The sequence below is a fragment of the Diadema setosum genome, chromosome 19 (genome assembly GCF_964275005.1).
Source record: "Diadema setosum chromosome 19, eeDiaSeto1, whole genome shotgun sequence".
NCBI classification, from domain to species: domain Eukaryota; kingdom Metazoa; phylum Echinodermata; class Echinoidea; order Diadematoida; family Diadematidae; genus Diadema; species Diadema setosum.
Genome location: NC_092703.1, coordinates 1759407 through 1862013, shown reverse-complemented (window position 1 = coordinate 1862013; position 102607 = coordinate 1759407). Strand labels below are relative to the sequence as shown.

General features: G+C 38.0%; 3 protein-coding genes across 3 annotated transcripts; all 3 read right to left on the bottom strand.

Annotated features, from left to right (window-relative positions):
* Window positions 1-5793: 5793 nt before the first annotated feature.
* Window positions 5794-6936, bottom strand: LOC140242881 (G-protein coupled receptor 84-like). Its single transcript, XM_072322629.1, has one exon. It carries the CDS (start codon window positions 6934-6936, stop codon window positions 5794-5796), a length of 1143 nt encoding a protein of 380 aa, XP_072178730.1.
* A 29747-nt stretch (window positions 6937-36683) lies between these two features.
* On the bottom strand, window positions 36684-42079 carry LOC140243124 (uncharacterized). Its single transcript, XM_072322853.1, has 2 exons — window positions 41946-42079; window positions 36684-38576 (listed from the first exon to the last, which is right to left on the bottom strand). Exon 2 carries the CDS (start codon window positions 38553-38555, stop codon window positions 36684-36686), a length of 1872 nt encoding a protein of 623 aa, XP_072178954.1. The 5' UTR covers window positions 38556-38576; window positions 41946-42079.
* Window positions 42080-51764: 9685 nt separating this feature from the next.
* On the bottom strand, window positions 51765-79152 carry LOC140242880 (uncharacterized). Its single transcript, XM_072322628.1, has 17 exons — window positions 79137-79152; window positions 78815-78834; window positions 77750-77908; window positions 77020-77064; window positions 76218-76327; window positions 70140-70320; window positions 69106-69454; window positions 68691-68883; window positions 67833-68094; window positions 61396-61414; window positions 59985-60130; window positions 58534-58578; window positions 57754-57863; window positions 55222-55402; window positions 54040-54388; window positions 52752-52950; window positions 51765-52071 (listed from the first exon to the last, which is right to left on the bottom strand). Exons 1-17 carry the CDS (start codon window positions 79150-79152, stop codon window positions 51765-51767), a joined length of 2691 nt encoding a protein of 896 aa, XP_072178729.1.
* Between the last annotated feature and the right edge of the window lie 23455 nt (window positions 79153-102607).

Here is a 102607-nt window from a genome sequence, read left to right as displayed (position 1 = left end):
GTATTTTTACATAAGCATTAACTATTCAAAATTTGAACACAGGACCCTCTGCTCAGGCAAACTAGACATCGATGAAGATAGTAATACATGGATTGTAGTAAATCTGCGGTGAGCATGGTGAGAGTGCCGTTACAATACATGTCTATAGAGTCATCAGCATCCCAACTCTATGGTTAAACATATTATGCCTTCAAAATTAGATGTTTCGTTACACCTTTCGTTCTATGTGATGTCATGAAAACGACCTTAAAAGTGGAAATCCACTCTGAAAAGTTGTTTGCATTAGATAAAAAAAAAACCCAGCAAATTGGAGGAGCAGAATGGTGAGTTTCAGCAAGTTCTGATGAAAACCGAGAAAGTCATGACTCAACAGCCAATCATAATCAAGAATTCCATGGAAGTTACCATTGGATGGCAAAGTTACCATAATTGTAACTTTTATGCAACGGGCCCCGGATGTCCCACTCTTTTGCATGAAATATAAAGTGGGAGGAAAGTGGCAGCAAAAATATGAAGACTTTTTGTTCTTGTTGCTTTTTTTTTTTTTTTGCTTGTCAGATGACTTTCGGCGGAAAATCAGACCTTAAAAGTATGAAGACATTTTTTTTTTGTTTTTTTTTTAATATCTGTGAGAGGGAGCGGAGCGACCGAACGGGGGAGGGTGTGTGGGGGGGGGGGGGGGTATCCCTCTCCCACACGAGAAAGATTTTGCATTTTCAGACCTGAAATTCAGCGATCTGGTGCACACTTTTGGTGAAAATTAAGAAAAATAAGAAAATGAAATATTCACAATATATTATTGAAAGACTAAATCGTGGTATTTCAGCTCTTGCTCCGCCTGTGCGACATCACTGTGAAGGCCTACTAAATAATGGGGCCTATGACCGGCGTAGACAGGATTTGACCTATAGGAGGAGCGGTTATGTGAGGGAGCAAAGCAAACGGGGGGGGGGTATAAATATTTTTGCATTGAAAATTTTGACATTTTACAGTCCAAATACTGCCGTTTGTAGCTATATTTTCGCTTTGGAAATTAAGGGGGGCACACCGGGTGCAACTGCTGTTAATCACTGGCAGCAACATCAGGGGAATGGCCGCTATTTGATAGCGATTAAATGCGAGCGAGCTTGAAAATTTTGACATTCTACAGTCTAAAAACTGCCGTTTGTCGCTATACTTTTTCGCTTTGGAAATTAAGGGGGACCGCGCCGGGCGCAACTGCTGTCAATCACTGGCAGCAACATCAGGAGAATGGCATAGCGGTCAAATGCGAGCGAGAGGAGCGAGCGAGCTTGAAAGTTTTGACATTTTACAGTCCAAAGACTGCCGTTTGTGGCTGTATTTTTTCGCTTTGGAAATTAAGGTGGACACACCGGGCAAAACTGCCGGCAATTACTGGCAGCAACATCACGAGAATAGCATAACGAATAAATGCGAGCGAGCGAAGCGAGTGAGCTTGAAAATTTTGATATTTTACAGTCCCCCAAACTGTCCTTTGTGGCTGTATTTTTTTCGCTTGGGAAATAAAGGGGGCGCACCGGGCGAAAACTGCTGGCAATTACTGGCAGCAACATCAGGAGAATGGCATAATGATTAAATGCGAGCTAGCGAAGCGAGCGAGCTTCAAAATTTTCACATTTTACAGTCCAAAAACTACCGTTCGTAGTTATATTTTTCGCTTTGGAAATTAAGGGGGACCGCACCGGGCGCAACTGCTGTCAATCACTGGCAGCAACATCAGGAGAACGGCATAGCGATTAAATGCGAGCGAGCGGAGCGAGCTAGCTTGAAAATTCTGACATTTTAGAGTCTAAAAACTGCCGTTTGTAGCTATACTTTTTCGCTTTGAAAATTAAGGGGAGCCGCACCGGGCGCAACTGCTGGCAATCACTGGCAGCAACATCACGAGAATGGCATAGCGGTTAAATGCGAGCGAGCGGAGCGAGCGAGCTTGAAAATTTTGACATTTTACAGTCCAAAGACTGCCGTTTGTGGCTGTATAATTTCACTTTGGAAATAAAGGGGAGCGCACCGGGCGAAAACTGCTGGCAATTACTCGCAGCAACATCAGGAGAATGGCATAATGATTAAATGCGAGCGAGCGAAGCGAGCGAGCTTCAAAATTTTCACATTTTACAGTCCCAAAACTACCGTTCGTAGCTATATTTTTCGCTTTGGAAATTAAGGGGGGCGCATCGGGCGCAACTGCTGTCAATCACTGGCAGCAACATCAGGAGAATGGCATAATGATTGAATGCGAGCGAGCTTCAAAATTTTCACATTTTACAGTCCCAAAACTGCCGTTCGTAGCTATATTTTTCGCTTTGGAAAGCGAACTGCCGTTTGTAGCTATATTTTTCGCTTTTGTTTGTCCCACTTTTATGGGAGAACCATCACCCCCCCCCCCCCGATCGACGCCTCTGCATATGAGGGTGCGTTTGTTAAGTGACAGATCTGCTGCACACTCTTTGATGAATTAGGGATATATACGTCAATGTCAAAAGTGTACAAAGTTTATCGAAAGGGATCCTGTATAGCGGAGCTTTTGCATGCTTATGATTACAATACAACGATCTGGTGCATAGTTCTGGGGATATTTGGACAATTTTCCATTAAGAAAGTTCGAGATTTGTCCTCATCTCGGGAATTGCTTGGGGGATAAATGATTTGTCTGCCTAAACACTTCCAAAGGGGCGGGGCAAATGCCCCTTTGCCCCCCCCCCCCCGAGATAGATTTGACGCCCCTGATCTTCCCTGGGAATGCCCATAGATGTATCCTGACTGAGTAATCAGTCACTGTCGTTTCTCAGGAATGATTCAGGAAATGGAGGGGGTTCAATTATGACGATATAGTTTTTGTTATTGTTTGTTTGTTTGTTTGTTTGTTTTCGTACATATTTTGCAGATGGTCCCCAGTTACTCGCGTCATAGCATGTTTACATGTAGGCCTATACTATTTAACGTTGTCAACGTCTGAGCCATACCTTACAGTGACTGTATGTCGATGTTACTTTCTTCGCGAGCGAGCGCTTGAGAAAATTATGTATACATTTTCCTACAAGATAGAATACTGTTCAGCTATGTTTCCTGTCTGAAGGCCGGCGTACAAACGTCATGCAATAATTATGTCAAAATTGTTACAATCACATTACACTCTGCTTCCTCCATTTCTTTCCTCAAAATTCAGGGGGGGGGGGATGATTGTACAGGCCATCCCCCCCTCCTCCATTTCAGGGGGGATATATCCCCCCATCCCCCCGGGATTTACGCCCATGACAAGTGCTATCCATCAAACTTAATCAATTTCTGTTAGCTATTATGACTGGAAACCAATCCACTCATTCGGAATGCTATTATGATTGAATTGAATGATTTATGAAGGAGTTGTCGACGTATTTGATTCAAATGGGTTCCACACCCGCCGCCTGTATTATTCCATATTATTTTGGTGGCAGTTGAATGAAATGAAATGACACAGTGTGACCTTTCGTAGCAAGGGCAATCAACTAAAGTGGCCACCTAATCAGGCGTAAAACCGAACACTCTCCATAATATGATAGGGAATTGCTCGAGTAACGCTTCCATATGTTCTCATGGAAAAACGAAATCAAAGAGCTAAATTGAATTGAATATTTATTAGATAGATTACTGTTATTACAAAAAAAAAAGGGCACTTCGTGTTATTTGTGGCGTCCCGCAACGTTCCCATACAGATCCATTATTCACTAAATATAAGATTTTAAAAATTAAAGATTTGTATTTTTTTTTAACTTAATTTCAACACAAATGTACTTCACTGTATATTCAATTCAATGTTTATAAGGAACCAATTTTTCCATAATTATCCCACCAGACAATCTACTGAGTTTCATCTACCCCTTCTGAGAACATTATTGGCTCAGAATACATTCATATACACAGGCCCTAGATTCTGGAATTCATTAAGTTGTGAAATCAAAAATTCTCCTTCTTTGTATGCCTTTAAGCGTAAGTTGAAATCCTTTCTGTTAAACCATCTCTGATGTTCGTTTTTTATTAACCAAGTCCCAACAACCACAGGGTTCATCATCCAACCATCAATCAATTAATCTCTGAACTCATTAATTCATGAAATAGCCATCATATTTTTTACAAGGCTGTATGCAACCACCGGCTGTTTAAAGCATCTCTTCAATTCCCTCTTCAATTCCCTCTTTCGTTTCTTTGATCAGCGTGTAGGCATTCTCTTTCTTCCTTTCTTCCATCCATTTTCCACCTTTCTGTCTAGTCGTGTCATGTTATCGTGTGTTTTTTGTTGTGTTTTGTTCCGTCTTGTTTAAATTATACCTGTGTTAAGCATATACAAATAAGTATTTCGTTAGAGTTTCTTGAGTGGTTCACAATCTACAAGCTTGCTTTTTAGTGAACCTCTCAGTTCTTCTTTTTTTTTCCAACTGAAACATAGACTTGTATTATTTTGTGTATACATGCATATATATGTAACTTTATTATTGTATCATTTGATATCGTTTCCAAGTTATGTGTATACGATTGTGATAATAACCTAATTCATACTATGTTGTGTTCTGTTGGATAAAGGAGAATGAAATAAAATGAAATGAAATGAAATTCTATGTCAACGTTTTTTAGTTTTTAATGAAGCTGTTAAACAAGTCTCTATATTCTATTCAGAAAACATTTCGCTAACATCTAGCAGGAGGCAACTATTAAGTTGACTTTTAATACCTTTCCAAACAAGAAGTAAAACAAATTCAATCCTGTACCACCACCACCACCACCACTACTGCTACGACTACTACGACTACTACTACTATACTACTCATTACTGCTACTGCTGCTGCTGCTGCTGCTGCTGCTGCTACTACTACTACTACTACTACTACTACTACTACTACTACTACTACTACTACTACTACTACTACTACGTACCACTAGGCCTACTATATTGCATGTGCTTTGTGAAAGCAACGAATCAGAGGGGATGTGGACGCTGATTCGTAAAGGGAATTCAACAAAAAAAAAATGCTAAAACCTGACGGCTTTGAAATTTTATTTTACATAAGTGAACCTGTCTGAGAAGGGAACCTGTCATCTTGTGAAATTTGAAAATTTACGAGGGGGTAATTTCTAGAGATTGAAAAGAAAATCGTCGTGGGATCTTTGAACCTTACTTTCTTGTGAAAGACAATTAAGATTGTGTCACAACTTGCATCACTGTATGAAATAACGTCTTTTTTATGATTTGCAACATTACAGTGTTTTAACATGACAGGGAAATGGAAATCCGCATACGACAGTCATTATGCTTAAATGGTCGGAAACGTAAACTCATTTGATGAGTAAAAGTAAATAATTCATTCTTTTGACAACATGACGTAGGCGTAAAAATTGTGACGCGAGCGCCACTACAAAGTTTGATCGCACAAGACCTGAAGTTTTCCGCATAAATGTATTCATCATGTTCAGTATATCTAGCTATGAGAATTTTATTGATAACATGTTTTGACAGCATGGTGCCTAGATGACGTCATGGCTGGATAATATCACCGATGACAATATTTTATAGGCAAGCGCAATTATAGTGGACGAAGGGCTAGCAAAAATACTTTGGATTGATCATAGCTTAATGACGAATGGTGGCGTCTAAATGTGTTGGGGAAAAAGAAAATACTATTCTGACGAAAACTAGAGGAGACATGTACGTAAAACACATCGTCTTGGAGATGATAGGAGACATGGATCCTTAATTGTCAGCCACCTCCACCATGAGAAAGATACACAGATGGGGAGATTTTAAACATCCACACTGTGAATTTGCCCCAAACGTAGGCACCTGGAAATACCAAGAAAATCCACCAGCTTTTTGCGCATGTCGGTCTGTAGGGATGCGTACAGGATAGGATTGATACAACTGCCTAACCAGTAAATAACTGTGCAGGCTGTGTAAGCTTCTGGCGGGAACAAAGTGTCGGCAAAGGCTATGGTCAGGATGAAAATTGGTCCGTAGCAGACGAAGAAAACGAAGAACATTAAAGCGCATATTTTACTGAGCAACACCTCCTGCCGTGAAATACCGACTTGCTTCGCCTTTTTGCGAGCACGCGACTTCCGCTGTTGAGTGTCGTTGCTTGAATTAGAGCGCGACGTCGATGTCGTCTGCGCCATGATGCTCTCGTCTGTTTTATCAACCAATGTCTCACGGTCACGATGGGAAAACTCGCTGTACGCCGAAGTTGGCTCGGCGTAGGTTGATAAGTGTTGGCCCGCCATGTTATTTGGTAAAGTTCGAGTTGCTGTGCTGGCGCCACTGTGTGCATGTTCAGTTTGTATTTTTCGCGAACTCGTCACAACCGTGCAAATGATGCGGGCGTAACTGTAAACGGCGATCAGCAGCGTAATCAAAATTCCACCAAGTACCGACGCGTTGTAGGTCACCTTGGCAACCGATGAACCTTGCTCGACAATACATCGTCCATAGGATGGTATGAAGCGAGTTTTTGTCCATCCCATTCCTGATTTCAATACTTCGAGTCCTACTGGGATCGTCCATACACACAAAATCATCAAGGCAACAGACTTCCTGCTACGCAGGTACACATTATGGCGATGCACCACGCAGAAACACCTGTACAGTCCGAGCATGGCAATGTTATTAGTCGTGACACCTACACAAATGAAGGAAAGTCTGGCAGTGACATGACAATACATCTCGGAATACCGCCACTCGTTGGTCAAGTACGAGTCCATTTGGAATGGGACCACGGTTGTAAGTAGGAGAACTCCTGACACTGCAAGGCTGACGATGAAAACATTGGTGCGCGAGCGCAGACTAGATGTGAGGAGAATGCAGAGGGCCACCGCTGCGTTGCAGATGACACCAGCGAGTACGCACGGTACCGCGACGCTGATAATAACGGTCACTAAGAGACTGGCCATTACTACTGAATTTTCAAATATCCAAATTAGTTGGTTATGACCGCATTTTGGGTTCTCTCACTACCCGGAATACTAGCTAACACAGCTTCGCCTTCAATCTCACCATAAGATGGCTAGGATGACTGAGGTAACGGATAGGCAAAACTTGACGTACATTCATGCCTCAACAAGCAAACCATTCGCTATAAGTACAAGTGGTATAACGATCTTAGCGATTGCAAGAGTCACGTTCTTGTACTAATCATAATGACATAACGTACATTAAGTCAAAACGTCCGCAGTCTTTGATCAACAACCAGCAGGAATATTTGAGTTTGAACCCGCCTAAAAGGGCTTCCCTTTTCTCAGTCAGATACTTAAATCTACAGAGACGAGACATATTTCTAATATGTAATGTACAGCGGAGCGAAGAAATCAGCCACATTCAAGCTCACCAGCGGTTTTCCCGCTTGAAATATACACTAAATATCTGAAATAAGGAAGATTGACGTCGAATTGGAGTCTACATGCTCAGCAATCACTTTCCACAAGTAGTCATCAAACCCAGAAGATCCCTGGGCAAACAACAGACGTCATACATGGCCAGGGTATACGCTTGAAATAACCTCATGCCTTGTCAAAGTAATACCTCGCATATGAAATCCGTATCACAATCAACGCTTAGATTAAAACGAGGGCGTTATTTTCGTCACGTGGAGAGCTTTGCTTCGACAGCGTTTTAATTACGGAAACCAATATAAAATGAGATCAATTGCAGCCAGAAATCTTTGTCTTGACAGACAGAGTGTAAATTCAACACATTTTGTGCAGACAATATTTCAGCTTTTCATTAGTGTGTTTTTTTGTTTGTTTGTTTGTTTGTTTGTTTGTTTGTTTGTTTTTTTTAATGGAAAAGGAGAGCAGGAAGAACGTATCTATAGTAAAATCTGAATAATCACCCAGTGTCAACGGTTAAAATTGGTTTTACTCTTTGTCAACTCTCTACCAGATAAACGTGTGGATCACGCGTTTGTATGGCATAACACTTGTTCACTATTATTGTTTTTACTTGCTGGGAATTCTCAATAGATCACGTTTTTTCTCTTTGACTTCAGTCTTGAAGCGAAACATCCGTGTCCTAACTCAATTCATGAGACCTAAGAGCACACTTCGCGGTGATACTTGATACGATTCGAGACCAGTGCAGACAAGAAGTGTTGACCTATATACATGACACGTGACATAATCATACACATGCTTAGTTCTCCCAATGCATGCGGGGCCAAATTGTCTCATAATACACCGATACACAAGCCATCACATGTTCATCACGTGAAATTTGATTCGTAATATCGAGGAAAATGTTCAAACATCTCAAAATAATTTAACTCTATACCCATTGTATTCAAGACCTATGAAACCTCCTCCTAGATGAGATACCTGATAATCAAATTGTGTTGATAAAAGAGAAACTCGTAACTTATTCAATCCCACTGGCATATATTACTGCCCTAAATTCAATGAAGTATCACGGGGCAGATATCTGGACGTTACGTTTAAGCATAGTTATGAAACTGATTGTATTTACCATTCACCCATTCAGTCCTTTCAAAATGCTAGAATGCAATGACTTATACAAGGACAGCTCTACATGTAGTTCTTGTTTGATTGTTAGTACGACAATAAGTACAATTACACAGGCCGAAGTGACCTTCCAACTAGGATCAAGGATGAAGTTGAACATCAGTTGTGTTCTGTCGTGACGATGCCGAATAAACAGCCAGGAATATAATTTGTAAGTGGTTTCTTGAAACTACTTTGACAGCTATCTCCCTTAGACAGCTGTTCTTGTCTTGCTGTCACTGATTGACCCAAAGTTAAATGATCCTGAGTGGATTCAATGCAAGATTGAGAAGTAATATAAAGTATTGACTAGTACACGCAATTTGAAAAGATCTAGTTTAAGACACACTCTGTCCGGCTATTCAGTGAATGTTTATGAGCCCAAAAATTATCTCACACTCGAGAAATGTCGACATGGATCGCGTACGGATTCTCCTGGTGCATCATGTAGCACGATATCCCGTCTTTGTCAATCGCAGCTCCTTGGAAAGCTATACCGGGATGAAGATCATTCCATTGCCAATGGAGGTCCCAAAGCACCAGGATCGTGCAGTCCCTCTTATGTACAATAATTTAGAGATAGGATTTTAGGATAGAATTTAGGATCCACATAAACATAATCTATCCCAGAACAAAAAGTATGTTCCGTCATTATCGATATCATTTAGTGCCTATAACGTCATGTCATATAGTTTTGTTTCAATATCCTGACATATTTCACTGCCTTTAGAGTTGAAATATTGCTCTGTGCCTTTCACATATTTGCAGAGAAAACAAGGTGACGCGATTTCATAATTTTTGCAACACTTCTTTCTATAAACATCGGATAGCTAATAGGCAACGCGTTTGACACTCTTACTCGCTGCTTCAGTGTGGTTAGACGACGTAACACCATGGGTTTCCTATTCAAAGCCAGGTTATAATGCTGACGAGTACGACACTGGTCAAACGATGGTCATGATGACGATGACTAAAAAGATATGCGAACTGCCGAATAAGTGCCGAGAGGATGCCCAATGCTGCCGAAGAGGTCTCGGCAAACAGACGCAAAAACACTTTTTCCAGTGTTTCAGGTGATGAAAAACTCACAATCCTCAAAGGTAATGGTCAAAATAAATGTTAGCGCAAGTACACATGTTCCGTTGTCGGGCGAAAACACGTTCTAATTCTGGAGACATTAAACCAAAGTGCTGCACTGTGTCGCAACTAGAGAAGAGCAAACATCGATATTTTGAATCTGAAAGCAATCTTGAATTTCAAATGTGACGTCTCAACCCAAAACGGGAAAACACACGAGACACAATATATTAATGAATTTTGTACACAGTTGTCTCGCTCTGATATGCATAGTGGGTGGCTGCTAACCATGAAATTAAACAGTGGTCAATTAGATGTGGAGAAAATGACATCAACAGGAGTCGGGTGAAATCTATGTCGGCCTTATCAAACACTGAAAAATTCTTTGTTCGGCTTTAATTAAGATTCACACACGTGTAGAAATTCCGTTAATGAGTCCTCTCCGTGACGAGAACAACATTCACAATGCGAGTAGAACATCAGATAGCCGAATGAAGTTAATTTGGTGTACGTTGAGTATTCATGCCGCATCCTATGGTTTACGGCAACGTCTGTACACCATTAAATGGAAATCCGAGACAAGGAGCTGGTGAGGCTATAAGTTCCGTTGATGAGACACATTATTTAGTTCCCGTTACAGCAAAAACCGAAAGTGAAGCCAAGTAGTAAATGAGCCTCGTAATTGCCGACGATCTTTGCTAATAAAAAAAACGCGACACTAATTGCTCCAATATTCTCAGAAGACATAATCAGTCAAGCAAGAGTCAGTCAACATCCGGTTGGTTTTATAATTATGTTACCAAAGCTGCGATGAAGTATTTTCTGCAGTCTTCTTCTCCGGCGAGCAGAAAACGCTAAGCCACCACTCGACAACAATCGGCCGGTAAAGTGATACGCGATTACTTCACATCTCATAAAGAAAGTACAGTGGTCGCTAAGCGGACGAGCCGCGCTCGTCCAAATGGGGTTCTGCAGTAGTTGACTCCCAGAGTCGTCTCGAGCTATGCATTTCCGCAGCGTGTGCGTCCAGGAACAATTACAGTAACAATTTTCGAAGGAACTTCCGTTATAAAATTCTATAGCATCCTCATGTCATTGATGTCCGGAACTACACCCACCCCCCCCCCCACCCCCATAACACAAATGCCTTGAAGAAGAAAAATGTGTTTGTTATATTTTTGTTCTTCTTAGTAAAACAAATTAGTGAAATTGTGATTCAATTTGTTTTATGGTGGAAAAAGAAATTATACATACTGGTATGCGCTCTTAGAGGGATTATTATACGACGCTCGTTGCTCTACCAGCGCACATGTAACGTTGTCATATTTTCAATAGACCCGCTCTTCTTGAAATAGTCAATCAAGCACACAAATGCATTCGATTCAAACTCAATCATACCAATAGGACGAGATATGCGTATTCTTTTCGCCCTCAAAAATATTTTTCCGTAAACTATATAACTTTTAGAATTTCTAAAAACCACTTTTTGTTTTCCATTGAAATAACTCCAATTTGCACCAACACACGACTAAATCGGAGTACATGGTCTGATGAGGAAAGACATCAAACTGAGTTTATTTGAAAAAAAGAAAACACTCCACAATGATTTAAAAAAGGAATGATCATGAAATTTGTTTTACGTAGTACTGAAAATGTGGGTAAAATGTTGCTTGGTGGTTTGGCAGAATCAAATCTTCAGTGCTCTTTTAAGCGGCATTTAAATTGTGAAGAAATTCCGAAATCACAACAACTTATCATTCAATCCGTATTTCTGCAAGTCCAAGGTCCTTCGAGAGGAATTATTAATCATTGCACACAACCTCATCCTTGATTAAAATCAACTTGACCCTACAGGATCAAGCTCCGTGTTGATAATCGAGGCTACCTATAGTCAATAATCAGTGCTTCCCAAGGATGCATGTCAGATTGTTATTCCAGCCATCAACTGCTTGTTTCTTTTCCTCTTTATAGAACAATCATATAGAAAGTAAAAAGAAAGTGAAAAGAAAAGAAAGTCCAGCAGAGAGCCATTAAGAAGAGGCACATATTTTGATTTTGTATGATTGATTTGTTCATTTGATCAATAAAGACTTCAAGAAAAAAAAAAAAGAAGAGGGCAAGAAAGTGACAATACAAATCCGAAATCCCAGGGTACGATATAAGTATGAGATTTACTGCATGCAGACTAATCATATCGTGAAAGTGATACTCTCACTTAAATATCAGTCATTTGTTTCATGATAGAATGTACACACGAACTGTACTGTATAGCCTGCCTTCCCGTTAGTACACATTGACGTGACGTCACTGGATTCGTGTCAAATTTGACCTATCATTCATTGTTAGAACCAATGTTTGAATGTGCAGTGTTAAGTTGATTTAATGTGCTGCAGGTGTGAGGGTACTGTAATCGCATAAAAATGGGATCTAGCATGTCTGGTGTGTGTGTGGACTTTCGTAGTTTCCAGGTTAAGCAGTATTGCACGAACAGGTATAATCTGCCATGTATCGGCATGGCAAGGCATCTTTTTTAACCCTTAACATGCTAAAACATCCTAGCCTATATACAGCTGTAAACTGTCATGCACAATATTACAGCGGCGGAGTTTTGCAGTGGTAGTTGTTCCGGGGGTTAAAGCACTATATACACACTGAGAAAACATTGACAGTTTACGAATTTTAAGTGGAAGTATACAAATTCTTCAATAATTCATGCAGTTTAATAGGCTTAGCTCTTCCATAAGCAGTGATCCGGTTGACAGTTGCCCATTATTATCTACATCGTTCTGCACCAATTAACAAATTAGCACTGAATATCCTGCCCATGCCTTTAAATCCTTACAGTATATAGGATATTATTACCTTTAAATCCTTACAGTATATAGGATATTATTACCTTTAAATCCTTACAGTATATAGGATATTATTATTAGACTCACCTATAATACAAGGCCTGTGCGACAGGGATGGCCGGGGGTGGGGGGCTTGGCCCCTACTTTTTTTTTTTTTTTTTTGATGATGATGATATGATGTAACCACTCGTTCCCCCCCCCCCCCATTGGAAGCCGAGTGCCTGTTGTACCAGAGTTTTATTTTTTAGTTTTTTTTTTCTTTGTTTTTTGTTTTGCTTTCTTTGTTTTTTTTTTTGCTTGTTAGCTGATGAAAACCGGAAGTGGCACAAGAAATATATACTGGGCCCTACTTTAACAAAACGTTGCGCCGGCCCTGTATTATCCCTAGTGTTTTACATAATTAGCGTGTGTGACGTTCAGTGGTAGTGAACGGATATAGAAATGAACAAAACGACAACTAACAAACAGACGAAAAAAAAAAGGTATCAACAGTGTGGCATCAATTCTGATACCTGGTGACTTCTATAATGATATGATGTTGTGCTAGAGGCGGTATACAAGAGAAAAGTCCAATAGAAAATAATAGACTCGACGATGAGACCTGGACCCTGTTTTCCTGACATGGGAACTACATCGAGCCAAGTAATGAACTCAAATTTGGGACAGATTCAGATCAAACCTAGTTGGGAAGGATACACAGACAACCAAGATGTATTCTAGAATGTGGCAACGTGGGAGCCAGACATTGTTCCCAAATGACTTAATAGTGAAACAGTTCATATTTTTTTAGCACTGCGTGATCGCAAAATTGTCCCTAAGATCAGTTGAGTTGAACTTAGTATTGATTTTAGCGCTTATTGAAACAGCCCCATAGACTAGACTTAAAAGGGCAACTTTACACAACATGAATGTTTTGAAGCTCACTCAACCAACCGACCATTCTTAAAGGGATGGTACAGTATTGGTGGAGATGAGAATTGGGCTTTTAACTTTTTGCGAGATACCAAGAAAACACTTATGATATAGTACAGAGCATACCATTTTAAGAGGAATTCAAAGTTTAATTGATGAAAATCGGGTTTGAAATGACTGAAACATCCAAAAACAAAGTAAAACAAAGCGATCGTACTAAATTGTGGGTCCCACACTTTACTAGAATTGCACTATTTTGGATATCTCAGCCATTTCAAAACCAATTTTCATCAAATAAACATTGAATTCCTCTTAGAATTAAATGATCTTTCATATTTCATAACAGGTTTCTCATTATCTCACCAAAAATGTTAGAAACCTGAAATTAGGTCTCAACCAAAACTATACGATCCCTTTAACATCCGCCCTACAGTTCGATTTGTATAGGGACTAGAATACTACGAATTCTCTTTATCTCAGATCATGAACTATATCTCAGATACCATGGATACAGAATATAAGCAATTGCTGGAAATTACATCATTGCAGGTGAAAGATTGCATGACTGTAGTGTTTTATAGACATAATAGAGAACCAACCAAGATAGTAGATAGATAGCTAGATGGAGAGATAGACAGAAAGATAGAGAGAGAGAGAGAGAGAGAGAGAGTCTTTCATAAGAGAAAAAAAAAAGATGGAGAGGAAAATGGGGCATTAAGGATTTAGAGTTCTGAGACAGCTTTTGCACATCATATATATGACAGCGAGTGGACGGAGCATCCAATTAAGGAGAGTTATATTCGTGTATAAAGAACGTTGATCGTGTAAATCTCAGTGATGATCAAAGAGAGATGGAGGAGAAAGATGATGATGAGGAGGAAGAGGAGGAGAAAGAGTAGGAGAAGGAGGAGAGAGAGAGAGAGAGAGAGGGAGAGAGAGAGAGAGAGAGAGAGAGAGGGTTGTGGAGAACTGTTTGGAACTAGAGGCACTTGAGTGCTATTGATCGGTGAGCATTAAATTGAGCAATTCGAGGAATTCTACACTCAAGGGCACCATTCACCTGTAAATAGCCCACCATTATGGTTGTAATGGTCATCAGGATTGGCGCACTGGACTTGTGCATCAGTTCTAACTGATAAAATTAACCCCAAGGGCGAGCAATAGTGGCTGCCATTATTCAGCGGCCTCATAAAAACCACCTGTGAACAAAAGTTCTAATTGCCTGACAATGGGCAGTCTGGGCAAGCCCACTACCTCACTAAGGAAACATTCCCGTGATTGGAAGAATGGTTCTCACCTCATGGGCTACACGTCAAAAGGCCATTGAATGTTCGTATCATAATATCCATCATAGTATAGTAGAAGGTCACTGGTCTTAATTATGTTTCCTAGCAGGTATGTTATTGGCATGACCTGCTAATTACAACGGGTCTATTAGAAAACTTGTCCGGGTATAAGTAGGGGAGTTTATGATAATGCAATGTATCTATGTGTGTGTGTGTGTGTGTGTGTGTGTGTGTGTGTGTGTGTGTGTGTGTGTGTGTGTGTGTATGTGTGTGTGTGTGTGTGTGTCTGTGTGTGTGTGTGTGTGTCTGTGTGTGTGTGTGTGTGTTTGTGTGTGTCTGTGTGTGCGCGTGTTTTTTAATGTATATGCTCATGTAAGTGAAAATGAGTTATATGATTCAATATATTCAAGGGATATGTATTATGTTTGGCATTGGTAAATATTTTCTCGTGAAGAAATTATCAGTAGTGGGATTGATTCGAGTTATCTATGTTGAAGAGAGATTATTTGCAATATAAATTGGAAAAAAAATGAATTTGTTTGTGTTTGAATTGTATTTTCATTGTTTTTGTTCATTTTACACAAAGAATGGGTTAATTCATTAATGATTTGAATGAAGTCAATAAATATCAATGAAAAACAAAAAAGTGTGTGTGATAGTGCGCATGTATATTTTCGGGGTTTGTTTCTGTTTGTGTGAAAGCCTATACATTTTGTATAACAGCAACCCACTACTGGAATCTGTCTCGCTTTGTGCAAAGTATAATGGGCACGTCAGAATCCTAGTGAATATCATAGGTTAAGGGTCGTGGTCGAAGTATTCCCTACATCTATCAGAAATTCTAATAGGCAACATTCCAGTGTTTTTAGTCCCAGAGCAGGCAGATGCTGTTGTGTAATGGTACGAATAAAAATAAATGAGTTAGATATCGGTCGGTTTTATAAGAATTAGTAAACAATAAATTCGTCTGTTTGCCCATTATATATCAGTTGTATTGATTTTTGTTTCCTTTGTTTGTTTGTTTGTTTGTATTTTCTCTTTTTTGAGGGGGTTCGGAGATATTGAAATTCATTTGGTATGTTCTTTCTAAATATATTCAAACTTTTGACATCCCATTTCCACGCCGTTGTTCTCGCTATGTCAATATATTTTCAGTAATGTTTTCTGTTGTCTGGATGTCGGACAACATCTAATGATGCACAAATAGATAATAATAGATAACAAATAGATAATTTATTGAACCCAGTGTTATTAAGTGTATCAAAACCAGTGACATGAACAAGTCAAAATATGTTCGCCTGCTCCGTCTTTTCCGAAGTTTAACCCTCCCCTCCCCCTCCCACACACACCTACACATACAGGAGCACCACTAGATTGTGGCTCCGTGGCATTTCCTCCGGCGAGAATGATTGCTCCCATAATAAAATATCTGCACGCTAAGCCAAACATGAATTCTACCAAAAAGATGTAACCCTAACCCTAATCCTTACATTAAACTAAACTCAAAACTCCATTGCAACCCTAACCCTTATCCCACGTCCGTGGAGAAAATATGATCGGGACAATTGTCGCAGGAGCAAATGTTACCATACAGTGTCACCAAGGTATTGAGTGTCGTTACTATCCTACGTCATCACTCGCTTCACCGTATACCACCTTTCATATTGCGATAATAATACAGTCGCCCCGTTCTGTGAGGACGATTTGGTAGTGAGACATTCGAAAGATTAAAAGATACCAGACACATTATATCTTCCATATAATTTACAAAGCTTAATTATCATATGGGGACTAAGCATGATAACATAACTTGCACACGTTTGGATACCCCTAACAAACTCAGAATACATACAATATCTAATTTTATGTAGGCCTTCCTGTATGCATTCATCAAAGGCATTTTACTGGTATAATATGATAATTATTTTCCACTTATTGGCATTCATCTAAATGGATCCCGTTTGATATATTTGATAGCTGGCGTTGATAACGTGCTCCAGGTATAGGTGTTCTTTATTGCATAATTTTGAAATGGCAGCTGCTAATGTTATGTGAATGTTCAACCTTCAATATTTTTCCTCTTTTTATAATTTTGCGAGTGTCTTCTGTCATACCTTGGAAATAATTTGCAAGTGTATTGCACACAATGCTTTATTTTACATTGCTGCATGGTGGAAATAAAAAGGTTAGTTCACTTTGACTTAAAGGGATCGTATTGTTAGGTTGAAACCTAACAATACGATGTAGGCCCCATCATATTTCTGACATTTATTTGTGATATCTTCAGATGAAAATAACCATTTATATTTGTGTGTAATGTTTGTTTGTCTTTTTTTTCTTCAAACATAAGATATGGTTGTATATGTTTTGTACTTTTGTTTTATTGCAATCATTTTGTAATCCCATCACTGAGAAATGGAAATATGAAATAAAAACTTGAACTTGAACTTGAACTTCAAGTGTCTAGCATTTTTGGTGAGAAAATGAGAAACCTGTTACAAAATGTGAAAGAGCATGTAATTTCAAGAGGAATTCAACATCTATTTGACAAAAATCAGTTTTGAAATGGCTGAGATATTCAAAGCAAAGCAATCCTTATAAAAGGTATAGATAGGACCCACCTTGTTTTTTTGTTTTGTTTTATTTATTTTCCGTATAAAAATAACAACAAAACAATAATCGTACAGTCAACAGAATGATATTCAAATTACCTTCGATTATGATTGCTTTGTTTTACTTTGTTTTTGGATGTCTCAGCCATCCCAAAACCCATTTTCATCAAATAAACTTTGAATTCCTCTCAGAATGCTATGCTCTGTAGTAATTCACAGGTGGCTTTCTGGTATCTGGCAAAAAGTTAAAAGCCCAATCCTCGTCTCCACCAATACTGTACCATCCCTTTAAAAGAAATGACATCTAACAAAGTCACCACAATCCACATAGATGGATACAAAAATTTTGGGACTAGTTTCAAAAGAATCACAAGTCAGAGTGAGCACAAGGCTCTCGATCTTCTAACATTAAATAAATGGATGTTGATGCCATACTCCCTTTGGTTTGTCCATGATTATTTGATAAAATATTACGTTTTAATTGTCCATGAGTTAACAACTTCAGCATACTCTCAGCTACAATGTCGCATTCCCAAAGGTTACTCAAATGCACCCACAACTTGATTTCTATGAAGAAAAAAAAGTGTTTTCTTCGTTGTCGTGTCAGAATATGAAATTTTGCAATATTGTGTGTGCAGGTTCATGAGAGAAATTTGCAAGGTCTTGCTGGTCTTAGTTCATAGAAGCTGGGAAAGCACATTGATGGAGCCCCTTTTCAAATCTCTTTCAAGCGTGATATTGACCTTGTCTTATGTCGCATCATGCAGCTAAGTAGCTCCATGGTCATAAGCTTCGCAGCACTTTGCAAGGATAGAAAATGGTGTAAGTTACTGAGTTGAATTCATTCGTAGGATTGGTGGGACAAGAGTTTTTGTCGAGTGAGAACATTAAAGGTCCAGTTTACCTTTCGGACTAGTACTTAAAAAAAATGTTCGAGATATCACAATTGATGCATAATGTGTAGGTCTGTTGTAGTACGAAACACCCTACCATGAAACTTTCACGATAAAGCCTAAAATATAAGGAGATATCAGTGCTTTACACATCAAACCATAACTGTAAACTGTTTAGTCCGGAAACATTGTTGTTATAACTATTGTTCACATTTTGTGTGTTTCAATATACTTAACATCGATTATATGGATTCAAATTTTTACAGTGGTTGTTTCTATCCCTAACTCACATTTCAGAACTATTTTAAAGCACTAACGTGACTAATGCTGGATTTTTTGTTTCATTTGCAAATGGTAAATTACGCCTTTAAGCGGAGTCGTCATTCCTTGTCATGAATATGACAAAATGTGAGGCGAGGAGAGGGAAAGACTGAATAGAAATAGGAAGAGAGAAATCGAAAGAATGAGGGAGGGAGGGAGAAATAAATGGACAGAGTATGAGATAGACGTGGATGAAGACGTATGCTGTAGACATGGCCGGCGCCACGTTTTCAAAAGTAGGGGGGGGGGGGGGGACTACATAATCCTGGTTCCACTTCCGGGTTTCATCTTCTAACAAGCAAAAAGGCCTTCAGTGCAACTTCAGGTACCACTTCCGACTTTCTTCAGCTGACAAGCAAAAAAACAAAAACAAAAACAAAAGTGGCATCCTATGTATTCCTATTAATAGGAAATAGAAGTGCCCCCCCCCGGTTCCGCCGGCCCTGTTAAAAGGTGTAATCACCCAAGGTAATTTTGTTTCTAATGATTATTCTCCATGTATATGAGCAATGTACAATGAAGGTCAATCACGGTGTTGTCTCATTAAACTCTGTTTTCATGTATAGTTGTTTTCATTAGTTGATAACCTCGCCTTCCCCTTATTTTAATCCATTAAATGAAATTAGCATATTGAAGTGAATCAACCAATAGGCGCGCCTATTAACCAATTCGATGCTGAAATCCGATATCTCTATGTATTGATATACTTCGTACTCATTATGATCAGGCCACCAGGTTCCCGTATGGAACGGGTCAATCTAATGCAATTCCCTACTCTCAGGACACTCGATGCAGACAATAGATTGATTTGATGGCATTTCTTCCTTCATCTCATCTCAGATGAAAATAATTCATAATGAAATGATTATAAATTATTGCGTGTACCGAGGGCAAACATAACTTACAGTTGTGCTACAGTCCTTTAGCTAAGTTTGTCCTTGCGAGCACTCGGTGTGTCTCAACGGACCAATACGTGCATGATATACAAAAGACTGCAAAAACCCGTTGGGAGCCTATTATTTATATGAGGAAAACACCTAAGATGCAGGATCTAATATTGAACCCCCATCGGATAGATAGCAATGCAATATAATTATTTTGGTGATGGAAGACCGAAGACAAAAGTTGTCTTGCTGTTGCTTCACGAGTTATTTTCTCTCCTTCTTACGCTCATTTTGGTTGCTTTTAGTCACAACGCCATCCTTCGGTGAAGCAAATGTACTTTGGAGAAGAAAGGCAACTGAGCAGCGTGGTTTTGATACACCAGGTAACCATGGCAACAAATGCATTGGGAGGCTTTAAGGAGGCTGTGCCAGTGTAGACGCCCCCCCCCCCCGATTTCTTCTTTAATTCAGCGGGTCCTCACTTAAACTTAGAGTTTCGGAAGCTATAGAAATTTCAGAAAGATTTTTTTTTTTTTTTTTTTTTTTAGAACAGCAGAAAAAAAAAATTGTAGTTTGCTCCTCTCAATGACCTCACTTTATGAGTACCGATAAGAAAAACAAATTGCCTTATCTGACAAAAGAAACGCTTTTCGTGAGGAGAAAATGGGGAAAAAAAATACCCTGAACGTTCTTTGATAACCAAAGAAAGTATCGAAACCAATGTTACGAATGCATGAAAACTGCAAAGAAAAAAAAGTGCATCATTTTATTTGTTTGTTAGTTTTATCCATTTCCTTTTTTTTTTTCGTTCTCCTTGGTAGAGCTTGATGTCTTTCGTTCCTTCTGTTTTATTGTTTGCCCTTCCTCTACCATTGCCAATCCGAACGCACGCACTCACACCCACGAGTTAAAAATGATTCTTTCATTATAGCACGTCAAAGCACGTACGGGTAGCCTTCACAATGTAATTCTATTTTCTTCAGTTTTTTGTTCTTCATGTTGATATTTTAGAGATGAAGCTTGTAAAACGGCAATAACCAGTACCTCAACTCTTAGTTTGGCAAGGCAAATTCATGTATATTTTAGCACCGGCTGCTAACATGTCGTTTCATGAAGAAGAGAGCCAAGAAGCAACGCTAAATCTTTTATTAGTGATGGACAACTTTCAATTCATAAAAGGAGTTTTACAATGAAGTCTTCCCCCTCTCTCTCCCACTTAAAGGTCGCAAAACTAATAGCATGGACCTTCGTCAGGTCCATCACCTTGTCGTATTAGAGATTAAAAATGAGTTGGAGAAAGTTGAAAAATACAATTGAAGAGTTTGATTGCAAAACGACTTAAAGGGATCGTATAGTTCTGGTTGAGACCCAATTTAAGGTTTCTAACATTTTTGGGTGAGATAATGAGAAACCTCTTATGAAAAATGAAAGAGCATGTAATTCTATGAGGAATTCAATGTTTATTTGATGAAAATTGATTTTGAAATGGCTGAGATATCTAAAAAAGAGCAATTCTAATAAAGTGTGGGACCCACACTTTATTACGATCGCTTTGTTTTACTTTGTTTTTGTATGTTTCACTCATTTCAAACCTGATTTTCATCACATAAACTTTAAATTCCTATTAAAATGGTATGATCTGTACTATATCATAAGTGTTTTCTTGGTATTTAGCAAAAAGTTAAAAGCCCAATTCTCATCTCCACCAATACTGCGCTATCCCTTTAACTCCATTCTTGTCAATTTGAGATATTGGCTCAAGCACAAAGAAGGTTATAAGATAAAAATGAGTAACCAAAATATTCTTTGGTATGCAACAAGTCAGATTACGTTGGAAAGGTGTCATCACATTCGGTCTTCATGATGATGATGGAGTTATACCTTAGAAGTGAATGAAAATGGCATTATTGTATACCTGATTTATTTATTCATTTATTCCAATATTCTTTTAGCAGGGCAGCCCTTTCAGTTGTTTAACTTCTCTAACAAGGGGCCCTGCTCACATATTGTAAAGATAAAAATGTCATGAACATCAAAGCAAAGTACAAACAATGAAATAACTACAAATCAACCTCTACACCAAAACAAATATACAAACAAACTCAAACATTAATACAATTACAGCTTAATAACAGCTTGATAGAGCAATCAGAAAAGTATTGCCACTTCACCTACCCCCTTATAATTTTTATCATACAATATCATCAATTTTTTTTTCAAAAAACCCCCAACTGATTGCCGTCATACTCTCTAAGAAAGCTGTGCAAAAACTGCTGAGTCTTCTTAGGAGTGGTTGATACAGGTGAATATTTTGAAAAAATAATACACCTCATCTTGAGGCTGGAGAAGCCTTCTATTACATTCATAGGGACCATTTTTGCCTCGGGTTAGTTCCTCTTTAAAGAACCTCAAACCAGAGTTTGAAAAAAATAGCATGCCTTTCATAACAAGAGACACTTTCTTTTTTTGCTGATGCGCAAACTGGAATTACGAACTGGCTTATTAAAGTATCAATATTAACGAGGTGTAGACTTTTAAAGTTTTGCGTTTTCACAAATACGGGATATCGGCCGAAAATCACAAAATATGCAAATTGGATGTAATAATGAACACCGTACTGTATGAGTTTTCAATCACTTTGAACAAAAACATTGCAAAAATGTGTTGTTCATCAAGCCCCCCCCCCCCCCAATTATAATACACTCATATCAACAGCAAAAGCGTCCTTATGGTAAATTCTTGCCAGTGCATTATTGATTATGAATGAGAGGTGTGTAGGTCTACATGAAAGCTCTGTTTGCATTCATGTAATAAATTGATGACTGCATCTTTTAGAGTCACGGTTTCCGTCTGAGAAGAGGGGGGGGGGGGGGTAGGAAGAGGAAGGGGGGAGGGAGGAAGAGATCTGACACAATAGATCAACATAAACCAGCAGAGTTTGTATGTGATGAATACTTCCCATAGACTTGTGTGCATTGCATGCATCCTCTATAGGGCTCACACCCATAAATATTTCCCCATAGGGATGTGTGTTAAAAATCAAATTTCAAAAAATTCTGTAAAATAGCTGGGAGAAATGAGATGTTTCAGCTTCACTAACCTGGATAAGTTAGATATACCCTTTCATCCATCAAATTTTCAGGGTGGATTCTTCAGTTCAAATTCTGTCCAGGGGTCCGCAAAGCCAGACTATACGAGTTCTTGTCACTCAAAAAATCACCCATTTTCCGTACACGTACCCAATGAAATATAGTCCCCTCAAATTCCACCAGAAGAGCTTTCATCTTCCAACCAAAATGCAATTTGTAGAGGAATTCATACTCAATATCTACAGCTATTCAGTTTTTTGCCAAACTGCATCATTGATTTTTAATTAATTTTTTTCTTCATTTATTTTGGTATCTTTGGTACGAATTTGTGAAGGGGTCTGGGACATTCCATTGTATTTACGGGTGTGAGCCCTATAGTGGAGGTCCTATTTCTCATTTGACTTTTAAACATCATAAATGTATTTTGATGATATTTGCACCTACATCATATGGGAAATTGCACATTCAAGGGTTATAAAGCTTCTCAAAGGGACATTTTTGAAACTCATGCCCTTTGAGGTTTTTGAAAAAATAAAAATGTAGTGTTGATCAGTTCTTCATAAGATGAATACCTAGATGCAGGCAGTAATCTTTGATTATGGGGGTGTCATCATCACATTATTGCCTAAAAAATATTTGAAAAGACTTTGTTTTGTCAAACAGACTAACTTTATGAATTTTGACTTGTTTCAGTGGTAGCCAAACAAAGAAATACATTAAAATAACACAGTCATTCAAAGTTGTGTGATACTGATGACTGCTATGTACAAAGATATATCTATACCACAACAACATAATAAGAAAACAAATTGTAGCCAAACAGAGTTGGGGGGGGGGGGGGGGGGTTAGAGGAGAGAGGTGGGGGGGGGGGGTAGGAAGGGGAAGGGGGGAGGGAGGAAGAGATCTGACACAATAGATCAACATAAACCAGCAGAGTTTGTATGGGATGAATACTTCCCATAGACTTGTGTGCATTGCATGCATCCTCTATAGGGCTCACACCCATAAATATTTCCCCATAGGGATGTGTGTTAAAAATCAAATTTCAAAAGATTCTGTAAAATGGCTGGGAGAAATGAGGTGTTTCAGCTTCACTAACCTGGATAAGTTAGATATACCCTTTCATTCATCAAATTTTCAGGGTGGATTCTTCAGTTCAAATTCTGTCCAGGGGTCCGCAAAGCCAGACTACGAGTTCTTGTCACTCAAAAAATCACCTATTTTCCGTACACGTACCCAATGAAATATAGTCCCCTCAAATTCCACCAGAAAAGCTTTCATCTTCCAACCAAAATGCAATTTGTAGAGGAATTCATACTCAATATCTACAGCTATTCAGTTTTTTGCCAAACTGCATCATTGATTTTTAATTAATTTTTTTCTTCATTTATTTTGGTATCTTTGGTACGAATTTGTGAAGGGGTCTGGGACATTCCATTGTATTTACGGGTGTGAGCCCTACAACGCCATAGGATGCAGCAACTGCAGAAGATCCAGCAGTGCAGGTGAATCGATATAGCGCCCTCTTATGGTATATGCCTGCAAGGTTCACAGAAAACAAAATAAGCTACGACCAACTTCATTACACTGAATTCACTGCTCTGCACATGTTGCTTTTTCCTTTTCAATTTCTTTTCCCATTGTCGTCCCCTTGCGGAGCCCATAAAGTTAGGACAAAACATTTCATTGGGAAATTGCCCATTTTGTATCCAAGTACTACTTGTATCATGTTTCTTATTTCCTTTTTGAGACTCTGAGGGAGTCATCACTATCAACTTAACGTGCAGCTTAAAGACGGCAGGCTCCCACATTTTTTTCTTCCTCTTTATCTAATTGGAAACAAGACATAGTGTATCGAAGATTTTTTTTTTGGTTCCATTATTTTTATGTTCAAATTCTTAAGATTGTGATTATCATACTATGCATGTAATATTGTTTTTCCTATTGTGTTGTCACATACACGTGTTGTGATTTTCATGCATAATTTCCTTGAAAAATGCAGAAATGAAATTGAACTGAACTTAACTGAATTAACCCCAACCCTAATTTTTACTCTAACCTTCTCACTAACGAATATTTAGCAGAGGAGGAGGGGAGGGGGGGGGGGGGATGATATTGCCCGGTTACGTCTCTAATCGCATGCTCAACCTTGACGAAGTGGAATACGTTGTAGAGGCCGAGTATACCATATTGTGCAAAGAATTCGCCGACTTCCCGCGTTGAAAATGCTGCTGAAGCCGACGCTGTCTTTTTAGAAATACATTATCAAAATAATGAGATTTTTTTCATTTCTCCTCCTGCTCCAAATTTGTGGATATGAAAACCTGTGGTGTACTGCTTTCTTCTCTTCAGAAAACATAGAGAAACCACCAGTTTGGTCAATCATAAAACCTAAATATTTTGTGATAGTTTGTTTGTTATCAGTCTTATTAGCTGCGATAAAAATGGTCGAAAAGTTCATGTTTATGTAACTGTGGTGGAGAAAAAAAAACCCAGAAAGCCCAAACTGAGGCTCGGCGAGGTATACCTTTTCAGTGAAGTCGCGAAGTTTTATCAGTCTCTTGCAGATGATAGATTGTGCCTGTCTCGATTAAAAATGCAACAAAGTGTAGTCACTGTGATGGTGATAATGGTAATACTAACAATGTCGGTGATGGCAACGAGAGTGATATCTATGATATCATTAACTTTGACAATACAAATTGTTAAGAAAACATAAATCTTGACTAACACTGGTATGAATGCATGATTAACCTCGAACATCCAATACGCCTTTCTTGTCATAAGAGCTTTATGTTAAATATTTTGCTAGAGAGTACTATGTGTACACTTTAACTACAGTTAGCATTCGCGTACACCACTTTTTCTCACAGCTATATTAGTTACAGTTGCAAAAGAGAAAAAATATACATACATACGTACATATACATACATACATACATGCATACGTACATACATACAGACATACATACATGCATGGATATATGATGTATATGAATGAGAAGGAGATTCTCGTAGGCTTTTGGAATTTCTCATGATTATGGTTATAGCCCTTATCGCTTTTATCTTGAGAATGCTTGCTAAGAAAACATCCTCAGCGGTTCTGAACCGCACATCGCTGGCTGATGGTATATCCTGTCAATAGATGGCGCACTATAGCGCTGGAAGGAGATCGGAATGAGATGGGGGAGGGAAGGACTAGGGAGGGAAATGAGGGGAGTATGTGTGTTTCTTTGTGTGGGTGTGTAAATTGTATGTGTGAGGGTGCGTGTGTGTGTGTGTGTGTGTGTGAAGGGAGAAAGAAAGGAGAGTGGGCGAGATGATTAGACACGCTACGTTATATCGGAGGCTAAGCTCCTATTATCGAAAGAATAAAAACTATGCAAGGGTCAGTGCGGAAGCAGCGTGCGAAGAGGTCATTATTCATGAGGAAGGAATTCTAAGATGACAGTGATAAATCACAGGCCTCCCCCCGCCCCTCCCTCCCGCAGGCAAAGACCAGACTTTGGCTGATTAAGACCAAGTTTAAACACACAATGCGGTCACATTCCAATGGTACTTTATATCAAGTTGCAATCACACAACAGCAGCCCTGGAACAAACCATGAGTAGGAGCCGTGTCTTGATTATTTGCTAGGCACGTATAAAACGCAGCGCTTTATGAATACATTTATAAGAAGTACACAATACACCGCTATGTACTCGGATGTTTTGGTATCCCCCCCCCCCCCCACCCGACTTGCAGCAACACAATCGTACACACAAGACCCCCGAAAGAACAAGTTCTCAGTTCCTCTTTACACAGGGATACTCATCCATTATCATACTCCTTGGTTAAATCATGCATCGAGTTACAACATACGCATATACTATCGTATTATCATTTCCATTGCCACAGGAACATTTATATAAATGAACCTATAAGGATTTGCTTTGCCGTGGGCAAGCTATACCTCTTGTAGTTATGCACGATTTACTTTAAATGAAAAAGTAAAAAAAAAAAAAAAACCTACAAGCATGACAAGAAGAAAGAAGAAAGCGACACAGTAGATTATCAGCATAAGAAAAGCAACGACAAAACCATTTCGAGATAATCAGGACAATAATAATTATTGGAGCAAATTCCGGTCATTGACATCACCGCCTACACACACTATAAAGTGATGCATTCTTTATTACGTCATTTTCGTCATTTCCCAAGAGTGTGACTGATACATGATCCAGGAATGCCATAAAGGGGAGGGGGGGGGGGGGTGTAAAAACAGTTTATTTACTACTTCCGAGTTTAGGTAATCAGCTGATAGGCAAAAGGAAAAAACAAGAAGAAGAAGAAGAAGAAGAAGAAGAAGAAGAAGAAGAAGAAGAAAAAGAAGAAGAAGAAGAAGAAGAAGAAGAAGAAAAAGAAAAAGAAGAAGAAGAAGAAGAAGAAGAAGAAGAAGAAGAAGAAGAAGAGGAAGAAAGGCTTAACGGAATGCATGACAAGAATTGTTTCTTTAAAGAAAAGAAAAACATGTTGGAAGGGGAATGCAAGCGCCCCTTTCATTCTTATCTTTCCATTTTTACAGGGGGGGGGGGGGAGGTGGTGCGCCCCCTTCTGTATCCGCCACTGTGAGTGGCCATCAACAACTAGCAGATGAGCAATGAACCGTAGAACCATAAAGCTTCTTTGCATAGAACCTCGAGCTATTCTAAGTAAAAGATACACACGCCTAAATCACCATTCGATTTGTGATTTGTGAAGAAACCTGTGGCTTGGAAGAGAGGTAGCCTAATCCTCAAGTGATCTATATCCAGTCACCTTACAGGTATTCAGTGGTTAGGCCCTACTGGTTGCATTCCACAGTATACGTGACTCATTGGTTGTGCCATTCTGGTTTTGATCCAGCGGTATTTTGTTTCGCTTCGTTCATTGCCCGCTCTCAGGGAATTTAAAGGACAAGTTCACCTTCATTAACATAAGGATTGAGAGAATGTAGCAATATTAGTAGAACACATCATTGAAAGTTTGAGGAAAATCGGACAATCCGTTCAAAAGTTGTGAATTTTTGAAGTTTTTGTGCAGTCACTGCTGGATGAGAAGACTACTGCAGTGTATGATGTCACATGCGTACAACAATATAAGGAAAATATAAAGAGAATTTCACAAAATTTCATCTTTCGAAAAAAGTACACATTCCCTTGACTCGTTACTGACATATGTTATGGGTAATATTATTCCCATTGCCTTTAGAAAGAGGCAAGTCAAGTGCTCTTTTATTATGCGGAAAAAATGAAAATATGTTGAATTTTCTTTATATTTTCTTTATACTGTTGTACTCATATGACATCACGGGCCTTAGTAGTCTCCTCATCCAGCGGTTCCAACACAAAAATTTTAAAAATTCATAACTTTTGCATCGATTGTCCAATTTTCCTCAAACTTTCACTGATGTGTTCTATCAATATTGCTGCATTCTCTCAATCCTTATGTTTATGAAGGTGAACTTGTCCTTTAAGACTTTCTTCCAGTGGACGGACACTGAGACGAGAGGCATAAATCTGGTTATAGAATGGCATACACATTGTACTTCTCATACTCCTTCAGGCACCAAGCTCATCATCAGCCAATAGAGATTTAGAAGTATAAGATAAGAAAAGTGTTAGTTCGTTGCTCAAACTGCCAACATGTTCACCAGTGGGAAATGAATGATAACATTTCTGGAATGTTATTAACGCCCTCTTAGGGTTATCCTGTCGACCATCAAGCTGCCCAATTACATGAGGTTTTGTTTCTATAGCCTATGGAATGTTACTATTCTCATTAACTACATCGTATACATTTTCCCACTCTCTGTAAATTATTCTGAAATTCTCGTAAACATTTTCCCATTCTCTGTAATATTCTCGTAAACATAACACAGGACCCACCTGACTCGATAGCTTTATGGTGACCTCGTCGTCTAGAAAAATGTATGTCATCGTGAGATCTAACCAGTTGTTTAGACCACTCTGCCAATCTTTCTGCTCATTTCAATGTAAGGTCGCTTCTTTTCTTCACTGTTGTCACTCGGTCGAAACCCTTTTTTCCATGTCCTCCAGTGTTTTCTGCTGTTTATACTTCAGACTGGAGCGTATTTTGATACCATTGTCGAAGTCGAGTTCACCTGGCAGGGCGAGGTGACTGATTATAAAAGCTCAGTCGGGCGACAGACTATTGAAATCTTTCTCGCGCAGTCTTTCTGTAGAAGTGCTATATGAATGAATCGCACAGTATGGTCAAAAGTAATGGGTGAACTATGCCGATAAAATTTTGCTACTTCTCGTTTTATTACAAGCGCCACGTTCCGTTTCGAATCTGCTCGTGACCTTTAGCTCTATGACCTAGTAGATTTATGGGTCAAGGTGGCAATATACAGCCCTGTTGCATTTGCGATGAACTTTTGCTGTCTGAAGAATTAAAGAACACACACCATGTACGGTAAATGCCTGTAAGCGCTCTCTCCGAGAAAGAAAAAAAAAAAAGAGGAAAAGAATTGGGTACCGTACAAATAGAAGCTGTGGAATGTCTATCTTGAGGCCTTTCCTATGTAAAGAAAAAAAAGTAGCCAGGTGTTACCATGGTTACAGTTGTATGGTATTATGAGGATATAATCAAGACATCACAATAGTAGTGCCTGTTGAACTATGCGACAGAGCTAGAGATAGAGATAGAGATAGAGATAGAGATAGAGATAGAGATAGAGATAGAGATAGAGATAGAGATAGAGATAGAGATAGAGATAGAGATAGAGATAGAGATAGAGATAGAGATAGAGATAGAGATAGAGATAGAGATAGAGATAGAGATAGAGATAGAGATAGAGATAGAGATAGAGATAGAGATAGAGATAGAGATAGAGATAGAGATAGAGATAGAGATAGAGATAGAGATAGAGATAGAGATAGAGATAGAGATAGAGAAAGAGATAGAGATAGAGATAGAGATAGAGATAGTAGAGATAGAGATAGAGATAGAAATAGAGATAGAGAGAGAGAGAGAAATAGAGACTGAGATAGAGGGGAGATAGAGACGGGGAGGTAGAGAAGGAGAGATGGGTAAGAGAGATAGGGGGAGAGAGAGAGAGAGGAAGAATGCTGTGCTGTGCTAAATCTATTGCCTCTTTAATGCCAGCGATTCTCCTCACTTGACTTCAAAATATTATGTACCAATATTTCCTTTCAGTGGTATCTTTGAAGCGCGAATCCACTAAAAGTATGAAGTAGACGAAAAGAAAAAGAATAGATCAGACAATGAAAATGGTATAGGCCTTTCGTGAAAATTAAAAGTTATACAATTCCAAAGTGTTGTATATAATTATTATAATGTTCACAGAACAGTGATACGATCCTAAAAATGAGATATGCAAATATGATGAGGTAATGGAGTAATAATCACTTCACATGTCTTTCACGTCATGTGACCTGCTTAAAGTATTAATTGAAAGTCTTTTTTCTGTTTTTTAGTTAAAGGAGATTTTTTTTTTCTCAGAGTAGCCTAACACAATATTGTGTTTTATTTGCGATGACTTTTACAATAAATTGGGTTATAGTTTACAAATTGTAGAATAATATTGTAATTTCCTAAATATTTTTGGGTATGTACTATTGGAGGATTTGTAAGATGATGTCATCATCGTGATCATTTATCTCGTTTGCATAATGGTTGCTATGTACATTAATGCCAAGAAGTTAAAAACGTGCAAATAATTCCCATTTCTATGACTGTCCATCATTCATTAACACGTTGTCTTGTTAGTGAAACCCTTCTTTAAAAACCCAGACGACTATCGCTGAAGTTAAGGCACTCCTGTCGCTTGCCGCAAAGAACGGAAAAATTTTACAATGTTATACACGTCGTGTATCATAGAAATATGACAAATAATTTATTGTTTTCCCTCTCACAGGAGAGATATGTGTAAAGATTGATCATTGCGTGAACTCTTGTCACCGCAGTGGAATGCAATGATGAAAAGAATTGTTTGCAGTATAATTATTCATTGAAAAAAAAAAGTTACAATGAAACGGAACTGAACAACAACAAATACCTCTCCGGTTGGTCGCGCTCTACGAACAATCAGGGAACCGGTGTCTCACCTCCCTGGAACAATGAACGAATGTATATCGAGGACATTAGTTGAACGCTGCATGACACTTTATTTCTCAAAAATGAATGGCAAGAGACGAGTTCACTCTTTGCAATTACTGTGACGATAGAATGACTACAAGCTGGGTTGTAATTGGTGTTTTGTCAGGCACTCATTGTGAAAACTTCTATTAGGTATGTTTCAGTTACAACGGCATGTCTCCGCAGGTTATTCTGGAAAAGTTTCTTTACGTTGAAATATATACAGTGAAGGCCAGATAATAAGTGAATTTTATGTACAAGTTTGTTTATGCACATGTTGCCGCAATATGTTCTATACCCAAGAACACTGGAAAATGCATCGTCACCGAATATACAATATTCTTTAACAACCATCTGAGTTTATTTGTTTTTATTTGATTTGATTTGATTAGATTCGGTTGTGATGCTAAAATACTCACGGTGCGTCGTCTATTGATTAAAATACTCAGTATTTTAATCAATAGACGACGCACCGCTTGCACGATAGAAGCACTTATCGAAATAGTTGACTGGGGATATGGGACATTCTACAAAATTTATAATTCTGTTAAGGTTGATATAATCTTAGTGCTCAGACTAATTTTTTAAAAACTTTTTTGTGAGATAATGAGATATATAAAATAGCATGCAATTCACAGAGGGATGCAAAGTGCATTGATGAAAATCGGTTTTGAAATGACTGAAATGTCCAAAAATGAAATGGTCCTGATAAAAATCGAGGCCCAAACTTTTATGAGGACCACTTTGATTTTGGACAATATTTATGTCAGCCATTTCAAAACCTATTTTCATCTAACAAACCATGGAGCTACAAGTACTAAACTTTCAATTCCTCTTAGAATTATATGTTTTTCGTAATGTTACAAGTGGTTTCCTGGTATTATTTCACAAAAAGTGAACAATTAGTCTGAAACCCATTTCAACCAAAACTATAATCCCTTTACGGTCACACAAACATCGTACCAGCTTTCGTCTTTGATCCCCCCTCCCCCCCCCCAAAAAAAAAAGTAATGCCAAAACAGTCGACGCCATTCAATTCCGATTAATGACAATGAACCTAGTTGTTTTTCGACCAATGGACTTTTCTTCAGACTCGTTAAGAAGTTTGTAATATAAATAATGTCAACTGAATTAATGTGTGTGTAATCAATGGGGGGGGGGGGGGTCCGAAAGATAATACAGCTGTACATGAATCGACTATAAGCTTGGCAGTGACGCCATCTACCAATGTCCGCTGAAGTAAGAAAACGCATCATAGACACATTTCACCTTTATTTTCTTATATTTTTTCCTGTGATTTATCACATTTTTTCAATGATTAAGTGCCAGTATGAGGTGCGCGCATATTCACTATGCAAAAATAATATTACCCAGGCTGAGATGGACCGGGTCTTTGGTTAGGAAACAGGTATCTTGCTGTGTTACATTTTGATGGCGTCTTTTTGGTGCTGTAGCATTTATTATCGTAATGACTATCCGAAAAGCGACTGAATGCTGTATTCCAGCAGTCACTAGTCTATACATAATGGCAATACATTTCCTGACAATCAACAGGTTGCTGTGTGAGCGTGCACCGTGATGTGCACTAAAAATGCATGTACAATAATGTACCTACCACGAAGAACGCAGTAAGTTCGGTGCACAACACAGCACAAACATACAATTGACACACACACACACATTCACGGCGTGTGGATGCGTGATCGAGTGTGCATGATGAACGTATGCACGCCTCAGGATAATCTGCAGTCATGATCACGAAGGCTTTTTATTATGCCCGCCTCGCCCGATCACGTGATTCAAGATGAATACGCCATAAGATGTAATGCTGAAAGAATGCACCCCGGCGGAATCTGACTCAGTGAAAGAAAAGCGCATTCTAGTATTAGTAACCACTAACTTGCTTCAGTGATCACGAATAGGTTGGTTTTCTATCCTGTTTTGCGTGGTTTATAGGGTCGTGTGCAACAGCATGTCAAGGAAAAAAAAAAACCAACCTACTAAAATGGGGGTGTGCGCTGTATAATGACGAATCGATGACCCAATCCGTAAATACACGCTACATGCAGTGGACAAAATGTACGACACCCACATACATGCAATACCCACTATGCAGCAACACAACATACGTACTCACACAGAATGAATAATGGATGTGCTCAGTCAAATATATTTCTGGGCAGACACCAAGGGACACACGCACAGTTTGGTAATACGTCAAAAATAGATCTGTACCTTGAATTAGCATACGATTTCTGTTCATGTCAACTGCAATGCCAATAATAACGCCGTATTGAGAATTGATATGCCATGATGATATGGGCGTGCATCAAGTCCCGGATTATCACATCAATCATGTGGTCTCTGCATAACACAATATATGTATTACGTGATGTAGGCCCTACATGTACGTGGATGATCTAACAACACAGAAATGATGATCTCAAACGGCAAATGATTACTACGCCGTACATTGTACTATGTACTCTCCGAGCGTGCCTGCTAATTTGTTTGTGGTTATGTTTATATGTATCAATTTGTTTTACGACTTTATGCAATCTGATTACTGCTTCTTGGAATAGGCCTACAGCAGACAAAACCGAACCTCAATCGTACTAAATTTAACAGTGGCGTATTGCATTTCAAATCATCCTTTGAAATAAACCCAACGTTTACATTAATGTGTCCATTTTGCCAATCCAAATCTAAATTTCTATTGCCAGTTGAAGTTTACCGATTAGCCAATACTTTATTTCCCTTCCATTGTGCGACAACTTATTCATACAGTGGAACATCTCATCAGTACCACTTACATGACTCATGCCTTACATTCCGCAAAGACTCAGTGTACACACATTCAACAAACACACACTCAGTTGTGATGTAAATAAATTTGTAGAAATTCTATACTATTTCCAGCTGTTTTCATTCATCGTCTTCCAATAACACCATTATCAACAACGATATAACACTGACTGCTCGAAAAGATTGTCATAGTTTTATAAAAATATATTTATAAACTGCCATGAATAAAAAAATTACTGATTTTACAGTGAATGGTTCCACACATAGTGAAGGGTTAATACATTACGATGCTTGCTTTCACACGTAACACGTGTGTGCACGATACACGATACGAATACCTTTCCCACTCATTTTCTTCATGACCAATGATATACAGTTATACACGCACTCAAAGCAGCTGAAGAATTATGAAAATCCATTTCAATAAGAGTAGCTCATAGTAAGATGTGGAATGGATACATTATGACCTTCAAACGGGTTTTCTCTCAATTTTCGACTAGTACTGGTTTTATTTCTACTTGTCTCCTTTGTAAAGATAAGTAGCATACATGCGCATGCATTATGCGTTTCATTCGTGTAAGCACCTTGACTTCTTATTCCGGTTGAAGGCGAACGTTCACTCCACCTTCTACAATGGGAAAACGGCCGCACTCATTCTTTACGCACCACTGAAGTTCCAATTTATTTTTATCAAGACATACAATGTACAGCCTTCCACCCTTTGAAGTTGTTGTTTGCCCCAAACATGGCTGCACTGGCTCACGTACATAGTTTTAATCAGCACTGTGTCGGCCAGGCGCTATTCAAATAGTAGAAGAAACGGTATTGATCGAATTTCTGGCGAAAATACTGGAGCAAATATGCGTGTTTACATTTGTCGAACAGGTAAATTTGAAACCACGAATACTGTGTGAGAGCGTAAACATTTGTATTCACAATAGACATCGCATATATGCCTTAAACGAAAACGCGAAAGACTGCGGGTATTACTTAAGCTGAAATGGTCGATATAGGCCGACAACACAGTAACACATGGACGCCAAAATCATTGGATTTACTCCGTCATTTCTGCCTGGACCGATTACTCTAATTTAGAATGACAATAAAACCTTTTTTTTTACGAACATAAAAAAGGTCCATTTGTAGAGTAGAGCCAACTTATCTTTTTCTGGACTCCATTCTCATATCTGCGAACAAAAACGTAAATGTAAGCCCTATGCTATGTACATATCAGCAGCTTTTGTCTTACTTCGTTTTACTCTTTACTAGACATATTACATATCACCATGTTTGTTTTTTTTTTTCAAATCTAAAATGTTTTGGCTCACAAAAGATAATACAATAACGAATACAAAGTGCTGTACATGTAAGTGGTCAGTCTATATTATTATACAATCACACAAATAAGCAGCATGAAATCGTATTCGGGACAGGGAGGGGGCTCCTGAATTCATGAATACTTCTTCGTTTGGCAGGGTGCTTGTAAGCAATGTATATATCTAAGCTAACTCAGGTTTGACAGTCAATGAAGTCCTGCCATGTCACGTTAACATTCTATGAGGTGACGGAAACAGTGCTGAAAGTTGGTACATAATATATCAATGATGTACAGAGTGTGACACCCCCTTGAACTGTCTGGTGTCACTTTTATCTGGAGCGAAATGCAAAAAAAAAAAAAAAAAAAAAAAGAGGTAAAATTTAAGCGAAATGCATGTAAAAAAAGCTAGTGTCTACGTGATATATTTCGGTCATAACCTGACATCTGTAAATATTTCAAATCCTACGCAGAAGAGTCAGTGGAACTGATGTACAGTTGTCTCAACGGAAAACACCTGCGGAATGTACGTGCACCATCCATTAACTTTTATTCATTGTACTGTATTTTTTACGGAACTATAATACAATTAGGATTACATTCCCTCAAGTCTCTCTATCCCACAACCAACAAAAAGAAATCCTATACAAGTTGCCTGTGTATGCACAAAACGAAAGCATGGCGACATTTACACATTTTGTTTACACTATCTACAAATGCATATCACGTACGATGTCACTCACAATAATTGAATGGAATACTATAAAATGACCCCCATTGACAGAATAGCCCAAAAGTTGGCATCCGTTCAAGGTGAAGCCGCGTAATTTTCATTTGACTTCAGGTTGACGGTAAATATATGCCCTCATTTTTTCTTCTTCTTCTTCAGCGTCTGTACATACACACCCAGGTGACAAAGGTTTATTTACTCACTGCGACTGAAATGCACCAATAGGCACAACCAGCGTTTACTTTATACATTCCTTCACCGGGTACAGAGGTTAATATCTTATACACATTCGTATAAAATCATCAACATACACATAATATGCAGTTGATAAATTTGAGAGAGAATCAGAGAGAAAGAGAGGAGAATTTCACGAGAGTCCACATATCCATGAAGCGATAACCTTACTAGGAATCAACTGCAACAACAACCTTCTTACTATCAATCATTACATTACATATCTTTCTCACAGCACGTGATATAGATATATAAAGTGCAGTATGCTATATATTGTGCTCTATGGAATTAGCTGTAAGTATAGCATAGAGTGTTCTTTCATTTCGAAGCATCTTGTACGCTATGCAATGATAACGGAAGGTTGCGTCTCAGCCAACGTAGCATCAAAATTGTTATTCCTCTAACTTGGAAGCACGTACCTTCATATACAATTCTGTTCATCACACTTGCCCGATGGCAAACTTTGAAAACATTTGTGTCTTTGGGTTTTGTTATATTCAGAAAAACACATGTCACAACAGTTTACAGGCCTGCTTAAAACTCCTTTAAGTTTCCTAACAAAGAAGTAATAAAGGAGAGGGGCCGTTATGGAGTGACAGTAACTCAGAATACGGGAGTAAAGTGATTGTGCCCACTCATTCGACTTAGATAAAATTATGATTTCTAGTAATCTACCTCTTCCTAAAAGACACCAAACAAAACAAAACTGACTGCAAGATTGTATATGCGTATTAAAAAAAAAATAAGGCTGAACATAAACGTTATATGCTGTTTGAACCAGGTTCAACTGTGTTCCTTAATCGCTTCCCATTTGGACTTACATTGTAAGATGGAAAATATAGAAAGCTCATAAACATTGGCGGTCCACCTATCACAAAAAAAAAAAACGATGTACAGTAGCTGAATAATTTGAGTAACAAAGATGAATACTTAAAATGCGATTTCATGTGGCACTTTGAAGAAAATACATTGCCAGATTGTACTCACTCCTCTCACTCCATCAATTTGTTGAAGATGTACAGTCTATCAGGGGTCGAAAAGGCAATCTCTCCACTCTTGAACTTTTGGAGGAAGTACCAGTTGCGCTTCTGCGGTTTCTGGATCTTCTGGTCGGCTACAATGGTCTTCGTGTGCTTCAACTCGGCGGTGTACTGGTCGATGGTGACTAGTGCGCTTTCATGCTTGACCCAAGCGATGAGGATGGTTCCATCTGCGCATGCTGAGGGGTAAGCCATGGTCTTTGCATCCTTGGAGATGGTGTACAGGGTGCGACCAAAGGTGTCGATGACTCGGGCAGAATTGGCGGAGCTCCTCACCACCAAAGCCTTGGCGGATTTCATCCCGAAGAGCTGCATGGGCATGTGGTCGTCGCAGGGTATGTCCCTAATCGCCTGACCGCCGGAGCCGGGGAAGACCTGGATGTGCATAGTCTTCATGTAGCTGACGTAGATGTTGTCCTCACCGTCCACGGTGAGTCCGCCTGGGCCGCCCTCTGCGTCGGTCAGGGTGCCGAACTTGATGCCGAGTTTGGACAGCTGTTTCGTGTACAGCAGGATGTTGTTGTCGTCGTCACGAATGGTATAACGACCGTCGGCCATGCAGGCAATGGCGCGAATTTCTACGGAATTCAAGGCCGTTCCGTACTGACCGTCGGCAGAGAAGAGATGAATGCCGCCGAACTGTGATCCAATGGCCATCATCCCGTCTGGAGTGGGCGCCATCCCGTTCATGCAATCCTTGGCGGGAAGTTGGATGTCATTCTCCAACATCCACCTGCTCTCGGCCTCTCGAATCTGTCCTAAGTCCAGCTCACCGGATCCCACGTTTCTGACAAATCGGAGTCGCTCGCCTTCCTTGGCTGTGCTGGAAGGGTGGTCGTAGTCGAACTCCTCTCCATCTCGTCCAAGGACCCTCTCCAATTCCTGGCACATGGAGTCGTGGGCGGCCAGGGCCTCCTGCTCCAGAGGAATCTTCATGCCATTGCTGACGAGCTCCTCGATGGTATCCACATTTGTGATCCGATCCTTGCATTCGTCCTCCAAGTCGTGAAGCTTTAGCTCTAGCTCCTCGATTCGACGGGTCACCTTACCCTGAAGGAGTTCCCTCCTTTGAGCCAAGTGCTCGATGGACTCATTGTAGGCCTTGTCGATGTCATCACTGAGATGCTTGGACAGGGATTTCAATCTTAGGCGCTGCTTCTGGATAAAATCAATGTATTTGTTAATCGCTGACTTCTTGATGGTCGACTTGTTCTTCAGATCCTGGATGTTCTGCACGAGAATTTCTTCATGGACCACTGCTTCGAGGATTTTGTGGCCAGCATGAGCGTGCTCTAGCATACCACATCGGAAGCACACGTGCTTGCGACAGTCGGCGCAGAAGCACTCCTCGTCCTCGCCGGGATGTTTCTTGCATTTTCGGCGTCGCTTCAGGGCTACCTTCCCCGTCACCATCTCGTTCATGGAGACCACGTTGTGGCTGGCGAATCGCTTCCACTGACTATGGACCTTGACGCATGGCGCACACATATCCATGTCGCATTCCTGGCAGAAGGAGACGGCTGGTTTCTGCTCCCCTTCCGGGCAGCTGGTGCAGAGCTGGCTCTTGTTCTGGACATCGTCGACCAGGGCATTCAGCGTCTTGTGTACCTGCAACTGGCTCACGTCCCCTGTGGGAACTGCCGTCACTTGCTTGCAGACAGGACAGGGAAGCTTGACCTTACCAGGCTGAGATCGCAGGAGGCCCGTGAGGCACCGCTTACAGAAGGTATGAGAGCAGGGTAGGGTTCTCGGCTCCTTGTAGATGTTCAAGCAAATCGGGCACTCCAGTTTCTGAGTGATAAACTGCTTGAATGAAGACGTCATGTTGATGGTAACCGGAATTGTCTGGAAGACAAATGAAATACGAAATTGTTGTAAATACATCTGATTTACATTTGCAACTACATGTACTGTACATGTATAGTATCTTTACTCCTTATGAAGGAGGATGGCTGGGAACAGGGGTTTGTTGTGCAAGTAACATCTCTAACTCTCGCTTTATGGGGTCTGCATCACACTTGCCTACAATCCCTTTATTGTCCATTTTGCACAATGATGTGCCATACAGTTGTATGTTCCTAAATGCATTCATATAAAAGATGAAATGCTTACGATTATGATTGTAGTGTACAAAGTAAGACATGTGATAATAACAATGATCTACAAAGTTTGCCCTGACAAAAGTTTGATGAAACTTTTTGACTTTCCGTCTTTGAACTTCCGGGTTAAAAAACAAAAGGACGTGATCGTAAGAGATTGCGAGGATTTTCTTTTTTAATACTAAAATCCATTAGTTGCCATAAACGACAGATGGTCGGTAACATGTGGAGCTTGCTTACTAAACAAACTAGGATGTCTATATTAGGACTTTCGGGAATCTATCACGCATATAACTTTGACCTCTTCAAGATGGTACAATGCGGTATATTGTACATTTATTGTAAACAGGTTTCTACAAAAAAAAATGTACATGTACGCAGGGGACAAGTTTGCATTTGACGTTTCTATTTCAGATCACTTCTACCAGTACTTAAACTTGAGCCTCTTGTTTAAACATAGTTCATTTTGAGATTCACAAATCGCATTTATGTATCACCAAGGTATTCATGATCATCATAAAAGAAAATAAATGTGTCTGTATTGTAAGTTGGGAGTAGTACAATGTATCATTTAATGACGCAAACACCCTAATTACATGTACAAACATAATATGTGTTACGCAAACGTTATTAAGAGAAATCGGGGATGAAAACAGCCCTCAGTGTATAATGTACATGTACAAATTGTAGGCCCACTTAAAGGGGTATTGGTTGATTAGTTGAGATGGTGATTCGGCTCTTAACTTTTGCAAGATACAGTAGCTAAAAACCTTGCACTTATAAAAAAATGTTAGAGAGCATACGAATTCTAAGAGAAGTTCAGAGCTTATTGGATGAAAATAGGTTTTGAAATGGTTGAGACATAAAAAAGTAAAACAAAGCAATCCTAATGTAAGGTGTGTCACTCGGTTTTTAGATCACTTTGTTTGAGATATCTCGGCCATTTCAAATTCAATTGTCATCAAATAAACTTTAAATTCCTCAAAGAATTACAATTGTACATGTTCTGAAATCATGCTGCATAAGAGTTTTTTCCCCATTTAATTATCTAAACACAAAAGAGGTAGAAGTCTGAAGCCCCATCTCAACCATAACTTTACCATTCCTTTGATATGTTTGCAGTCTTGCGTGACTCATCTCACTTTTAACTAGTAAGAACTTTACGTCGATGTACACAGTAGGGCAATTTGTCAATTAGTTGCAATACTAAGAACTTTTAATTCAATTCATGAACTACTGACACGACTTATTTTCTTTTTATTGATACACACATCACTGGTATTAGTATTCTAGACTAACATCAGTATCCCAATCTTTGAGCTTTTCAAGTCTCATTTCATTGTATGAAATTTGGAGAAGATTACAAGGGAAACAGGTCCTAGAATTTCACAGATGACAATATTTAGAAAATTATTCAGTATTGATTTCATACAGTGTTGGTTGAATGATGGAAATATACTCATTTACACTACAATTGTATGTAGCGTGGTTTTTATCAACTAGACTTCGTTTTACGGTCAAGGCCATTTATATTGTAACTACATGTACGAGAGGGCAAACACAATGCTCATTCACTCTAACAGCAAAAGTCTAATTTGACCAGTGTGTATAGATAGACGTACAAAACAATCATAAACGGCATAATATATCTTCCAACAGGTGCAAATAAACACAATATACAGTATTCCAATTGGTAATGTGACTCGTGAGAGAGCAGAGTCTAAAGTCTCGACAGCGCGTTTAGAATAAAACGTGCTACAGTTTGTATGTAACTATAGTATGCTGCTTACGGCGGATACTGACATCTTCATAAGAGCAAAATACAGGGTACATACAACTTGTACATATATATATTGTACGAGTACAGTACTACTCCATGTATATATTTCATGTGATATATAGGTGTGCACTACAATTGACGTACACTGTATGATCATTGATTATATATTCAACCCACAATACCATTCGCCGCTTGATTACGTCACCTCCGTGATTACATCCACATCCACTCGGGTACTATACAATTGTATACAACATCATTTTAGAGATCACAAAGCGCATCATGATCAATTCGATTCGCTGGCATTAAAATGTGACATACCGCATGTATACTGCACAGTACAAGTCCGACGTCATGTTCTACATATAGTCCTACAATGTACATGTTGAATGAACAAACACAAAGGTACATACTTCTACGTACGAGTGTACATGTTCGTGATTAATAATTCGTGATATCTTTAATTCAGTTTAATGTATAATTTGAAAACAATTGAAAACAGTGTGCATAATTTCGCCCACCTGAAAGTTATGCAAAATGTTTTATCAAAATTTAACCGACACTCGCAAATCATCAGTGCCGATTTATCGTGTCTGCCAGGCGACGTGTACATGCTTATCACTAGAATTACGTCGTACATAATATTAAAGGGATGGCACAGTATTGGTGGAGATGAGAATGGACTTTTAACTTTCTGTGAGATACCAAGAAAACAGTTATGATACAGTACAGAGCACACCATTTTAAGAGGAATTCAAAGTTTATTTGATGAAAATCGGATAAGGAATGACTGAAACATCCCAAAACAAAGTGAAACAAAGCGATGGTGATAAAGTGTCCCACACTTTGTAAGAATCGTTCTTTTTTGGATATCTCAGCCATTTCATAACCAATTTTCTTCAAATAAATGTTGAATTCCTCATAGAATTACATGCTCTTTCATATTTCTGAAAAGGTTTTTCGTTATTTCATCAAAAAAAAAATGTTAGAAACCTGAAATTAGATCTCAACCAAAACTGTAGATCCCTTTAATATATGTGGGTAAGGAGCAGAAGAATCTTTGAATTGAAAGAAATAGGTCGTAGTGAATCCAACAAATCACTACTACTTAGATCGTGGGCCGCTGCTGCTAACGTATGTCGAGGAGCGTTCTATTTTTCACACCATCGTAAAGTGCGGACGGCATTGGCAAAGCGACGTTGTTGACTTCTCGGCTAGTTCAGGAGATGTACTCAGTCGGCAGGCAACTGTGCATCATCTGTTACGTTATCTTCAAAATTACAGTTTAGATCACAACTAGTGAAGTACAGTGAATATGATATTATCATAACTTACCACGTGTTGAAAATATATCTCTGTGTCAAGCAAAGCGACCCCAGATCAGCACTTTCAAGGTTTGTTGAAAAAATTCGAGTAAGTCAAATTTCCACAGTGTACAGCTGGAGTGTCAGGTAACCGCTCCCGTGCGCAAGGGTGAGGCGAAGCTATCCGTTCCCGGTGGAAGCACGAAACGATTTGAACTCACTGCGATGGATGCGAGCAAACACAGAAGCAGAGCGTCGGGTGGTACCGACGCGGAACCAAAGAGATTCATTACTAATAGAGGACACGCTCGCCATTCAGCGCATACAAATATGAAGACCGGACCGATGTAACAGTTGCACACATTGTGTTTGTTCCTGTGCGAGGAAACTTTGTTGCCGCTTACACCACCTCCCTGGATTGATAACCAAAATGCTGCATATTTTTGATGCATTTTGGGTTCCTAAAGTCTAATAAGTCAGCACGAGTTGTAGATACAACGTGTAGTACATTGGCGGACGCTCTTCGCTCATGGCGGTTGGCCGTTCAATTGACCCTGCTTCTATGTGCGCGGGCGTACTCTATGAGTATAGCATCTCTTTTCAGTATCTCTTTGCGCTCTACTCGCATTCCAATCAACAATAGGTGGCGTCAGTAAAATAGGTCGTTTTTATTGTTCGGATCGCCGGACAACTGAGGGGCTTTTTATACCGGTGTCCAGGGGCGTGTCGATAGCTGATCGGCAATTGGAGAGTTACTGAATTTCTGTGGCTCTACCAATGAGACCATGTAAGGAGAGGATCGTTACAAAAGGCGTGTTTTTATTCGAATTGAGCTCCCAGACCCCAAACACACATCGTGTCTGTGTGTGTGTCTGTGTCTGTGTGTGTGTGTGTGTGGAGGGGGGTGGGGTAAGGGGGTAAAGGAGTACCATCTCACACCTTCTTGGTCCAGATATACCCCGTCGAAATCTTGCATTACGTCTTCAGAACAACATAATGGGTTATAGTGTTAGGTAAAACCCTGATAAGCTGTAAAATAGAACAGCAGATAAAAAAAATACGATGCTCTCGGTAATCTTTGGTAATACTCAGCATAATACTCGGCTTTCTGCTCTTATGGTTGGCTCAGCGTGCAGATATTTCGTGGGAGCAAATGTCATGGGACCGTTTTCTTATATTGTGGTGAGGTGTGTGCTTCAATATCTGTAGGCTCTTCATAGTTATTAATGCATCACTGAAGAAATTTTTTTACACGGCATAATGTTTCAATTCTAACTCCCAGTGTGACATACTGCTGTATTTACTGTTAGTCAGTTAAAAGGATAGTGATTCGGTTCGGAAATTTGTAGGCCCCTACTTATCTAACATAAGAAAGAATCGGGAAGAATCGAGTACCATTATAGGTTGAGATGAAGCGGTCACACGTCAATCGATGAGTGACTGGGCTTTCCAAAAATAATGAGACAAAAGAGAGAGCCTTAACCTCTGAAGAATTCGGCATATCCCTTGGAGAATCTATTTTGGACTCGAGAGTAGAGGAATACAACTCCAACCCGGAAAACAAGAGGCATTCTATGGGATTAAATGGCCTGACCTTTGACCCTCCTACCGGAAAGTGAGAGAGAGAAAAAGAGAGGGATTGCATGAGAGGAGTACACTTGACCTTCCATGACATCTTGGCAGTATCAAATATTATTCACAAGTCATGATGCTTGGCAAGCCAAAAAGGGGACTAAAAGAAAAATCAATAACATCATACTTCGTCTGCTGCCTCAGGAAAACGTATCCCTTCGTCGTCCTTCTCCAATCATCTTAAAGGGATGGTAGAGTATCGGTGGAGATGCACTGAGGATTAGGTATTCAAAGAAACCACTTATGAAATGGTACAAAGCATACGATTCTAAGCGGAATTAGGAAAAAAAAATTATGAAAATCTGATTTGGAATGGCTGAGACATCCAAAAACTTAATAAAACAAAGCGATCGGAATAAAAGGTGGGTCACAGCTTGTCATGTTTTGCTTGATAACTAGAAACCACTCTATGAAATGTTAAAGAGCATACAAGTCTAAGGGGACTCAAAAGTTTATTTGATGAAAATTGGTTTTGAAATGACACATTGATATATCTGAAAACTAAGTAAAACAAACAAATCCTAATAAAAGTTGTGGCCTGTCAATTTTATTAGGATCGCTTTTTTGTGTGGATATTTCAGCCATTTCAAGGCCAATTTTCATTGAATGAAATGTTGAATCTTTCTTGAAATTACATGCTCTTTCATATTTCATAGGAGGTTTTTCATGATCTCACCAATAAATGTTATAAACCTAACTCCTCACCTCAACCAGTACTGTACAGTCCCTTTAAGACGTGATAAAGAGGCAGGGAATGTCTTTACTCAGGAGCAAAACATCACTGAACTCCGGAGTTTATCCCTTCTTGTCTTGAAAAAGACCATGATGTGCATTGTTACCATGGCAACCACTGCTAAACAGGTGGTACAGTCTTTGCAGGGGTGCACCGTTATCGTGGAGCAGAGCAGTGGGCACAGAATAATGGTTTCCATGGTCAAAAGAAAAGCTGAACTTGAACCACTGTCTATTTTCGCCTTTTCTTGTCAAAACCAATCATTATAGACGAAATCCTGCAACCAGCATCAATGGCTGCTATTCATAAGTATGCGATCACCATGGCAACGCGATGAGCAGTTGCACTTTGATGATAATTTTCTTTAGCAGACGCTGGTGCGTGCTTGGTGCGGGCCCGCTGTAGTCGTCTGCAGAAATACACAGTCGTTATTCCCAGTTTAATGGTAATTCTTTCTGTGTGGTTAACAAAATTGTGTGATTGAGTAACAAAGTAATCAAAATATTATGCAAATACCAAAATATCTTCTCCTGCAAAAGTTCTAAAGGACCAAACTAATTTTTGTTCAGGTTCAAAAACAATACAACATTATGTAAAATGCTGGTGAATGACAGTTTCGTTGAGCAATCGAAGCCAACCTGACAAAAAAAAATAAGAAACAAAGTAATCTGTAAAATGATATTAAAACGCTCTGTATACCTTGTGCATCAACTGAATGATATATGATAAAAAGATGTGGGTTAGAATCATACATGTAATTTGAATTTCCGCATTCTTATTTCAGAGCGTAAGCTGATGCCATTGATATTGATGTAAAAGGAAATAATTGAAAACAGAGAAAAAGCAAAACAAAACAAAACAAAGCTTACGATAGATTATACCGTCGTCGCCATCAATATCAACAAAACTATGACAAGATTTTCTCATTTTACTTTTATAATATTTGCAACGGGGATTTTTTTTTTGTGATACCCGAATCAAAGTTGGAAGACGTCATTTTCCAGATTGATTGCAATAAATCATATTGATTACTCTAAATTACCATAGTTCCTGCTCCCTTTGAAAACAGGACAAAGAAGATCAAGAAGAAGAAGAAGAAAGTAAAAAAAAGAGAAGATGACCACTGTGAAAGAGAAGAAAACAAAAAAGAAGAAAAAGAAGAAGAAGAAGATTGAAGAAGAAGGAGAAGCAGGAGGAGGAGAAGGAGGAGGAGGAGAAGAAGAGGTGAATCCAGGGGCGCTTTACTGCAGCAACCCTGGGATCCAGGGGCCACATGTAACTCGGCGAGGGTAAGCTTAATGATCATTTTTCAAAAGCATTGCATCATGATTGGATGACAGATGGGATTTGACAGCCACTTGGAGCTTTCTACCACCACTGTTGCCGTCAACGGCACCGGTTTTTTTTTTCTTTTTGTAACTTCACTATGATAATATATGATCTCGTCATAATGCTTTAATTGGACGTGTACGTGATAAACAAACGTCTGGGGGAAAAAAGACTACTTCATGTTTTCAGCAGGATGTGCATAAACATTTTCATAGCTAGGTATATCTCCTTTGAGGCGGAACGATTCAAAATTTATCGCTGAATGACATCAAAATAGATTGAAATGGAATACCTGACTCCTGTATTTCTCATACCCCACATACGTATTCAAACCATCGGAAAAATACACGCCCCATTAAACTCGTGATTTGGAGAAACATTTAATGAGATTTTTCAATTCGATGAGTAAGCAATGTCTCCGGATTGTAATTGCATCCAACATGGCAGTGATGCTGTAACAAAGTGAAATCTTCGGCCGCAGGAACGAAGTCAAATAGCTTGCCTGACAAAATGAATAACCAGGATACATATAATACGTGTAGCGAGGATGAGGTTGTTTGGATGTTTTATCAACGTGACGTTGACAATACAAATGCTTCGGGCTAGGCCGAAGCCAGTTATCATGATGTCTGCAATGCAAAGCCCGTGATCTTAAACATCGTGGGTTCTGACGAGAGATAAATTGAATTGTGGAGATTCGCACGTTTTTCCCGCCGATTTGACAACGACGGGTGACAAGTCAAAGGTCATGTCTATTCAGCTGCCAGTCAAAAAAGCCACGATCATTTTATTTTGTTTGACATTGGGAAGAACCTCATTCCCATATTTTTGTCTTCTTTCTTTATTGTTCTTTTTTTGTCACATTTTTAGAATTTCTTGATTTTCAAAGAGAGATGCTGTTTATTTTGTTGCTGGTTACACGTCTGACAGCGTTTCGTGGAATCAGTTTTTTATTTTTTTTTTCTTGCATATATGGCTCGACCTAATTATGGGCTGGGCTTAGAGGGAAGGATTTGTGAAAAGCTACGGACAAAAGTAAACTAGAACGTACATGGCACTGGAGTTATAATTGAAAGTGTACAGAGAACATTATGATTACTTGGAGTCTTTCTTGCACTATTCCCAGCTCTTGACATTGAAGTCTATTAATGATTGATTAAGAATTACTCTGTAAAAAGAAGAAGAAAACAACAACAACAACAAAAACAGTGAAAACATTCACTCACGAATGAGTGAATTTCAGAAAAGAGTAAATTAAGAGTGAAATCGTATAAATAGTGAATGTGGAGTGAAAATGATTTATATATATATTATGTATATATAATTATATATATGAAGAGGTTGCTTCCAAAAGGCGCTAAATCCATTGAAAAATGATGGATTTAGCGCCTTTTGGAAGCAAGCTCTTCATATATATATATATATATATATATATATATATATATATATATCACTTATTTTGGAGTGACCTCAGGGATCACTCCAAAATTAGTGAAAATAAACATTTTCACCCAAAATTCACTCCAATCTCACTTTAAACTTAACGTCTTTTCTCTTATTCACTTCTTCAAAAGTCAACAACAGCAGCTGCAGCAGCAACAGCAGCAGCAACAACAACAACGACATGACGACGACAACGACAACAACAACAACAACACAAAAAATAAGCAAGCACCCCGCCCCCTCAAAAAAAAAAAACAATAAAAAAAAAAAAAAAAAACACGGAAGTTCAAGGAGCTCAGATTGTTCCTTACATTCCAGTGAAATTCCACACCATGTAAACTTCTTTGATCTGAAACAAGGAAAGTTCATTGTAGAAGGCTTCCTTGCTTAGTTTTCGCCATTTTGTTTCCCCCTGTCTTTTTCTGTCTTTGTTTTTACCCCTCTTCCGTGTATTCTGGCTTATATATAACATCTTTTAGAACTTTGTCATATCTGGACATTACTATGATATTATTGCGTAACATGATTGTGAAGCCTGCACGCGATGCCAGTCCGGGCGAACTCGTCTTCATTATTGTACTGTTTTGAAACAAGAGATGGCGCTGTTCAAAAAAAATAAATAAATAAAAAAAGTGCATGGTCAACAAAGAGATCTCATTTGGTGGTCAATGTGTTGATAACCCAGACCGCACGGCTGTATAGACATTGAACCAATGTTCAATAATCGCATAGGTCAGGTTTTAGTTTCACGCATATCGAGAGAAAACTGAATTTTAGCATATTTCATCAAAGGAATTCATTCATCATTCCTTCAATAAAACGTCCTTGGTAAATATCTTGAAGACGACAGAATGCACATTGTGGTAAACTCGTGGAGCTTTATCGCCTATAACAACCTAGTGTCTGAGAACACTATCTGTAATGTCTGCTTGAAAATAACCAAGCAATGACTTTATTCTTTTATCATAATAATCTACATTTGCAATAATTATAGCCGAGGAAAGTCACGAGTAAGGTCAAACTATACTGGGTTCGGTAATGCAGATCAATGTTTCCTCAGAGCTTTTTTGAATTCCTGATACTCTTCTTTCCTGATAACTTCTTTGCATTAATTGCGTCACTCTCTGAACATTGACCTCTCCTCCTTTCTTCTCCTCATTCTTTCTTATCTTACGCCTCTCTTTGTTGATTCTCTCTCTCTCAGTTTCCTTATTCATTCTATTTTTTTTTTGTTGTTGTAAATTTAACACAATAGTCTATACACACGTTTCTCTATTTTCGTGGATAGGAACACTAAATAGTTTTACCCGAGATTCTCAAGCTATTTCTTCTACCATCGTCGTCGTTGTCTAAAAAAAAAAAAGAAAAAAAAAATCGAGAAATTACAATATCTTTGAACTGACCAGCGTCTTTAATCTTTAGTCTTTATCTAGCACATTGGTACTTTACGAGTTAATCATCAGACTACGGTAAATTTTTGTTTCTTGTTTTTTTTTTTTTTTTTTTTTTTTTTTTTTTTTTTTTGGTGGCTGAATTATTTTGTAATCACCAAGTGTTGATGTCCTTGTAATTGTTGACTTATATTGTGACGACATAAGAGAAAGGACAATGAAGCAACATTGACGGTTTCCGAAGAAGTTGAGTGGACAGATAATTATTGTTTATACATAGTATGATATCCATTATACTAAGGATGGTAACAGAGAAAGACCATATGGGTAAAACACGTGAACTCACGCACAATTTCTACACACACACACACACACACACACACACACACACACACACACACACACACACACGCACACACATACACACACATTTACCATAACAAGCTCGTACTCTGGTGCAAAATAAAGAGATCATAATAATACAAACTCGCTCAAATGCGCACGATAATTTCCCTTTTATACCATTCTTCCAACACTCTAAAAACACAAATTAGCATTTAAAAGGGCCGAGGAGTGACAACATTTTGAAAGTGTTGGTTTTCCTGCTAGATTCAACATTTAAAATATTATTTTAAAAGTTGGATGCAACACTTCAAAAAATGCTGTCACTCCTCGGCCCTTTAAAATGTTGATTCAACATTTGCGTTTTTAGAGTGAACAGATTCTTATTTTCTCATCTGTGTCATTTCATGATGTACGTCATTTGTTACGATTTCTGCTTTTTGGTCTTCTGCGTTTCTGCTACAGGCCCCATGTGCAGTAAATCGAGTCGATCAATCAAACAACAGGACATTCAACACCCAGTGTATCGTTTGAGCCAGTGTACATCACTCAAGCTATTTCTGAAATCTGACAATGATTTTTTGCTTGATTTTGTGTGCGATATCTTCAATTGATAAATGATGTATAAAGTTAATAACGAATACATATCAAATAGATATTGTTAAATACATCAGATTACGTTTTAATATAAGAAATATATCATAGCTGACAGAAAGAAACGTAGAAACATATTACTTACTGCAAAATTAAGCAGTTAAGGCAACCTAACAAACAATTGCGATATTGCCAAGTTTCATAAAAGTAGTTTTTCAAAGGTGTTTGGTAATAAATGTTGACTAACATAAATTTTCGGCATGATATTCGTGACAGTGTCCTGTACAAATCGTGCAGAGACCTTTACACTAAGTTTAAAACAGTTCATGATGACTAGTCATTTTATTGATATGCATAACAAACGACTGAGATAATGTGCACTTAAAAGCAGAAACAGCCAACAGTTGAAGGTACTTCGAAGTCAGGTATGGCCATACCAATCATACTACTCCTACAACACCACACTTTAGAAATTGGAATAACTAACGCTTTATCTATTTACATACATTATCTTAAAACGAGCGGGACAGTTGTTTCAAATTCTAAGCTCTTTGCGGACGGTGTTTTCCAACGGTAAATAGATATGAAAGAAACGTCATCCCGGTCAAGGACAAAAAAGAAATGACAAAAACAAAATGAAATAAAACAAAACATGTTTAACGTAAGAAAAATGTAAACATTAATCGAATGTCATTATGTAGAAAGTATGAATACCTAAACTATGGAGATTAGAATGAGCATCGTCAACATGTTGCATATTGTTGTCTACCTAGGATATGTTAACTCAACTCTAGCGGCAGCAAAGGCAGAATTCTAAATGAATACTGGATTTCCAAACGCAGACACTTATATTTGTTATGATGTAAGTCTTTTAGCTATGAAAACACACCAGATTTCCCAAGGTTAGTCGCTTAGGCCCAACTGTTTTTTTTTTTTTTAGGTATTGAAAAAGGAACAAAAAATCTTATTCTTAGTCCAAAATTTCCAGCATTCTTTATTCCCTGCAACTCGAGCTTAAAGGGATGGTGCAGTATTGGTGGAGATGAGAATTGGGCTTTTAACTTTTAGCGAGAAACCAAGAAAGCACTTATGATATAGTACAGAGCATACCATTTTAAGAGGAATTCAAAGTTTATTAGATGAAAATCGGGTTTGGAATGACTGAAACATCCAAAAACAAAGTAAAACAAAACGATCATAATAAAGTGTGGGTCCCACACTTTATTAGAATCGCTCTTTTTGTGATATCTCAGCTATTTCAAACCCAATTTTCATCAAATAAACGTTGAATTCCTCATAGATTTACATGCTCTTTCATATTTCATAAGAGGTTTCTCATTATTTCACCAAGAAATGTTAGAAACCTGAAATTAGGTCTCAACCAAAACTGTACGATCCCTTTAAACTCATACTGAGGGGACGACAGAGCTCCTGAAAATGAACTCTGACTTCTACCTAATGAGAAAAGTGAAACTGACACTCAAACCCTGTTTTAACAGACCTTACCCCGTCAACGTCGAGACAACGTCCGGAGAACAAAGCGAGGAATACCCTGGTAACTGACACACACCAATAACTTTCTTCGGGTATGTTTCCATAACAACCTAAACCCGTTCATGCTCGAAGGATGTGCGGTTACGACCATGCACGTGATCGGCGATGTCATTCTGTATGGACTATAATCTGTGTATGCGTATTGAGCGTAGCAAAGAAATTTTACCGGTTGTCGGGGTGATGTTGGGGTAATGTCGGGGTAATTACCCTGGCTATCATAGCTACTTTTTAGAACTTGACAAAAGTTACGGCGACAACTAACGTCCGAGCAACATTTCGGGGACCATTTTTAACAGGCATTGTTAAAAAGGGTTGAGCGGATGTTGTAGATGAAACTCTGGTTTGAAAGGCTCTGTTAAAGCGGGGCTTAATAGTTGACGCTAAGAATTATTGTATCATCATTAAAAGACGAAACAAGTGTTTATTGAAATGATCTCGTCTCGTAAACCCGCACATTTATCAAATAGATCGATTTAGTACATCTGCAATGTATTCGGATTTTAAGCATACTTTGGTCACAAAAGTTGCCCTTAACAGCCACAAAGCTTACCGGAGGCTTGCCCGACCTAGCAACAAATAAGCAAATCTATGCCTGTGGAAATTAATCGGAGATAGCAAGTAAATGACATGCTTCGTCACTAGGTTGTTGGAAGAGAAACATAAACTGTAATTACAGAAACGATTATATTGTCATGCGAGTAATCCTTGCAAGCGACAACTGACTTCCTGGATCAAGGTCAATATAATATTGTTTGTGTGGGGTTGCATGGAGAGTTCGATCCCGTCGTATGTGTAGTCTCCGTTAAGTGGAGGTAGACGTTCTATTATGATGTTATTCAACCGTGGTCGTCCTGAAGATGAAACAGAAGATCACGTACAACCATGACCCCAAGGTGACGAGCACTAAGAGCACGGAGAGGAGTTTATCGAAGACAAGAGCTGTCTCCCGCCAAGTCATCGCGATGATCTCCTCTTGGTCGCACATGTCGTCTGCTGCGGGCCGAAATATCGACGGCTGCGCGACCGGAGTCAATGTTTTCTGTTTGATCGGTTCGTCGGTTGTATTCGCCTCGCCTCCTTTTGGATGAGAGGACTTCTTCGTGCAGATAACGTGATTGTCAAAAGAGGGCGCTACACACCTAAAGACGAATAGTGAAGGCAAAGACCATGAAACGTGACAACAGAGAAAATGTAAGAACTTTTGGCATAATTGAACAAATTCATTTGTATTGTACTGTTGAAAATTTTGGCAAATTTTCAAAAGATGTGCAAATTTTTCATCCCTATATAATTATCTTCGACGTGGAAATACGTCTCTGGAATTTCAAACATAAGAGCCCGAGCTCGAATCCTGACTGGTGATTAAGTCGTTAGACAAATTGTCTTACCTCTGTACATTTAGGTGTCTGAATCAGTTCTTTACAACACTGACGCTGAAATGGTTACCCTTGTATCGTTGTTATTGTTATTAATGTTAGTATAATACCTTTTTATTGTTATTGTTATTATCATTACCATGATTATCAATTATCACATTGTGAAATATAATATTAAGTTGAAATGTTTTGACAGTGTGAATACAGTGTCCCTACAGAGTTCTTCACAGTGAGTTGATCTACGGTGTTCGCAGTCGACATTATACATGTTATATGAACACTGTGCACGCAGAAGGTCCAGGGTTTGACAAAAAATATGGCAGAGTCGACTATTTACATGATTCATGTGAGCGATGATGGTAACATTAATTCTATCTTATATTTTTTCTCATAACTCTCATTTTTACTTTCATCTTTCTCTTTGAATCTCTGAAATGACTTACTCCGGTTCCTTTTTCGCTCCCACGTTTGCATTCACGTAGTGCACACGAGCGTAGAGAGGTACGATGAGTCTGTATCGCATTATGCGCGCCACCCAGCCGGGCAGGCGACTGCGGCCCCCGTGATGGTAGACTCTCAGAACCAGGGTGGCTGTGAGAACCTCTGCACAGCTCAGTCCGATCATCATGACAAAGAAGTTGACTGTTTTGGATTGAGGCACGGAGGGAAAGAAAGAGGGAGGGAGTAGGGATGGGGGAGAAGGAGAACAGATTACACCATCGCGTGAAAAAGATATTTGTGCAGATATCATTATGATTTCACTTCAGGTACTTTTTCCTGTAATAAAATTCATGATATTTTGGCTGCATATCAAAGTATCCTGCATATCCGAAGGTCAATTTATGCACGGAATGCAGTTGTAATTTGTTTCTGTATGTGTTGAAAGCGATAGGTTTTGTGGGCGTGTTTGGTTCTCTAGCAATTCTGACAGCTCGTCTATTCCTCTAAAACCTGGAGACAATAAAAACATTAAAAGGAAATGAAATAGCAAATATTATATGATTTTCATCCCTCTGTAGCGTAGAAGGCCAATTTATCGACTAGGGATGATTTTCTTCAGTAACAAATGGTTCAATTAAAATCGTGATACCTTAAAGGGATCGCATAGTTTTGGTTGAGACCTAATTTCAGGTTTCTAACATTTTTTTTTTTTTTTGGAGAGATAATGAGAAACCTCTTATGAAATATGAAGGAGCATGTGATTCCATGAGGAATTAAATGTTTATTTGATGAAAATTGGTTTTGAAATGGCTGAGATATCCAAAACAGAACGATTCTAATAAAGTGTGGGACCCACACTTTATTACGATCGCTTTGTTTTACTTTGTTTTTGGATGTTCAGTCATTCCAAACCCGATTTTCATCAAATAAACTTTGAATTCCTGTTAAAATAGTATGCTCTGTGCTATTTCATAAATGCTTTCTTGGTATCTTGCAAAAACTTGAAAGCCCAATTTTCTTCTCCGCCAATACTGTACCATCCCTTTAAGCAGAGGGGATGTCAGACAAAATGAAATAGAATGACACGATAATGCTCATACACACAACCGCAACGACGACCAACAACAACAACAACAACAACAACAACAACAACAACAACAACAACAACAACAACAACAACAACAACAACAGAGTGTGCGATAAAAACACGAACAATAACAAAAACATAACAACAACGACGACGACAACGACGACGACGATGACTATGACAACGTCAACAAGAAAACCTACCCATGATTGAAGTCGTCTCCCCACTAGGCGGCATCCGATCCGCCACGAGCTGCTGGAAGAGAATCAACGCCAAGAGGTTACTGACCGCTAGGGTGACCTTCTCACCGGAAGCTGGGTGCAGCCAACAGACAAGGACGAGGAGCGTGGTGAGGAGAACGGACGGGATGATGATGGTGTGTGTGTAGAAGCCCGACTCCCGGTGGATGTACAGCGTGTAGCGGATCGACGACCACGTGCGGTTGTCGCAGCAGGAGTGCACGATCCTGTCCTCGACCAGGGTTTCTTCTAGACTCCATACTCCGTTTCGACGAAACGGATTGAAGTCCTCGAGAGCGTGTGTGAAGTTGATCTGCGGGGATTGTTCGCCGAATTGAAATATAAGGCTGCGGCTAACGTTGATGGAAAGATGGAAACTATACATTTGAATCACAACAACTTGAATCTATTAGCTGCTTGCTCACAAAATTTATATTAACATTAAAACTTCCCTTGTTCATTATTACATATTTTTTGCTTCATGATCTCTCTCAGAACCACAACTCGAAATGCTCTAAACATCTTGCACCAAGACTCGATGTTTCCACTGCAACTGAGAAATGTTAAGGATGATTATCGACCACTCACACGTGCAAATCATACAGACACGCAAATTATAAAATCCATGATCAGGATTCTGAAGCTCTCACATGTGTTTATAGATTTTCTTGCCCTATCACCGTTTAGTACCATAATTCAATCAGGGAAATTTAGAGAAACTTACAAAAATGCAAATGTCTAAGAAAGGAGCGAGATGCGATTGATCAGGAAAATGCCTTTGCAAAATGCGACTTTTCACAGATGTTTTAGAGCCTGTCGATGTTTTCCTTTGAATTTGAAGATTCATAATAGACGTGATTTCTAAGTAATTGAGCCGTCTTATAGACTTCCATTGTTTGTAGCTTATAGTTTGTCCAAGTACAGGAAAATGCAAGTCGGGGGTTATGAAGACTGTCTCTGACTTGCCGTAGATGGGGTATTGACACTCTTTCTCCGCTTGGCTTTCATTTTTCCACTGACTGATGTTGACTGACGTATCATTATAAACCAAATTTGAGCAATAAAATACCCATTATCTATGAAACTTTCGGCATGTTAAATGAATGTATTCAAGGGCATTGCGTTTATTCTGTCAAAACATCTCACCAGATCCGTAGTCAATGACCACGGGCCGAAAGTAAGATGACACTTCTGGGTGTCGTATGGGAAGTAGGTGATGTTCATCGTGCAGGCTGCTGTGAGGATGGCGGGAAAATACCAATCTATCTCCCCGTTGCTCCGAGCGAGGAGGAATGTGCGTCCGATGCTCACAAAATCCTTGACCACACTGGAGGGCGAAGCAAAGTATGATTTAATGATTTAGTATCTATTTAGTATTCTTTACCCATGGTAGCTCCATCAATATAGTTTATACACTCTTATTCTTGGGGGCCCTGCATGATAATGATAACAGAATGATGACAATAATGATCCAGACAATATAAGCAATAATAATGCTATTACTACTACTACTACTACTTATAATAATAATAATGATAAACAGTATGATGATAAACATACAATAACCATTATTACTAGTATGATAACAATAACAATATTTTCATTGATTTTGTTAAAACACAAGACTCGTTGAAAAAAGACGAGATGGATAAAATTTCAATCAATTAATCTCACTAAACCTCTATCGTCGTCGATGATAGATATTTAACCAGATTAAATCATCAACCATGCGTGGTCCAAGCAAAATTGAGTTGCAGTAATCCAATTGACAGAGGTGTAATTATTGTTTACTGTTGTAAACCCTGCTATCACAAGCTGCTGCCGTTCCTGTCGGGCCGTACGTCGGCCACAAAGAATAGCTGATGGCAACTAATCAACGCGCCAATGAAGAGATTATTACGGTTGGCCTCTCCGCCAGAGAGCGTGTATTGGTGCATTATCGGTTACCGATGATACGCGAGAGATAACTGCCTTGAAATCAGGCGATCGATCATCGGAGCGGCTGCCTTAATTTTGTCTCCCATCACCCTTCCATCGATCCACATGTTATCGATATTTTTGCATTTCCTTTGTAATCGGGCTGGAGGGCCAAGGGCGCAGTCCCCTCGTGGATGAATCAGTAAAAAGTAAAAAGTGATTAAACACCACTTGTCATATAGAAATGAAATTCATATAGCATTCTACTGCAGAGGGGGAAAGTTCTATAAATTATTCGATAACAACTGACAGTTAGATATCGCCTTGAACGTTAATAAAATTGTAGATTATCCTATCCCTGCTCAGAGAGAGAGAGAGAGAGAGAGAGGGAGAGAGAGGGAGAGAAAGAGCAAGAGAGGGACAGAGAGAGAAAGAGAGAAAGAAAGAGATAGAGAGAGGGGAGAGAGAGAGGGCGAGATGGGAGGGAGGGAGATAGGTTAGAGAGGGAGAGAAAATTTCCATATTCTACTTAGTCAAAATGTAGTTAGAAGTTCGAAATATTTGCTTTTTTAAATCTCTGTCTATGAATAACATAGCATGGTTGGACATTTTCCATATTGCATGAAAAGGTATTCTATTCCGTCTATGTTTTGCATATCGAAGGGAAAGCATGATGCGTTAGCCCTTGTTATTATTCTTTTAACATGGTTTAAAGGTTTCTAAACCAATACTGTGAAACGAAAAAAGATCACAATATAGATTATTATGCATAGCATACAATGCGCAGCAGAAGATATGTTATCATTTTATTTATCATGTTTCGGCATAGGAAAAAAGGCAGCCTATTATAGATAATTGTGGATCGTTGTGAAATCAACATTTTTCCCATGCTGCCACCACTTTTGTTGTTGTCGTCGTCGCGTTCGACTAGGTTCAAATAGACTGAAAGCTGCACATCCTTTTTAATTACGAAAATCGGAGGAGCGTGAGTCTATGTAGCAAAATGCGTGTGTTGTTATGCATGTACCTCTCGATTAAGTTGCATGGCCAAATTGATTTTGAATACAGGGATTCTCTGCCTAGTTTGACAGTGTGTATTGGTATAGCCTACACCGCATCATTTTTCGAAGCGCACAATAGATTAAATGATCGGGTGTCATAGAAACGGTCTATGGCGAATTAATGAAACGAGAAGCAGAGAATCTATTAGCAAGCAAACATCTATAGCTTTAATATCCATATTGCAGATTTAGAAAGAAAGCAAATGATAGCTAAAATCTCCAACAGTCCTCCAGTAACATGTCATACAGGCATAATGGATTTTCCTTTGAATAAATGCGTAAGTAATGTCATTATTATGAAGGACTGTTAAAAGCATGCCCCATTCACTAATTACTATTCTTAAATAGTATTTGCTCCATCGTGTACCACACATTTTTAGGTTTGATAAAGTAGAAGCGGAGCATATTTTCAGTCACTATCTCTCAAAGGACATCTTCGATGCTGCGATTTTTAAGGCCGATTTACGATTGACTTTCAAAGTATATCCGCAGAGACAAAGAAACACAAATAATAACCAGACAAACGTAAAAGCAAACAAAAACAAACAAACAAACCAACAAACAAACAAACAAACAAACAAACAAACAAACAAACGCACAATTACTGAAATTACTTTAAAAAATAATGCTGAACAGTGGAATGTTGAACAAGTAATTTGATCAAGGTGCACGATTGATGTGGACTTATGATGCAACTTACTTTTCATAAAGCATGATGTCTGGTTCCCATATATCTTCTTGTCTCACTGTAACGAGATCTATACCACCATAGTCTTCTGGGACCCACGTCATTTTCTCGTCTCGCCATCTCTATGTGACGTCACAGAAACGAGAAAACCACCAATGACAAATATAAAAGTAATTATGCGGAATTTCTCTTTTTCAGCTCTCCTACATACATCAAAGGGACTTCCAAATCTTTCATGTCTATATTGTTAAAAGTGATGTTGTTTTTTTTTTTGGACAGAATAGATCTAATCTTGTTAAGAGAGCAAACTCAGTAAAAAAAAAAATCCACAAATTTCCCAGCAAATCAAGGGGAAAAAAAATCCATTCTAATTTACTCTCAAATAAAGCTGAGATTAAAACGAAATACTGATTTTGTGTTGCACATAACCTTTGTATGATTTCATTACATAGAATGTGGGAAAATAACAGTTACTCTGCCTGTTTAAAATGACTTACGCAGTTCGCCTAAAAATGTTTAGTTTCCCCTCTACGAAACCATTCATTGACCCAAGTGGAGATAAATAGATAGACATATATATTATGAAAATTGGTCATAATGTAAGTCTTATTTAGTCACTCGCAGTGTTGATTATTAATCGACCATGAAGTGCAGTCGATTGAAATGAGAGATGATAAAACAGTAAGAATAAAACGAACCAATAGTTAATCCAAAAAAAAAAAAAAAAAAACAAACTCACAAAATATCCCAAATGAAACTAAAGCAGAAAAAGAAAAACACATTAGAACTCACCATTCTCACGGAAGCTGAGAGCTTGAGTTGCTGCAAAGATTCATCCTAAGTACGCAAACATTCAGTATCAATTCTGATATAAGTCCTACATATCAGTTTGTGAAAGAAGGCATTTACGGCAAAAATGTCGAGCTCGATCCTTATATCTGATCTGCTACCAAATTATGCATATATTTCAGTTAAGGTGAACTAAACAAAATCTAATGTGACAAGAATAATGATTTGATGTCTTCATTCTAAATCATGCAGTATCAGAGTGTGATTAGATGCTACCACCATACTCTGAGAAATCTCTCCTATTATTAATACAGTAGTGCAGATATTTGACGCGAAATTCCAAGCAAAATTCGACTTGGCATAGAAAGAAAAAAGAAATAGAATTCCAAGATCCGACCTACTACTGTAATTACACCCTTTTGTCATCGAAAAGATGATATTCGTTATTATAGACGCGAGAATATTAACATGGAGACTTACATCTTAATTAAAGGGATTGTATAGTTTTGGTTGAGGCCTAATTTCAGGTTTCTAACATTTTTGGTGAGATAATGACAAACCTCTTATATGAAATATGAAAGAGCATGTAATTCTATGAGGAATTCAATGTTTATTTGATGAAAATTGGTTTTGAAATGGCTGAGATATCCCCCCAAAAAAGAGAGCGATTTGAAAAAGACAGTGTGGGACCCACACTTTATTACGATCGCTTTGTTTTACTTTGTTTTTGGATGTTTCAGTCATTCCAAACCCGATTTTCATCAAATAAACTTTGAATTCCTCTAAAAATGGTATGCTCTGTACTATATCATAAGTGTTTTCTTGGTATCTCGCAAAAAAATTAAAAGCCCAATTCTCATCTCCACCAATACAGTACCATCCCTTTAAGCCTTTCTGTGCAAGGAATTAAAAGTCAAGTTAAGAAACAAGAAGGATTCACTTTAACAGCAAAAAAAAAAAAAAAAAATCAAATCAAAAGTTGAACTTGCAGAGATAATTGCGCTGGTACATGCACATTCATATGGCTTCATCTGACATTTCTCCTTGTGGTTAATTTATGCGGGTAAAACTGGTATCGTTATTTCTGAACAAATACAACCACAGATTAATTGCCTAAGATAATTTCTCTGATTCACTCTAAGAAAGGAGATGTAGTGAAATCAGTGTCCGTGAATGAGAGAGTTGACATCATGTTGTCATGAATTCAATACTTGATCAAATATTTACCATTTAAGCTTTATTTGTGACCTGTGGTATTGATAAACTTACATCTATCTTGATATCTTAATTTCTGTTCATCAAGCCAAGTTCAAGGTAGGGAGATTTCCTTCTACAAGGCTGAAAGACTAGAGTAGTACAAGCATTAAATGCAAAGACATAAATACCACAAACAATACGCATATATAGCAAACGCAAGCCGAAAATACTTAGTACAAAAAAAAAAAAAACCGTACGAATTTGATTAATTCCCTGGTGAGAAAACGAAACGTGACGTCTGTTGGTTCATTGGCGTCATTGACGGGTCTATCCGAGGTAGGACCATAGTTGTCAAGCAGCATTGTGCTGAGTTTATTCTGAACGCTCTGGTTGTATGATAGCGCTGTGCGAATAAAAAAAAAAGGGGGGGGGGGTGAGTGGGTAAAGGAGGTTAAAGAGATGATACCTATTAATACGCCGACATCATTCATTACTGGATTATTGCTCATTAGCACTGCACTTTTAATGATAATCACATTCGGAAGAACAAATTAAAAAGAGTGTGCATTCATTAGGAAATATTAATCATACAGTCCATCAAACTTGGATATCAATATTGCATGTGCCCTTATTTTTTTTTTTCTTTTCGGCCAAGTGGGGAGCTGCTCGTTCACCCTTACCTGATGAGTTCTTATTATATGCACCCACCATTTTGGGTTGCCATGACAACGTCAAACATCTACCGAAATATCCCTCGTATCACCAAGAATTACTTCAAGGTGACTACGTATCATCGCCATTTATTCCCACCTCAAGACCGTGATCTGGTATACAACTATAACTGTTTCGAGGGATTGCTTAATACTATCATGGTACAAACAAAACATATCAACTGTGGCTTTTTCGTTTATCTCTTCATTAAAGTATTTACTATTAATTGTTATTAGCACATTATATAAGGTATAGATTCAAAATTCTCTTTCGTTTTGAGCAGTTTAATTGCTGCTCATGTACTACATTGATTTTGGTTGTAGAATTAAAATAAATATCTGTAAATCGTCTTAAATTGCTTGGTGTTAGATATCTCAGCCATTTCAAAACCGATTTTCATCAAGTAAATTCAGCCATTTCAAAACCGACTTTCATCAAGTTAATTCTTAAATTTTCTTAGAATAATCATTGTATGTTGTTTGATATTTCATACAAGTGGTTTCTAATTATCTCGCCAAAAGTTAAAGCATGAATCCCCTTTGCAACCAAAACTATGCTATCCCTTTAAACATTTAATATGCTCTCAGCTCACGCAAGAAAGCAGACAAAAGGACTACTTTTATATTATATTATTTTATATTATATTGCATTCCTCCTGCAATATTACTACTTTCAGGGTTATTTTCACGAACATAATAACAGCATGAGAAGAGCATCAGTGTCTTAGATAGTGTGGAATCAAAATACAGTGTGCTATTTATTATATTGAATCGCAGACCTCTAGAAACTTCGAACGTCATGCGCGAATAATAACGTTAACACAGATGAATCCATAACCGTATCAGACTTTGTAGTGTGATTACTGTTTGTGCTCTTTTTAGATTTATCATGCACTGTTTCACTAACAAAGTCAGGACAATATTCAAGGCATCATTACAAGGGAAATCATTCACTTACCATGAGTGACTGCTAGTAACTGGACAGCGATAAGCAGGAAAAACTGCACGATGCTGTCTGCCAAAGGGATCCTAAAGTACATCCTTTGTAGTGGACAGATTGTGGAAATCAAGAATAGAGATCGAGAGTTCTACCACGATTAAGATGACAATCACCAGATTTTCTGTTGAATCCTATATTTTGAGCATGTTTTCACCCTCTCCTGTTCTACCACATTGTAATGAAACTGTGGCACAGTTAATCCACATTCAAGACCCCACTGGTATAGGAAACGAATCATGTCCTCCGATGAGAGCCACAGACTGCTTAACTTTCGCTGAGCAAGTATATACCTACGGCAGCTCCAATATCACTTGGCGCACGAAATCAATTTTGAACGATCCGTTTTCCTGCCCATTTTTGCCTACCTTTCACGAGGGGCCCCCGTTGATACACAGACGTGTCGCAGGTTATACGGCGTTGAAACCAATGTGACGATCCGCACCATTTAGTGATTAACCAATTTATTGAATTGTATGGGTATGGAGTGATTAAAGAGAAAGGAAACTAAACATTACTCAGGTATATAATTGTGTTCACGGCAGCTGTTGCCACTATAATGTACACGGTACACTCCGACATTTGGTGTTTGATGTTCAAAGACTCTCAGTGTGGGTGTATTCGGAAGGGTAAATTAAAAGAGATACAAAGAAGGGAGCAGAGACATTATAATCATAATAAACATCGGTAAATGAGTAACCAACTATATACTGTATAAACACATACAATATATACATACACACACACACACACACACACGCGAGAGCGCGCGAGCATAATTGTTTATATAATATAATCAAATGGCCCCATAAGGCAAGTTGGTGGTTGCTTGTTTACAATAGCAAAAAAAAAAAAAAGAAATTACAAAAAGTACAGAATAAATGAATACATAAATAAATGAATGCGTTTCAAAAACTTAGATAATCTATTTAGCTAACAGGAGTTTTTTATGGTGCTGTGATTTTTCTGTGATTATTATTTCAACAGTTTGATCTTGTTTTACTCAGATAACTACACGTAATTCAAAAGAAGAAACTACAAATATAATTCTTCCGACCCAACCCGCTTCGGACAGACTGATTTCGCTACAGACTACCCGAGTATACTCGGGACTCGTTCTCTTCGGGCTAATAATCATTCTAACCGCAATCTGTCTGATAAGTCGACCTACCATTGACAATTGATCTCCACCCCAAAGTCCCGCAGTCCCCTCCCCCTCCCCCACTAAAAAGATCGTTGAACGGCCTCTGCGTTTGCTTGTTTGCTTTTGTTTGGGGGTGGGGGGGGGGTGGTCATTAAAAGAGAAAAAATATTGAAAATATTGAGGATATCGCAACATAACCCTTTACCATCATTTCCCATTAGTAAAGGTGGTAAAACACGTGATGTCATATGAGATGAACGCCACACGAAAATGTACCCCACCCACCCCTCCCAAAAATGGGCACTTAACGCACATTATGATCTCCAGAACCATGACAGCAAAAGTACGTAAAAAGAAATAATTGAACTGTGATTAAAAACTGTAATTTTGTCGTGCTGTATATCTCCTGATGTCTCAGTCGTTAGACACAATCTCGAGTTTGATAGGTAGGGGAGATTGTTTGTCCAGTGCATACATGCATTTTCAACGGATATCAAATATTTCCTCTCTCTCGCTCCCTCTCCCTCTCTATCTCCCTCTCCCTCTCTATCTCTTTCTATCTCTGTATCTTTCTCTGTCTCCCTTTTTTTCTCTGTATATAGCTGTCTCTTTCTATTTCTCTATCTCTTTCTCTATCTTTTTCTATGTCTGTGCTGTCTTTATCTTTACTTCTTTGTCTTTCTCTATTTCTAATTCACTGTCTGTTTCTCTATTTCTATTTCTGTCTTTTAAATGGCTCTTTCTCCGTCTATTTCTCTATCTCTCTCTCTCTCTCTATCACTATTTCTTTATCTTTCTTTGTCTCTATATCTGTTTCTGTCTCTGTCTCTAACTCTGTAACTTGCTCTGTACAATTCTCTCTCTCCCCCTATATCTCCCTCTCTTTCCCCATATCTCCCTCGCTCTCTCGAAATTCTCATCATGAGATGGAGGGAGATATTGAACCAACATTCATTACTTATGTCCTCTTTTATCTTCTGCTAATTGCGCGTTTGCGTGTGCATGTGTGATGTGTGTGTTCCGCATCCTGACAAGGCTTTTAAAAGCAACTCCATAACGACTAGCTGTGACAAATGATATCCAACATCCGGAATTCATTCACAAAATATCTATTTCATCTCGGGCATACATCATGAAATTATCAGTAAGTGGTCTATCAACACATAATATCTATATCGTTAACTGGAGTTGTATCTTGATTATCACACGCGACAAGCCGGTGTAATTACATAAAAGGCATAACTGTAATGTTCTTTCTGTGTGTGTGTGTGTGTGTGTGTGTGTGTGTGTGTGTGTGTGTGTGTGTGTGTGTATGTGTGTGTGTGTGATTATGTGATTCATCTACAGAGCTCAGGAAATGATAGTGCCTTACGGCAACACATCATCATAAATAACGAAGAAAGATGGAGAAGAGACATTTCCGCTACCAAGGCTATGGCACGTTCAGCAAGCACAGAGTGACATTATTTGCGATCTTTGCTCTGTCTCATAAAGGCAAATAGTTGTTATCAAAGGGGCCCTGAAATCCAAATGCATGTTGATTTGTGTTGATTTATGATACCCTCGACATCACTTTTGCGGTGAAACGAAAATTACAAACATTCCATATATTTTTAACGATTTTTTTTTTCTATTTTTCTTCAGATTACTTGGGAACGCCCACAAAAAATCCTTCCCAACCAATATTCTTGAGATGACCTCATCTGTCAATCATTGCTAAAGTACTGAAATGTTTAACAAGAGACATTGGAATGCACCTTCTCTTCGACTCAGCATAACTTGCCATGTATTTTGTTAGCCACATTACTATCACAGAAACAAGCAAGTTACGATGAGTCTAAAGGAAGGTGCATTCCAATGTCTTTTGTTAAACATTTCAGTACTTCAGCAATGATTGACAGATGAGGTGATCTCAAGAATATTGGTTTGGAAGAATTTTTTATTATCATAAATCAACACAAATCAACATGCATTTGGATTTCAGGGCCCCTTTAACCTATTCTTTGCCTGGGGCTTAGGACAATGTTTATGACACCATGAAGTTTTCTGTGCCGGTCGGCGCTCAAAGTACACCAAGGGTTAAACCGCAAGGACAATGATGATTCGTCCTCTTTGCTTGATATTTTTAAAAAGTCGACATATTTATTACTGTATCGTTGTTTGCTATACAACGATGTGGCAGTCCAGGAAACATAGAAGATATAGTGACATGCTTTTGTAACTGGGCATACAAATAATACGGAGGAATTCAACATAATCATGCATAAACATATAGCTAGTGAATAATTATATTTTATCTATGCATTATGCGTGCATTTATTTAACGTTATTACCCGCTCTCTAGCGGAGAAGAATGACAATAATTGATAATTATTTAGTGCAGCTCTCCGTGTTCTCTCTCTCTCTCCCTCTCTCTCTTTTCATACTGGTACATGTATTATCTCTCTGTCATTTATCCACAAAGACGAATGCCTTAAGTTATCCTGTATATGTCAATAATCCGATAATCTGCGTTTTTGATATGACACCACTGTCACTGATACGGTGCTATGGTTACGGCTAAATGGACTATACCGTTTTACTTTTTGTTTTTCTTTTTTGTTAATGACGGCTGACAATCATTTAAAGGTATTGTTTACCATTGGGAGCAGTGATTATTATTATTATTTTTTTTTTTTTGATCAGGAAATAACAAGATATCTCTTCGAGGCACATTATTGTCTTCTCTGCTTAATATTACCTTCTCACCTATGGGCATGTGCTCATGTACCAGTCACCCAAACAGACTACTAGCAGTCAGATTGATTTGCGAAATTAGTATTCACCATGTTGCGCACGGGTCTTGTCCTTCGTAGATACTATAGCATTAACAAAACGAAAACCCAACAACTAATGAGGCAAATTCTGCCATTAGATTGGCACTTCGAGTCATAAAGGTCATGGACAGCAGTGTAACCATTTCATCTCGTGCATTTACCACGAAGAACACTACATCACCCATGGCTCATGATATTAAAGGCTGATATGCCTGAATTTAATTTCTCGTGGCTGCGACACACGGCCAAAAAGAACAGCAGTCAAATAAATTTGATATGTGACAAGCTGTCGTGGCCATTGACAGTGACAATACAAAAGCCAAGAAGACATCAAAGCACGTTCGATGAGTATGCAGAGGGCATCCAGAATATGACGGCTGCTTGGGGAAACATACTGGTAGAATAATCTAATAGGATTTCTTTTTAATGTTTAGATATGCAATATTCGACAAACAGAAAGTGATAAAGGATATATTATTTCAAACTTAATAAAGACTCGTGAAAGAAGCTTTAAAAGGACCTCACAGCGCTGACACTTGGGAGGGTTGCTTCATTTGATTTGCTTTAACACTTTGTTTACACGCCAGACAAATTGATGCTCTATGGAATTATGTGTGTATGGTGCAAAATGCTACTCTCGCAACCTAAGAGTTAACGTCACTTGTTAAAGAATTCTATGAAAGAATACTGCCGGAGCAAAGGACATTTTTTTTTTTTTTTTGCTATATGGTATGACAAATACATCCAACTGAAACATACATAATTATGCTACTACGATTCTCATCTAAAGGATTCGTACCGACTCCACATAAATTTAATTGTGTAATATTTTGATGGGTGTAGCGACGTTCTGTAAAATATATTGCTTATTACTCTATACAATCAATGAACAAATTCAGAGCTTTTTATTCTATCGGTCGCCCAACCTGTTCAAAGCACCTATATAGGCCCTAGTAGGCTCGCAAACGCATGCGTGAAGATTATGGGTAGTCCGTGCAATGTACCTATACACTCTTCGTATGCGTATAATACGGTAGACCAATGATAGACTAATCAAGCGTTGAAAATACGCATATGTACCACTGAACCTATACAAACAAAAGGGAGTCGTTCACGGACTTTACATGCTGAATGAAATATGTACAAACGGCATTACTTAACTCTTGGTTTTTTTTTTTCTCCACAGAAATCATGACCATGCCATATAATTTCGTTGGCATGTATCGATAGAGCAAAAAACAGATACGCAGCAGTTTTCTTAGCATGGCGGTATACTTCAGAGCTGTCTAAACTATAGAACTTCAGGGTTAATTTGAATTACACTGAATATGAGTGAATTGAATTGAAATCTCATTTTACTTTGTGGTTTAAAGTTCCTCTAAATAAGAAAGACACAGTGGAACAAACTTCAATGTGTTAACAGATAAGATAAATGAGTCACAAACATTAGATTTGAAACTGCATCAACGCACAATGCTGACGCTAGATAGCATCATATCAATTTGATTTCCGTTTAAGTACTGTAGTTCAATTTCACCCTCACTAATTAATGTAAAGCAGGAAATGTGATTTAACTATTGTGCACAACCTTAAGCTAAAGATGTAGCCTATATCGTGTCCTGTCCCATATGATTGATTGATTGATTGATTGGGTGACTGATTGATTAATTGATTGATTTGAACATATCTCCACTTTGTGGCCACAAAAGCAAATAAGCAAACATAACTGAATTACAATGATTATTACTATCACATAACATTTGATCTTTTTATAAACTGATAAAGTAAAAAGCGAAACATATAAGTTGACAAGTACATTATCTGCATACTTTAAAGACAGCCAACCCTTTTACATGCAATTCTTTAAAAAGATTGGCGAGAACACTTAGGTATTGAAAAAAAAAAACACTATTTGGAAACCTCCTATAAATTTTGAACTCAAGAGGGTCTCTATTTGTTTAGTTAAATTGACCGCTAAGAGTTGAATAATTAAAAATTACAAATATAAACTACTAGTCTAGTTTTACAGACCTGTGTGATGCACTTAGTTGCACATGTATTTCATGAAAGTTGTGTGTTGTTATTTGCCATTGATAACAGAGTAAGAGAAGCTAGTGAATTCTTTTTTTCTGACAGCTTTAACATGCGTATCTTTTGTTCCAAGTATAAGTATCACAGGGGGATTAATGTATGCAGCTGTGCCTAGTACACAGAATACGTTACGGTGAGCATTATTTGAATTTTAACGGCTAACAACACTTAAATATCACAGAAATGCTATAGCTTTACAAAAGTCTTGTCATTCTGGTAGAATATATCTGTTCTGTGCTATTTGGGAAGGAATGCAAAAGGGATGACCCATCTTAAAGACGTACTTAAAAAAAGGGGGAGGGGTGTGACTAGACATCATCGTGGTTCTGCATCACAAAGCTAATCACAACTGCTAGCCAGGCGACAACGATGGCGACGAGGAGGAGGGTGAAGAGGATCTTGTCGCAAACGATCGCTGCCTCTCGCCACGTCAAGGCGGTCACTTCCGGAAAGTCATCCGAAGCTTCCCGAAGTTCGTTCGGGTCCCGAATATACCACGAACGGTTACAGCCTTTCCTTGTGGCAACATGTCGTGTATTGTCTTGCTCATTGATGCTCTCTGTTGTTGCTGATCCTCCGATTTTCGAGGTGACATCTGATATGACCGATCTATATTGTCAGAACCACAGTAGTAAAATTGTTTGTATGATGTGAGAAGTTTGTATAATCATAGTAACAATACAATGACTCTCTACAACTCTGGAGGAATAATAGTCAGTTACTAATGGTCAAGTTAAATATCAAACATGAGAGTCAAGAATATCAATCAAGACTATATAAGACGATTAGATAGAAACAGTAACTTTTGCCTCTCTTGAACACGGTAAGTAAAGCCATAATTTATTTATAATCTCTATCCTGTAAAGAATCAAACAATATTTGTGATTTTATGCTTGGAATCTAAGGTGCGAACTAAACAATCCATGAAAAGTGCACCCACGAAAAAAAAAAAACCTAATCTATCATCACAAATTAAATGCTGATCTACTGATACAGTCTAGATGTATAAAAGAAAGAGTTTATTTGAAATGTTTCCCTGTCATGGAAAAAACCAGCAATGCACTGACGTCATATTTTTTGCCATTGTGTTTGTGTTCGCACGCAAGTGTGTGTGTGTGCCCGCGCGCGCGTGCGTGTGCGTGGAAGGGGGGGGGGGGTGGTGCTATATGCTCTAAAATGAAAAAAAAAAATCATTTTATACTCACTGCTGGTGATATATTCCGAGGGTCACGAGACATCGCTTGTTGCCATAGAGACGCCGGATGAAGGGTCTCAGCATCCAGCGTCTCACCCAGGAGGGGAGCGGGTGATGTCCGCCCATGTGGTGTACACGCAGGACAATGATAGCGCAGAGGACTTCCGTGCAACTCAGAGCAATCATTGTGATGAAGAAATTTACTGCCAAAAAGAAGAAGAAGAAAATAAAGACTCTAATGTACCTCAAACACACTTAAATACAAGCACATATACATTTTTTTTTCTACTCCTTCTTTAAGCATCAGTAATCTTGCATCGAGCATGATGAAACCATAAAATTTAAATTCAGAATGTGCGTTTTGGATGACAATCCCGTGGCATAACGTAGTCGAGGAGAGTCAATACAAGGGTCACAACTCTTACCAAGTATTGATGTTGACTTTCCGCTGGGCGGCATCCGGTCAGACACCAGCTGCTGGAAGAGAATCAAAGCCAGGAGGTTACTGACCGCCAGGGTGATCTTCTCACCGGAAGCAGGGGGCAGCCAACAGCCAAGCGCCATCAACGACGTGAGGAAAATAGAGGGTACGATGATCGTCCGTGTGTAGAAACCGGACTCCCTTCGTAGGCAAAGCGTGTAGCGTATGATGGGATAGTTACGCGACCTGTTGTAGAAACCGTTTTCAGAGAGCGTTTTCTCCAATGACCAGACTCCATTTTGTTGAAAGGCAATGTACGTTGAGTCAGCCTCCGTCGAAATGTGGAAGTCGACCTACAGACGAGAAAAAAAAAAGGTGAAAATGAGTTTGAAACAAAAAGGAATATATATAAGAATGAGCATAAAAAATGATTTTGCAACCATCTCAAAACATTGTCCTTTTAAGCTGATGCATAATACATACAGTGAATGAAACTTATGAGAAATATTGTCTTTTTTGATGAACAACATTTGAAAAAAATATATCTTGCTGTCAACTTAATGCAATTCAGACTTGAACAGGAAAGTATCCACATTAAAACAATGTCCTACCATTTTGTTACAGTTCCATTACACCAAGCAAAAGTCATATGAAAAGGGAGATTACTGGTGTGGAATCGGATGTCGAGGTGCCTTTAACAGTGACTGAAACTGGGTCAAATAAATGAGAGTGTTGGAACGAACCGTCCACGAGCGTTTCAATTTCTGCTGATAGATTCTGAATTCTCAGCGCATATATTCATACTAATGTTTCATGAGGTAGAGTCGTGAATTTTCAGGTCTGGTGACAGACGTGCATCGCGCTATTTCGCCAGAGAGGGCGCGCTTTATGCTATCTCTGCCCGATCCCGTGTTTGGAGATGGATTATAACGTATTTGTGTACTCTCTTGGTTGGCGCTGAAAAGCCATAACCTTAGAGATAGCAAAGAGTTACTACCAAGGAGCTTTTGAAGGTCCTTAGTACTACGTCCAAGATACCTGATTTGCGGCCAGCGTCCATGGTCCAATCTGCATGTGGCACTTTTGGACGTCGTAGGGAAAGTACGTGATATCGACTGGACATGCCGCTGTCATTACAACCAAGACATACCAGTCCACTGATCCGTTGCTCGACACGTGGATGTAAGTATCCGAGTAGCTGATAAAATCCTTCACGACACTGAAGAAAGTTGAGATGAAACTCAACAATGTTAATGTGATGGAAATGAATCGGTATTGTGTTCAGTGAGTGGTTGTGATAAGGACCTTCTTTACAGTACTTGTGTTCTTTTGTAATGATTGAGACTCGTAACAACAAGTTTAACAACAAGTGTTTGGCCTTGAGTAATAACTAGTTTGTTGCCTCTTAAATCTTATGGTAGATTCGTTTCCTTGTGAGACATGGAGAGATTGCGTTTCTCGAAATGATGAGATCTCTATTAGCTTTGATAACCATAAGTAATGTTGTGATACATCTCGTTAATACCTTCCAACGTGACTAAGATGGGCTTCTTCATTGGCTGGGCGCCAAAGACATATTGTGGGCCTAACCGTGCTCTATCGTCAGACCAATGCTTTGCTTTGTTTTGTTTTGGCGTTTTTTTTTTTTTTTTTACTGCTGTTGTTTTTTTTTTTAATGGTTTTACCCTATTTCAAAGGTGCTGAGTCCGGATCTGGGTGATACATTGTTTGCACCCTTGATGTGCTCGAGATATTCAAGATAGATGGCAGAATTACGTTGCCGCCAAAATCTGAAATTCCTATGTGTCCATTTCTCTAAAAAAAAATAGAAATGATGGTTTTACAGTATTCCAACGATGCTGAATTCGAATCTCAATGATTCAGTAACTCCCGCATCCTTGAGAGTTTTGAGATATTAAGAATCAAATAATCTCATAATTTCTATTATTGCAATGATTAGTAAAAAGAAATCTAAACTTATACGGGAGATTGAACGCAGGGTGTGAGAAATAATAACTTTTATTTTTATAACATGCATTTCAGTTTAGCGAATTTGTCAAATCAGCCTAAATGTTATTCAAAATGGCCGCTGCAATAGTAATTACAGTTTGTATACCGGTAGATACTCCCGATAGTGCATGCCACATAGGATATTATTTTTCACACCTCCTCGTATTGAAAAGGTTCATAGATTGTTTAAAACCTCATGGAAGATTTTATGAAAGTCTGACGCTTACACCTATGAAACAAAAAGACACATTAAATTATGGCTGTTATGGTGGCCAGTAAGTAACGAAAGCAATAATCACTCACACTTCGCGTGTCATACTTCTCCATGCACTACAGGGCTCACACCCATAAATATTTCCCCATAGGGATGTGTGTTAAAAATCAAATTTCAAAAAATTCTGTAAAACAGCTGGGAGAAATGAGGTGTTTCAGCTTCACTAACCTGGATAAGTTAGATATACCCTTTCATCCATCAAATTCTCAGGGTGGATAATTCAGTTCAAATTCTGTCCAGGGGTCCGCAAAGCCAGACTACGAGTTCTTATCACTCAAAAAATCACCCATTTTCCGTACACGTACCCAATGAAATATAGTCCCCTCAAATTCCACCAGAAAAGCTTTCATCTTCCAACCAAAATGTAATTTGTAGAGGAATTCATACTCAATATCTACAGCTATTCAGTTTTTTGCCAAACTACATCATTGATTTTTAATCAATTTTTTTCTTCATTTATTTTGGTATCTTTGGTACGAATTTGTGAAGGGGCCTGGGGCATTCCCTTGTATTTACGGGTGTGAGCCCTACATCTACTCAATACACTTCATAAAACTCACTGTATATTGCCTACATACATCAATACCAGGATCACTCCCTCCAACTGTCCATACAAGACTACTGATTGACAACGAAATATGTACCCCATGGATCATATCACTACCTATCAAAATTTGAGCAGAAAAAAAAAATACACAAAACATTCTGCTTTGTGTTCACCTGGAGTCCAATCTGCAGAACCAACTACGATGGAAAAAAAAAAATATCTACCTATCATCGCCACGATCACTACCCCATAATCCTCAACAAAACCAGTGCAGGCCGACAACATTATGCCCACCCTGCTTTAAAAGCAGCGAATGAATACGGACAGAAAACCTCGACACCATTCAAATTGCGGTATTCTTACGCAATCCGTAGTCCTATAGAAAGCCTGACTAGCATTACACGCTGTCCACCTCAGCCTTCTGAACGTAAATCCTCGACAATACTGGAAGGATACTTGTCGGCAAAGTTCCTTTTTAATGGTGGCGGGCAAGGTCTATACCAACAGGTGCATCGAAGCTGCCATCCCTATTCAAAACATCTTGTATACAGAGTCACTTGAACGCCGGGATTGTGGCTTAAAAGGGGTTGATTCTTTATTTGGTAGCTACATAATGGGCACTTGAACCGGACAATAAAGAGTTTTGTCTGTTAAATTCAAACTCGCAAATCTTTTTCGCATCATCCTACTTTAATTTGATTGTGCTGTTAGACATTGTCTTGTCTAGAGTTTCGAGAAAGCGGCTGGTAAGATAAGACTAAGCTATTCGGGATGTTGGACACTGCCCTGTTCAATTTCTCGAGAAAGTGGCTGGCATGAAAAGACTAGGCTACTCGGGATCATTCATGCAGAACACCCCGAAGTCAATAAAAGAGATGCAACCCCCTGATGGTCGGGTGCAACCCCCTGATGAGATGCAACCCCCTGATGGTCGGGTGCAACCCCCTGATGAGATGCAACCCCCTGATGGTCAGGCAACCCCCTGATGGTCGGTCCCTTCTCTTCCACGATGTCTCTGCCTACTAGGCTAATAATAACATAACACCTAGGCCGATAAGACAACTAGAGGCGCCTGCCCTCGGGAAAGGCCAAGACATCACCGGCGTCGACGGGCGGGTCCTATACCTGCTTTGCCGACGGGAACGGCGTAACCCTGCATTTCTCTCGATGCAGGAGTAGGCAGATGACATCATTTCCGGAACCCTGTCCCCTTTTCCTTCCTTTGTAAATATATCACTTGTAAATATTAAAATATATGTGATTAGTGTTTGTTTTTTTTTTGTAAATAATTAGAAGTAGTATAGGTTTTGTAATTGAATTTAAAGGTATATTTGAATAATTATATTTTTTGGAGCAAATTGCCCACCCGGCATGAGAGTTCCAATAAATCTAAAACAACAGCAACAACGATGGTTGGGTGAGGGGCTGGTGAGGGGCTGACCTATTGTCTGAGTGAGGAGATTAGCGCCCTCTACCGCCCTAGCTGTCCATTTTCTCCCCAAACTATCTTCCTCTTTTTATTTTTCTTCTATCTCTATCTTTCGAGAACGTCCCTGCCTACTAGGCTTTAATCTAAACCTCGGCCGGTAGGTAGAGGCGCCCGCCCCCGGGAAAGCCCGAGACATCACCGTTGGCCGACAGGAGGGCACTAGGCCCTCCTGTCGGCGGGAAAGGCGCAACCCTGTACCGCTGTTCAGGAGTGGGCAGGTGGCGTCTCACCTCAAACTATCTATCCCCTTCATTTTTTCTCTTTCTTAAGCATATTGACCAAGCCAAAATTGTTAGGTATTAAAGTGAAGTCCCACGTCGAACAATCCACCTTCTTTCTATCCCTCTCTCGTAAAACAATCGACCAAGCCACTCTCCCAATCCATTCGTCCAATTTCTAAAATTATATGCCGTTATACACTCAGCAAAAAAAGAAAGTTAACGCTTTTTAAGGTTTAGATTTCTCATAGAATATTTTGCTGAAAGCCAATGTATTATATGCCATATTGAAGGTGATTTAATTGGCTATTAACCTGGTAGGTCAACACAAAAGGAAACTTAACGCATGAGTGAACACCATTGTTTTTCTCTTCCAGGGCACAAAAGTAAAGATTGCAAAACTGAACAAGTTGTCATTCATGCGTATGACTGTATTCTTCCATAGAACAATAAGAACAAACAACAAATTTCACACAAAAAGAAACATGAATTAAGTTGCAAAAACAAACCTTTGATCTCTATGATATCTTTAAAGCCTAAAAGACCAATGAAGGCTAAAAATAATGGAGGAAAATAAAGCATCTTATGTCAAAACTAAATTCAAATGAAATAAGAAGTAAGTAAGAAGAAAAAATAATTAACAAAAAGGTTACAAATTTCAGCTCTTTTTTTTCAAAGTAGGAAATTGTATATAATGTTTGGTTCTTGAAATTGTCACATGGATTTTAAATCACAAGTTTAAAAGAAATAGATAAAGAAATTCTGCTCAACTAACCATCTTTATGCTTTTTTTCCCCCTGTGTCATTTGAAGTTTGACGTGACAGAAAATTCTTATTTTCCCCCTTTAGTTTCCCACTTTGTTTTCTTAGAGGAAGTAAAGAGATAAAATGAACAAAAAATTAATTTTCCCTATTTCATTCATGTCTCTCATTGTGTTAAACTGGTATTTTGTTGTCAGTGTTATCGTGAAGGGCATTTGCAAATGAAAGAGAACATGTCAATTTTTGCAATTTTTGATTTTGTGCCTGGGAGGATAAAAACGAATGTGCTCACTCATGTGTAAAGTTTTCTTTTTCATTAACCTATGAGCTTAATAGCCAATTAGATTACCTTTGATATGGTATATAATACATTGATTTTTATAAAAATCTTCTATGAAAAATATGACCTCGAAAAAGTGTTTACTTTCTTTTTTTTTCTGAGTGTATATGTTATTTTCAGAAGATATTGCGTCCCTATCTCATATAATATGTCAGGTGTATGAAATACTGTTTAGATATAAAACAACCACCATTAGCCTATTTACACAGAACTTATGCTCAGAGAATCAACGAATTTTTTGAAGAAATTGCCTACCAAGGCAGGTCTTCATAAACACAAAAGAAAGAAAGAAAGAAAGATGGTCGGGCGGAATTCTCCCTGATGGTCGCCTTGAGTGGACGTGCAGCACGAGCCCCTCATGCATGGCTTATTGTCGACACATCCGTCACAGTAACAATACCCGCGTACACACACACAGACCACCATCGCCACCACGAATGGCGAAGATGGCGAATGTGCACGAAGCACCATACACATCACCATCAAATTAGCACGAACCACACTCAACACACCACCTCCACCGCCATACCACAGACACCATAACACGGGAGGGGGGGGGGGGGGCATTTCATGATCAGAAGCACCATTCAGATCACCATTCACTATCACAATCCACACAATAAACATGATCAACAACCTCAAACGGTAACGCCCTGCATAACCCCGAGAGAAGGGCGATCTGTAGTAGATCTGAAGGAATATTTGTAAGCCCGCATCCTCATCCACACTTACGTCTAGTAAAACCATGTCAAGCAATCACAAACCAATACCAATAACTTCTCCTCGCACTCAAATAAAACCCATAAACGAATTATTGCAAAACATCATACCGGGTAAAGAGAAGAAATTTCCGCAGAATACTCTGCTTTGATGTTTTTTTCTTGATGACCGATTTGAGAATGCTGAACCCGAAACTGGGCCTCACCTTATTTCAGATGTTATTTATGTAATATATATAATATTATCTATATAATCTGATATTTGCTATCTAAACATGACTGATATTGCCCTTTTTAGGGTACTGAATCCAAACCTGGATGAATCAACTCTTACATCCTTGAGAGGGAAGTAGCAGGCATTTTGGTTGCCAGTGTGTTGGCCGTCGTCTTGAATGTCTCAGAACTTTCAAGCACGAAAGAGCTGCATTACTCAGATTCGGATTCAGCACCCTCGAAGTAGCTTTAAACTATCAAATTGTTTCCAATTTTCACCGTTTATAATAAAATATGGAAATTTCAGTTAAGGCATCCATTTCGGTATGACTGCAAGAGTTGCATCATCCAGATTCGGATTCAGTGCCCCTAAATAGGGTAAAACCATACACACACGCACACACACGCACACACACACACACACACACACACACACACACACACGCACACGCACACGCACACAAACAATGGGCGGACGATAAAACAATGTTCACCTTCTAGCACCCATACTAGAATCGGTAATTAGTCAGACGGGGGTACTCACTTCTCGTACAAGGCGATATCGGGCAGCCAGACATCTTTTCCCTTGACCGTTACGACATCGACTCCCCCGAATTCTTCCGGGTCCCAGATCATCTTTTCGTCTCTCCATATCTGGATGATTGCAGGGAAATATGTGAATCATGCAAACCATGAAAGCTTGTGATCACATGAGGAATTAAAGCCTTCCACTTGTCACCTACCTATGACTATTCTTCCCTGTGTGTGTGTGTGTTTTTCCTTACCTTTAGAAAAGTGTTTTGCATGAGCCAATTATTTTCCTTTTTTTCCCCGGAAGTATTTCTCTTTGGTGAAACGTCTTACATTTTGCTGGCAGTGGTGAAGGGAACTACTCAAAATGAGTTGTCTGTTTATGTCACAATAATAATTAAATTATTATTATGATGTTATAATTTACTTTTGCTGCTCCTCTTCTGCTCTGATCTTTTCAATTCTCAATGTCTTTTAAATGGAAGGATCCGTGAATACAGGACAGTTTAATTCATGTAGGAAGAGAGATCAACTGATAATCAAGTTTTCGCTCATCATGCAAAAAATTCTCTCTCCCTAACGAGCGGAATTCATATTGACTAAAGAGAAAGACACGTAATGGAAGAGTGAGCAAGATAAACATATTCTCATCATGAATTTCCAATATTCTTTCTTTATGGTTATACAAGTAGAAGGATAGGGGGCGCTGCCCAAAAGGAACAGCGACCTTCCGAGCCCTGACGGAACATTTCAGTGGGAAGAAGAAAGTAATAATAATATATCGATCTAAAAGTAAAATGCTAATGAATTCTCACCATTCGGACAGATGCAGATATTTGAACGGTTTGTTGTCCCTCGTCCTCAGTATCAAGAACAACAAAAACAAATGAAAATGAGATAATTAGAAAGATACATTGATTTAGATCTGGCCCAATAGATAAATAACAGAAACTGATAGCATAAGTATGTTAGTAAAATTTTTGCTTTCTACATTTCTCAAAAAGTATGTGGTATTGAATAAAGGCAGTGATGGAGGAAACGTACTTATCATCAAGCAAAAAAAAAAAAAAAGAAAAAAAAAAGAAAAAAGAAATGACAATCATAACTTTGCAAACTTCGAAAGCAAACCAAAGATGTAATAGGCCTATTTAGCTTTTCGGGAATTAGACTAAAACTGGCTGTAAAGGAGCTAGGTTAAACGCACGCTGGGGACGTATTTGCTCCCACATTAACTACTTAACATCAACATGATAATTTTTTTTTTTCACGTTTTCACATTCTATTGTTTACGTGTGCACATTTATGTCAAGGACTTGAACTGTTGCGAACAGTATCGATATGAACAATTACATAATTATTATTACCCATTATACCCATTATTAATGTTATTACGAGATTTTATGAAAGAAAGCGAGAGTGAGAAAAAAAAATAATGGTTACAAAGTATAAAACAACGGAAGACATTTTCATTCTTTGAATCATCTTTCCGTTCAACAAAGAATATACTTATCATTCCCCTTTTCTCGTCTGGTTTTGGTGACTTACAAACTTGATGAGTTCTCTGGGAAGAAGCCTGAATGAAATGTCAACGATGTCGCTTCTTTCACGCACCGGACGGACGCTACGGGGACCGTAGTTATCAAGTAGTTGGGAAAGCAGCTTTGTTTGTGGGCTAACATCGCCTGAATTTGAAAGAAATAGTCCCTTTTTTTGTAAGACACATTTTCTAGTGTATTGTGATCGTACTGACAGATATGCTACATGGTGCTGTCATAAAAAGAAAAAAAAAAGGAAGGTTTCAAACGTTGAGAGCATGCCAACCAATGCCGAGTATATACTATACTTTTGCAAGTAACGACACAATGCTGCTTAATTCTGCTCAAAAGGTTTTCCGTCCCACGTTATTGTATTATAAATACTATACATTGGTATACTATCATATTTCTTATGTGCGCTCTATACCATTCTTATTTCTAGTATGATATTCTGTAAAAGCTAAAAGGAAGTGTTTTACGATGAGACCTGAACATAGACTACTTATTGTTCTTGATGCTGCTGCCCCCTTGTGTTCTGCCTTATACAGGTTCAACGGACATAACAATTTTGATCGATGTCCCTGGTTATTTGAATTCGACATGGGAGAGTATCATGAAAACATTTAGTCGCCTGTAACTTTTGGTGGTAACACTGTTGCTTGTGACATTTTTATACAAATACAAAAGTATTTTATCTCACAATCTATCTCACGATGTCATTAGAACATAATGATGATTAGATTGTATTTCTATAACTTATCGGATGTGCAATATCTAGAACAGAGTTAAGTGTACGTGCTTTAATCTGGGTATTTGGAATTTTGATATTATGGTAGGTTGTATGCTCTGTCGAAATTATACATATGATGAATGTCTTGTGATTCGTGATTATATCATTATTTTTTTTTTCACAATGTTCTATGAATCAGACTTTAAATGCGACAACTTTAGTGCTGTACAGTAAACCAAATAATTGGATTGAATTGAAATCAACTGAATACCTGTGCAGAGTTCTAAACGAAAGACCTTAGCTTCTAACTTATATGCGACTAATTTGAATAAGCACTAGGCATACCCAGCTTCTGGGAATACTACCTTGAGGGGGAAAAAGAGGCAAAAAAGATTCCATGAAGAAAAGAATTCGATTTTGCCTAAAAGAACCGTCACAAATTAGTATCGCAAGGTTTTTGATCGATGGTTACATAAAAATGCGTATGAATCATATTTGATTCAAATGGCAAAATTATGCTGTCAAATTGTTATAGTAAAAAGATGGCATAGTTATGCTAAACACAACTGTACTCATACAGTTGTGTTTATATATTATGATATACATCCGTTTATAAACACATTTATTCTTGTAAACATTTAATCAAGTGTAGCTTATCGTCACTTACTGTTGGTAGTTGTCATGCTTGCGACGAGGAGAAATCCCAAGAATATTTTACGACCACACATAACTTCCGCGATTGCTCAGAAAATTGTTTTCAATAATTACTTCGCCAGGCAACTGCATCCAATGATAAGTTGAGGTATTCCAGGAAAGGGGATCATAAATGTTGTTGTTTCCCAACAGCTGGAATGAGCTTTGTTTCTGTATTTTAACCCACTGGAGACGTTGGCATCACGATGCCTTAATTCCATAAAGAAAATCACTCAGTAGTCAATTCCACCGGCTCTGGAGGCGAGTTTTGAGGTTTTCTTAGTACTTTAATTGGAAGTAAGAACAATGACGTTGTTATCTACATTTCAGGAACGAGAAAAGCAGTCACAAGTAACAATGCAAGGTGTATATCAAATGACCTATATAATGCAAACACATGTAATGTCTTTGTTAATCATGTCAATGACATAGAGACATACATCTTATGTGAGATTAGTCTTGGCAAAGGTGCATTCCAAAGTCTTTTGTTAATCATATTGGTACTTTAGCAATGATTGGCAAATGTTTTCACGGACAGTATCTTGGTTTTGAAGGTTCTTTTTTGTGAGGGTATCCAAGTAATCTGAAGAAAAAAAAATGGCCGGGAAATTTATGATAACATAATTGATATTGACACATATTTAGATATTCATTTGACCACTCAAGTGATATTAAGAATTTCTTAAAGCAAACCAGTCAACATATATTTGCATTTCATAAGTCCTTTAATATAAACCTACACGAGGAAACGAATATGCACCGGAAAAAAAAAAAAACAGATTGCAAATGAAATCCGATTTGATATTGTCATGGACGGGCCGAGGTCACCGTCTATTGCTCTGGAAATCAGGGTCATTCTCAATCTCATAATACATGTAACAAATCACATCGATGAGATGCTGATGGAAGTGATTAAATTCATTAAGGATAATTATTTCGGACCAATTCGATAAAAGACAACAGATAGCTGTCAGAGTAAGAAAACGAATTGTAATCTTCACTAGAGAGAAAGGAAGACTTTGAGAGAGGAATAGAATATAATCGAAAGACTTGACTGGCATTGAGGCAAGGATGTAATGTCCTTATCCCTCTAGTTTTGAAATACATACCCAGTTTTGAATTGACGCAACCTCATGTTTTGATGAGGATAATGGAATCAACTTTCATGTCTTGTTGTCACTGTTGTCAATTAATACTGTCAGTGGTATTGTAAACGAATGATACAGAAACTAACGCTTCATACGCATTCATAAGCATGTATATACCACACATAAACATGCGCTCTGTTTGATGAACAAAGATGCAGAAAATTTTATGGCAATTGCACACAAATTCAGATACATACTATACCCTTTAATGCTCTACAAAAACACCATTCTTCTGCCGTCCATCCATCCACGCCTGAATATAGATGAAACAGGAAAAGACGTCTTGACCATTACATCACTAACTCCGAAATATACAAGATTTTAGGCGCGGTGCTCGTATTTCTCCGCTCGTTGGCAACGTCAAAGGCCAATTTTAGCATGAGGTCCTATTCATTGAGTTTCGTCAGGCGCATGTTTCTTTTCGCCTCTCTCTCTCACGCAATGTAGAGTATGTTCTCAAAGTGAGAATGATGTAGCTTCGTTTGCCATTACCTCAACAAAATGAACGGCAAGGTTAGAGTGATGCATTGGTAAAAAAGTAGTTCAGGTAATGATTAATCGATGTAACGCGATGTGTGAAAAATGTTCTCAAAGTGATAATGATGAAGCTTTTATCGTCTGCCTTTCTCGACAAAACGTGTGGCAAGGTCAGAATGATGCGTTGGCTAATGTGTAGATCAGGGAATGATTAATCAATCTTCGACCTTAATTACACTAAAAACTAGGCTTAACTTTTTCAAGTGTAACCTCCATACACATTGCAATGGAGAAAAATTGATGGATATATATATATATATATATATATATATATAAGGAGACAAGCTCTATGGTTGATGAGGACCCCCCTCCAAAAAAAAAAGAAGAAAGAATAAATGACATAAGGAAATTTGAGGAAATTTCCTTTGAATATAACAAAGAATCAATGCAACAAGTACATCTTAATATAACACTAAAGGAAAGAGAAAAAAAATACCGACAGTAATTTGTCGCATTGTCCATTCGTCCATCAGTCAAAGCGCCAATAAGATTCTTGATTGCACAATTCACTGCGGCCTTTTTTGGTACACGAAAAAAAATCTGCTGTGTATTTTGAAATTGCTTGTATTGTTTTGCTGTTTTAAATCAATCATATTCAAAGTAGAATGGGCTAAGCAAAGCAGATTACATTTAGAATCGATGGCTGTATAATCGAGTAATAAGAGTACGACATACGACAAGAAGACGAGGTATTGTGACTGTGGCGGAAGAAAGAACAAGACGGGAAAGAAGATATCGCGACTGAGAAGTATCGAAAGGCAAGGAGCTGCGACCAGGTACTAACCGTCTTCACAAGCACCCACTTCGGGTAAGAGACTGCGGATATAGACAAACACGTGAATTACATGTCACAAGCGTGAAAGAAGTGACGATACGGAAATTAAGGCATAGTCTGATGCAGACTGAGCAATGCATTACGGGCAGAAACACCCCGCTTTTGTCCACGACATGGCGTGACAGTCTGAATGTAATGTCCTACACACGGTAATGAAAACTGACAATCATTTTTTTTTTTGAGTCGGCAAACACAGCAAACCTCGTCATCGCTCAGATGAAATTTGTGATAGCCATGAGATGATTGAGAGTTCCACTGATAAGATACAAGAGACATACGACACATGATGTTAATGACGCCATGTTAATGTCTGACACCGGGAACGGGGCGGTACACAAAGAGAGTAAAAATTAGAAAGATGGAGGCGAAATGAACAAGAATAAGGGGGTGAAGAGAGAAGAGAATGAGAGAAGGTGAAAGAGAGAGAGAGAGAGGGAGAGAGCGAGAAGAGAAAGAGAAAAGATGGAAGAAAGGTTAAGATAGCAAAACAATATCTTTATAACGGGATTTTGTCTCGTTACTATTGATGTTATGGACACTAATATCTATATCATGATCAGTTTTTTCCTTTTTTAAGTACAGCAGGCCTTGATTTGATTTTCTACTTTGAATATGATTAATCTAAAGCAACTAAACAACATAAGCAAACCGAAGTACACAGTGTATGGATGAGAGCTACTTGTATATGTTTCAAGGTTTTTTTTCGTATACCGAAAGAAAGTCGAAGTGAAAATTGCGCAATCAAGAGTCTTAGCGCTTTGACTTGAGGACGAATTGACAGTACGATAAATTACTGTCGATAGTTGATAACGTGATAGTTTCAGATCACTAAAATTCTAAACAGAGAATGAGTACGATAATGGAAAGATACCTGTATCCAATCACATGGACTGTAGACTTTGCCAATGACGCTATCATCCCTTATAGAAGACTCGAAACTTTCTTGATAGTGTGGATAAGGATCATCGAATACTTCTGAAACCACACTCATGTAAGATAACAATGTGGTTTAACAAATAGGTTGTCGGTGGGATTTCGTCTGCCAAATAGGTCATGCGTTGTTCTCGTGTAGACGATTCAATAGCAACGTCATGTTACATGACTTATTGTGTTGCAATCACGCTTACGGTTGTTCATTGTATCTGTCTCCAGGTCAACCGACAACGGAAAACGATATCCATTCAACAGCTGTGTCAGAAAATTCAATGGCTTGTCAATTAAACAAGCAATTCTAAATCACCTACATGTATACGAGTGTTAGCTAATATGCGAGCATTATGGAAAAAGTGAATTAAAGACCGAATCATGCACCAACTCCTTATGATTAAGGGGTCTAACTATAGGCCTGCAATATTCTGTTCAAAGAATCGTGTGAAACTCCTTTGAAAACTAATGAGATATCGTGCTCACCAGCGCTGTAATAGGACGTTACAAGTTCTATAAGATGTGGCCTGTACGGTCTATGTGACACAAGCAAGTCTGAGAGTAAAAATGGTAACAATGATATACTAACCTAAGAAAATGTTTACAAATAATGAAAAGTCTTTCCATGTTTCAAATTGTGAACATTCGAATAGAGTGACAACATTAACCATATCATTTCCCCCAAAACGGTCGTCCTGGTCATGATGGAATAAATCGTAACAGAAACAGTTTGATTGAATGATGATTCATTCATAGAAATCAAAAAAGTAGCACCATTATTTATCAACCCTATATGTATGCTAGAGTGCTGTACATCAAACATAATATACATTCGTCTAAACACATAATACATCATAATATTTCAAACAAGGCACTATAAAAAACAGGCAATGAAATATCATGACTCAGACCGCCATTATATGAAGAGAAGAGGTGTCTAAACAAACACCATTTTTTCTGAAACACTTTCAGCTTATGATTATTCCTTGCAAAAAAAAAAAAATCCTTATTATGATATTTACCTTTTGGTATCTTTACATAAATTAAAACGAGGTAGTATTCATTTTGTTTTACAAACATAAATTGCATATCTCAAAAGCATAATAATACGATTCAATGCCGAATTGTTAATACCCTCCAAACTAAGCAATCAATTTCCTTGCTTTGTTAGACAAGTGTCGTATTTATAGACAGAGCCATCAACACCGTCCAGCCTCACACCCTATGAATATTGTGTGCAAACACGTGGCCCAGGGAATTTTGAGTCAAAAGTGTCTTTTGAACTTACTGGATAAAGTAATTAATGAAAGGGTGTCAGACAATAGACTTATCAGCTTGTGCTGTTTTATATTATAGTCATCTTTATAGTTCCACACATGATCTCGAACTCTGTATAAAGATGATTGTGAGTAGCAGCTCTACCATGATCATTTTTGCATCATACTTATCTGATGACTTTGAATAATCACAATAACATTTTGATCGTTGTATATTTCTGAAACTGTTGGATTCATTGTTCATGTTGTTTATGATCAATTGCAACTTTAATTTTTAATACGATCATCTGAATTTACCCGATTCCCATTTCCGCTTCTAAACAAACAAACAAACCAAAATATTTTTTATATTATTTAATCTGTGATATAATTGACATTTTCTCCAAAGCTTATGGAGTGAAATCGAAATAATTTATGACTTGTTACGTCTACCGTGTAGTGTATTCTTTGTCACTTTTTTTTTCAGTGCTGGAATATAATTTATGTTGATGAATTAATGATAATGATTCAAGTCAAATATCAAGGAGCTGGGTATAACAAGTATTCCATCATTCCCCCCCCCAAAAAAAAAAATCCCGTAAAAAAAAAGAAGAAAAAGAAAATGAGAAAGAAAAACAGCAGCTTTAGTACCTGCACTTCCATATTTCGAAAGAAAATCAATAAAAAAAAAAAAAAAAAAAAAACGAGACCGTGAGTTAATGATTCATGTTCGGTCGACTTAATCAAACGGGAAAGTAACTCAAACCTAAAAGCCAAACTGTGATAGGCGTAAAGAGAGGAAATGGTATTTTCGATATTTGATCACGAAGCTCTGCGTAAACACTATTTCCCCTAGTTCCCCCCATTAAAAAAAAAGAAAAAAAGAGGAGAACACCAAGCCACGAGTTATACGCGAACATAATCATAAGACGCACGTCTCATTGCATCACATTACATCAAGTGGAATGAACACAAAGACTAGATTATTGAAATACGATTGTATTCTTCAGATGAGAATTATTGTCTCTCAGTCTATATCGCCTTTACTTTTCACATACATCTAACAAACCGCATGACTTATGACGCATGTTTTCACTTTGTGAAAAGGTGTCCCGTACGTAAAGTGCAATTCCTCAACCTTTCGGCTTTTTATTTAGGGACTGCATGGTTCAAAGACTAGGCATGATGTCATTGAAATGAGATATTTACGCAGTCCGTGAGGCGCAATTAAAAAGGTGCTAAAATGCTCTAATGGCACAAATGGGGAGTGCAATAGTAGTATTCTTTTAAGCAAAATTAATCTGTTAAAAGCCCCAGATAATAAACGAAAGGCAGGGATATAGGAATCGCAAATTTTGGGAGCCGTCACTACAGGGGTATTCTTGTGGTGTCCAATTTAAATCAAACAGAAATGTGACTGAGCATCCACCGTTTGGGGATATTGCATCATATACCGTATTTGAATTGTTCGTCAATGGGGTCAATCTAGATGATTATCATAATGTTCTACTATCACTGTATAGCACATTTCAAACGCACAAACATACACACACACACACGCACACATACACATACGTTCTTGTTTTTCAATAATCTTTTTTAATTGATTTCTATAATTTCAAATGACAAGAACATATGTCTTGAATGTAATGATGTATAATCAGCAATGTTTGATCAACTTTAAAACAGATAAAAACACAGACACAGACAGACAGACACACACACTCATCAACACACACGCACAGAAGTACAATATGAACAGTGGTTCGTAGATGCTTGTGTCATACATGAAATTTTTTTTTATTGCACTTTCTTTATTTTGCGTACATGAATATAAAGTATGGACTATCAATATTTACTAACAATGGTGCCTTTGTAAAGTATTTTCAGACCTTTTTATCTTGTCTGATGTTGTATTTCTCAGTACTCCATGAATGAGATACACGGATGTTTAAGACGTTAGATAATCATAGCATACCGGAGCTGCAGTACTGACAGGTTAATCTATGGAAGATTGAGGTGGAGTGAGCGTGTCAGGTAGTAGGATCAACGAAAATTTCCCATGGAGATGTATGCCGCTCTGGTGTGAGCGCTTGTTGTATACGTTCGTAATACATTGTGATAACACGCTTTGATTGGCCCTCATATTAAAAGCCCATGTCTCACAATTGACAAAGCTTGACATTTATTTCAATGGGTTTGGAATGGATGGCAATATCAATTCAGTCATATGTCCTAAAGCTGGGAATCTGCCATGTCATAATCCGGCCAAATGTCAAATATATCATCTAACCAATAATCATTATTAAACAGCTGTTCCAGCCTGCAAATTCTGCAACTACCTGAGGTTTGATATTCCATTCATGAATCTAGCCGCTATTCTTTTCCTATGACAAAAAAGGGTAAAACTGTCACAAATATAATGATCTGTGGATACTAATAAAAAGCCTTGACCACTTCATCTAGAAATCTGCCGCCCGCAACAAGGGCAGTGTGAACCATTGAAATTAATATCAGTGTCGAAGCAACTACTTCATCAGTAGGAAATTCTTGGAATATAAACACAACACGATCCATGCAGAAATATGTTACATTTGACATATTTTGGTTTATTTTAACATTTTCATCAGACGTAATAGAACAAATAAGTCAAGAATAACACAAGGATGAATACACAAAGTCGCAATATTACAAAGCACATAAACTCAGATTTTATCAATTGTCTTCGCATGTGTATGAATCCGATATAGATAACCGACTTAATAGATATGAAAGTTGACACTAGAAGCAATGTACATTAAGAGCAACGTATATAAACTAGAACTACAGTGCAGTTCAAACAAAAACAGTGATGAAGGTGTGAGGAAGGTGCATATATTCTGGAAAGATATTTTCATGTGTACACATGATACTAGATACAGAATTATTACACGTCAGCCAATCTTGCTGGAATGTATTGTACTATGCGTGATTAGTCAGTGGTGCTTTAATTTGCAATCTTTTTATAACATATTACACACGCGATCCGGCTGATACAATTGTTTCGAAGTTAACAAAGTTAACAAAGTTAATCAAGCTTTACCCCCTGTTTTTCAAAGGAGAAAAAATATTCCTCGAGTCTCCTCATGTCTCCCTCTAAGGAATAAAGATAAGTGTTCACCTCATGATTTATAGGGACTGAACTTGACAACGGATATGAGATAGAACTACAAACATTAATATATAAATATACACACATCTTGACATATTATGTACATGTAGGAAAACATTATGAAGACCCATATGTGATTATGTATAGAATACACATACCTACATTACATCTAATTCTATTAAATAAAACAAGTACAAGAGATGCTCAGACTACAGTAAGTGCATATGGCAAAACCTCTCTCGTTGAAATGGCAGCTACCTTGCCTCAAGGGAAACCAAGATTTAAAATCATCAGCAAAAGGCGTACATTCAGTTCGGTTCAATCTACATTCATATTTCCAATTTCTCAAATAATAACAAATTCTTTGACATTGATACAACAAATAAAAACATAACATGTATACAACCATGCTTCTTGATTGCACATGAGATGACAAAGAACGTACTGATCAAAAAATTTTAATGTTCGTGTGCTATGGTATTAAGGTGTCTGTAAGAAGTAACAGAAACATGACGGGATCTACAAAAAAAGGTATAGCTTGTACAACTTCAGGTCCTGAAATTCATGGGTGTAAATATCATGAATGTCCTGACCAACGAACATTATTCCAGTATGAACATCGATATTAAAGAATTGGACTTGTGGACTTGTTTAGACCTCATGTGCCACGTAGACTTATTTTTACCATAGCCTGTGTCATTAATCAGTCCTGACCAGGAAGCTGACGAGAACATACACCCAGGCAATGATCGTGGCGAAAATGATGAGTATGAAAAAAAGTTTGTCGCAGATAATTGCAGCTTCCTGCCACGTCCGAGCTATCACTTCCGGGTCATCGGCCCTACGGCGGGTCTTCGTGTCGCCATGCGGTTCTCCTGGTACTGCGGTACCATTCGGATCTTCGTGATTGTTTACGCTGGCTTGACGACCGGGGAGGTCGTTGTGAGGGGTGCAGCTGCCTTTTGCCGATTCCGACTTTTCCAACCTGTAGAATATAATATGATAAAAAAAAACCTCGCAAGTATATTTGAAGAGTTTTTTTTTTGTTTTTTTTTTTTTTGCAAAAACCGATAAGTCCATTTTTGAAGATTTTGAAGTACGGTCTCTGTCATAAAGTACAAAAAAAAAAAATCGCTTTTAAATGATATATTGTTCACTACATATAAAGGTACATTTTTGAAGTTATGGTCAAAAAGGCAAAAATGTTCTTATTATTCTCTTTATTTTTCTTGACCTTTAATCGCAAATATCTCCATTTGGCAAATATGGACTTATCGGTTTTTGCAAACAAACTCTTCATTTTTCTTTATGTTCTCGACATGTATACTACAGGGATTTGCAGGACTTTTTTTACCCGCTTTTCTCTTTTGTTGGTAGATTCGTAAGGTGAAGGTGCATAGGCAAGTAAAATGCGACAGGCAATGGTAGATTATGAAGTATAACTGGTTTCGCGTTGGAAGCAAGTAATGATATACATTTAGCTCTTATATGATAGTCATAGTATGCTCTTATTGGTTCCTAAAGAATATTCACCTCCATGTGTGTATACCTTTGATGTATTTCACACATTTTCAAGGTTTGTGCAAAGGTTTAACTACAAATTGTATACCGCTGTGGTGAACATTCCATTAAGACAGTACGCAGAAATGGAAATCACGATTACACAGATTCTAGTGTTTCACATTATTACATTCTCTACACAAGTATGCTCGAAGTGATTTCATACTTAAGAAATTTACGTTTATGCAAGGGAAGAATACAATTACTTGAATGCCATTTGCATTAAAGGTAGGGGATACCTTTTACAGACCTCCCAAAATGCAGCAAAACATTAAATATGAACCTCAGGGGACTTGTTTAGGCCACTGCTTAGAAATTTGGAAGTCAACAGTTATCTACAATTTGAATAATGCACAAAAGTCAACTACTCAGTAGTTCTGTGTGTCAGCCACACTTAAGCCTTCTTGTTGCAGTCTTTTGTATTTTTTTTTAATCTATCAACACAAATCTAAAAGTATAAGAACTGATGTAATAACATATAGAGTGTGTGGCAAGAATGTATATAGAAATGTTTGTAAGTTTTGATGAACTTTCTTCACAAAATATACATAATGGACACACATGCAGTGCATGGGTCTGCAAAGGTAGCCTAGTAATGTACTGGAATTTACGGTGAGCCCCGAAAAAAATTCAATTCAAAATCTAACGGTCAATAAAAATGTACTAAATGTTACCTTCCACTTTCAATACTTTATGGGAGTTTCTAAAATGATACTCTCTTCAACATACCACTGTATTTATACAACTCTTGATTAAAGGCGTGCAAATGGGATTCCCTACCTTTAATACATTAATTTTGATAATAGCATTAATATTGGAATTACAACTTTAAAGACGAAGGGGTGGCTATAAGCGTATCAGAATTTGCATAGGTTTTACATTGGACAGTAAAGATGGCAATCGTGGCAGATATCACTCTTCAAAGAAAGCGTGTGGTATCTTGAATATTAATTAACTTTTAATTACACTGATACTATTAAACATCAGCTATATTTTATTATTTGATTTTACGTCATCGATTAAACAATCATATTGACGATAATTTTTCAACGAAGGTTGTAATCATCAAAAGTCTTACAAAGAGTGTAAAATCTTGGGCTTTTTCTGTTGTTGATACAACATTCTACAATAGTCTGCAACATGTATTATTTCACCAAAAGCTTTGAAATCCTCACTTGTATCTTTCGTGCTCCATCAAGATGATGTTGTCCGAATTGCTACTGGAGTAGAGAGGAGTAATGAGACGAGAAAGCATCACCTGTAGAACCCAGTCGGGGAGCCTCCGGCCTCCTCCGGCGTGATACACCCGAAGGACCAGGATAGCTGAGATGACCTCCGTGCAGCTTAGGCCAATCATCACGATGAAAAAGTTTACTGTGGTGAAAGCAGGTCAGTAATGTGTAAATTTAGAATGGCAAATTTAGAACGGCATTACTGTTTATACGTGTTATAACTGTACATTCGTCACGCTTAAAATGCATTTTAATCACATAATTTTATTTACAAACAGTTAAATGTACAATGTAGTGAATGTTTACAAATATTGATGGGAGTACAACAAAATTATTGATTCTGTATCATAAAATTATCTGATATAGAATATGCCTAATGAACGTAATATAATCTCATATACTCTCATAATTATCTCTTGGAATTAAAAACAGCATCAAATGAACAAATTCAAATTATTAGCAGTTTAAAAAAGAAATGGGTGCGCAAACCCATTGAAAGGTTGAAATGTTTTTTCAAGTAGTGATATTCGTAGGAAACTGATGATAACGTACATGTATAAAAATGTCTCTTTGTCTCTCTTTGTTTGTTTGTTTGTTTGTTTGTTTTTACAGATCTGTGAGAGAAATGACCTAAACTCACAACAGCGAAGTTCACAGTCGAGCATGAAGTCATTGCATGTCCTGTAAATGGTGACGAATCGTCGAGTTTTCATGTGTCAAGTTAGCATGATATGATCAATTCAGCAGTATTCAAAGGATCAGTAATCTTCCATAAACTCGTGGAATACAACCTACTATCTTTTAAAGACACAAGGACATCAATAAAGCGATGATAGATAGATAGATAGATAGATAGATGGATAGATAAATGATATAGATAGATGTATAAATAGATACATAGATAGATAGATAAATAGATAGATATGATAGATATGATAGATAGAAAGAGAGATGACATGGCGTGTGATGAGATTCTACTGCATCGGATGTCAAGAACACAAAATGACCTGACCAGGTGCAATAATTCTGAAATTGATTTTCAGAATACCTATGAGAAGGAAGACAGAACATTTAAAAGAAGAGAACACACAGATCCGAACCATATCCAGTGCATATCATTTCTTTAGGAATCAGTCCTCTCTTGTTTGCTAGATAAAATTAGCATGGTTCAGGCTTGATTTTTGTATTTTCCCATAAGATTTGCGATCGTGTGGATATTTCAAGGGCGGTCCTTGGATGAATTACGCTCTTACCCATGATTGAAGCTGTCTGTCCACTTGGTGGCATCCGGTCAGACACGAGCTGCTGGAAGAGAATCAGCGCAAGGAGGTTACTGACCGCCAGGGTGACCTTCTCACCGGAAGCCGGGTGCAACCAACAGACCAGTGCCATCAAGACAGTCAGTAAGAAGGCAGGTACCACCACTGTCCTCGTGTAAAAGCCTGACTCCCTGGTGATGTACATCTTATACATGACCGCCGTCCAAGCCACATCATAGCAACACGATTCAATTAATCTGTTCTCCGGGGCGCTCCTGGACAAAACCCAGACGCCATTCCGCCGGAAAAGATCTACTTCTGCGTCGGCTTCGGTAGAGAGTCGAAAATTTACCTGCAGCGGGAAGGTAGCAAAAAGCCAAAGAAAGCACAAACGACGAACAGACAGCGACAACAGACATCTGAACGCATGTCTTTTCCACAAGATATATATATATATATATATATATATATATTATACATTTTTAGGTCATTCTTACTGTTTCGACTGAACATATGTTAATGTTATTGCTACGTTTTATTCACGCAATAGTTTTGACCTAATGTAGATATACACAATTATTCAGATGCTGTAATTATGTTTGTGTAAAATTCCCTAAATCCGCCACCAACCTAAACCATCAGAGCTCGTCGTTTGTGCATGGAAATTGATTAAGGATTGTTATTGTAAAAAGCACCCGTATATACAATGTGCGTGTTGTAAACAAGTGAAGTGGCAAACTATCAAAATGTTATCTGGAGGTATCAATGAAAAATCGTGATTGCGTGAGGTTTAAGTTATCACCGTAAAGCTATGGAGGTAGATATGAAAGCATTTCAGAGGTCAATTTCTGCCTGCATTTAATAGCGCGAGGTCGTGACGAGAGAAAACTAGGACGCCTCATTACCATGCATTCATTGTAAGGAAAGAGTCACCGATAGCAGCCTACCATTTTACTGGTTAACGTCCACGGGCTAATCGTCATAATGCACACCTGCTGATCATAGGGAAAGTAAGTGATGTCTATTGGACAGGAGGTAGTCATGACGGCAGGAAAATACCAGTCCATTAAGCCATCACTCGAAACCAGGATGAATGTCTTTCCGATGCTGATGAAATCCTTGACGACACTGTACGGCACGATTTAATATAAAATACTACATATATTAGCATTTAATTCTATCCATGTCTATGTCATTTTAATGTATTTAGAAGATGGAGTTAGCACGACGACGCCTGCTTCACAATACACCTAACGTGTCAAGCGATGCTATTGATGGTTGGATAAAAAGCCCGCTATGAAAGAAGTGAATGAAATGAAATTAAGGCGTGGTTCGGGTCTGTGATTGAAGCGTTAATGAAACTGACTTTTCTCGAACGTGGAATATTACTGCTAATGAGGTTATAATGGCGCCGACCTCAGCTACAAAAGAGAGCAGAGGCCGTATGTGGCACAATGTGTCAGGAAGTAATAAAGGTTTAACTGACGAACGATAGAAAATGACACAGAGATAGGGAGAAAATGAAAAAAGTCTTATATACCATAATAAATATACACACAACTATATCTATATATCTGCATTATAAATGAATTAATGATAAATATAATTATGTAAAAAGAGAACAGAACTCAAGTCCATTCTTTCAAAATAAAATGTCATGTGTGTCAAAATACACTCTTGTTTTATTCTTCATATTTTTCTTGTATTTCATATATATATATATATATATATATATATATATACTGTATATATTATATATATATATATATATGTGTGTGTGTGTTTGTGTGTGTGTGTGCGAACGCGTGCGTGTGTGTGCATGCATGCGTAACTATAGGGAAATAAATTCGTATCGATTGATGGAACTGGTGCACTTGCCAGGTATTAGTCATTTTAAGGAAGGAACTGTGAGGGAAGGAAGAAAGAATGGCTAGTAAAAGCTGGATGAAGGGTATACATCTGTTCATAATACCAGTGTCATTGTCATTGTCATTGTTGTGTTTGCGCTTACTTTTCATACAATGTAATGTCTGGCAGCCAAACATCGTCTTGGAAAACGGTAACAGTACCGACGCCATCGTAATCGTCTGGATCCCACACCATCTTTTCATCAGTCCATGTCTGACATCAATGATCATGGAATAAAAGGAATAAAAATAATGCTATTTTGAATCAGAGGTAGATTAATCAGTACCGATCGAGGTATTGTCAATCAGTGCATGAATATAGTCACTCATTTCCAACTTTCCGACTTCAGACAACAGGCCTATTTGAAAAGCACCATAACACGGGCGTGGTCTGGATGTTCTCGCTGATGCATGGTCCAGAAATCAACTGTTCACGCAAATTTCGATCTTGGATCTGGTCAGGTCATTTTTGTGATCATACAGGACATTATATGAACATGTTTCTTAATTGCTTCATTTTGTCTAAATGCTCGATTTTGTTACCCATGGGAGAATACGTTCACAGATAGCACAATTCATAAATATAATACATAATAAGGAAGACAATTGATGAAGAATAGCAATGATCTGAATTTAACCCAAAGTCAACATTAAAATCTTTGTTGTCTCCAGGCAACCATGATTCGTTTTACCACAGGTATTACAATACAGGGACATCAATTCATGCATTTTCTTTTAATTTGAAATTCTAAAGAAGAAGAAATCCCGTCACTTATTTAACGAAGTATACGCTGATATCATACTCTCTATATAATGAAGTAGTTAAAAATTTGGAGTATTTTAAACTGTTGTTAAGAAAATGGTAACATTATCTAAATGTTCATTCTATGCCAGTTTCCATCTGTGAATTTATCTTAAGTTCTATATTCATCCTTTTCTGAAATGGCATTGGAATTAGATTTTAATACTAACGAAAAGTCAAATGCTGCTATCTCATACGCAGGAATATAACATCTAAAGTGCAGATGTTGAATATAAATATACAACGATATTGAATATTTACCATGCGGACATACGCCGAAAGTTTCAACATCTGATTGAATTCATCCTGGAGAAGGAGAACAAAATAGATGGTGAAATTTCGTACTGTCATGACTGTATTAGCTCTTTTTTTTTTTCACGTACAGATTTTTGCGCGAATGAGGAGTCACAGATATTTGGGTGAGATGCTGTTTTCGCTAATTGACACCGTCAATACACTATTACCCTGTAGCGCATGGCGACATTTTCGATCCAACTGCGATTCGCGACATTCGCGAAAATAACAGCTTGTAACAGTCTACGTAATTGGCATGATTTATACGCTTTAATTTTACGTGTATTGCCACTAGAAATAAGACAAAAAAGCAGCAGTATCGCGTACTCTTGAAAAACAGGTCTAAAAAAAAAAAAAAAACAACAGCAAAAAACCCCAAACCACAATGACATGAATTAAAAGCAAAAAAGTTTTGCTATACAGCCATGTTGGCATTCGAACAAACAAAATTAGAATTGATGACCAAACAGGTGAATAACGAATGGAAAAGGTAATGAATACAAGTTTGTTGGGGAGGCCGATCAGAAAATGAAGAAAAAAAAAAGGGGGGGGGGTGGAGGAGGAACTTACGAAGTTGATGAGATCCACCGGAAGCAGTCGAAAGGAGATGTCAATGACCCTGCTGACGTTCGCAACCGGGCGGACCTGCCGGGGACCATAATTCTCCAGGAGGTGTGAGACGATGATACTCTCCGTGAAGTTTGTCTCGTGAAGAGCCGTGACTGTTTCGGGAGATAGTTCGGATGATGTTCGTTACTCCGAAGGTTCGTTAATCCGAGAATAAAATAAGGTTCGTTCCGAAACCGCCTCAATTCCGGTTACCTAGATGTTCTTAAATCCGAACATTGTGTGTGTGTGTGTGTGTGTGTGTGCGCGTGTGTGTGTGCGTATGTGTGTGTGTGTGTGTGTGTGTGTGTGTGTGTGGCGTTATTCTATACATCCGAAAATGAATTAAAAAGTGCGTACTATCGGAACTAGGGAGGTACGATTTTTTTTTTTTCTGGGTCGGTAGTGTTCAGATTAACGAACCTTCGTAATAACGAATTGTAACCACAGAGTCAGATTATATGCAATGTGTAACTGTACATCTGACTGTCTATTGTTATCATGAATGTTCGTCAGAACACACACACTTTTACGGTTAGAATCAAAATGAAGTTTGTATAATCATTATATTGATAATGTGCCCCAATAATGGTAGACAATGTCCCCTACTCGGTTTCTATGAAGTTGTGTCAAAGTTTGTTGAGCTGTGTGTGTGTGTGTTAATTCTTTAGTTGTTTGCAGACATACGTAATTATAGTTGCATAATTTTGGTTACGTGTTTCCAGCCCCGGAAACTATTTCAGATATTTGGATATCATAGATTGCGAAAAGTGTGAAGAAATAAGGTCAATATCATTTCAATAAACTGTTAAAGACACAAATCTTATAAAAGCGAAAACAATAACTGCAGAAAAGAAAATGTTGGCCATTGTCACTCTTCTGATCATTTCCAAAGGAGGACAAAGGGAAACTTTTTTTCTTCAAATGAGAGCAACTGTGACAAATTGATATCAAAATTAGACAGATACTGAGCAAAATCATGACTCTTATACTAAGCTCTACGTTAGGTTTCTTTAAAAAAAAGAAGAAAATTTGCCACCTGTTGATATGCAATAACATAATTATGATGTATGTAAGTATGTATGTTGTATACCATGTATGTATATATAGTATACATCTAAACGCATTTCCATCTTTGTGTGTGTGTGTGTGTGTGTGTGTGTGTGTGTGTGTCTAAATTGTAAAAACAAATTTGAAAGGATGAAATATACTTTGCTGGCACGTTTCTGTGACGAACGGGACATGAAGTATTTATACATCATGCATGGTATTAAATCTAATTTCAGTTGATGTTTTTTCTTCTTGCTACTTTCTACTTTCAAGAATACATATCATATTTCTAAGCTTATGTTCATGGAATGTAGGCTTGGTAATCACCTGTGGAATTCCCTTCTTACTTTTACTACGTATAGGCACATAACCGTGGCTGAGAATATAATTATACAAGATAATGCAGCGATCCCTCAGTATTCCTTCCATAGTGATATAAACGACAGTCTCTCCTCTCTCACTCTCTTCCTATCACGAAAACCCTGAGTAATTAGAACAGGAGGAGATGGTCACAAATAATAGGATAAAGTGCTTTCGTCCCACCCGTCGTTCAGATGACACAAATGATTGACCAGACGATTGACTCCCTTATTATCTGCCCATTTCCAGAGGCCACGCCAAATAGCTTCGGATCGATTAACCCCTGTGCAAGTGTTCATAGCACACCTCGGTACAATTATCTCCGCGCAAATTAAACGAGAGATGAAACATAGCTTCATATTATCTACCAGCCCATTTGTGGTTTCTCTCCTTTCGGGCTAGAATGTCAGCTATAATTAGTCTTACGACTGACTGGGCTAACATAGTTGATGACGCCCTATAATCGCTTCCCGGCTCAAACAGACGTTGAAAACAAAGATGGGAGGAAAGTCGCCTAAAAGGATAGGAAAGGCAGAAATTCCGGTCGATGTTTAAATTTGTATTGTAACTATTTCGCTGAAAGCGATTTTTATTCCAAAGCATGCTTCGGGCAAGTTGGGCAGGTGGGTAGTGTAGTGTTTTATCTGTAGACAGATGCCAACGGAAGATGGGACCTTTGTGTGTAAAATTGGTCACAGTTCGTTATTTCGAAAGTTCCTTTTCCTAAGATGCGTCAATCAGAAAATGAAATGAGGTTTGCCATTTTGCAGGTGCGTTAATTCGGTAATGAAAAAAGGTTCGTTTTTAGATCCGAAGATTGTTAATCCGAAAACGAGAAACAAATTCCCAACTACTTATTTCATTTCAAGACGATTGAACCCTCTGATTAACGAAACTTCGGAACAATAAAAAAGGAAAAACGTTTGGATTATTACGAAGGTTACTTCATTTTCAAATTAACGAATATCTATAAGGACATGAGGGATATGGAATTTGCGTGTTTCGGAATAACAAATCTCCAGAATAGCAAACACTACCCGTAAACATGAGACTATTCTTTCCAATAACCACATAGGAAATCTAATGAAATTAATTTTCCAGTATGTAATTCTATAATGTTCGTTGTTTTTGTTTTTGTTTTCAGAATCAGACAGTACAGTTAATGAAACAGAGTGATGCAATCATTCTTCAACTCTAACAGCATTTGCTGTTCCGCAACATTCGAGGAGCTGAGTTACATCTAAATTTGCATCGTAAAGTGCAAAGTAAACGGTTTTTAGGAGAAGAGAGGTAATGGACTGAGTCTACAGGCAATGTTCAGCGTTGTGGCAATCGCCCGTCTAGAGGTAGACACCAAAGACAACAGACAACCCTATCTTATACGCTGATGACATCGCACGGGAAAAAGGCGGAGAAATGCATTTATAAAGACGGCCTCAGCATAAGGAGACAACAGTGCGATCTTCGTGATTGATGATAGATTGGAAAAGGTTTCAAACTATATTATCAATATCAATCCCTATAGTACCTGACCTTGGATGACAGCACTTTTTCTATTATAAATCCTGTCATTTAGGAACAAGTGCATAGACTTGTGTGTTTGTTTGTGTGTGTGTGTGTGTGTGTGTGTGTGCGCGCGCGCTTGCTCTTCCTTAGAACCATCTATCTGGATTAAACTGGTAAAATGATAATGATTACGTTCGGTGCAACCACAATATAAAGTGAATCTGACGAAGTCCGATGATTGATAGACAGTGATTCCCCAAGGAATGGAAACAGACCAGTTATAGACTATTGAACACAACTGTCCCCCTCGATTTGATATTCAAAATATTCAAAATTCGAGTACGAGTTGCTTGCTGTCATTTAAAAACAAATAAAAATTGTTCTAGGACTTTTCTCAATGCGATTCTAAAAAGGACTGGATATTATCAAAGGTCCAGTTTACCTTTGGGAACAGTGATTTTAAAAATTTTCAAGATATAACATTTGATGCATATGTGTAGGTCTGTTGTATCACAAAACATCCTACCATATAAAATTTTCGCAATAAAGCCTAAAATATAGGGAGATATCAGTATTTTTCTCAATAAACCGTAACTGTAGATGGTTTATTCTGGAAGCATTCTTATTATAACTATTGTTCACATTTTGTGTATTTAACAACACTTAACATCGATTATACAGACTCAAATTTTTACAGTGGTTGTTTCTATCCCTAACTCACATTTCAGAACTATTTTAAAGCACTAATGCTGGGTTTTTGTTTCATCTGCAAATGGTAAATTATGCCTTTAATTAAGTCGACATTATGCTTATCAGGGGATTTAAACATGTGTGTCCCAACAGTATTGGATTCAGGGTTGATGCGTGACACGGGACGTGTCTTCTGGATTAGATTTGTTTGCAGTGTGTCGGTTGTTTGGGCGGAATTCACCCGGTAACGATTTCATCTCGGCGACGCGAGAGTAATCACGCAAAAATCATCGGCTATCAAATTATGAGTCAACTGCATTTTGCATATAGCCTAATTACACACATCTATCACATACATTGACACGCACAGTAATGGAGAGAAATACACACATAACGTCTTTTTCCCCTGACAAGTCGAATGCACGTATTATGAAGAGCATGCTTCCAAAAGGCGTCATTTTTTTTCCATCATTTTTCAATGGATTTAGTGCCTTTTGGTTGAAAGCTCTTCATATATATATGATACACATACATTGTATGTATATATGGATATATATGATACACATACATTGTATGTATATATGGATATATATATATATATATATATATATATATATATATATATATATATATGATTAAAGGGGTTATCACAGGAACTTTTGAAAAAAAAAACTTATGGGTCAATTTTCACTATTATCAATAGTAGCATTGTCAAAGAAAACCTATAACAGACCATTCAGAGTTAAAAGGGTGAAGATATTTTATTTACTTTTCATTCTTAACAAAAATAAGTATTTGTTTACTTATTTTTCATATATTTATATATTTGTTTATTATTCTTTCTTTGTTCCAAGGTCACCTTTAAATTGCAGCTTCATTTCCCACTTTCGTATAGTGATGAAGGATTACACATAATCATCTTTGACATTTTTTTTGTGTGTGTGTGAAGTATTAACTTGAGCCACCTCAGCTTTCAAGGTTGAATCAAATCATAGTTTTACTGGATATTCTTCTTTCTCTCTGTCCATATTGAAGAGAGAGAGAGAGAGAGAGCGCGAGTGTGTATGTGTGTGTGTGTGTGTGTGTGTGTGTGTGCGTGTGTCCTAAATCCTTCCATGTTATGTATTTCTTAACATTAATTGTTGAAGATTTGTAGCGTTTATTGAGAACGATTTTGAAAACACACAGGATCTATCTGCCAAGACAATTATGACACAGAAAGCACTTTTTCTGGCGTCTGGTGCAGAGCAAAGCGAATCAAAAGACAATAAGCCAACATATCTGTTTGAAAGTTCGAATGAAAACACTTGAAAATAATCATATAATAGTTATGTTCTGCTTATGTAGGGCATGGTACAGTAAAGGCTCTGTATATGCGCTTTACAATAGGTATTCGAATAATAAAACAGTTACAAAATACATGTGTAATATACAATACACATTATATAAAAATTATATAAAAAAGGAACAAAAGGAAAAACCTTCAGGTGAACTTCTCAAATGTGAGTAGTTGATACTAGAAAAGTGAAATCTCAGCCATTTCATTAAGTCATCGCATGTTCATACGAAACCCAATATGCTTTAATAGTAAGAGGAAGGCTTATCATGCTTATAACAGGTTGTGTGTAAAGTCATCGCATGTTCATACGAAACCCAATATGCTTTAGTAGTAAGAGGAAGGCTTATCATGCTTATAACAGGTTGTGTGTATATTTTCATGATAAACATATGCATTGCATATACACATGCTTTAGTAAGTAACATATATATTTACACGTATTCATATTGTATATACAATTCATATAAAAATGTACATTATGTAGTTACTTTACGGTCGTTATAACATTGTGCCATAACGAGAAGCGAAATTATTACAGTGACTTCAAAACGAAATAACAAGTCATATTTAGTTTGTGACAGACATACAATGACAATGAAATATAAACATCAATCACGAAAAACATATCTCACTTACCGTTTGAATATGTGATGATAGACATTACCGTCAGTAGAAATAAATGCATGAAGTATAATTCTCCCATTGCGATGTCGGAGAGATAAATCAGTTTATTTTCTCAATTATTTTTTATCTTGAACTAGTAGGTTTCAGGTCTTCCTTTTATTTATTGCACCAGTATAAGCTTGAACTGTTGAAGCGTGATAAATATATCCAAACGTTGTCGTCATTAACCACAATGAATACAAACCACATCCGCGTCGACTTGTTTCATGCGACAATCATTTTCCTTTAACGCTTTGTAATGGTATGGAATCCTCATTTTACACACTCTCTCTCCATCACCAGTTATTTCGCAGCCGTTATCGCAACCACACACTCAGCAGAATGACATACAGAGGTGTCGCTCTTCTGTATTCAGTTTGACTAGCCACTTGACATTACGCCCTGTAATGAATGGCTATGCAGAGTCATCACTATGTTTGACTCTGGTTGAATTAATTTGGAATAATTATATACCTAAGTCCAGTCATATATTTCTTGGAAGGCAGCTCTTTTTTTTGTGTGTGTGTGTGTTTTGTTTTTTTTTGGGGGGGGGGGATGGGGGTGGAGGAAGGTGTTGGGTAGGATGTGAATGCAATACGTGAATGATGTCTTTGTCGATGTACAAATATCAAAGATAGTTAATGTTCATGCTCTTATGCGCTATTTATTTTTTCGATGTCAAATCATCTTGTCCACTGCATGATGACTGCTCAACGCAATTATAGCATTATTGGGCTGTTTTTCACGTTTTTTAATGTTCCAATAATCCTACCTCCATGAAGTTGGCTTTTTGTCGTTATGTCTTGCTATGTTTTTCGGTTGCAACATTCAAAGGAATGCAACTTTTCGCAGATTGGTGTAGTAAACTGCAGGCTATACAACATGAACTTTTCTCCCTTTGAAAATGTGTGTGTGTGTGTGTGTGTGCGTGTGTGTGTGTGTGTGTGTGTATGCATGTATGTATGTATGCATATACATTGTATCTATCTATAAATTTACAAAGAGCACACATCAGTGATGTGATTGTGATGATTATTAAATAAGTAAGAAAATAAGATTTAGAAATATCTCCCCATCATATTATTGATAACAATAATCTCATCGTGTTCATGGTTTGGTCATCATAAAGATTTGTATAAAATATAGGGTCTAATTTATGCGCTGTCTGTATTCATCACAAAGATATTTTGACATCTTCCGAATTTCTCGATGTCGATGACAAGAAGAATGATTTTCTTCAATACACCTAGATATCTAATAATTGGCAAAACTTCAAGGGGAATCTTTAGAATGATATAAGCACACCCGTTCTTATGTCAGATCATGTGCATGTCCTATAGGGACTCGACTGGTGGGTTGTCTGTAGGGATATCATGGTGTCCTTTCAGTGATTTATGTACCTGCTTTTTACTTTACGTCGCGTCTAGTGAAATATTTTCCGTTGGTTAAAGCGAAATTTTGTCATAGCCGAACAAATTAAAGATGAATATGATAATTTTGGTACCGAATTTTACTTCGTTTTATCCAAAATTTAATTATCTCCATGTATTTCCATGTATTGTTAACATAATCTCGTACTACCAACAAAACAAAACAAACAACCAAAGACAAAACTAACCGCGACAGGAGAAGTCCATTTCAAAGGCATATTTCCTGCATGTCATACTCCGCTTTCAACGACATGTGTTGCCTTTCAAGGTTAGGAACTGTTGTTGTCACCACCCTACTGGAACACAGAACTAAGAACACAGTGTCCCACAGCCGAGTGTGTTCATACACTGTATAGTCCACTATGTGAAAACGCTCGAATTTAACAAAGTGGATATGATTTCACACTGTGGGTTGGTTTTCAGCTAGTGTTCACATGGTAATGTTCTGTGCGTGTCACACTGTGAATTGATGATTCACAATGTGTTCACACAGTTAAAACGCTCGAATTTAACAGTGTGAAGATCTTCCATAATGTGTTCACAATGTGTTCACATTGTCTTCACATTGTGTTCACACTGTGTTTCTCGCACTGTGGACACTATGTTTTGTTTTATTTTGTTTTTTTTTCCAGCAGGGAAGCTCAGTGTGTGGTGAGCACAAACTACCATGACACTTTCTGTTCGACAAGAGGTACAGTGCACTCCCGTTACAACGAAATTTCGATAAAACGAAGTAAAAATCAGATCACAAAATTATCGGCATTACAGTAAATGATACAATTCCTGGAACGCACACAACAAATTGATAATCTTTAGCTCTCTTAAAGTTTTATTCAGTCAGAGTATCTTCATAAGTGTTTAAGTATACAATAAACTTAGTTACAATAAGTTACCCC

Excerpts from the sequence above, each read along its gene's own strand:
- LOC140242880 (XM_072322628.1), bottom strand. Across the intron at positions 68,095-68,690 it reads CTCGGAATATATCACCAGCA|ATCGGTCATATCAGATGTCA; the intron begins GTGAGTATAAAA and ends CTGACAATATAG. Across the intron at positions 55,403-57,753 it reads GACATCATGCTTTATGAAAA|TGTGGTCAAGGATTTTGTGA; the intron begins GTAAGTTGCATC and ends TTCGCCCTCCAG.
- LOC140243124 (XM_072322853.1), bottom strand. The coding sequence starts at position 38,555 with ATGACGTCTTCATTCAAGCAGTTTATCACTCAGAAACTGGAGTGCCCG.
- LOC140242881 (XM_072322629.1), bottom strand. The coding sequence starts at position 6,936 with ATGGCCAGTCTCTTAGTGACCGTTATTATCAGCGTCGCGGTACCGTGC.